The sequence below is a fragment of the Natator depressus genome, chromosome 5, assembly GCF_965152275.1.
Source record: "Natator depressus isolate rNatDep1 chromosome 5, rNatDep2.hap1, whole genome shotgun sequence".
Lineage (NCBI taxonomy): Eukaryota > Metazoa > Chordata > Testudines > Cheloniidae > Natator > Natator depressus.
The window spans coordinates 117,144,963-117,266,716 of NC_134238.1; the positions used below are offsets into that span (position 1 = coordinate 117,144,963).

At 44.0% G+C, this 121,754-nt stretch overlaps 2 protein-coding genes across 3 annotated transcripts; one reads left to right on the plus strand and one right to left on the minus strand.

Annotated features, from left to right (window-relative positions):
- The first annotated feature begins 29,880 nt into the window (after positions 1–29,880).
- On the plus strand, positions 29,881–78,102 carry ACO1 (aconitase 1). Of its 2 annotated transcripts, none has more exons than XM_074953498.1 (21): positions 29,881–30,004; positions 46,162–46,279; positions 46,870–47,038; positions 50,862–50,999; positions 53,232–53,301; positions 53,410–53,593; positions 55,598–55,737; positions 56,558–56,729; positions 57,257–57,357; positions 58,368–58,484; positions 59,738–59,897; positions 63,049–63,184; positions 63,862–63,946; positions 66,483–66,639; positions 67,208–67,332; positions 71,099–71,203; positions 71,634–71,776; positions 73,306–73,453; positions 74,807–74,929; positions 76,123–76,308; positions 77,355–78,102. In XM_074953498.1, exons 2-21 carry the CDS (start codon positions 46,183–46,185, stop codon positions 77,466–77,468), a joined length of 2,670 nt encoding a protein of 889 aa, XP_074809599.1. In that variant the 5' UTR covers positions 29,881–30,004; positions 46,162–46,182; the 3' UTR covers positions 77,469–78,102. The 2 variants fall into 2 exon arrangements, with proteins under 2 accessions (XP_074809599.1, XP_074809600.1); XM_074953499.1 differs by lacking the exon at positions 29,881–30,004 and adding an exon at positions 46,051–46,068.
- A 977-nt stretch (positions 78,103–79,079) lies between these two features.
- On the minus strand, positions 79,080–111,327 carry RIGI (RNA sensor RIG-I). The gene is made up of 18 exons (XM_074953497.1): positions 110,965–111,327; positions 107,258–107,392; positions 102,696–102,874; positions 100,703–100,853; positions 99,844–99,975; positions 98,734–98,841; positions 96,453–96,606; positions 94,777–95,035; positions 93,933–94,095; positions 92,652–92,753; positions 90,355–90,512; positions 88,735–88,870; positions 87,415–87,563; positions 87,151–87,241; positions 86,217–86,387; positions 84,383–84,534; positions 82,045–82,191; positions 79,080–80,091 (listed from the first exon to the last, which is right to left on the minus strand). Exons 1-18 carry the CDS (start codon positions 111,068–111,070, stop codon positions 79,786–79,788), a joined length of 2,799 nt encoding a protein of 932 aa, XP_074809598.1. The 5' UTR covers positions 111,071–111,327; the 3' UTR covers positions 79,080–79,785.
- Between the last annotated feature and the right edge of the window lie 10,427 nt (positions 111,328–121,754).

The following is a 121,754-nucleotide window of genomic DNA, read 5'->3' on the forward strand; positions in this document are numbered from 1 at the left end:
GGATAGGACACTTGGCTAGTCCTCAGCACTGGGTTCAGTTCCCAGCTTAGTTACTTTGATGCACTATACAGACCCCCCATGCTGGGCAACCCAGGGTTAATGAGCTAATGTGGGCTCAGGTGGCCCCACTCTGTCACATCTCTGAGAAATGGAGGGAGGAGCTTAAAAGGGCAAACCCAGCTCAGTGGATGGCAGACCAAGAAGAACAGATCTTCAATCCCTAATGGCTGCAGAGAGGAGTGGCTGAAGATTGGTGCTTCTTGGATGATTGCTGCCTGACAGCCACTTCTTGAAGGAAGGAAGGAAGGAAGGAAGGAAGGGAGAGTCCACTGCTGACTCCAGTGGTGAGCTGGAGCCGGTTCACACGAACCGGCTGTCAAATTTTGAAGCAGTTTTAGAACCGGTTGTTAACCCGCTTCCCTGCAGGGGGCGCTGAGGCTTTGATGGGCTCTGGCTGGGAAGTGATGTAATTCCTCCTCCGGCAGCCGGGGGCGCTGCGCTGCGGGAGCCACGTGGGCTGCCGCCTGGCCCTGGGCACAAGCCCTGTTGCTGCTGCTGCTGCTGCTCCCCCAACCCCTGGCCCTGGGGTCAGCTGCGCACCCCCAGCCCTGCCCGCAGCCAGCCCCAAACCCCCTGCCTCCAGCTAGCCCTGTCCCACGCCCCTGTCTGCAGCTGGCCCCACGTCCACTAGTGCCCTGCAGTTCCCAGGGCAGTAACCCTGCACACCTGCTTCAATGAGGGGGGCAGGGAGCAGCTGGGACCCACACGTGCACACCCTAGGGTGACCAGACAGCAAGTGTGAAAAATCAGAACAGGGGGTGGGGGGTAATAGGAGCCTATATAAGAAAAAGACCCCAAAATCGGGACTGCCCCTATAAAATCGTGACATCTGGTCACCCTAGCACACCCCCAAGGAGTGGCGGGGACCCACACATGTGAAACGGAGTTCATTTCTAGTTCAGGCCCATCTTTTTAAAAAAGAACTTTAGGCAGGGTTAATACACACCTGTATTTTCCCAGACAGGTCAGGCTTTTTGGTTCTTAAATCGCCATCTGGGAAATACGGACGTATGGTAACCCTGTTGGTACAAAAAATACATACTGGGCCACATCCCTTACATCAGAACTTTTTATAGGGAACCGGTTGTTTAGATTTTGGCAGCTCATCACTGGCTGACTCCCCCTGAGAGGGGACTATTCTGCTCTATTTATGTATGAAACTCGGTTTAGGGCCACAGCCTGATGAGTGCCCTCTGAAGGAAGAGAGCTGAAACCCAGTTTGGGAGCTGATTCCTTGGTGTTACTTCCCCCTCCCCTTTTTCTTTATTTTTTTTAACGGTTCATTGATAGTCCACCTCTTCCAGGACTTTCTGGGGCCCAGTTGGAAGCTTGAGTGTCTTAGGACTGGAACTGGAGTGGGAAAACCAGCTCGACATTGCAGAGCAGTGGCTCTGGGCACTGCCCAGATCCTTTGGAGAACCCAGGGTGTGGAACTCTGGCAACAGTTTCAAACTTTCTGCGTGACCTTGGGCAAATCACTGAGTGTCCCCTCCCCATTTGTGAAATGGGATGATCCTTCCCTACCTCACAGGAGTGTTGTAGGCTAAAACTCATGAATAATTAAGAAGTGCACAGATACTATGGTGATCAAGGCCGTAGTAAGTTCCAAGATAGGTAGATCTTAGCCTGGTGATGACTGATAGCTGTTCTAAAAACCTACATAGATACGTTCACAAGAGAACCATTCTGAGGAAACTTCCCTTGTGCTCTGGTGATGTTCAGTATCCAGCACCATCAACTCTTTTCATAACCTTCAGCCCCCAACTAAAACCTCTCCAACGCATCATCAAGGATCTACAACCTATCCTGAAGGACGACCCATCACTCTCACAGATCTTGGGAGACAGGCCAGTCCTTGCTTACAGACAGCCCCCCAACCTGAAGCGAATACTCACCAGCAACCACATACCAAACAACAGAACCACTAACCCAGGAACCTATCCTTGCAACAAAGCCCGTTGCCAACTGTGTCCACATATCTATTCAGGGGACACCATCATAGGGCCTAATCACATCAGCCACACCATCAGGGGCTCGTTCATCTGCACATCAACCAGTGTGATATATGCCATCATGTGCCAGCAATGCTCCTCTGCCATGTATATTGGCCAGACCGGACAGTCTCTACGTAAAAGAATAAATGGACACAAATCAGACGTCAAGAATTATGACATTCAAAAACCAGTCGGAAAACACTTCAATCTCTCTGGTCACTCGATTACAGACCTAAAAGTGGCAATTCTTCAACAAAAAAACTTCAAAAACAGACTCCAACGAGAGACTGCTGAATTGGAATTAATTTGCAAACTGGATACAATTAACTTAGGCTTGAATAGAGACTGGGAGTGGATGGGTTATTACACAAAGTAAAACTATTTCCCCATGTTTATTTCCCCACCCCCCACTGTTCCTCAGACGTTCTTGTCAACTGCTGGAAATGGCCCACCTTGATTATCACTACAAAAGGTTTTCTTCCTCCCCCCGCCCCCTGCTCTCCTGCTGGTAATAGCTCATCTTAAGTGATCACTCTCCTTAAAGCGTGTATGGTAACACCCATTGTTTCATGTTCTCTGTGTATATAAATCTCCCCACTGTATTTTCCACTGAATGCATCCAATGAAGTGAGCTGTAGCTCATGAAAGCTTATGCTCAAATAAATTTGTTAGTCTCTAAGGTGCCACAGGTCCTCCTTTTCTTATAACTAATAAAGTCACTTAAGGCCTGACGTAAATGGGAATCTTTTTGTTGACTGCAGTAGGCTTTGGATCAGGCTCTTACACTTTTTTTTTTTATTGTGCTCCTGGGCTGATACCTTGTGCAGCAACTTTCAGGCCAGAGTGAATTTTTTACTGTAGAACTATAAACTCTTGGGAAAACAGGATTTATAACGGAAGTGCTGACACAGACCGTTATAGCATGGTGCTGTCAGGCAGCATTTCTCCCATGTCCTATGCAGTTTTTTTTTTTTTTCAAACCATTTCATATCACCTACTAATACATCTGTTGTCATGGCTTTCTAACGTCTATTGCTCTTTCAGCCACACAAGTCGTTAGATTTGTCACCATTAATTTGCCTTTCTACGTGCAGCAGATTGATTTATAGCTTTAAAATCACTTCTGGTCATGTATACCTAGGCCAATTTTGTTTCCAAAAGCAAATTGCACAAATCCTGGCTTCCTCTTCCATCCTAACCAACTATTCTGCATTTGCAGTCAAAGCAGGCTTTAAAATGTAAGGCCTACCGAGAATTTTTCCCCTCCTCTTTCTCCAGCTACAGTGTCAGCTAAGACACTTTGTTTAAAATCAAAACTCCTTGCAGGAATGTGCAAATCATCAATGGTCAGACTCTAAGACCCACAAAGTTCAGCTCAGAAATCTTCAGTAAATACAAAACCTGGTTCTGTCCCATTAAACGTGGCGGGGGAAAAAAATGACAGAGGCAATGCAAATGTTGAAATGTTCAGATTTTTTTTTTTGAGCATCTTCTCAGCTCCCTGCTAGCCAGCCCTCATTGCTAGTCAATCGTTTCTCTGATGAGTCACTACAGATCGCTGTCAGTATTGATGTCACTATGATGAATGAGGCCACTAGCTACAAATTTCTAAAGCAATATATTGAGTTCATCTATTGTTGAAACATGTAGACACCTTTCCCAAGGCACTCCTGAACTGCAGCTGCTTTTCCTGTTGCTTTTCTTTCTTTAAGATTAATGGGAATTTTTCCTGAGTAAGGACTTTACAAGTTGCACCATTTCAGATGTGGTATGCAGGTAGGAAAACAGCTATGCTTGGTGCACTATTGTTCTACTAGACATAACTTAGGATATGGCTACGCTGCAAGCTTGGGGTGTGATTTTTTTCCCCTACCTCCATGAGAGGTAGTGAGACTATAAATAGCAGGGCAGCTGCAGTAACATGAGTAGCGGCAGTAAAGACATGGCTTAGCTGTGCCGAGTATGTGCTTAGGCACTGACTCCGTGAGGGCTCTGGGGCTGGAGCACCCCCGGGAAATAAAATAGCGGAGGCTCAGCACACACCAGCCACAGCTGATCGGTGGTGCCCCCGATGTTTAGTGCAATAGTGTTCTACGCTGATCGAACTGAGCAGTGTTGAAGTATTCAATTGCGACTTCGGATGGCTGGCTGTTGCAATGAGCACCATGTAAAAGTAACTGTGTAGTCTTATGCACGTGTTGGCCCATGAGTCTGAGTATGGTAGTCTTGTGTTATTACTCATCACAGCTCCAGATAGATATCAGACTGAAATATTTCCAGATACAGTACAATATAATTTCAGTTTGAAATCCTTGGTTTTTGTTTCTTACATGTTATAGCTCAATGGCAAATGTCCGTGCTCCTCAAAGTGGTCTCCACTGTCATCATTTTCCATTGTAATTCCCTTGGAATGCAGCAGTTAATCGGCGAACTGCTAAGTGTTGCATTCAGTCTTTGCTCTAGCTAAGTAGAAGAGAGAGAAGGATGCTGCTGCTCAATAGAGAAAACGGTCAAGAGTAGGCCAGCTCCCCAATCCTGGCCAGAGCCCGTCTAGACAGCATGGAAAACAAGTGTCTAGTCTACCCTAGTGCTCCCACAGCTCAAAATACCATCCAGGGAACAAAAGGAAATTAAATATTAGGGCCATCTTTGGGTCTTTTACCAACCCTGAATCCCATAATGGAATGCTCTGTTAAAAAGGCTTTGGAATTTGAAAGAGAACCGGGAACGTCACTCTAATCTCCTACCTTGGTATTCCAAGGCTGTCCAGTGTGTTAATGTGCCTGCAAGCCACCTCTGCCTTTCTCATGTTCGACACCACAGCTGTCGAAAATGTTGGCCTGACACACATCAGGAGGGTATCCAGGCATCCAGCAACAGGGACAAAACCTTTAGCCATTCCTCATGCCGCAAGGCAGAGAACAAGAGATGAACACTTTCCGAAAGAGACAGTGATAAAACATAGGACTTGGAGTTCAAGAAACAGAAAAGTGAGGAAGGTAAACCTAAGCCAATTTATTTTTTAAATGCCAAGGGGAATTGAGTGAGATGGGCAGAGAAATGATGACAGACTGTCTGCAATGGGAAGGAAATTTGGCAACAGGAGCTCCTCAGGAAAAACTAAGGAGCTAATTGTGCAGTTTGTCTTTCCACTGACCTTTCCAGATGTGCAGCAGGTACCAGCTCCTCAACACAATGCCACAATACAAGACAAGACAACGGCGGCAGTAACTGGTCTGTCTCCTATCCAAGGGTATGTCTTCACTGCCAAAAAAGGTGCATTCTTAACTTGGGTTAACCTGCATTAGCTAACCTGGGTTAAAATAAGAGGCAATTCAGCTTTTGACTCAAGTAAGCAGCTTGAGTTAAAGCCTAGGAGGAAGCCTGGAGTTGAATTTGAGCTGCTGACCTGAGTTGCCATGTCTTCACTGCCACTTTAACCTGAGTGACTTAACCCAGGTTAGGAACATGCCTCTATTTGTCGTGAAGATATGCCCTTAAATATCTGTCTTGGCTAATTACATGTCCATCTGTCCCCCGCCTGCCTGCCCCCACCTCAGCCCCACTATAGTATTTGACCACCTTTCAATCTTTAATGGATTTTGCTCCTGTGAGGCAGGACAGTGCTTTATCCCCATTTTACAGATGGGGATCTGAGGCACAGACAAACTAAGTGACTTGCCCAAAATCACACAGGAAGCCCATGGCAGCACAAGGAATGGAACATCGGTCTCCTGAGAGACAGGTTCATTCTTACCTGTTCCCACCCAGTGATTCCCACAGCACTCCACCCCTGCCTATGCCCAGAGCCGGAGGAAACAGAACTCCCAGAAGATGTATCACTTGTCCCTAGAATCCCTCCGAATCCTCCCTCCCTTTGGCTGTGTGAGGGTTGCTTTTCTTTTTACATTGGTTATGGTCTTCAGCTGCTCTTAATGTTTTGGTTCTCAACATTTCTCTGTTCAGATTTCACTGAGAAGAATGTAATTAACCTTCCAAAGATAAGCATATTAAATACCACATACTTTATCCCATATGCTTTACAGCTACTGCAGGCTTTGAATTGGCCCGGGTGACTGATCTGTACCTCTGTACTACTGAGCACTGGCCTGAGCTGTCCTAACTTAGGGCTGGGGCTTATAGTCTAAGTCTCTTTACACATCACAGTCACTAGTTTTAGAGAACTGGTTTTAAATTTAAGAGCTGTAGTTGCAAACCTTGAGTTTGACAGTCCAAGCATGTTCACAAACGTTATCCCTTGACATAGATCCCAGGAACAGGCATCAATCACCCTTACTTGGGTTATCTCCTCCATTCCTACACTTTGAGACACATGTCCTCTTTTCATACATTTCCTGCACATGCTTCCAATGGCTGGGTAAGTCTCATCTATATTGTGCCTCCCTTCTTCCCCGCCCCCTGCATTCTGTATACATTGCTGCCAGGGAACTCTGTGCTCTTCAAAGGATTTTTTTATGATCTCTCTCTCTCTCTCTCTCTTCACCTAGGAATCGGGGGGGGGGGGGTGGTCTTTGTACCACACATACCATCTTCCTGCTGAGTGAAGTACATTTTCACTAGCTCACACTGCTATCCTAGTTGTGCCACCCATTCTAGCAGTAGCTCTGAAATCATAATATTTTTTCTGCAAGTTCTTGATTAAAATCCCAACATCGAGATTATCTCTCTTGTGTTCTTGTTTGATGCTAAAGTCACCGGGCTCTGCTGGCTCATCAGAGGCTCCATGTTTTCTCTGTGCTTTTTCACCATTTGGTGACACAGTGTCCATTTGTTCTTTAAATACTTGAGTATTTTGTGCTGAAAAGGAATGTAATACATGTCATATATTTTTCTCTCCTTCCACAGCAAAGGCAAATGATTCATGAATATGTTCAGCTTCACTCCTCCACTGCATGAATGAATAAGCTGACCCTCACTCCTGTGCTCTGCGTTGAAGCTTGAATGGGGCTTGCAATCCGGTGAAGTGCTTCTTCCAGTCAGGTCATTCGGCCTTATCACACTGAGAGGCTTGTGGAAGGTTGAACTTCAGCATTTTCTTTTCCTCCTATTCACGCGGGTTCATAATGACTTCACTTCAGACACAACGTCCTGTGGCCACAGTTTAAAAAAATAATAATAATCAGTTGCTTGCTTTTAACACTGAACGAAAAGCTTTGTTTTCCTGAGTCTAATAATGTTCTTCTGTGAAGGAGAGAGACGGAGTATTAACGTCTGCCTGGAACCTTCCCGGGCACCCTGCTCTCCGACTTCAGGCTAGAAAGCCGTGTACATCCTCACACCCGACCTGCTGTCCCTTCCATTGATGTTGATCAAAAGACTCCCATTGACTTCAGTGGCAGCAAGATCAGACCCAGGCTCTGCCCTTCTTCCCTGAAATAATGGCAACTGCTAGTCCCTGTTCACGCACGTCTTCCATGATTGAACCCTTTGTCTTATGTGCTTTTGTACACGCCTCCCACTACATATGGAACAGTCTCTCAATTAGCTATGCTGAGCCCTTTCACTTCCTCCTTCATAAAACTCCACCTTTTTTCTGTAAAGCATGCCAATGCAATGATCAGATCATATCCTACTGGTAGCTCTCCATATTGTACTGATGCCTTTTGAGCGCCAGCTCCTTAAGGCAAGGAATCTGATTGTAGATGGATCTGTGTATATATGAATGCATAGGGTAGGTATGTAATGCTGTTGGCATGCAGCGTGCTTTATAATTAATAGAATGTGTCCACAAAGATCAAAACTCCTGCCTTAAGGAGCTTACAATCTACAAGTTTGTGTGTATAATGGGTGATAATAAAACCGGGCTCTTTCATTCCGCCAGGATTATCTGCACAGATGGTCCCCTACACACATTTACCCCCTGTCCTGAGTAGATCTGGACAGCCATATCTCTGTGGTAATGTGTCTCCATGGGGTCAGGTATCCATAGCTGCAGAGGGGAGCAGGGAAGGAGGAGCCAAACATGCATCATTTGCCCTTAACGTCAGCAGAAAAGGCAGTGAACACTTAAATCACTGTATTTAAGTTTTCCACATCCCCCTCTGTGCTGGGGAAACTCCCTTGAGGACAGGGGTGAGATAAGGACATGGGGAGTTAAGACCCAAGCTGCCAGGGAGCGAGGCACCACTGAAGAAGGAGAGGGGAAACCTTCCAGGTCCTTTTGGAAGGGCAAAGTACAAAAAGATCTTGTAATAGCCATGTACACAGGCTCCTATCTAACCAATGAAAATGCTTATTGCACTACTGCCAGTGGATCTCAGTGCTATTTGGGGAGCAGGCCTCCTACCCAGGATGCTTCTATTATGGCTGCATGGAGGATACTTAACTCGTGCTCGAACCAGAAACCCCCCCAGAACTGAAGAACACAATTGGAGTGAACATCCAAGCTGCACACCAGTTCACAGGCACAGCGAGCCTTAACCATTTCCTTGTTTCTATCCCTGCAGCACCTTTCCAAATTCAATCCCCACTCTCCAACTTGATGACATGTCAAAGGAGACGCCGTAAAACACGGTTACGGGACACCTTCCATTGATGATCCGTCGCAAGACACTGTGCCTCTCTCAAATCCCTGCTTAAGGCAGATAACGGTGGGCATTTCCAGTTATCCCCAGGTGGTTCATATGCACAGGCAGCTTGTAACCCACATCGTCAAGACCACAGCAGCTGCTCCACTGAGCCAGCTCGTGATACTGATATAGATGATGGACATTCTTCCTAGCCCAGAACTCTACACATGCTGTATGAAGAATGATTACGCTAAAAATAATTCCCTTTTTTCCTCCTAATTCTATGGCTGCCAATAAAATCAAGCTCTGTCAAAGTTGTCTCCAGCTTTGCTGCTCTGAGGTGTCACCTCCCCTTCTTCTGGCAGGTCAGACAAGATACTCTCTCTTGTGTCAACCCAAATGACACTACCATTCTGGGTCAACAGATGTGGAGTGAGTGTAGTAGTGCTAACACCCTTCCTGAGGAAACATGTTGGCTCCATGTTACATTCAATGCTTTGCGTGTTCCAGAGCCCGTGATCTGGTTCAGCTATAGCATGGAGAGGGGCACCCTGCATCAGTCTAAGCAGTGTGGTGTTCTGTCCCCTCTAGTGGCCCCAAGACCACTTAGAGATTAATAAGTCTGCTACAGCCTTACCTAAGAGGCAAGTGGCTTTTAGCTCATGCAGTGGAGGCTCATGCGTTTAGCTCCAGAGGCTCCCAGGTTCAATCCTGCCCGCCGATGACCGGGGTTTGTCGGTGTTACAGTTGCTCCTTGATTTTAATTTTTAGGTAGACCTCAAATGCTGAGACAGTGACCACAGTTTTCACCTAACTAAGTAGCTGGATTTCCAGAGGCGCTGAGCACCCACAACTGCCATTAATTGTAGGCACTCCAGTTTAAAAATTTTGCAAACTACCTTTCTAAATGCTTTAAAAAATTCTAATATCTCAAAAAGATCTCAATTCTGATTGTTTAAGGGCCAGATCCAAAGCCCTTTGAAATCAATGGAAGTCTTTCAACTGACTTCAGTGGGTTTTGAGTCGCTCTAATTTTCTTATTCATTTTTTCTCTTCTTTAATCTCCCCCTCCTTAATGTTTGTTTGTTTTTCTTCTTTTTTATGTTTCTCTTCAGTTTATCCTCTTTGTGTTTCCTTCCCCTCAGTTACTTCATCTTTAACAATCCTCCTTTTACTCCTTTTGTTCTTATCTTGATTCACAGATTTTAAGGCCAAAGGGACTATTAGAACATCTAGTCTGACCTCCTATATAACACAGGCCAGAAAATTTCACCCACTTACCCCTGCATTGAGCCCAATAACTTGTGTCTAGCTAAAGCATGTCTACAGAAAGCCATCCAGTCTTGTATTCTTCAACTCATCACTCCCCTTAGTAGTTTGTTCCAATGGTAAATCACCCTCACTGGTTTGGGTTTTCTTTTGTTTTTTAACTTCCTTATTTGTAAGTTGAATCCATCTGGCTTCAGCTTCCAGACAGAGCTTACATGATCTTACCTCTTGCCCCCCGTGCTTGTGCTCTCTTTATTTCTCGTGTAGAACAACCTCACTTTAGGCTACCACCTTGTGGCAGGGTGGAGCACCTTTTTGAGGGGCAATCGGGAGTTTATGGCCAAAATACCTTGGGGGCATTGTGACTGGGGCTGAATATAAACCGGAAGAGGAGGCTGGGCAAGAAAGAAGGGTCTAGAAGACATGCTGGCTGCTGTGGGGGGCAGATCTGAGTTGGACCACAGAGACTTTGTCTTCTGTTTGGTAACTCTCAATCAAGGCTCTGAAGTAAAAGCCTGGTTAAGCAGCTTCATTCCTGACCTAGTGAAAGGGAGAAAGTCTGCCTGCCTCCTAGACAGCAAGGCATTCTGCCAGCCAAGGTCAGTTTGGAGGCCTTCCTAAAGGGGAAAGGTAAAGGGTGAGGTTTTGTTAGTTTGTTTTTTTGGGCTCCCCCTTCTTAAATTCTGTACACACCTGCATTTCAGGGAAATGAGGGACATCTGCATGAAAACCACTGGACAGAATCTCATTTTTAAGGAAGAGTTCCCCATCATTATAGTATGCGTCTGTATGCGCCGCAGCGACAGGGTGCGACTTACAGCTTGCATAGACGTACACAGGCTGGCTCTGATCTAGCGAGCTCAGGTACAGTAGAACCATGGCAGCACATGCGTCAGCAGAGGCTGCACAAGCCTACCCAGAGCCCTGAGGAATCACTTGGGTGACTAGGCACAGCTTCACTTCTCCCTGTAACTGAGTTCACTCGACTAAAGCTAGCTAGGATATGTCTGCAGGAGAAGCAATCACACTCTGTGATTGCAACGTCGGTATGCTCTACGCTCTGCCAGAAGCTGGGACCTGATGACACGGGATGGATCAGTCAGGGCTGGAGCCCTGAAATTGACAAGACAGCTGGGCAGCTAGAACCCAGCTGCGCTGGCCCGGGCCCTGCTCCCAGCTGGGGGTGGGAAGGTGAGAAGCTAGAGGACTCGCTGGCCTTCTGGGGGTGTAGAGCTGCACAGAGCGGAGAGCCCTGGCTCTCAGTCCCTACACTGCCCCTCTTCAGTTGGTGGAAAGGCTTCTGGTGAGGACGTGCGCTGCTGATCAAGGCGGGTAGTGTGGACATCAGCCATTGCAGTAATTACTGTGGTGGTTGTAAGTCGACCTAACAAAGGTCAACTTAAGTCTGTAGTGTAGACATGCCCTCAGTATTGACCTGTTCTGTTCATTCCCTCTGAAGCATCTGGCACTGACCCCTGTCAGACAGGTTACTGGGCTAGATGGACCACTGATCTGACCCAGTATGGCCAGTCTTATGTTTTGATACAAAATCGGAGTGTAGAAAAATCATCCACTTGTTGAGGAGCATTGGTATCCTTTGCATGAACAGACAGAACAACCTACGCCCAATACTGAACTGCTGGAGGACAATAAGAACAAAAGTAAGGCACTTCCATTAAAGTGTAGGAGGGGTGCTAATCCTACACTCTGTTTGAATTCCCACAAGTGCTAACCAGTCTGGGGAGGAACACAGTAATTGTAGCTCATTAATTCCCACTCTGCTAACTCAAGTGAGACGAGGAGCAATAAATAAAGATAGTGGCCCAGATACGTAGCTGGTTGTGATGTTCTGTACCTCGTGGAAACACCCTACACCCATGTTCATCCTTATAAAATGATTGTGTAGGATCCAATGTCATGCCGGGTGTCTTCGGAAGGCTCATGATGCACTGAGCATTGTTGTTATAGTAATGTTATAGGTTGTAATTTCATGTACATAGTTATGAGGCTGAAAATGTGTCCTCATGGCTTAAAACAAGCCCAGGCAAAACTCTCCAGGAACAGAGAGGCAGTTCACACCTTCTCAGGGCATGTATGGGACAAACCCAGCCCAGCCTCATAGGAACAAACAAACTCATTTATTGGCCTAGACAGCAACAAAGAATCTGTTGGATTCTCGAGTGAGTCACCCCCCTTCCTTGGGTCAGTTTGGGACTGTGATGAGGTAATGCTCACCTGACCCTGAAGGGGGGGGGGGCAAAGTCAAGAGGGAAGAAAACATGATAAATGGGAGAGACGTTTGCCCTTCTCTTCCTCTCTCTCTCTTCCACCTCCATCTACAGACATCACCACCAAGCAACTGAAGCGCTGATCGAAGGGGAGAGCCTGGCTGAAGGGCAACCAGCCAGCCTGTGGTGAGAACCATCTACGTTTCTAAGGGTACTGAAAGTGTTAAGATCAGCTTAGAATGTGTTTTGCTTTTATTTCATTTGACCAAATCCGACTTGTTGTGATTTGACTTATAATCACTTAAAATCTGTCTTTGTAGTTAACAAATGCATGTGTTCGTTCTACCTGAAGCAGTGCATTTGGTTTGAAGCATGTCAGAGACTCCCCTTGGGATAACAAGCCTGGTGCATATAAATTTCTTTGTTAAATTGAACTTGCAAGCTTGCAGCATCCAGCAGGCATAACTGGACGCTGCAAGACGGAGGTTCCTAGGGTTGTATCCGGGACCGGAGATATTGGCTAGTGTCATTTGGTTGCACAATCTAAGCAGTTTACATGCCAGAGGCTGTGCTTGAACAGCCCAGGAGTGGGGGTTCTCACAGCAGAGCAGGGTAAGACTGACTCCCAGAGTCAAGGGTTGGAGTGACCTAGTAGATCACCGGTCTAGTTAACACCAGGGGAATGTCACACTGGTATAAAGCAACATTGTGCTGTTTTCTTCCACGAAGCTATAGTATGAATTTGCAGTAGCTGAGGATTTGATTAAATCTGCCTCTCTCCCTTCCTCAGCCTGTAGCTCATCTGTATATTTTTATTTCATACATTTTGTGCAGCTAGAACTAGAAAAAGTATTGAGAAAGTGACATCTGAGTATTCCACATTTATTCTCCCCCAATGAGTTCCAGATCACATTTGTTCAGTTTTATAACTCGGCTATACATGTGTTTGCTTGCTTTGTAGAAATCTTTCATACGAATGTCTCGCAAAGCACTTCACATCATAGCAAATTACAGTCTGTAAATGCAAATACAAGTAATGTGTGGAGAAAGATTACAATATATCCTAAAGGTATCATCTGGAGTCATATCTGCTTAGTTTACTGACAAAAGAGAAGATATTTCTGACTGCCAGCAATGTATCTCACCCTCCTATTGAAAATTAAGCGCCGTTCTTTCCACTTTGAACATCATTAGCAACAATAAAGATTCTGAAGTTAGAATTTAACAGGCAATTTTGCTGATGATGCATGAGGCAGAATTCAGCTCATTTTTCCTTAGCTATATTGGTTTTGTAGTGCTAACTGTAGGGAAAGAGGGGAGAACAGGGCAAAAGGGGGGGTGGAAGGTTTCAGAAAAATAAACACCTATGACTTAGGAGACCAAAGAAAAAAGAGGAGGACAGACTCTTCCGTGGTGTAACGCTCCTGGCCCAGATCCTCCACTGCCGTATACGGCAATGGAGACACTGGAGCTCTGCTGATTTATGTCAGCTGAAGATCTGGCCCGACAGATTTAATGGAGTCAATCTGGGGGTGAATTTGGCCAACTGCCAATCACAAGCAGCCATCTTTAGACCCTTCCTTTGTGTCCCCCTCCCCCTCTGTATTTTGCATTTCAGGTGTGAGGAAGATGTGGGGGAGAGAAGGGGGAGAGCCTTATACAGTAGCTCCCAGTAGTTGGCAATAAAATCCAGTGGATTGAAGACTGCTGTGAGGTTGGCTGCATTGGTCTGAACATGTTGCCTTATTGTCTGTCAGTGGTGGGAGGGTTAGCAGGAGATTAATGGACAAACCATTGATTACGAGCCCATGGCTACCTTCTGGGTTTCCTTTCAAATATAATCTCAGCCACTGGCTCCTCTTCTGACAGTCCAGCTGGGCTGCTTTTTTTCTACCTGTCAGTGATGTGGACATCACACAGAGGATAACATTTGAACAAACTGGCTCAGAATAGCTTTGATGTCTATGCTTAGTGCCCAGGCTCTGACTTCAGGGTAGTGTGACTCTGATGCACGCTGGACGTTCACATACTGCTTGACACTCATTTGCATGATTTTCTGCATGAGGACGGGAACATGCAAAATATGCCGGGATAGAAATATCCCATTTAATGCTGAGTGTACAGGCTAAAAGGGAAAAGGACTACCAGAGGTGAGGTAGTACTGGAGAGATTGTGGAGTAGGAAGCAGTTGGGGGTGGGGGGAGGGTTTCTATGCAAACATGACACCAGCTGCAAGAGAAGTGGACTGTAAAATCCTCTTAACATAAATTTCCTAAAACTGAATGGGGTGAAAAGAATCTTCATACAGTGGAAGTCACTGAAAATGAATAAATTTTCAAGGACTCAGTACATTTGCAATGCAGAAGCATCATAATGCCTGGAAGCTCTCAGGAAGGAATACCTGTGAAAAGAAGCAGATTCCTGCTTTCAAATCCATGCTGATAACTTACTTGAGAGAGCTGTTAAGAGAGGAGTAGCACGCTTTCAACTGTGTCCTGAAAAACATCCAGACATTATCAAAATCAGATTGACCCTAAATATGTGCTAACAAAGTAACCCTATTAATAAAATATATTTCTTATGTCCACAAATTAGGATGTTAGAGGTTTCTGCTTTATGACAAACATGTGACATTTACCTACAGCCAATGTACAAAATATACATGCCCATCTGTGTCAGAAGAGAGGGATGGGAAGGAAGGATGGAATTAAATTATGCTCCTATCCTCAGCTCATTTTCTTTGTTAAAGCCTCTAAGTAACTCAGTTTCCATGCTTCTATTATTAGGTAAATCTATTTCCACGTTTATGGTGAAGCTGTATTTTGCCATGTTTTCCCACTGGCAAGGGCACCTTCTTTTATAATGAGTGAAACAATAGCTCCACCTAATGGTCTAATGTAATGTTGCACTTCTCTGCAGAAAAGTTCCCAGAGCCCACTGCAGAAGTACAGGTTTCTTGTTAACGTTTATTGAGCTGTTTTCAATAGATTTACTTTACATAATTAAAACTAGCTACCTGTACAAGAAAGATCTTAAGATTTATGCCAACAGAAGCCAACACACGCATAAAGAAAGGAAGAATAAATCCATGAAATATCAGATGGATGGGCTCTTTACTTTTGATTCCCACTTGAGTATTCTACAGGCACGCACAGCTACCACTGCTGTAAGTGAAGGTCTGTCAGGATTTCAATAATAAACCAGGAATTATTTGGACAGGGTCAGGTTTCAAGGTCTCGAGCATCTTAATCTGCTTTGGGCAAAACTTGTCGTGTAAGGCTGGCCTATACTACAAAGTTAGGTTGGCCAAACTACATCGCTCAGGGCTGTGGAAAATGTCACACCCTGTGCTATGAAATTAAGATGACCTAAGCCCCAGTGTAGACACCATTATGTTGACAGAAGAATTCTTCCATTGACCCAGCTACCGCCTCTTAGAGACATGGATTTACTGCAGCACCAGAAGAATCCCACCCATCGCAGCAGTAAGTGTCCACATTGCAGTATGTAGGTATACCCCAAACCACTAAGCTGCATGGAAAAGCTTATTTTAAATAAGAACTGTGCCTTTGGTCCTAAACATGGACTGCATGGCTCCAGGCTAGCCCTAGGGGTGAGAATATCCAGAGTTTCCCTTTAGCGCACACAGAATTTTGAATGAGTGTGGGTATGGCTGACTAGGTACAAAATCGGCAAAGTGCTGTGAATTTGTGGTCTATGCTTCCGTTTCCTTCAGTTATGTATTATGGCTTTTGCTCTACCTCCGAAATCCAGTAAGTCCTCTGGTTTCAAGTCTGTTGAGAAATCTGAGATTTGTTGATTCCAAAGTCAGAAGGAATCATTGTGATCATCTTGTTTGACCTCCTGTATAACTCAAGCCATAGAACGTCCCCCAAATAATTCCTAGAGTGTCTTGAGGTATCCCAGAATTGGGGATCCAATTTAGTCTGAAACAAAGGCAATTGTGAGTGAAGGAAACTGGACAGAAATACTGACCAACACCATGGAATCCAGGTATTTTGAAGAACAAATATTTTGGAATGACCAAATTCAAATTTGTTTTTAAAAGCTATAGAGCCTGGATCAATACTGATTTTCATAATATCTTGACTAAGCATCAAGGTCTAATTGTCTTTTAAAATGTGCAGTGATTTTGGGTGCTCAGGGGGCCTTTTTTCAGACAGCAGGTGTTCAGCACTTATAAAGGAGGATTCCACTCCCTCCCACATGAGCAGAGGATTCTGTGGGGGGTGGGGAGCCCTTCCACTACCAGGCAGCAGAGCCATGAGGGGTGGCAGCAGTGAGGGTCTCCTCACTGGGATCAGTGGGCTTCAGAGTTAACACTTGATTGGAATGAATGGGGCAGTTCACACCTCTCGGAGAAATTGTTTCAGGCTGGCTGCAGACTCAGGCAGACATTGTCAAGAACGAGGGCCTGCAGCTGAGCCTGGGACTAGCTTGTTCAGTCTGCAAGCAGACTCATGAACAGAGATGAGATGCAGCAGAACCCCATGACTGGATGAAGAGAACCAGCAGGCATGGACGTAAGCCCAACAGAAGCACCAACAAGTCACTGGCTGTTCTGTAGCTGCAACTGCTCCTGTGCCGACCTTGTTCACAGCCTTGCTCCACCCCTGCTCTCTCACCCAGCTTCTAACTCCAGCTCTGACCCTTGGCTTTGACTCCTGGCCTTGGCTCTCACTACTGAGCCAAACTCTGGTGCTACCCCATAGGTCAGACTGCCCACGTCCCAGTTGCTGACCACCATCACTGAAATTGTTACATTTCTCTTACTCTTCCCAAGTTCTCTCTGCAAGCATAAGGGCTGCAAACATAATTTGTTTTAAAACGGAGATTCTAAAGCTGATCCCATTAGTTCAGGAGCTGTGGCCCTAGGCAAAGGACGATAGTATTTAATCTGGCCTTACTTAGTCACCGGAAATTGGCAGGGGTGCAAGAGCCAGATGAGAGCTGTGCTGTGTGCCGAGGGTGGGGACTCTTACTCTTGTTCTCTGTTCTCCAGCAAAGCTAGAGTCCTGTGCAGACTACGAGCAGGGCACGACCCTGGAAGTAGAATGGGTATCGTAATGGCTGTCTTGCAGCCTGTAAAACATTAGCTTGTCATTTCCCATAGGCTGAAAGCACCTGCAGAATTTTAGCTTACGCGATACTTACTGCTGGTATATTCTACCGCTTACCATAATCGAAGCCTTGTGCATTATGTCAAAAGGTAACTTACAAATCTGTGTTGAGGGGAGTGATACAGTCGCACTGGACCATGAACAGGTGTCTTCTGGACGCTGCTCTTTTTATTTCATTACAGCCCTCTTTGTATTTACACGTGTGGCACTGCAAGTTTCCTCCCACTGCACAGGCAACTGGGCCGCAGTCCTGCTCCAGAGAAGGGGATAATTCATTCTCTACACCCATTCGGTCTTTGGCCTGAGACTCCTATCAATGGCAGATTCATGCTATTCAGGAAAGAGATGTTTGCGTTGTGAATGCCCGTCTGCTAGGGATAAACTGAGATCACCAGCTCAATTCGCACAGGTCACAGAGTCACACAGGTCACACAAAGTGAATGCAGGGCGGATGCTGCCAGATCAGAGCAGTCCCATTTCACACCCGCTTTGCTGAGATGTAAATAAGCGTACAAGGCGCCAGGCATCAGGCAATAAGCCTGGAAGTAGAACCATGACACGCTACAGCTGCAGCATAAAGCCATCAATATAGATCAATAGAAGTAAACGCTACCCCACGTGCACAGAGCAAATGACTGTGAAGAGAAGGTGGCACAGGTGACTTGTGCTACCTCACTCCTGACAAATGGAATATTCAACAGCTGCACATGGAATATTCCCTTTATACTAGACAATAAAATATCCCCATGGCTTGGCCCAAAGGCAGTTCTCTAAGCCCCCTCAAGCACGCCTGTAAAAAGAAATGAATTCTTTGAAGCAGTAATTCAAAGGTTTTGTGCCAGTATCACAAGAATCAGAGCAGTTGGATAGGTTTCTGCCCATCACTTTGCAGACAGCGCAGTGATCCTGGCCGTCAGAATGTACCTTATAAACATGAAAAAAGAAAAGGAGTACTTGTGGCACCTTAGAGACTAACCAGTTTAGAATAAACATGATTCTTTCTAACATCCTAGACAGTCCCATTGGGGCAGATCCCCAGGCCAGGTTGTATCACAATGCTAAGGGGTTTCGAATCTGCCTTAAAGGGGAAGCTAAGGAGTCTCCTGTCATAAGGGAATCCCTTGGTGTTATACTGCAGCTGTAGCCAACTTTTCATGCTACCCATTCCTCCCTCACTCTCCCATGTAGGGATGTTCTGGCATTGGAGGGGGATGGCAGGGAGAGTGGCTGAAACACGCTGTGCTGTAGTGACATTGGGCCAGCGGAATGGCACCTAAGGAGAACCCTCCAGCTGCCATGAGATCTAATTTGTGCCAGGCCCCAGGATCACCAGACGTAGGAAACTGGCTTGGAGCCAGTCACCTTTACCTCTTCCCCTTTCTCGGCTGCATGCTTGTGAGTTTGGCACCACTGATGACTGAGCCAATTAACTTTAATGTTCTCTATGGGCTGAATTCTGATGCCCTTATTCAAGCTTAGTAATGCCTTACTCCCTAAGTAATGCCATTGGGACTAATCAAAGAGTAAGGTACTACTCACTGTAAGCATGGCAGAATCTAGCTCTATGTATTTCATTACATCAACTCAAGTACAGGACAGCATAAATATCTAGGATTAGCTATTAGGAAAAAATGTCCTTATTAAAGTGCAAAACTTCTATTTTTAAGGGTCCGCTGGTTTTCTGTTTAACCTCTTCTTCATGGTCCAGCTGTTCTAGCAGATACTTTTTAAAATGACTCTGTCTAGTCACTAAAACAAACTAAAATAACTTTCTTTAGGTTATAAAAAGTTCTGTTTACTCTCCCCAACACACTTCTGCTCTCTCGCCTGTTTATTCGAAGCCCTTTCAAACACAAATCACTGAAGGTTTGAGAAATTCAGATTGCCAGCAAATATCTGAATGCACCTTTGAGACTGTTCATTAACAAGTTTTCTAAAGATCAAAGAACGACTGCTCAGTTTTTAAGGCTTCGCAGTTTACTCATAATTCAATGATGAAACAACGTAATCATCTTCAGTGGGTTAATGTTATGTTTGGGTTTAGAGTTTAGATTCCTAGGGTGGGATTTTCTAGAGAGCTCATCATAAGCCTAGCTCTGATTCCATGAAAGTCAATGATAAAACTCTCATTAAGGTCAAAGGGAGCAACATTAGGCCAAAGCTGGGCACTTTTGAAATTCACATCCCTAAAATGCTCATGTTGAGCCCTGCCTCATTCCAGGCAGTATATAAAATTGGCGTGCAATGAGGCACGGCTGTTAAGGAGTTCTGACTTCACTGAGTCTGCTTGTTATACATGTCCAAGTGTTCTGATGTGGTCTAGCAGTTAGAGCTGCATGGGGGAATGTATTTGCTTTAGTATTTTTCTTATATACAAGGGGGCTGAGCTGGCAACTTAAACTTCGACATTTCCAGATTTGGAGTTCTTTGGTATCTGGAAATGTCAACGTTCAGATTGCTCGCTTAGCCCCCTGGTATATATCCGTCACAGTGCAATAATCACATGATCACACACAATTTTTCTGAAGGACACTTCCTCATTCAGTGTGCAGGTTTGAAGGTGAATGGGGGATGGTTGTTAGGGGACCAAAACAGGGGTTTACAATGGCATTACCACCTTGACCCCTGGAGAGCAATATTACTGGGACTAACCACGGGGTATGCAACTACTCAGCGTGAGTAAGGATGACAGAATCAGTCCTTGCGTTGGAAGATGTGAAAGAGACAGTGAGGATTTTAAAAAAATGAACCTCATTCTCTGTGCACCTTCCAGCCTGTGTGGCCAGTGAGGTGAGGTCTTGTGAATACTGTACTGTGTGATCATTAGAGCAGCATCTCCCCCATAATGCACCACTTTCTCCCCTTTTGTGAGGGGAGGGGGTATGTCACAGGAGACCCTGACCACAGTGTGTCATGGGAGATGTAGTCCAGCCAGACAGCCCATCCCACATAGGAGAATGGAGGCATAAGGTTCCTGAACTACATCTGCTGTGGGACGCTGTAGTGCTATTTTGAATCAAGTCATTTATGTTTCTGCATGAACTATTTCAGTTTTCACATGTCCCGGGTTTCGTTTTGTTTGGGGGTGGGGGGGGAGTATGTGTTTTGGAAATGTCAAAATCTTCCGCAAAAAGCAGACTCTGTGAAAAAATGAATCTAATTGAAAATCTAGTTTTCCACGGATATACAGATTTGATGGGAAATGTTTGACCTATCAGTCCAGGGAATTAAAGACTGTATCATAGTGCACACATGCAAGGAGCGGAGTTAAAGTTGTGCTAGTGGTGGTATTGTCAGTACTTAGCTTTGCAACCTCAATGTTTCTTTGCGTATAGGCATATAAAATGCAGAACTCTTTCCAAGGGGAATGATTTTCATTGTTTTCCATAATGTGCCAGCTGTTCTTTAAAGCTGCCAATTAAAAATACTTGTTTGGTTTTGGGATAGGTGTAAAATGATTGATTTTCAGGATGGGAATGTATTGTTCCGTCACTCTCACACTTTGGAGAAATTAGGGGGATTTCCTTCTGGATAAAAAAAATTTCTCACATAAATATGACGAGAGTAGGAAGGAAAAAGGAAGAGAGAGGATGAGAACTCCTGGCTCTTGAACTGCCTTTGCATTTGCCAATTTCTACCCTGCCCTTTTGTAAATTTTGGAGTTGCCTCAGGGGAAAAATGGTAATTTACCATCAAGGCTTAAATAGGCACATAAATTCACACAGACAGATGGGTTAAAGCTACCTTTAGCTGGTAGCCCTCTAAGTGAAACATTTTCTTTTGCTATTTCAGTAACCTTTATTAGCTGTTAGAGTAGGATCTTAACCGCTGTATTCAAATGACATAGTGACACTCAGAATAACTCAGAAGGAATATTTCTTGCATAACCCTCGCTGTGGGCCCAGTCCAGCCCCCTCTAAAGTCAGTGCGAGCCCCTCACGTTTTCATTGCCTCCAAACTCAATGCAAGGAGTGAAGAAAGAGGTGCTCCTGACTGCCCTCTGGCTCCAAACTTAGGAAAAGCTGCAGTTCAGCTGCTACAGTATTGGTAAGCCCCTCTTGCAAGAAGTTTCCCGCACCAGGGCACGAGGGATGTCACACCAGTGTATCAGACAGGAAGTGGAAGAGTCGACCAATAAACCAGTGAAACTTCCTAGACATGATCCTCAGCTGATGTAAATCAGCATAGCTTCACTGACATCTGTGGAGCTACACTGAAGAGAATCTGGTCATGTCTTTCTGTGCACCCTTAGTTGTCAACCAAAAGACAACTTAACATTTGATGATTATTCAGCAAGTTTTCCAATATTTCTGGCAGGTGATGTATTCAATGAATTTTCAGCAGATTCTGCTGGCAGCTGGCATAAATGGTCATAATTCCCTAGACTTCGGTGAAGCCGTAACAATTTACATCAGCTGAGAATCTGTCCCAGAGACTCAACCTGCAAGACATTCACATGGAAGTCAGTCGGAGTTCCGTGCTCAGAGAACTGGCAGGGCCAACTAGCTTTCCTTTTCATACTCCAAATAAGTAAATCACTTAGGCACTTGCTTAACTTTAAGCACATGCTTAAGATACATAGTTGAAGGGACTTGGGCACTTTGCTGAATCAAGGCCTAACAATAGGGAGGTTTCAAGTGTACATAATTAGATAAGATAGATATAAAGTTTGTTTTTGCCCTCTTAATTTAGGGAGTAACTCTGACGTCTGAAAGTTTGTTTCATAAGAAAGGGCACCAGGAATTTGGAAACTGGTATGTTTATTTCTCCCCTTGTACACACACAACCTCATCTACTTATGCTTAGATTGAAGAAATATTCTGATCTTTTAGGCCCAGATCCTCAGATGCATTTAGGCACCTAATTTCCATGGAAATCAATAGGAGTTAAGTGCCTAAATACCTGTGAGGGTCAGGTCCTTATGGTGCTGATTTTCATCAATAGAGACCCGGAGGGGTGTATGTGTGTGTGATCCCAAATGTAGTAAGCTGTAAGCAAGCTGTGTAAATACTATACATTAAATTGAGGATACTATTCTACCTCCTTTCTATATATGTAAGAAGCTTTTCCCTATCCTTCCCTTTTATTTATTTCTTTAAGTGAAGCAATTTGTGGTTTAAACCAGAATAAAATCAGAAATGTTTAACTGGAAGTGACAGAATTTAATAGAACAGGGTTGAGACTCACCAGACCCGGATCTATCTAGTCCAACTTAATAGTATTGACTGATGCGTATAGGCTTTTGTTCTTGTAAAACTGATTGCAAGTGGGAGGACTCCAGAAACCCCAAAGCCTACTTCTCCCTCTGTAAAGTCAGCTGCTTTCCATCCACTCAAGTTAGTAACTCACTTGGACAGAATATAATTCCTTTTCATTTGTTTTGAAATGCTATTGTGGACATTATATTGCAACAGTTTTTCAAAGGCACAGGTGTTGCAAGAGTCTTGTTTCAAAGTCTTACAAACTCCACTCTCCCAAACATGGGGTATATAATTTATCCACCCCTTTTGATGGAAAAGGGAAACATTAATATTGCATAAATCAGTCTGACTCAATGCACAGCATTTCAAAGTCAGAAGTTTGCAGAGGTAGGTCCCGATCCTGCAAAGACTTGCTCATGTGCTTACATTTAGTTAAAGGACCATTCAGTATGTAAAGTTAAGCCTGTGAATAAAGCACCAACGCTATAAACACTTAAGCACATGCATACACATTTGTGGGACGGGAGCCTTATACTTTGCAGGATGAGAGCCTTAGCTCCCGATGCTGCATTGAGCTCTGTTCAGGCAGACCTATTTGGAGCTCATACCAGGGTATCATAATAATAATACCAATTATTATTATAAAAATGCAAAGTTAGAAAAAGGAAAGATCAAGTGTATAAAAATGTGACATTTATTAAAAGCAGTCTCTTTCGAAAAGGGGTTAACTGATCAAATAGCAACGTTGAACAAAGTACCATTAAGATTATTGGAATCTTTTTAGTTCTCATCAGAGCTTCCATACGCAGGTTTTCGAAGCATATGAGGATGGAGTAGCTTTGTCCTAACTGTCTTTGGAACGATCCTGGGGTGGCATGCATGCACAGACACTACTTGAGCTACACCCTGAGTATCTGAGGGATAAAACTCCTGACTTTCTGCTTCCAAATTCATGGCTTTACAGCTGAAGAGAAGCTCGGTTAGAATTTTTTTTTCAAATAATAGGGTATGTAAACCAAATTCTGGAGGGCGGGGATTTGGGGAAGGGGTTGGGATAGGGGCAGGGAAGGGGTGGAGTTGGGGCGGGGCCTTTGGGGAAGGGGTTGGAATGGGAGGTGGGAAGAGGCAGGGCAGGGGTGGGGCCTCATGGAAGAGGTGGAGTGGGGGCGCGGCCGGGGGCAGAGGGAGGGACCTTTATATTCTCATTATAACAGGAGAAGGTGCTTGTTTGACAGCAGAGTTGGGTGAACTATTCGGTCATTATAGCCTTCTTCCTGTTTGTGAATTGTCTGCAAACAGACTAAGATTTTTATTAACTGAACTTAAATTTATGCATTGGCATAAATTAACCCCTTGTCTTCAGCGTTTTCAATAAGATACGTTCAAATTCAGGTACTCGATTGTACATACTTAAATAGAAATCCTATATGCTATAAAGGTCTTCCAGTTGTTGTTTTATTATGTTTTGTTTTGTTTTTTTTAAATACTGACCATATAGCAAATCCTGAGATTCAGGATTTTTAAAAAAGATTCAGGAGTTTTAAAAAAATTAATACATTGACTTTTAATACCATACTATATTACTCTTCATTTTTGACTATACTTTTGTACTGTTGTATGAAAAGGTTTCAGTGATGTGGCCCTCGGGACAATGTACTAGTCCTCGTGGTGATTTGAGTTTGAGATCCCTGCTCTAGGCACCGTATAATAACAGTACTGGTCCAGCAGAAGGCAGTTGTTCACATGTACAGGCTAGTACAACATTACATGTTGTTTACAAGCTAACAGTTCAAACAGCTAATGCTTTTCTAATGTGTCTCTTTTTATAAATACCATACACCATATTTTAGTCCAGATTAAGTCCCTTTTACACCACACCAGCAATGTAAAGGGGACTGAAACTGACTTCAGGGGGCAGATGGGAATTCATAGAATATCAGGCTTGGAAGGGACTTCAGGAGGTCATCTAGTCCAACCCCCTGCTCAAAGCAGGACCAATCCCGAAATCCCTAAATGGCCCCCTCAAGGATTGAACTCACAACCCTGGGTTTAGCAGGCCAATGCTCAAACCACTGAGCTATCTCTCCCCCTATCATTCCCTTGTCATTACACGAGTTGTCCCATTGATCTCAGTAGGAACAGGCTACCTTCCCTTTGCAGATTTTAGATCTCTCCTGTTTCCTTAAACATGGAGGTTATGAGCCACTCAGAGATGGGAGGCTTTAAGGACCATCTTCTTCCTTATCCAGAAAATTTGGTAAGAGCAGTAAGTGCAAGACAGGATGGCCTTCAGTTAAAGCACAGGCCTGACAGCCAGGATGCCTGGTATCTCTTCCTGGCTCTGCCACAGACTTGTTACTTTGTCTTGTGCACCTTGCTTTGCCTCCCTAGTTTGTAAAATAAGAACTGTCATTCCTGTTTCACAGGGGTTTGTAAGCCTAAAAGCTATTCATGTTTCTAAAAGGCTTTGAGATCTATGGATGCAGGGTGCTATAGACATACAAAATGTTATATTATAAAGCACAATGGGGCCCTGGTCCATGACTGGGGCTCTTAGGTGCTACCACAATACAAATAAATAGTAAGATGCCCTTTCTCCTGCATTGAGCCTTCACTGCCTGTTGTACTATACCAATTTGTCCACCAGAGGGCAAAACTCAATTGTTTCTTTCAACATCATTGCTAATTGTGTATAAATATACCCATAAAGATGTAAATGATTCCTTACTTTGCTTTTGTTTGTTTTTAAAAGCAAGTCATTTAAACGGATTAAGTGGGACCCATGTTTGCTCAAAGGAAGAAAAACAAAAATGAATGCTTAAATCAGAGAGAAATGACAGTCTCTTTCCCCAAACTCTGCCACCCCCAATAGTTTCTTTTAAGGGATGTATGATCAGTTTAATAAAAGATCTTTCAGTCAGAAAAGCAGCAAACATTAAATATTATAATAACTTTTGCCCACTTTTATATTTCTAACTACCTTTTTGTCAGATGCTCTTTGCTTTAAGACTTGGGTAGCAGTTGCATGGCAACATTTCCAAACCGCATGCAACACGGGGCAGGAAGCAGATGAGGAATACTAAGGCTTAAAGAAAAGGAGGACTTGTGGCACCTTAGAGACGAACTAATCGAAGGTGCCACAAGTCCTCCTTTTCTTTTTGCGAATACAGACTAACATGGCTGCTACTCTGAAACTAAGGCTTAAACATGAGTTCATTTGTGAGCTGCCAGTTAAACTTCCGATCTGAACGTTCTCTCATATCGAGGGCAGTGATTTACGGCGTGAACTTGCATACAACAGAACTACTTGGTTGGGTAAGGACAAGTCACATGACTAAGTGCACACAGGATTGAACCTTTAATCACAGAAATGATTGTGCAAAATCACAAGTCACATTGGGTATGGGGAGGATAGGGAGTGGGCAGATACAGTGACACAATCCAATAGGCTTTCAGGACATCAGGTGATGAGTAGCCTGACAGGGCATTCTCTACTGGACTTGAGTGCAGAGCAGGGGCTTTGTCAATAGCACTTGCTAGTGAATTTCCAAACACTGAGGAGAGGAGGAAGGCTTGACCTGGATTTCATTGGATTTTATCTTCTGTGAAGTGTTATTAAAAACAAAAACAGAAAACAGGAAATTACAGGCTCTGAGGTCCCATGATGGCAAGGAGAAAGTCACCCCACCCTTTTTGTATCTGTTCTGGCTAGCAGAACTATGGCCTGTGTCCCTGCGTCAGCACAACATGTGACTTGCCTCAGCACTTCCCAGGTTAATGGCTGGTGGTCCCCATAACCGAACCCTAAAGCCAGGCACCATTTCAATGCAACCCTTACTTCCAGACACCGGGTGACTCTTCTGCTGATGAAAGGTGAGGGATTAGCACCGTTGCCAAATCACACCTTGTACCTACCTGTGCAACAGACAGTGAGCTGCATTAGTACAAACTTGACCCCGCTACTGTGAATGAGGGGTGAGGGGCTGCATTATTCTCCATGCCCAGTTAATACTTGACCTCTCTGCTGCAAGCACCACTTGGACTGGGGCTGTAATAGCATTAGTGGGGCGTGTCTGTGGCACCTGACGGAGCAATGTGCATGCCCTGGTTCCAACCCTATCCCCTTCCCGTGCATGGGGGGACAGGAGATTCTGCAGCATCACAGAGGCAACCTCCCACCATCCGCTTTGTACCAGGGAGGGGGGGATATCCATGAGACCCAAACCACCACCACTTGAAATGGGAGAATCCAAATCCCATAAATTAGACCCATTGAAAGAACAGTCAAGTCTGATAGACCAAAATTACCACACACACACACACACACACCTGAAGAAGAGCTCTGTGTAAGCTCGAAAGCTTGTGTTTCTCACCAACAGAAGTTAGTCCAATAAAAGATATTCCCCCACACACCTTGTCTCTCTAATATGCTGGGACCACATGGCTACAACAGCACTGCAGACACACACCCTTAACAGTGGTCCTCCGGATAAACCTTATCTTTTGACCCCATCCTTCCAAAACCGTTTTTGTCCTGCTGCTGAACATATAAAACCAAGACAAGTGGTTTTCCATGAGACTAAAAATGTATACGATACATATAGTATATATAACACAAATACAACTGCTCGGGCACCCCTTTGTTAATGTATCATATGGTAGAAAGTTAGGAATTTCTTCTTTTTTCAGAGAAAGACTTGTGAAAATAAAAGGAGTACTTGTGGCACCTTAGAGACTAACCAATTTATTTGAGCATAAGCTTTCGTGAGCTACAGCTCACTTCATCGGATGCATATGAGCTGTAGCTCACGAAAGCTTATGCTCAAATAAATTGGTTAGTCTCTAAGGTGCCACAAGTACTCCTTTTCTTTTTGCGAATACAGACTAACACGGCTGTTACTCTGAAACTTGTGAAAATAAGGCTTTGCAGATGGAATCACTGGCAAGCACTGGCCATATTTCTAGCCTAACAAAGTGACAAAGTGCTTTGGAGATGTCTAATGGCAAAAGGAGGCTGGTAGTGGGGTCTAAGGGATAGAGCACTGGACCACGAGTCTGCATATATGGATTCCATTCCCACCTCCGCCACTGACTTCTGTTTGACCTTAGGAAAATCACTTCACCTCTCTCTGCTTCTATCTCCTCTTTAATGCTAACAGTGCTTACCTTCTTTTGTAAAGTGCTTTGAGACCTATAGAGGAAGCCTTATGTGTGAGTTAAGGATTATTATTTATTGGCTCTAGAATTCTATAGGCTTATTGACTTGTATGGAATTTGTATTCTGGCAGGACTGAAGGAGTGGGGGGGCACTATGTTTTCTAGAAAAAGGGGTGTTCCAAAGTTATTTATTTCACAGCACTGTTGATCTTAATATTAACTAAATAATCACTGTGTGATGCACATATTGGAATGATTATCTTATTATGAAGTTACGGATGTTTTATTACTGGCAAAATCAACAAAATCCATGAACAACTAAAATGTTCTTGATGATACATGAAGCACCTGGGATTTTGAGAAAAGTTCTAAAGGGTCTGGGGAATTCTCCAGCTTCTCCTGTCACCAGCACGGGAGCCATTTTGCAGTGTTTATTAAGGCATTACTTCTTACCCTCATCTACAGAACAGAAGCAGGGCTAGATCCTGAAAAGCTTAATCATGTGGATGGTCCTTATTCATATGAATGATCTCACTGAAATCAACAGGTCTGTTCCTTTGCATGAGGGTTTGCAAAACCAGACCCATAAATTGTAACTCTATGCTAACTGTAAACAGTCAGCAGTCACATGCTTAAAGCCTGTGTGGACGCTGGATAAATTTGTAAAAATAGAACCAAAAATGGGTCTCAGAAATATTGCCATCTATTTAGCTGTAAAAACAAAATATACACTTGCTGTGTGTAAAATTCCTCATGAACTAACCACACACACTGTCAGCCTGATTCTGCAAACACTTCCATATGTGAGAAAATCTATTCTTGTGGGTAGTTCTATCAAGTTCAGTGGGACTCCGCTCATACATAATGTCACTCACAAGTGTGAGAGTCTGGAAAATCAGGCCCCAACATACATTGCATAGTCTGAAGGGGGTAAAACACCATCGGTATCATAGCAATGTTCAAGTAAAGAAATGATTTTAGTAAACATAGGGACTGGCTGTACTGTACCTCCTCAGGCAAAGCTTCCACGGAAATCAGTGGGAGATTTGTGTGAGTAAGGACTGCAGAATTTGATCCACAAGTTTAAGACAGAAAGAAAAGTTAATGGGGTGAGGGGCTATTTTTAAAAATGGAGAATAAGGCCCTGATCCTTTAGCTGTTTATGTGCTAGAGGCCCACTGCACCCCACACAGAGCTTGACAGGACAGGACATGAGCACCGGAGTTTGCCAGCATAGGGGCCAAATGGCAAACAACCAACTTATAAAGTCAGAAAACTGAAGGTTAAGGTTCCCAGAGCAACCTGAAGTTGGCCCCACTCATAGCACATTCTGTGTGATCAGGTGGCTGTATTCTAGAAAGTGACTCTATGGTAATGGCATTGTGACATTAAATTTGACCAGCTTGTAGGTAACAAGATGTGTTTTCCAAGAGCCAGCCTTGCAAACTCACCCCGGGCTCTGAGTTAAGCTGGCTGTGTGTGTGTGTATGGGGGGGGGGGGGGGGCTATCTTTCTCATGTGTGGTCACTCAAAAGAAAGGTTCTGAAGGCCAAATTGGGCTTCCAGTGACACCTGTGCAAGGCCCCTCTTCAAATCAGCAACACCTGCTGTCCGAGCACTAGTGCCTTCAAATCCTGGGTGAGCTGGCAGGTAAAAGCCTAAGCCATTTCCCTTTGTAAACAGCGTTTGTGTGAGGTGTAAGAGCTGAGAGACCGTGCATCTGGAACCCCTTTTGGTTAGTGCAGAAGTGCACCCTGAATTGCTTTTGTTTAGTTGCATGCGTTTCTGGGATTGTCCCCACTGAGGAATCCTAGTGCAGCCCTATGGCCTGTGTTACACAAGTCACTGGGGAGATCAGTGGAGTGTTTCTTACCTGCTGGGTGTGAGTGGGGGTGTCACACAATACAGTGTGTGTGTGGGGGGGTGGAGGTTAGGGGGCACTGAAATTTTGTATTACAGTAAAGTAAGATGTCTCTGCCCCACTCCCTTACCCGTCTGCACTCTCTCAACACACACCAACCATCATCTGGCCTGCTCCTTGCCAGGGCTACCTCTTTTGTCTTTGCACAGTAAATGTCAATAGGGGGAGGGGCGGACGGGACCCGACACCCCCTGAAAGGCAGGGCAGATGAGCTGACCTTGAAGCCGCCGGCCTGTGCCCCCCAGGCGCTGGGAGGGGTACGCTTGGGGTCTGGCCCCTGTCGCCGCTCAGGAGCTGGCTGCGGGCGGGAGAAAGGAGCCCTTGGCAAGGGCAAGCAGCTGACGCTGGTTCCCACACCTCCGCCCTCGCAGCTGGGGAGGAGCCTGGCCGCAGCGAGCGAGCGAGCGAGGCAGGCGGCGGCGGCTACTGCCCCAGGTTCCCCCCGGCCGGCCGGGCGTCTCTCCGTCCCGTCCCCGCGGGCCGGCCCGCAGCGCGCTGCACGGGTGAGTCCGGGCGCGGCCGCTCGCGGAACCGGCCCCGGGGCCGCAGGATCCGCTCCTTGGGGGTCCCCAGCTGACCCGTGCTGGCTCCTGCCCGAAACGGGCTTAAATTGGATCCAGCGGGGCTCCCCCTCCCCCCCTTTCATCTGCAGTTCTGGGGGCTCCCGCAGGGAGAGGGGGCTGGACCTGCTGGCTGGGGCCCGGGGGGTCGCCTCCTGCTTGCGCCGCAGGGCCGGGGATGAGAGAAGTGTGCTGGTTAAAATGAACCCTTGTGTTTTGCACAGGCCTCTCCTCTCCCTGCGATCCAGGCAGGGGGTGTCCCTGGCTGGACAGTCTTTGCAAATTTGTATCCTTCCTCCTCCCTTCCTGGGGTCTCCCCCTCCTCCCCCCCCGTTTGTCAGCCTGAGCAGCGTTTCCTTTTGCTTTTATAACCGGGGGCGTGCAACGTTGGTCTTGCTGAGCTCTTCCGTCTGTCTCACCCCCGCCCCTTGTGTGAGTTTCAGTCTCGTGAATTTTCTTGTAAAGCCCCCCTGAGAAGGGAGGACAAAACTCTTAGGCCCCTTTGAGGGAAGGCTGATCACATGAGCTCTGGTCTCCAGCTCTGGCAGGGATCAGTGTTTTTAAGTCAAATTGCTGCCATGGAGGGGTGTGTCCCAGAAATAGAGGCAAAGGTCTGTGGCCTTCTCTTGCTTGCTGCCTCCTTCCCCCAGGAAAAAAACAGGTGATACTTCAAATCCATAAAATAGGAGTGGCCGGGATTTTAATTTAACTGGCTGTAATCTCACAGGCCCCAATTATCTGCTGTCACACTGGTGTAAATCCAGAGTAACTCCATTGACTTCTTTGGTGTTTCTGGGATGACGGCATAGTTCGCTCTTCCTATTCCAAGTGAAACAGATCTCCAAATTAGCAGGACTTCTAGTTATTAGTGGGTGATCCTGCCACCTTTTCAGTGTACAACACAAATATAAAATATTGTAACTTTAAAAATATTGAGAATTTAACTCTGGGTTCTAAATTTTATATATATTATTAAATATTAAAAGCCACTGTATATACATATATTTGAAAAGCTCCCTGTTTTAATTGAAGTCAAATTATATCTTACCCATGCAATATATCTACACAAAGGCCTAGTCTTGCACACTGATCCATGCAGGCAGACCTCTGCATCCCTATGGAGTCTCTGTGACCTCAGCCCAGCTCCACACAGATGGACCCTTCCTCTCATATGCGGCCCCACTGAAGTCAGTGAGGCTGTGCAGGGGCCTGCCTGCATGGATCAGCTTGCAGAATCATGGCCAAAGACCACGTGTTTGCAGTAGCAGAAAGAGCTCTGCTGATATCCCTGATGGTGACATGCAAGCAAACAAAACTGCTATGGTGAGTTCAAGGTTCCATGTAGGGGATGGGAAAAGAGACAATTAATGCTTAATAAAATCAGGGAAAGGAAAGAGTGTGCTGAGTACCCCTTTAAATGTAACTTTTAATTCTTTATTGTTCATTATAAGCGATTCAGCCTTGTCTCTTATTACTCTGTGTTTGTATTAAGGTAGTGCAAGAGGTTCCAAGTGAGATCAAGGCTTTATTGTGTTAGGTGCTATATGTTCACACAGTAGGAGCGTGTCTGTCTGACGAAGAGCTTACAGTCTAAAGAGCCAAGACAAAGGGTGAGAGGGAAACGGACACATAGAGAAGTGACCCAGCTGGTCAGTGGCAGAGCCAAGAATAGAGCCTGTATCTCCTGAGTCCCAGCCCAGTGCCTTGTCCAGTGACTGGATCATGCTGCTTCTGCATTAGAAACATTAGTTTCCATGTTTAGAGTAACTAGTTCTAGCAGGTTTCACAAAATGGTGGTAAAGCCGTATCCTTGGCATTGGTGCAGCTGCATCAGTGCCTTGCTGCCATAAAACAGTGCACTGCTTGCTGCTTTACTACTGATGGTCAAAGCTGTAGTGTAGACGCAGAACAGACACTCTTACCACCTTGTCGGCTAATCCTGCCTGGAATTTTCCTAGTGGAGACTATATGCCCGGATCCTGAGTCGGGAGGAGTTACATCTAGGAGAGAAAAAAGAAAAGGAGTACTTGTGGCACCTTAGAGACTAACCAATTTATTTGAGCATAAGCTTGCGTGAGCTACAGCTCACTTCATCGGATGCATACTGTCAGGAGAGAATCCCCATCTCCATCCAGGTTTTGGCTGTTGCATGAGGCTATGATTCATGTTAGATTTGAGAGAGAAGCATGAAGCTATCAGTGGAGTGGCAGTTAGCACAGAGACCGAGGTCTCAGAGTACAACAGCTTAGAGCTGGTGCACGGATCACAGGAGGAAAGGGGAGGGAGACTCTGACGGTGGTATTAGTTAAGTACCAGCGAGGAGCTCAGAGCTGTGCAAGACGCACAATGAAGAGTCCTTGTTTCAAAGGGCTTACAATGCTAATAAGTCAATGTGATTTGAATTAGTACATCAGGGTCTCTGGGCCAGACCCCTCCCTGATGAAAAGGGCCCCGTTCTCTTCTACAGTGTTCAAGTGAAGGATGGCCTCCACTGTTTAGCGTAATTGCACCACTTGAACATTTCTCTCTCCTCTTTCTTTGGCTGAAAACAACTGAATTCGCTCATGAGTTTGCTCCTGTGGAATTGCCCAGGAGTGCTGAGCTTCTAGTATTGTCAAGAGAGAATTTAGCATTTGTTATAGGGGAGGATGGGAAACACCCCCAGATTGCATGGCCTCAGATCAGTGAACTAGCTGGGGTTCTGCCTCCCTCAACTTTTTGGTCCTTAATCACAATATGGGTTCGAGGAGATCTGCAAAACCCCTGTATGTGTTTAGCTCCCTACTCTGCACAGCAGCGGGGCTCCCTCAGGTGACAATGTGCCTCTACTCGCTACTCTCTCACCAAGGGAGAAGTTTGCTTGCAATGAGCCGCCCCAGGCAGGATAATGCCAACTCCCTCCCAAGCCAAAGATTATGAAAGCTTTTAGTTTTGGCTACTAGTCCTAGTTAGCCCTCTGGCCTCTCTGTCATTCTCTCGCCCCTCCCCCGTTGACCTTTCCCCTGAGCAATCCATTCCTCCCTTATATTTTAATAAGGTTTGTGGAAGGGGTAAAAGGCTGAGACATTCAAAATAACTACATAAAAGCTCAAGAGAAAACAGTGTTTATGTAAAAGCAGCACAGAGACCTTTGTCAAACAGCTGCTAATGCAGAAACCTGCTGTGGGATTTCACTAAATGACTGCTGTGGGTGGTTGTGGTGGCTTTTGGGGGCCAGAGGGTAGCAATCCCACTTAAGGTCATTAAGGAGGGGCAACGTGGGGACTGACCCTCTTCACTCCACTGCCTGAGGCAGCAGAAGGCTGGGAAGGAATCTTCAGACCCCTCTGCTCCGTCTGCCTCTGCTGGAGGGACATTTTCAGGGTCCCGCCCTCTGGTTTGGCCTCAAGGCACTGTTTGGATCAGAATCTCTCATCTAAGCACTTGCCTTCTGCTTACACAAACAGAAAGGGAGTCCCAGCTTCCTAGGCGCCGGACTCCCGAGATATTCTGACTCTGCCTCCACCTACATGCCTGCGTATCCCTTTGGATCGCACCCGAGCGGCTCAGATGGCAGGTAATGACAGAGGCCTTGCAGGTGTGTGGATAAAGCAGCCCAATTGTGGGTCTGTCCCATGGAATGGGAGAGAAGTAAAAGACTGAAGGATTTAAATTTTCTTCTGATCAGTCTTCCTCCCTCCCCCAATGCATTATTCTGTCCTGTCTTGAGGCCTCATCCCTTTTCTGAAATAGATCAAAAATTTGCTAGCTGCTGCACTTGTCTTCGACTCCTGCAGAGAGAAGTGTGCGCTCTTCACACTGCAAACACACAGCTCCTCCCATTAGCACTGATATGCAGAAAACCACACAGCTGGATTTTTACTTTATAGAAGGAGGGGAGCTTGGTTAAAACTAGTCCACGCTCCATATTAAACAATCAGCTGCCTTGTGCCTGTTCATTAGAAAGGGACCTGTAGCAAGCGGATACAGTGATTGGATTTAGGGCAAAGGTCAGAGCTGCTGCCGCCATCTGGGTAAAAGGCATGGCTTTAATTTTCAGTGTTGCCGTTCTTTCAACTCTCTAAGAATATTTACCCCAGAAATGCAGGGGTGTTTAATGTTACTTCCGTGGGACTTCTTTCCCTGTAACAAAAAAGGTAGTTACAGAATGCCTTTATTTTTAACAAGGACACTTGCTGCATAAGCAAAGTTACAGTGTTTCTTTAACTTTTATGCCTTGGTCGGCATTTCGTTTGGGGATTTCATTAACTCCTGTAAAACCAGCTTCTGTTCGAAGGGCTTTCTTTGAAAAGACCATAGATGGTGTGTGTGTGTCTTGCATCTCTGAATTATCAATCAAAACAAAAGCTAAGCCACAAAAGCCTTTTGGGCTATCACTTGTATAGTATCAATTTGTGTGTGCGGTGCAAGGAAGGATGGTGAGTGAATTAGTGTGGGGAAGTGGGCATCTGGGAGGGGAGTGACTTGATGGAGTGGAAAGCAGATGTTCAGATTCATCCACCACGGGACTTTGTGTCACTTTGCTAGCTCTGATCATGTTGGATAACAAGTTGAGTGAACTTCATAACAACACATAACACTTGACAACCGCTGTCAAGCCGGAGGCACACACCTGTCCTCATCAAAGACTGGATTCACCTGCTTTGAGCTTCCTTTCTAGCAGAAAGTTATACCATTGTCTGGCAACTCATCTAAGCTCCTGTGGCTGGAATTTTCTGAGACTACCTTGAATTGATTGCTCACACTTTCAACTGCAGAATTTGCACAAGAAACCCACAAATGTGAACTGCGATTGGATGGGGGGTAAAATAATCCCCCTGCATATTTTAAGTGATAAGATGAGATGATGAGGTGTACAAACTAAAACAATAAGAAATAGCCACCTAATTGCTTGCACAGTGCACTGAAAATGTAGTCCAGAGTGGCTCTGTATTATATTTATATTATTCCATTGATGTAAGAGGGGCCATCCAAGGTTTTAGGTCAGACATGTTATCAATTAAAAAAGACAAATTCTCTCTAGAGCAAATGATCTATGTACATTCCGATCGGGAGCCTGGAGCCCAATTCTTCTTGTTGTGGTGCACTGTTAATTTAAAGCAGTGATTTTCAAACTGCGGGTCGCAACCCAGTACTGGATTGCGGAACGTAAGGCACTGGGTCTCGGCGGCTCTGGTCAGCACTGCTGACCAGGCCGTTAAAAGTCCCATCGGCAGTGCTGCCCGGCTAAGGCAGGCTAGTCCCTACCTGTTCTGACATCGTGCTGTGTCCCGGAAGCAGCCAGCAGCAGGTCCGGCTCCTAGGCGGGGGGGGCCACGGGTCTCCGCGCCCTGCCCCAAGTGCTGGCTCCACACTCCCATTGGTTGGGAACCGGCCAATGGGAGCTGGGGTGGGGGTGGTGCCCGCAGGCAAGAGCCGTGCAGAGCCTCTTGCGCGCCTCCGCCTAGGAGCTTGTGGCTGATCGCTTCCGGGGCGTGGTGTGATCCGTGGTGCCAGGACAGGCAGGAAGCCTGCCTTAACACTCCCGCTGTGCTGCTGACGGGGAACTGCCTGAGGTAAACCTGCACCCCAACCCCATGCCCCAGTCTCCTGCCCCAGCCCTGAGCCCCCCAAACCCAGAGCCCCTTCCTGCACCCCAGACACCTAATCCCTGGCCCCACCCCAGAGCCTGCACCCCCAGCCCAGAGCCCTGACCCCTCATTCCTGGCCCCACCCCGCAGCCCTCAACCCCGCACTGCAACCCTCTGCCTGAGCCCCTCCCACAAACCAAACTCCTCATCCCCAGCTCCACTGGGTCACGGGCATCAACAATTTTCTTCAACTGGGTCTGCAGAAAAAAGTTTGAAAACCACTGATTTAAAGCACTAATATTGAAAATGGATCCCTTAAGTTTTCACACATGTAGTGCTATCAAGTCCCTTTACGCTTTGCTGCATTTTATTGCAAGTGCAGGTGGTCCCAGCTGTGCCATTGCTTTATGCCAGCAAAATGTTTGTTCAGTTGCCAAATTGTCAGTGGCCTCTTCTTTGTCTCCTTCTCCAGTATGTACGTTCTTAAAGCTGCTCTGTTTTTCCAGGCTTCTGTAATGCATTGCACTGAAACCACTGTACTAAATGGACTCATTTACAGCGATACCACAAGCCTGTCTGTTTCTTATATAGTGGATTTATGTGAAATAAATAGAGCAAATGGTAACTAGAAAGGGGTTTTCTTTCTCTATACAGAATCAATGTCTTTACTACAATAGTGCCTTTGCTTATACACTCCTCTAGGTATACGGGAATCGAAAGGTAGAAAATACATTGTAAAACAAGGCTTGTCCTGGCCCTAAATAATATCACAGGCACTGAACTTTACCCAGATATCTTTAGCTTTGATTCCATGTAGTGTATATTGCAGGGGCTGGAACTGTCCTGTTTGGATGATTAAAGTAGTTAAACATAAATCTAAAATATTTGTCCACCATGCATTGTCCTTTTTCAAAATAATAAAGCTGTTTTCATGTCAGTGATTCCATACTATACATGGACTCTTTAGTAAGTAAAATATTTATCTATTGATATATTTTTATGATTGGCTAGAGACAGCTTCTGTCTTCCTTTGGCTAATCCATAGTTTGGATGAACCCATGGATGGTGCATTAAGACAGGAGGTATTCTCAAGGGAACAAAGGGAGAAGTTAAGTGCTCAAATCATGCTAAAATTGCAGCTGGACAAGAAATCCCTCGCTCGTGTATCTTTTGATTTCCAGGGTTAACAGGGCTAGAGATGGTGCCTGTGCCAAACCACCTGATCTTAAATCTCTTTGAACTTTGGTGAAGATTGGAACCAGCTTTGCATATGTCCTCTCAGGCCCATATCTAATCAGAATGTGAGAGATGGAAAAGAGACTGCTTTTAGAGGTTTCCTGTAGATTTTAGTCTCATCTATTTCCCCATCCTCTCTGCCTTTCCTTTGGAAGGGGAGCTGTATGCATTAGACAAATTAATGGCCAGGTCGTGCCCTTGAGTTGTACATGCTGGTTATTTATATCAGTGGGATTTGTGCCCAATATTGTCCTGAGAGAGCTTTAATTTAGTAGTCTGGCATTCTGCTCCAATGCCTTTTGGATTAAATGCAGAGAAGCAGCAGCCCGCAACACAGATGAGTAAAGGTTTTGAGTGTGTGTGCTGTAATGTTTTTTGACAATTTTAATAGTTAAAATGAGGGGTAATAGGCAGCTTGGGGAGTTGGTAATGTGATTCAAAACCTTCTGCCTTGAAGGGATGGTTTGAATCCAGCATGGAGCGTTAGTGACAGAGGTTTTTTGGGGATTTTTTTTTTGGTTTTTTTACTCTCTGAAGCCTGTTCTGGTGGCTCCTGTGAGACAAGCTGGCAGTTATTTAGATGTGTGGAGAGATGCTCAAAAAATGGCTCCTGTCCAAATGTTTGAGGTAACCTTGAAGTCATTTAAAACACAACAAAATATAAGACACCTTTGCAGAGAGAATCATAGAAATATAGGGCTGGAAGGGACGTTGAGAAATCAAGTCCAGTTCCCTGTACTGAGGCAGAACCAAGTAAACTTAGACCCTCCCTGCAGGTGTTTGTCCAACTTGTTTTTAAAAGCTTCCAATAATAGGGACTCCACAAACTCCCTTGGAAGCCTATTCCAGAGTTTAACTACCCTTAGTTACAAAGTTTTTCCTAATATCTAACCTAAATCTCCCTTCCTGCAGATTAAGCCCATTACTACTTGTCCTACCTTCAGTGGATATGGAGATCAGTTAATCACTGTCCACTTTATAACTGCCCTTAATAGATTGCAAAACTGTTATCAGGTCCCCCCTCAATCTTCCTTTCTCAGGACTAAATATGCCCAGCTTTTTTAACCTTCCCTCATCAGTCAGGTTTTTCTGAATCTTTTATCGTTTTTGTTGCTCTTCTCTGGACTCTTTCCAATTTGCCCATATCTCTCCTAAATTGTGGTGCCCAGAACCGGACACAGTACTTCAGCTGGGGCCTCACCAGTGCTGAGTAGAGTGGGACAGTTACCTCCTGTATCTTGCATATGCCACTCCTGTTAATAGACCCCAGAATCATATTAGCCTTTTTTGCAGCTGCATCACGCTGACGACTCTCATTCAGTTTGTGATCCACTATAGCCCCCAGATCCTGTTCATTAGTACTACCACCGAGACAGTTATTCCTCATTGTGCAGTTGATTTTTCCTTCTGAAGTGAAATACTTTGCACTTGTGTTTATTGACGTTCATCTTGTTGCATTCAGACCAATTCTCCAATTTGTCAACATCATTTTGAATTTTAAACCTGTCCCCCAAATTGCTTGCGGACACCCCCCCCCCAGCTTGGTGTTATCTGCAAATTTTATGAGCATACACTCTACTCCATTATCCAAGTCATTAATGAGGCCAGGGACTGGATAGACATGGAGACTTGAGTATCCTGTTGGCCCTAAAGTTGATCCTTTCACATCAGTTAGCATTAAATTGCATTGATGGGACAGTGCCATGAAGCTTGTGCTGCTTCTGCCTATTCTGTACCTGCTCTGTAGATTGATAGGGAGTTTTTGTCTCCACACCTGCTATTTAGATTGAGCTTTTCAGGTCTGGGACTGTCTACTGCTCTCTGCTTTGTACAGCACAGTGGGGCCCTCTTCTTGGTTGGTCCTTTGTCACTATTGTAAAAAACGTGATCAATAATAACCTGGAATCTTTCACCAGCACAATTCCCCCACCCCACCAGTTTCCCATGCACGTGGATCTTGGAAGTAAAATATTCTAGGCAATAATACTTTTTCTACAGAGTAAAGCAGTTGAGTGGGCTTCTGTGTGGTCCTTTAAAAAACAAATAATTTTGTTGCCGTTAACGCGAAGTTGCTACTGGAAGGGATTAGAAGAGGCAGCAGATAAATCCTTGAGAGAACCTGTTATAGTTCAGCTTTGCCGTGTTGATTTTCACTGTTAGGATGTTCTGGCTTCAGCAATATGTGGTGTAGTGTAATGCATTGAACGGATGCCGAGGGCTGCCTCGTGGGTTACTCCACCATATGTAGCAGAGAGTAAAACGGCATATCCTTTCCTGTCCCCCTCACCCATCATTTGCTTAAGATACTTCCACCAAATCCAGCAAACTCGCAACTCCAAGAACACACCAGACATAGTGGGCTTGATGCTCTGTCTCTCACTGATTCAATTCCATTGACTTCAGTGGAGTTACTCTTCCTAACTCGCACTGGTGAATGTGAGAGGGGAATCTAGGTGCCAAAATCACCAGAGAGCACCAGCTGGCTTGTAAAACATATGTCTTGTATGGTATTGAAATAAAACTGTATGGCAAAAGATCTGCTAGCCCCCCTTCCCACCCTTCAGCACTGGTCTAAGGTCCTGTGAAGTCACTCGGGGTAGTTGGAGGTGTAACTGCAGTACATTGAGACAGACCCAAGCTAGCTTTGATCGAGCTAGCTCAGATACCAGCGGCATTGAAGCTGTGGCCGCGTGGACTTCAGTACTGTCTGTATAAGCCCACTGCATCCGATGAAGTGAGCTGTAGCTCATGAAAGCTTATGCTCAAATAAATTGGTTAGTCTCTAAGGTGCCACAAGTACCCCTTTTCTTTCTTCAGACTACTCAGTCACCTAGCCTGTGCTGTCATGGCTTCACTGCTGTTGGTAATCTAGCTCTTGTATGTCTAAACGTGCTGCAAACACACCTCAGTTACAACTCAGTCCGGGAGAGCATAGCTTTATTGAATTTAACGAGTCTCTTGATGCAGTAAGATCTGGGAATGCTGCTGACTTTTTCCCCCTTTAATAATAATAATAATAATAAAAAACCCGAATACTTGTGGTGTTAGTCACTTAGGTATGTTGTCTCAAAGCATGCGAGTAACCCATTAGTAGTAACTTCATGAGAGATGTGAATATAACCCCTTTGTTGCTGGAGAAACTCTCACTCCTCCCACGTGGGGGTTGCCTGATTTTGTGGGAGATTAATAATATTGTTTAAATAAATATGGGTTATAGGATCACAAGTTAATCTGATCAGAACATAATAAGGTCCCAGAATCAGGCTACACAGAATTTGCAGGGACCTTTGGGATGTCTGACAAGGAAACTCACACTGAGAACAAAAGGCAGCTTTAAGCCTTTTATTGAGATAATTGGAACAGTAATGGAATATTAATCAAATCAGCCAATTACAAAAGCAGCAACATTGTTCTAGAAGTATATGTGGTATTATATACTAGAAAGGTTTCTCGATTAATGTACTCACACCCTTCCTTGAGAACCTGGTGATCAGCCTTGCCTCTGGCACGCCAAGAGAGTTGGATGGTTCAGATTCCTCAAGTCTTGAGTGAGAGGTGCAGAGCTTAGCTTCTATAGCTTTTAGGTCTAGCTGCTTCTAACTTAGAGTTTACTTAAAATGAACAATAACAAACTAACAAAAAACAAGCTGAACCCCCTCAGCAGGGTGGGTTTCCCCTAGTATAGGGCCTGAGCTTAGAGCCTAAGTGCCCTCCTTCCATGTGCCCTCCTTCCTTTCGGGCCAATACTTCCAAACTTAACTTCCTCACCCACAAAAACATTAGGGTACACTTGGGCTGGCATGTTTGTGCATATTAATGACATGTTTGTAACTATTAGAGACCATTAGCTCATCCTCACTTCTGTTACTTCTGTCCTAACCGGTTGTTTACATGTTCTTCGTGGTATACCTGTTAAGTCTGAAAAAGGCCATGAACTTGGGTGGCCTTACCTACCAGCTTACTTTAACTTGCCCACTTATCTATGTGAAAGGTCACAAACATCTACACTATATGCTTTAGCTCATCACCACCTATCTAGGGTAAAGGTCTCAAACAGATGTATGATAACTTGCCTTAGCTTAACATACAGGATATGTTGCCTGTAGGTTCCTTGCATTACAGATAAAATACTCTAATACAAATTGATAAACCTATTATAATAACAAACCTATAATGTAACAAATGATTAAACTCATAAGAAAAGATATACATGCAAGCAAGCAGGCTAGCCCGATAAGCTACATGGTATAGGAGGAAAAGAGTACAAACAGAACTGGATTCCTAAGGACCTCAAGAAGAGCTCTGTGTAAGCTTGAAAGCTTGTCTCTCTCACAAACAGAAGTTGGTCCACCTTTTCTCTTTAATAACATTCATAAGGATTCTTTCTTTGCTCTAAAGTCCGAACGTTATGTGTATGGAAAACAATCTTCTTGTATCTATAAAGATAGGGATTAATACGTACCTGTCATATTTCTGTTTGATGGGGTTTTTAAATAGCTTTGCCTTGTGCCCTGCAGTTCATGAGAATGGCCATACTGGATCAGAAATGATCCATCTAGGGTGACCAGATGTCTCGATTCTATAGGGACAGTCCCAATTTTGGGGTCTTTTTCTTATATAGGCTCCTATTACCCTCCACCCCCATCCCAATTTTTCACACTTGCTGTCTGGTCACCCGAGATCCATCTAGCCTGCTGTCCTGTCTCTGACAGTGGCCCGTGCCAGGTGCTTCAGAGGGAATGAACAAAACAGGGCAATTATTGAGTGATCCATCCTCTGTCATCCAGTCCCAACTTCTGGCAGTTGGAGGTTTAGGGTACGTCTACAGTGCAATAGAAGACCTGCACCGTGGCCACAGCTGGCCCGGGTCAGCTGACAGCCTACTGGGCTAAAAATTGCAATGTAGACATCCAGACTTGGGCTCTGAGAATCAGTGCTGTGGGTTTTCTATTGCAGTGTAGACATATTCTTAGGACACCAAGAGCATGGGGTTGCATTCCTGACCATCTTGGCAGATGGACCTATCCTCCATGAATGTATCTAATTCTTTTTGAACAGTTATACTTTCGGCCTTCACAACATCCCCCGGCAAGGAGTTCCACAGAGTAACTGTGTGTTCTGTGAAAAAGTACTTCCTTCTGTTTCTTTTAAACTTGCTGCCTATTAATTTTATTGGGTGACCCCCCGCCCCCCCAGTTCTTGTGTTATGTAGAGGGGTAAATAACACTTTCCTAATCACTTTCTCCACACCATTCCTGATTTTATAGATTTCATTCATATCTACCTCCCCCCTTAATTGTCTCTCTTCTAAATTGAAAAATCCCAGTCTTTTAAATCTCTCCTCCTATGGAAGCTGTTCCATCCCCCAGTCACTTTTGTTACTGTTCTCTGCACCCTTTATAATTCTGATATATCGTTTTTGAGATGGGGCAACCAAACTGCACACAGCATTCGAAGTGTGGATTCATGTAGTGGCATTTCTGTCTTATTATCTATTCCTTTCCTAATGACTCCTAACATTCTCTTCGCTTTTTTTGGCTGCCGCTGCACACTGAGCAGATGTTTTCAGGGAGCTATCCACAACCCCAGGTCTCTTTCTTGAGTGGTAACAGCTAATTTAGACCCCATTGCTTTGTATGTATAGTTGGGATCATGTTTTCCAGTGTGCATTACTGTGCACTTACCACCGTGGAATTAATTCGGCCATTTTGTTCATGGATGCTCTGTTCAAAACATGCAGTAGCTTCATGTAGTGTGAGTGGCCTTTAAGCAAGTGTTTCAGTTAATGAACAAGGGTTTCTTAGCAGAGGGCTGGATTCTGAAGAAGTCATGCAAGGAAGGGAAGAGAGAGCACTGGTCTGGTGAAATGCAGCTAAACAGGGAGTGCTTCATGGGATGGGGAAACTAGGAATCTGACCACAGATGATTTTTTTTTTCTTTTTTAACCACATGGTTAGCAGTACGTTCTTTGTGGTCTCCTGTGCTGTTCCCCCGCCCTCCCCCAGCATTCACCTCTCATTCAGTTTGGGCCCTACTTTTCTCCATCCCACTATGCTGATGGGGTGGTGTTTCTAACTTGCTCTCCCACTCATTTCATGTGCTGGCTAGCAGGTGAAATTTACAGAAATCTTGATCTGATTCCTTATGCACGTGAACTTCAGAGATCAGGAGTCTGGCAAACATTATTTGGTTGTTCGGGCACTGAACACAATGGAGTGTGGGGTTTTTTTGGGTGGTGGGGGGAAGAGTGCTGGGTGAGATGGAGCAAGAATAACTTAGGGCCTTTTCAGTGTTCTTTTTTCCCCCTCCGTTTTTGATCACATGGCCTGGATCCAGTTTTGGTATGACCCCTATAAAATGTGAACCTCCTGCACTTTCTTAATCATCAGATCTGCTCTCTATTTGCATTTTGAGTGCTATCTGTTGACATTCTAGGTAAAAATAAATTTTTACTGCTGTTAGCTCTGCAGAGTGAGCGAGCTGGATTCTGCTCCTTCCTGTGCATCCCCCACAGAATTGTTTACCAGGTTTTAGTCAGTTACACCTGTGTGAAATGGTTTTATCCACAGGGACTATAACCTGGGACCTTCAGCGCCAAAGTATGGGCTTCTATAGTTCAGCTAAACAAGACTGGTCCAGGGGTAACTCCACGTAGAATTTAACCCACAGAATCTTGCTGGCGGTGGTGATGCATAAACCAGAAAGACTTCAGCTGGATTCTGTTCACAGGTTTGGCAGCTAGAAAACTTCTTTATGTGTAAACTGAGCAACTTGATCTGGAGTTCCTGGCAGCTGATAAGCATAGAATCCCATGTTTTTTATTTTATTTTTTTAAAAGCCACTATCTGGGATATAATCTCATTTTAATTTTGGAAACCACTTTGAGATTGTAGGATGAAAGCACAAATGATTTATTTAGTGTGTGATCAGCTGTGAGTCTTTCTGTTCATTGAAAATGTCAGGAGCACTGCTGGCTGTGGACATGACCCAGCAATGAAATGCTTGCGACCTTCCATACTGTACAGAGCCTGGAAGGCCATCGATACCAGCTCCATGGCATGCCGACCGTTGTGTGTTCCCATTTCAAGGCAGGCAAAATAATAATAAACGCTCCACTGTGATAGAAAGTTAATCTGTATCCAAAGCATGTGATTACTTACAAATCTTTGCAGAATCATGGGCTTTTGGCTAGTCTCATTCCCCCTGCAGCTTCTGGATGGATGGTTGGCTTGAACTATGTGCCGGCATCACTTGGTTTATAGCCCATATTCATCGGTAACGACCGGCATGATTGACACTGACATATGACTGGCTGTTATAGCTGAAACTGTAAAGCTAGATGAGAATGTGGCAAATGGCTACAGTGAAAACAGGTTTTATGGCCACTGCAAAGCCATGGTCACTTGCTTTATCTGTGAGGAAACATCTCAGTGTTTTGTATCTTCTGCGGTACTAAATGATCTTGTAAAAATTAAGCATGCATGAAACAAAGGGCTGAGTTTCGAAGATGGTATAAAATTCATCCAGGAGAATGACTGGCTAGAATAGCAGGAAGGAAGCAGATGAGTTCTCTTGTGGTCATGCGCTATCCAGGAGGCTCTAAGAAATGGAGAGAGGAAGAGGGAGACAAAAAGAAAGAAAACCCTGATGGTTCAAGATGTTCAAAGAACAAAACCTCAGGGAATGCTGCTGTCAATAAATTGTTGTGTGAGTGGTTCATAACTGCAAGACTGGGAAGAACAGTCACTTTGTAAAGTAACAAGTAAAAGATCCAAATGAGATGGAGAGGGGGTGGGTGTGTGTGTGTGATATGAGCCCATTCACTTGAAGAATCCAAGTTCAAAACCTCAATTAGTGTCTTAAGGGAATTTAGAGATGTCTGTGTAGACAAGAACTGAAGTGGTTCCTGCTCTGATGTTATGAAAATGTAGGGATAACAACTCAATTTATGCAGCAATTGCAAATAATATGAACTTGATATTTTTATATTTAATATTTGATATTTTTGTGGGTGCAAAGTGAAGCGTCAATGCGTCATTCATTCTCCTAAATAAGACAGGCTCTTGTGTGCGTTCCCAGAGGTGAATGTGTGGCATGGAGTGAGTTGTGGTTTGTTTTTGTTTTCTCTTTTCTGCATAAATCAGTCAATGCAAAATGCATTGTTACCTTAAGTAAACAGTGCATTCTCTCCGCTTGGCACCTTTGCCTGCTCGTGAGCCTGTCTCGTGCGGTTGTATCTTATTTGCAGTTCCGCATAAACATAAATCATAGACTTCTACAAGCCTTTCCCGCTTCACTAACCAAACTAAAATCCCTCTGCGCCTCTCCTCTCCACCCACACACTTAGCTTTAATTATAAGCATTAAAACTGAGTGAGGTGTGACTGATGTCTGAATAGTCTGAAAACGCTGCGGGACAGATTGTGAACTCATTACTGAGCCAGGTAGAGCCAGTGAAATCAACTGAACTATTTGGATAGTAATCTCACTACTGTGATTGGGGTGTGCACAACATGGCCCTGTATTATTATTATTGTTAATATTAATAGTACCTGTCTCTTGTGCTTTACAAAGGAGGTGGGTATCATTATCCTGATTTTATAGATGGGGAAACTGAGGTACGTGGCAGTAAAATAACTTGCTTAAGGTCACACAGCAGGCCAGTGGCAGACCTGGGAATAGAATCCAAGTCTTCTGAGTCCCAATCAAGTGCTCTGTCTGTCAGGCCGCTATATAATGGACAAAAATCCCCACTTCTGGTGGGTGTTAAACTGAAAAACTCTTTACCCTGAGGCCAGATTGTTGATTCTCTGCCCTCCAGAGGTGGAAAGTACCCACAGCTCCCAGTAAAGTAAATAAGAGGTGTGGGTGCTTTGTACCTCTGAAAATATTTTCAGGGGATCAGTTGTTTTTAGTAGGTTCTGTCTGTCTCAGTGTAGATGTTTTTGTTTGTGTGCAAGAGAGGGGCACCTGTTAGTTCAGACTTGGCAGTTTTCACTGAAGAAATGGCTCTGCAATCTCTGTGTGATTAGCAAAGCAGAAAGGCACAAAGTCTGTCTGGAGATAGTCACCATGTAAACATTGTAACACCCACAGTGCTTTAAATGTAGGCGTTTGAGCCCTGTGGAAATCAGCTGGGTTTGTTCATAATCTTCACAAGACTCCTATAATAATGACTGCAGAGGAGTCACAAGAGAATTGTGTGTGTGTTTAATGTATATTGTAAAGTATATGCTCCAGCTGATACAGAATTTACCTCTGGGGCAGCTGACATGATTTTCTTTTGTGCTTTCAGTGACACACAGGGGCTTTAATCATGAGCAACCCTTTTGCATGGATTGCAGAGCCGCTAGACTCCAACCAGCCTGCAAAGAAGTTCTTCAATCTGAACAAATTGGGAGATGCGAGATACGGTATGTTGGCAGCATTCAGAAGGAACTGCCTGAGACGTGTGTACTCAGGCTGCGGTGGGCATTGAAAATGACTGTGGGAAGGCTCTGCAGTTCTAGATGATACTTGATTTGTGGGCACGGAAACATGGGTACAAATTCAAAAGCTATTCCTTGAAGATCAATTTCTAATCATGTTTTTTGGGTACTAGCATCTAGGCTTATTTAATTTCCTGCTATGATGATGATCTTTTTTTTTTCTAAACTTGGACTGCACATTGGTCATTTTATGTGGTAGTTGAGTGCTTCCTACAGGTGAGGGGTATCCTCCGGGCAGGGCATGAAGGTCTAGCCAGATCAGTGGAAGACAAGTTTCATCCATGCTGCCTTGATAATGTGATGGACTTGATAGGAGTGTGTGATTGCAAGATGTATGCCACAAATAAAGATGATATGTGAAATCCTGGCCCCATTCTAGTCAATGTCAAGACTCCCATTGACTTCAGGGGAGCCAGAACTTTGCTACCCAAAAGGGGAAAGGACACAGCCATGCCCAGATATCTGGAAACTTCATCTCAAAGGTGTAAACCAATCTGCTTTGTCTCTTCCCCCAGGACGTTTGCCATTTTCTATCAGGGTCCTCCTGGAGGCAGCCATCCGCAACTGTGATGAGTTCCTAGTGAAGAAGGAAGATGTCGAGAATATTCTCGACTGGCATGTGATGCAGAGCAAGAATGTTGAAGTGCCATTTAATCCTGCACGAGTTATTCTGCAGGATTTAACGTGAGTCAAATGCTTCCTAAAACTAGGAAAATGGGTTTGTAAAAACCACAACCATTCGCAGTGGGCAAAGCAGAGGGGTGTGGAGGGTGGATGCGGTGCCACGTTATTCTAAACATACTGGATGTCAAGTTGACAGAGCTCCTTTAAGCAAACCGTGGTCATTTTAAAAGTACTCCATCAAAAGTCCACTGTCCTTTGAACCTCGGACCCAGGTGATAAGAGGGAATGTGGCACAACCTTGGCGTTCTCCACGTTACTGGACAACAGATTCATTCCATTTCTCACCCTAGCAAATAATGTATTGCCTGGCATTCTCCAAAATGCATCACAGGAACTGAGGGCTCAATCATGTTCCGCTTTTGAAGTCCGTGGCAAAATTGTCATTGCCTCTGTTGGGAACAGCATTGGGGTCCTAACTAGCTCACGTCCCGAGAGGTGATAGGTATGCTGACCGCTTTACAGGTAGAGACAGTGAAACGCAGAGAGGTTGAGCTGTAGGCATATTCCAATATTTGTGATTCTGTTCATAAGAAATTGTAAACCTGCAATATTGATTCATAATATTTATTAAATCTGCATTTATAATTCTTCTATTTGACATAATTGTAAATCTGCAATATTGATTTACAATTCTGTATTAAAGCTTGCAAACCGTACCTTGCAAACCGCTCAATTGGCTTTGCTTTCTCTAAATTGATACTTTCTCACTTGTTATTAAGATTGACGCTTGTAAAACTAAACGGCTTAATTGACTCTGCTTTCTCTGTATTGGCGCTTTTCATTGATTGTAATTGAGATTGACGCTTATAAATGTAAACCAATCAATTAACGTTACTTTCTCAGATGGTTATGTTCAATTGGCTCTACTTTGCAAACAGATACTTTGTGATGGAGATTGACATGCTTGTTAACTAACTTCACTTTATGTTCAATTGGCTCTACTTTGCAAACAGATACTTTGTGATGGAGATTGACATGCTTGTTAACTAACTTCACTTTATGTTCAATTGGCTCCACTTTGCAAACGGATACTTTGTGATGGAGATTGACATGCTTGTTTGTAACACCCATGAAGAACCGCGAATTGGAGCGGCACTCATAGAAATGTCACATAGAGACCCCCCACCCTCTATAGTTTGGATCAGGAATGTTAAAAAACTGGGAGTCTCAAATAAATAACACCTTTGTATAATAGAAGAAAGGCAATACCGAAGGAATGTTAAAAGACAGGGAGTCTCAAATAAAATAACAATACTCGGTGAAATGAGAAATACGTTTTTTTATTAAAGTAAGGAATGTATGTGAATGAATGGTGGGTTTTGAATAATCAGGGAAGTGCCAGCCTAGGAATTTAACATCGATTGGCCGAAGAAGACGCCAGGTGGAGACAACCAGAGAACCCCACCGGAGGGCAGACTGGGATCCACCCGACCAATTCAAAGGATGAAGAAAGCTGATGAGCACCTGACAGCCGTCCTGGAGCAGTCATGACTAACAATATGACAAAGCAAATTCCATGGACTGGCATAGGAAGAAATTCCTATAAAAATGGATACTAAGGACTGAGAACTTTGAGTCTCCAGTTCTGCCACTACCCTTCAGGAGCATCGGATGCGCATCTGACACGGACTCGGCTCCACTCTCGTGTACAGGTTACCTGGCCAGTACCCTGTCACGAGCAACCTCTAGGCTGGTAACTATAAACCCCTATGCAGAACTGGTATGAATGAATGAATGAATGAATGAATGAATATATATATATATATATATAGTTAAGCAAGGAATAAGTAACGATAGGACAGTGTGAGTTTTATATTTCTTTATTATATTTACAATAAATGTGGCATTTTGCCTTTCCCCTTTAATAAGATCCTGCTGGTTTTTAATTTATTGGTACAACAGAGCTATACTTTCTAAAGAGCTCAGTTCCCATTTAGACACCTAAATAAACGTCCAGGGTCGCTGCTGATCTCTTCTAAAATCTGTCCACAAGTGTCACGGTGGGAGCTGCTGAGCGCTGAGCTTTCTTGAAAAGATTAGCCCTTGTATCGGTGCCTAAATGGGAGTGAGCTGTACTGAAAATCTGGCTCTTGGCACAAGGCCCCTTAGTGAGTAAATTGCTAGTTCAGGATTAGAATTTTGAGGGTTCTTGATTTTCAGCCCTGTGCATTCTGTAATTCACCTTGAATGCATGTGTTCTGGTGTCACTCCCTCAGTCCCCCATAGTGTTGCAAATAACTGCCCTATTTCTCCTCTTATGTATCAACCAATAATGCAGTTAGCTCATAATATCAGTTGCTTTCTTTGCTGTACATATAGTCTGGGGAAGTTGACATGCACACACTGTACATCACACTCACTACGTTCAGATGCATATTTTCGTAGATCAGAGTGACTGCCAGAATATAAACCTGAGCTGTGTTGGCTTTTCTTCTTTGCAATCCTAAATGTTTACAGACAAAACTCCAACCAAGTCCTTACCCTATTCCCTGTGTTGACCCTGTTGTATTTAATAATCTGCGCTGTTTTTCTTACACACAAGTCTTCTATAACATTATAGGCTGATTATTTTTAGTCCTTTGCAGCAAAGAACATCTTTGCTTGTTGCACTTTGAACTCTAAAATGGTCTCTCTCTCCTGGGCTGCTATTTCAGAAAGTACACTCAGAGTCTAATCCTAAATGGGCCTGAATGCCCATGACCACATCACTGGACACTATGTATACTCGACTCCCTGCAGAATTAGATGTTTTGTTATGTGAGGATGTTTCCCAGAAAGTAGCAGTCTAAAAGTGAAGTGCTGAGTGCTACATAAAATGCCCCTGGTGGGCAGTGGTGGCTAGGGTAACCTTGGAAATGCCAAAATGTACCATCTGTGAAGGACCACCAGCTTTCCATCCGCTCTGCAAAAGCAAACATGGAAACTTATGGTCTCATGGTTAGAACATGACACTGACTGCCAGATGCTCTGATGAGACACTACTGTAAACCTAGAGGAAGGTCTGTTGTTTGTTGTCATGTCAGTTCTTGGAGCAACCAGGCTTATAGGACTGCTACAAAGTCTTTGTTACCAGAGGTGAAAATGTGACTTCTGGCTAACAGCCTAACAGAGATACTTACGGAGTGTGAAGCATGTGGGTAGTTCGTTTGGGGGCATTTGTTAAGTCAAGTTCAAGAACTTGGTGGCACAGTTGAGTGGGGGGCTTTGTTATTCTTCCCTTCAATGCTCTCCTGATTGCCAGTCAGTGCAGTTCCACTCCAGAAAGCCAGCCTGTTCACTCCCACAGGGGTTCCATAGTCACACTCACTCTCATGGATTCTGGGTCACCTTTGTTCAGCTTGCAAGTCAAAAGCTGATGATGTTCCTACCGACTCATACTAACATGATCTATAATCCATTAGTTCCTAGAAGGCCTAACCATGATCAAAGCCCCATTGGGCTAGGCACTGTACACACAGCTAGTAGGAGAAAAGTGGTAGTATTATCCCCATTTTACAGACAGGAAGCAGAGGCACAGAGCAAGGAAGAGTAACTTGCCCAAGATCACAGAGATTGTATCCAGGTCTCATGTCTCCCAGTCCAGTGCCCAAGCTGCACAACCACCTCCCTTTGTCACCTTATGCGTTTCCACCCAAGTGTTCTGCACTGATGAAGCCAAACATGGCTTTGTTCTTTTTCCCCCCCAGTTCTGTGTCCCGCTGCAATGGAGTGGTGATTCCAGTGTTGGCTTTCGAGGCAGAATCTGGTGGCAGTGTGGCATTGGCTGGCTATGCCTGAGGATCTGGGCTCTGTCCCCTCAGTTCGCTTAATTCTCTCATTTCAGTGGTGTACCTGCAGTGGTTGACTTTGCAGCAATGCGTGATGCTGTGAAGAAACTGGGTGGAGACCCTGAAAAAATTAATCCCACCTGTCCTGCTGATCTAGTAATTGATCATTCCATCCAGGTGGATTTTAACAGGAGGTAAGGAAATAAAGCAGATCTTATTTTCCATGCTTGCTAGGAAGCCAGGGGCAGCTGGTGTTAATTAGCATAGGTCCACAGTGGAGCTACACTGCGTTATGCAAACTGAGGATTTGTCCCCTAGCATTGTAGAAGCTAAAGACTGATTAAATGAGACTGTTTACTACACTGGGCTGTGTTGGCACAGTTCTGAGAATGGGGTTGTTAGCTCATCGCTGCCTTGGTGAAGAAGCACACAGCAGTGTTTTTATGTAGTGGGGAACGAAGGAACAGCGAACTGGAAACTCTAGAATACTTAATCTCCAATCCTGTAGTGAGCTCCTTTGCACCTGTACAGAGCCTCACTGAAATCAATGGGACTCTGAACAGTCGGAGGGGTCCATCTGCACAGAGCTCATTGCAGCATCGGGATCTTAGAAACCTACCTACCATCCTGCATGTCCTAGCTGAACCTCGTGATACCGTCCTGCTTTCTCATGTCATCCCTTAGTTCTCTTCTGTTTTCCAAACTCCTTAAATTCATTGTACTCCAGTTGCCTTACCCAGTAACTTATTCCATATTTGTTACTCTCATTAGGAAATAATATTACAACTGCTCACTTAAATGAAAACAATACAAAAAGGGGAGGAAATCTTAGCATCTAAGAGCAGTCTCAGACTTGAAGGTCAGAAGGGACCATTGTGATCATCTAGTCTGACCTCCTGCATGTTGCAGGCCGCAGAAGCTCACCCACCCACTCCTGAAATAGACCCCAAACCTCTGGCTGAGTTACTGAAGTCCTCAAATCATGGTTTTAAAGACTTCAAGTTACAGAGAATTCACCATTTACACTAGTTTAAACCTGCAAGTGACCCATGCTCCCTGCTGCAGAGAAGGCAACCCCCTCCCCGGGATCTCTGCCAGTCTGACTTGGGGGAAGAGTCCTTCCTGAGTCCAAATATGGCAGTCAGTTAGATCTTAGATCCTGAGCATGTGGTCAGGACTTGCCCGGCAGATACCTGGTTAAGAATTCTCTGTAGTAACTCCGTGCCCTCCCCATCTAGTGTCCCATCTCAGATTATTTTTTGTTTTGTTTTTAAATAAAGATTTTGATCCTATTTGTGGAAATAAGCCTCTTGATGGATTTATTTATTTATTTTTTTAAAAAAAAATTCCCTCCATGTGATTCTTAGAAAAGCAGGTTATTTTAAACCTCAAAAGCCACATGGATGCAAACCTCCATTGGCAGTGAACCAGCTAACTAAAAAGCTCAGCAGTTTGTCCAATTTTTTCCCCCCTAGATCTTGAGTTGAATCATTTGTCTGAGATCTGCTCCTCGTTAACTTTTAAACCGCAGTCTTAAAATATCCCTGAGAAAAGGTCAGGAATGGATTTCAGTTTGGAATTAAATGTCTCTGGAGTATATGTACATGTTGGTACTGATCTGTTTAAACATGCTCTTCCTCCATTTCATTTGAATCTCTGTTTCTTATGAGAGCTGGTTGGGGTCGGGGGAAATATACTTCCCTGTGAGAATTCTTTGTCAATGTCATTGAAAAACAGAAATATACGTGGTTCTCGTTTTTTACAAAAGCACAATATTTTCAGTGAAAAATAGGGTTTCACAAAAAATAATTTTTGATGAAATCCCATTTTAGATGGACAAATGTCTCTAAATAAATAAATTTGCTGACCAGCTATCTTTGCTGTTTAGTTCTTTCACAGTGACCACAGTGTGCTGCATGGCTCAGAGAGTATAGAAGTGTCCCTGCTCCAAAAATAATCACTTCTTAGGGATTTTATGTTTACGTACAGTTGTTTCATATATTTTTTTAGGAGTACAGGCTTGAACTGTGGTGTACGTTCCAGATCAGTATCCGCATACGTTCAATCACAATTACTGACATCAGCTTCCTTTACTGCTATGCAGCTTGCGTATCATTTAGGTTTGGAAAACTTTCCATTGCTTTAAGATGTAGGCTAGACTTTATCAAATTGCAGACGTAATGCCTACATTCTGTATGGGATTAACGTTTGAGCCAGATGATAGGTATTCCTGTTGAGACTTGTTAAGCCCCTTTGATCATTTGCCTTTAGCTCACAGCTGCAATTGCTTGAAACGTATAAAACTGATCAGCATTTTGAGCTACAAGTGCTCTTCTGTCTTCTGTTTCACTATACGCACACACCAGACCACACACTAAATTCAGTTGGAGACTTGTAGCTTTGTTGTTCATTTATTTCACCGGCAGGTCAGACAGTTTGCAGAAGAATCAGGAGCTGGAGTTTGAAAGGAACAAAGAAAGATTTGAATTCTTAAAGGTATGGGAAGAATTTCTCCTCTTTACACGTTGCAAGATGGGATGAATCAACACTCTTTCACTGTTCCTGTGTATTTAATATTTGGGGCTCTTATTCATTGTGTTTCAGTGGGGCTCCCAAGCTTTCCACAACATGAAGATTATTCCTCCGGGCTCGGGAATTGTCCACCAAGTGAATTTAGAATACTTGGCAAGAGTGGTGTTTGATCAGAATGGGTACTATTATCCAGACAGCTTGGTAGGCACTGATTCACACACTACAATGATTGATGGTCTGGGAGTGCTGGGCTGGGGTAAGTGCACTGAAGTTTTATGAACTGTTCGGTTATGTTATGGCTTGTGTTCCTATCAAATCACATATAAAATAAAATGACTAAGTACAACAAACTCCCTTTTCTGTGTCCAGTTCAAATGACCCTATAAATCAGGATTTTGTAACCTGATTTCCTATTCCATACCCAATGATTGTAAGAGTAATAGACAACAAATCACATTTCAGTCATGTGTAAGGTTGTAGGGGATTTGTGTGTGCTTTTATTTTTAAATAAATATTCTTTTATTGTGGGTTTAAAATGTCCCTGGGTAGTGGTGGGGGAGAGGGATGTAAAATTTTCAAGAGCATCTAAATGATTTGGGAGCCTAAGTCCCATTGAAAGTTTCACTGGAACCCATGAGTCTAAAATCACTTAGATGCTTTTGAAAATGTTTACCTAGTGACAGTAACTATAAAAGCAGTTTTGGATCAAAGACTCTGATTCAAAGACAGTACTGATGAGAGGGGATGAGGTACATCAAAACAAGGTTTGATCAGTCTTTGCCAGTATTCTAGTACCAGATGTTCTTTGCTTGGACAATAACGGGACAGTGCTTGCCAGAATAACAAACAGAAATATGTTCCTAGCCAATGGTAGACAATAGAAGCTTTGAAATTTTATCTGCATAAGTAGATAGTCTAACCGAAGTATTTTGTAGTCATCCCTATACCTAGTATAAAGAATACCCGGGGAATACTGCAGAGATACTTCATGTGTATTGTGAAAGCACCTACGAGTCCCTCCGTTAACCAGGATTCCATCAACCAGCATACTAGGCTCTGTACAAACACAGAACAAAGTGTCCTGGTCTCAAAGAGCTTACAAAAATGCTGATTGCTTACAAAGACTCTCATAAAGTTTTCAGTCACACACAGTGTAAGTCATAATATTTGTATCTACTTTACATAGTGCTACAGATTAAAATCTGTATATAAGAAATTTCTGTATCTGCAGCCTTGGTAATACAGCACTGCATCCGCTCACGTTACTTGGATTGTAAGTTCTTTGGGGCATGGGGACCGTCTTTTTGTTCTGTGTTTTTAGGGCCCTGGTCCGTGACTGGGGTTTCTAGTGCTAGTTAAATACAAATAATAAAGAATCTATTTATAACCATGGCCTCATCTTCACAAGGAAGCTGTTACAAATTGAGTTGAAAAACAGTCAAACTAGTTGACAGCTTGACAGTGGTCAGGCTGCTGGTGGGCTGGGACCAGTGCCTGTCACCAATATTGTCTCGCTGTTTCCTGGTACTCCTCCATCTGTTGACTCTTGGCTTGCACTTATATTGGAAGCTCTTTGAGGCATGGGCCATCTTTTTGTTCTGTGTTTGTACAGCACCTAGCACAATGGGTCCTGGTCCATGACTCGGGTACTAGGGGGAAGGAACTAAAATAATAAAATGCTGACTGGTCAGTGCAGAAAAGGCTCAGTTGTGTTCAGCAGGCATGGACCAACTCTTCTCAACCAGCCTTTACTCAGGACTCGCTATCCCAGTGTTGAGCGGAGGGATAGCTCCGGGGTTTAAGCATTGGCCTGCTAAACCCAGGGTTGTGAGTTCAATCCTTGAGGGCGCCATTTAGGGATCTGGGAGAAAAAATGGGGATTGGCCCTGCTTTGAGCAGGGGGTTGGACTAGATGACCTCCTGAGATCCCTTCCAACCCTGATCTATGATTCTATGTGCTTCTCTGCACTGACGAGTCAGCCTCATGTCCGCAAACTTGACTGGCTTTAAACATGATTCAATTTCCAAATGAAAGTGAGCCCCCGAGGGCTAGAAACTTTCTTTTTTAAACAAAATCTTAGAACAGCATAAGAACATCTAAGAAATGTCCCCTCGGACCAGCTCAATCCAAGCCCTGCTGTGTGGTGACTTCTTTTCCGTTATTTGCAGTAACATTATTTCACTGGTTCGTTAACTTTCAGCCTGCATTGCCTCATCTAAAAAAAAAAAATTCTGCTTTTGTCTTGCCAATTGGATTCAGGCGTTGGTGGCATTGAAGCAGAAGCGGTGATGCTGGGCCAGCCAATCAGCATGGTGCTTCCTAAAGTGATTGGTTACAAGCTGATGGGAAATCCTCATCCCCTGGTAACATCCACAGACATAGTGCTCACCGTTACCAAGGTAACTGACATCTGTGCCATGGGGGATTTCTTACAGTGGGCCACAGTGTGGCACGTGTGTGCATGGTGTGATCTTAGAGTAGCTGCATACAGCAGCCTTAGGAGTCCCGTCTCTGGGGCTGTCATCTTGATTTCATCCTCTGAGACCCAACTATGCTGGGCCTGGGCTGCAGCCTGGGCTGCAGCTAGCTCTGCAGCTCCTTCCCTCTTGCCTGCTGATCAGCTGCACCCCAGATGGGGTGGAATCTGCAGCCAGTCCTGCTCCCTCCCCTCCCCCCGCCTATTTCACAAGGAGGGTGGTGAAGCACTGGAATGGGTTACCTAGGGACGTGGTGGCATCTCCATTCTTAGAGGTTTTTAAGGCCCGGCTTGACAAAGCCCTGGCTGGCATGATTTAGTTGGGGTTGGTCCTGCTTTGAGCAGGGGGTTGGACTAGGTGAGGTCTCTTCCAACCCTAATATTCTATGATCTGGTTGGATGAGACAGGAAGAACTGGAACTCCCAGGGCTCCTACAATCCTTGTGGTTGTCGTGGTCGGGTTTTGAGACTCCCATTGATGCTAATAGGAAAGTTTTGCCATTACCTGCAGCGGTAGCAGAACCGTGTGCGTATGGCATGTTTAGCATTGAGTTTTGAAGCTCCTGTTACACGCTGAACAAAACCCTGGTCCCAAATGGACCAGAACTTTGAGGAAGCGTGGCTTCTTGACTGGAGCTGAACCGCACAGGCCTGAACTGTCTCCAGCGCGTAAGGCTTATACAGTCAGCATTCCGAAGATCAGAAATGGCCTTTGAGTACCTCTGTTGGTTCATGTGTTACAGCATCTTCGCCAGGTTGGGGTGGTGGGTCAGTTCGTGGAATTCTTTGGGCCTGGCGTAGCCCAGCTGTCAATTGCTGATCGAGCCACCATTGCCAATATGTGCCCCGAATATGGAGCAACTGCAGCCTTCTTCCCAGTTGATGAAGTCAGCATCAGGTACCTGATCCAAACGGGTAAGTGCAAAAAGAGGCCAGAACTTGAAGATCCAGATTATAAACCTGGGCTCTGACAGCTCATGGTACAGGGCCTGATTCTGGTGTAACTCCATTGACCAGAATGGAATTACTTCAGAATCTCGCTGGTATATGAGAGATCAGAATGAGACTCATGGTGCCATGCATTTGGTCCTAGCACCTTCCTAAACCTTAACCTTGGGCTCTGCAAAGGATCCATTTTACATAATATATATGAGCTACTGTATTTCTCAGGGTTGAGCCCTTATGAACTCCAGCGTATGAAACTTTCTGCTTAGAAAACGTCAAGAGTTCAACTCCAACCTTGGAATGCAACTAACAGTCCCAGTTAACTGGGATTGAGATCATTAAAGATCCAGTGACTTTTCTCTTCCTGCTTTTCTAGTTAAACATGAAGCTGATGTAATACAATCTATCCCATTCAAGGCCCTGTTCTGCATTCTTAAAATGCCCCAATGTCTTTGTCTTGACTGTTCTTATTTAGCTATGTCTGGATTTCATTTTAGGTCGTGATGAAGAAAAAATTAAGCACATAAAGAATTATCTTCTGGCTGTGGGGATGTTTAGAGATTTCAATAACTCCGCTCAGGATCCAGATTTTACCCAGGTAGAGTCCTGATCATCATTTAATCTTGTACCTTCCTTCCTTTTATTTCTTTCCTACACGTACACCCCTTCGCTCTCCTCTTTCATTTTATTTATTTTTGTTGTTCTCTGTTTCATCTTTTTTAAAGAGGAATTTTCACACAGCAAGGAAAAAATTAACATGACTCTGATTTTTTAATCCCTTTCCCAAAGCATGCCCTGGTCCATTCCGTGACTGTGTAAGCCAGAATTTGAGGCAGCCTCATGTAATGGCATTAGACCACACAGAACACCTGAGGGAAATGCAGGGTCTCACTGTGTCCAGCAATCTCAACCCAGTTGATTTATAATAGGGTGGCATGGATTTAAATGAGGACAGAACTTGCCCCCAAGTATCTCTTAATAGTTAGCAAACAAGGCAAGATTAAAGGGATTTGATCCTCTCTGAAATCTTGTAAATTTTCCCTAAGTGCACAACTTCACCTATAAACCAACTATCAAAATGGTGAGCAAGAGGCTGCTTGTATGGGCTTGTGCGCTACCCCTTTGCTAGGATTTCCCAGAATGCTTCCTGATGCTAGGATTTGTCTTGATTGTGAGGGTGGGGGTAAAATTTTCAAACCACCTCAGATCTGTTTGTTTTCAAAAGTGACTTAGACATGTATCGTATTGGCTTTATTTTGAAAGTCAATGAGACTTAGGCTCCTATGTGCCTAAGTCACTTTTGAAAATGGGGACTTGAGGTGGCTGTGAAATTTTTTCCTTGGGAGCTAACAGTATCTGAGCTTGTAAATCGCTACAAATGGCTTTGAGGAATTTTGCCCTTAAATGCGTTAGGCCTCATGCTGTCGGAAGAGAGTTTAAGGCACTGATTCAGTAAGGTTCTTGAGCGCATAAGTAGTCAATGGAGCTCCTTGTGTTGAGCATTGCTGCATTGGGACCCCAGTGTCCTTGAGAGCGATGTATCCTGCATTATTTGGCTCGATCCTTGGCAGTAGCTTATTGAGCCGCACTGTTCCTCCTGTCGAACAGGTTGTGGAGCTGGATCTGCATACCGTCGTGCCTTGCTGTAGTGGGCCCAAAAGACCTCAGGACAAAGTAGCTGTGTCAGAAATGAAGAAGGACTTTGAGACCTGCCTGGGAGCCAAGGTAAGGGCACGTGGCATTGCAAACGGAAATATGTTTGTCTTCTAGAAGCTATCTGTAGGGCTTAGTCACTAGAGACACGGGTCTGCGTCAATCAATTCAGGACACTTTGTGTGACCTTGCAGGAATGTTGTTTCCTGGTTATTTTCAACTGTAGCCTAGAAGACAATGCTAAGGAATAAGTATTCTAGAGTGGTGGTTCTCAAATTATGGGTCCTGGAATATGGGTGGTCCGTGGATCTGCTCCTGACCCATTAGTGAAGCATTTGCAGTATTGAAGTAGTCACTCAATCTGATAAGGGCATACCAGTCTGAGACTCACTGCAGGTTTCCAGAAGTGCTTTTTGCCCAACTAAACTTAAAACAACCACCACCCTAACTGCCTCTTGCAGTCCATCCGGTTAAAAACAGCAATTAATAGATCTGCGTCTAGGATTTTGATTAGGACCCAAGTCTAAACACCCCTAAGTTCTGGGGAATCTCAGACCTGAATCCAGATCGAAACTTTACAGCTCAGGCTCATTCCCTGTAAAAGCCAATACTTATGAAGAATGCTCTGGTTTTCAAATCCAGCTAAACCCTCCAGATTTGCTATGCCATTCAGATTTTCTATCCCAGTCCGTAGTATTGATATGCTAGTTCTCTCCCCTTTTTTTTAAGACTCATTCTTTCATCCATTCAGCTAGATCTTCACACAGACTTCAGACCAGTCAGTGCTAATTGTATGAACTCTTGGGCATTCTGGCCAAAATCCCAGGCCTGACCTGAGTGACTCGGCTGGGGGAGTGGGGTGGCTTCCTAGATCCTGATGCTGTGCGCTGATGTACAGTCTCATCTGGGATCCAAGACACACAGGCGCCTCTGTGCAGGCTAAAAGAGTTCTGTTGTCTTCCTGTGCAAAAGACCACCTGTGTGCCACTGCAAGAGGCAGCTGCCACCTTGTCACCAAGGGATGAGCGGGTAGGGTTGGCCCCAATTAAGCAAATGTGACAGCCGCCATGTTGGCTAACATGCTGGAGACTGAAGCAGGGACCTCCAGAGCTAAAAGCAGGAGCTGCTATATCTTGTGCTGAAGCTGTTACACACTCATCTTCTGTGGCTTGGGCACAAGGGGGAGCCTATAACGTACGCTGTGTCACCAAACGCTCTTCCTTCCACTTTTAAAGTACAGCTGTTTTCTGGTACCATTCTGTCTCCCTTTCCCAGTTCTCACACTAACCAACTTCTCCCTTTGTTTTTATTGTCCCTCTTTATAGCAAGGGTTCAAAGGATTTAGTATTGCCCCAGACCGTCACAGCGATTGCGTGAAGTTTGTTCATAACGGCTCTGACTTTGAGCTCACCCATGGTTCGGTGGTGATTGCGGCCATCACCAGCTGTACTAATACCAGCAACCCCTCGGTCATGTTAGGAGCCGGTAAGTGTGTCTGATCAGAGAAACCGCTGCAGGCAAATGTAGTTTTAGGTCTGGGTACAACCTCATAAAAGCAAACCCCATTGACATCGAAGGAATCCCATCCCTTTATGCCAGAGCTGAATTTAGCCCCTCGAGTGAGCAGGAGGAATCCAGGTACCAATATTTGGGCTGAGACCTGGAAACTCTGGCTGTTAATCACATGGGTTTTTTTCCCTTGCATTGACAAGTCTATAAGTGAGGTAAGTTTCATTGTGCACTAATTATCACCTACCTCTGACCTCTCGGTGAGGCTTTTGAGGCGGTGCGAAGCAAGGATGGTGTCAATTTGCGTTGGCTGTACAGTAGCCTAGATCAAGGGGGATTAACCTTTGTTTTTCTTAACTCCCCCCAAGATGCTATAAAAATTCCAGAGCCCACCAGTGCCCCAACAACTGTTGTTCTGCATATAAAAGCCAGGGCCGGCGTTAGAGAGTAGCAAGCAGGGCAATTGCCTGGGGCCCCACGCCACAGGGGGTCCTGCAAAGCTAAGTCGCTCAGGCTTTGGATTCAGCCCCAGGTGGCAGGGTTCAAAGCCCTGGGCTTCAGCCCTGCACAGCGGCCCTTCGGCTTTCTGCCCTGGGGCCCAGCAAGTCTAGCATTGGCCCTGCTTGGCGGACCCCTGAAACCAGTTTGGGGGCCCCAGACCCCTGGTTGAGAACCGCTGGCCTACATAATGTATGTTTCAGTCCTGCTGCCATTCAAGTCAGTGGTGATTTTGTAATGGATTTTAGCTGGAGGCTAGGGCCCGTGTACGTGTTGGAATTTGCATGGTACGCCGTCCCAAGAACAGCATTATCTTCAATTGGAATTGCTCAGTCCCCGAGGTTCCTTGTTCTAGATCTAGTACACTGATAGCAATGATTAAACTCTTTGGTAGTCATTGGATGCTTCTGTCTGACACTCACCCTCCCATACATGCCCTGGAGGAAAAGGGAAGAACTTCTCACTCATGTTCCTGGTTTCAGTTTCTTGCTTCCTTCTCTTCTCTTTTTTTTCATCTTTGTGCCAAATTTTGGCTGGCAGCCAGGTTTGTGCGTGTGCCAGAAAACCTGCAGGCCAGTGGAGGGGTGGGGGAATGGCCTCACTTTGCCCCAGTTCTGGCTCCCCTCCCAAAGGCACACAGAGGTGGCTCTGTAGTTCCTCTGTGATTGGAGTTGTGGAAAGAGATTCAAGGTCAGAACCTTGCGGGGGTGGAGCAGGCAAGTGGGTGTAATTTGTGTAGTTGCTCCAGGACCTGGTTGTGGGTACTAAGCACTCACAGTTGCAACTGAATCAATGGGAGCTGTGCTTTGCACATATAAAGTGCTATATAATGATAAGTGTGCTGGAAAATCAGGTCCTAGGCATCTCAAATTGGGCACCCAAAATTGGTGGATGAGTTTGACCTATATCTCTCTCTGCCTTAGCTCCCCATCTTTACAATGGCGATAATACCTCTCCCGCACCTAACAGGGGTGTTTTGAAGATAAATTCACTAATATTTATGGAGAGCTCAGACATTATAGTGATGAGCGCATAGAGAAGCCCATGAGGAAATGAATAATTGTTTTCAGTGTGCAGTAAATAAGGCTTGGGGCGGTTACGCAATAAGTAGAAAACAAAATACTGAGTAGCTGCTCATTCAGGGAGCACCATCCATCCCGTGCGCTGAATGAGGCAAGGGTCATATGGGAAAAATAGTACGTGATCGTGCAATTATAAAGATTGTATCATAATACACGCGTGCACGGGAGCCAAATTAAGATTTGCACAAGCAACCTTAATTCTCAGATAAATTTGTTAGCCTCTAAGGTGCCACAAGTACACCTCTTCTTTTTGCCTAACTTTTGAGTGTTTGTTTGACTTGCAACCTTAATAATGTTCTTTTAACAGTTTTGTGTGTTTAAATGTATGCCACTTTCAAACTGGGTGTCTAATGTTAGGCTCTTAGGCCCAGATTTTTAAAGGTATTTAGGTGATGCTGTGCTCAGCGTCACCATGTCTAACTGATGTAGGAGCCTAAATCTCATTTTCCAAAGGGATTTAAGCTTTAGGGAGTACATTTAGACTCATGCCTCAATCCCTTTTGCAAATACGATTTCGGCTCCTACATCAGTTAGGCATTGCTGTGCTCAGCATTGCAAAGCCTAAATGGCTTTAAAAAAATCTGGGCCAGTCAGTTTTATCTGAGTGCAGCCCAATTTTCCGTTACTGAGCACTGCAGCTCCCACTGATGTCTCTGGACGCTGTGAGTGCTCAGCACCTCTGAAAGTTGGGCCATTTTTTATTTAGGTGTCAAGCCCTTAATTTCATCCATTAGTGTTCTCTGAAATGAGCTGGGGGTCTGTTTGCATCATCCAAACTGACCCCAGCAGCTAGCAAAAACGAGCCACCTTTGGTTAGCTCCCTCATCAGAGAGGTCACAGGTTTCAGAGATGCTGAGCTGTCCTCTTGCCCCAGCGACACAGAGGTGGGCACTGTGATACGGCTTGCAGGGCTGCTATGAATAAATGGAAGGCTTCAGTCTCCAAAGCTGTCAACTCTGTACCACGAGCACTGAATTCGCCTGTCCACAGACAAACAGTTTAAAAGGAATAAAATATCCAAGAGAAGAATTCAGGCTCCGGGTAAATATATTCTTGTTAACAAGGTTCACACTCAGAAGGTAATTAGATAATGCTGCTTAAACAGGCTACACATTGTGAGACTATTTGCTTACATCAAGGGGCCAGGTGAACTTATGCCAATAGAAAGTTCAGGCCTGGCTCACCAGATTCTTACATGGAATGTTTTATGGCTCCTCTTCCCTTATTTAATGCATAGAAATAGCTACTAATCAAGCACCTGATCTTATACTGGTATTCTGCCCAAGTATGTGAGTGTGTGTGTCTTTGAATGTAGCTGCACACAGCTTTCCACTAGAAATGAAAGAAACCACAGTTCCTCAAAGCACTTGGAGTCAATGGAACTTAAGCACATGGGTTGCTGATTCAAAATAATCAAATACCGGAAATGGAATCTCTTCTGTTTCAAGCTAGTCAAGGGAGCTGTCAGATGATTTTTTGGTTTTGTTTTTTTCAGGTGGACTGTGCCATTGCCAAGAACAATCACAGGTGCCCTTTGTGTTTTGCAGGATTGCTTGCTAAGAAAGCTGTTGATGCCGGTCTGACTGTGAAGCCATACATTAAAACCAGCTTGTCCCCAGGCAGTGGGGTTGTCACTTACTATCTGAGGGAGAGTGGAGTTATGCCTTACCTTGCTCAGCTAGGGTGAGAGGGGTTTTCATTTTACTGTCTCAAGGCTTGTTGATGCCTATTTCCCATAATCCTTGGCAAACGTAATGACTGTACAAGCAAAGCATTTGCAGCAAGTGATGCCACGTAAGACGATGATGGGTGTCCACAGTCTGAAAGGCATAGCTGAGCCCTTAGGGGTAGATACTCATGTGTGTAAGCCAGGCAGCACCATTTACTCAGCTGACTCTTATACCAGCTGAGAAGCTGGCCTATTGGAACCTTTTATTTCACTAAAGACTACTTCTTGTTAGGCAAGGGGACGGTTCATTTCTTAAATTTAATTGTTCTAAAATAGTATCTCACTTAAGACTTGTAGGTCTTGGCTGATGATAAACATATGGTCTCCATTATGCAGTGTTGCAATCACATGCACTAATGACCGTTTGCATGCAAAACATTGTACCCATGACAATTGTGTGTGCAAATTAGGTGCATAAATTTGTGCACCTATCTATATACACTTTTTTTTAGAGCAGCAAAAGAATGCAAATGACCATCACAGACCGTTTTCTGAGCAGAAAACAATACTGAATAGTTTGTGTTGTAACACATTTCCTCATGGACACAGCTTCATTGCCTGATCGTTTGCTTTATCAAAAAGTAATTAATACCTATCTTGTGATCGCTAATATATTTAATACTGTCTGTAGGTTTGATGTGGTGGGTTACGGGTGTATGACCTGCATTGGGAACAGTGGACCTCTACCGGAGCCTGTTGCAGAAGCCATCACTCAGGTACTCGGCTGCTGTTAAATCTTCTGCAGCATGGAATACTGCATGGTCTTTCAGAGACAAAATCACACATTTATTTCACTTGGTCAAGAGATTGCGATACATCTCGAGGGTTTGTTGCCACAGGATCCATGCAGGAGAGGGCTGTGATTCTTAAACTCAGATGAGAACTCCCTCCCTGTAAACAAAATGGCAAGCTGCAACAAGAGCAGGCAAGCCGACTTAAATCATCCTGTCATGCAGCCGTAGAAAGCCTTGGGACTGTGATCCCCACAAGAAGCTCCCCATTCAGCAGTGGGGAATGTGGAGTTCTGTCTGCTTGCGAGGCAGCCAGTCCCTGAGTGTGAATGAAGTTCTAGCACCGTCGTTGGAGATGCTGTAGAAGCCAGCTTTATAAAAGGGAAAATGCTCGTTAGTTGGGATGTCCTTGTTTTAATGAAGAGTAGCTTTCTGTCTAATTAAAGAGTGAATGGGTGTCCGGAAATGGAACAAATGTAGCCCTCTGGAATAATATCCCCCATCCAAATGACTCCGATTGTGTTTATAAATGGGTGTATATGGCTGGATTTGTGGAGATAGAGGCCTACGTTTTCAAACGTGACTAGTGGTTTTGGGTGCTTCAGTTTCTGGGTGGTCAACTTGAGATACCTTTTTAAAAGGGGCCTGGTTTCACTTTTAGGAGTGCTGAGCTCCTGTCCTCAGAAAAACAGGCCCTTTGAAGTAGAGCCCCCAAAATCACTACCCATCTTTGAAAACTGAGTCTGCAGTCATCTCAAGGGAGCCTGGAAGCACTTCTACCCCCTTTGACAGCGAGAGACTTCGGACCAAATATAACCCCATTGTAAGAGGGTGCAAATCCATCAACTTCATGGTTGTTCCATTCAGTCTATACCAGGACTGAATCTGGCCTCTAGCTTAAAATCTTGAATAGATCACAGGTGAAAAGGGGCTGGGTCTCGAAAATTGTCTCCTCATACGAATGTTTCTGTGCCAGAACCAGGCATCTTCACTTGACTGGCAATCTCTTCTCAGCCAAAGCTAAGAATTTGATAGCACGGTCAAAACTGATGTTTCCTACATGCATTTTCTAGTAACCCAAGGGCATTAACAGGGAAGAAACCAAAGTGAAGCCTGTGTTTTGGAGAGGCAGAGAGGGTTTTCTGCTCGCCCTGTGGGAACGGAGGTCCTTCAGAATAGCTGAGGGCTACATAGCAAGATTCTATTTTATTGTGTTTTCCTGTTCACAGTGTAGCCTTGCCCTGGGATTCAGAGGTCATCTCTTAGCCAGGTTTTGCAGTCTTTAATGTTAACCAGTTTCACAACTGTGTGGTGATGAGCTTCTTTGTTTGTGGTTGTGATGGCTTTGACTTGCATGTTTAAGAAGCTTATGGGAGGATTTCTGTGTGTGAAACATTTTTTCCCTCTCAGAATAAGCCCCTAGGTTTATTCCCTGCTGTGACAAACCGTGTCAAGCCACCTGTATGAATATATTTGTAGGTCTTTTAATAAAAGACAGTGGAGCTTTGTAGGTGGCCCAATCTTTGAATCTCTCATTCAGCGATACTGTAATGATACCTTAGAGACTAACCAATTTATTTGAGCATAAGCTTTCATCAGATGTAGCTGTAGCTCACGAAAGCTTATGCTTAAATAAATTGGTTAGTCTCTAAAGTGCCACAAGTCCTCCTTTTTTTTTTTTTTTTTTTTTGCAAATACAAACTAACACGGCTGCTACTCTGAAAACTGTAATGATATTCATTCATTCAGTGGCTGTCTGTGAGGCTATTGAGATGGTTTGTAGCCAGACCTCTTTCAGGCTAATATTAGTGTGTATCTGGTTGGCTCAGGATGGATGGAAGACCTCCAAGGAACATTTCAGTGCTTCAGGAACAGTCCTAGATAGCAACGCCAGAAAGGACCATTTTGATGATGATTTGGATTGCAGTAGCATTTGGCACAAAGGGGTCCCGGTCCAGGGCTGGGGCTCCTAAGTCCTGTACAAACACAGAACAAACAGATGGTCTCTGCCTTTAGTCTGACCTTCAGGGTAACACAGGACAGACAAAATGTGATGCTGGTAATTCAGCAGGTGGTGCTGAGCCATTTCCTCAGGGCCTCAGGGGCCTTGTGCTGGTGGCAGTACTGCCTTTTGGGATAGGCACAAAATGTAGGTCCTGATGACTTCTGGTCAGTGCCGATCCCTCTGGCAGGAGTGCTCCCTGGCGACCCAGACCATGTGCCACCATTCAGCCATGCTCCTGCCGTTTAATTACGTAACCTGCTCTGTTACATGCTGTTCTAAGCTGTATTGTGCTGTTTGCTAGCTGCCCTGTCCCCCAATCCCGTGACCTGTCCATGACTTTTACTAAAAATACCTGTGACTAAAGTGTAGCCTTAATCATGTACAATCACAGAACGCTTTCCTTTCCGTCGTTCTTTCCTCTGCCCCTAGCCGTATAGCCATTCCGAATGCATTTGAATCAGAAGGCCCTTGACTTTCCGCTGCTTGTGTTCACTTGTCTCTACTGCTGTCTTGCAGGGGGACCTCATAGCTGTGGGCGTGTTGTCCGGAAACAGGAATTTTGAGGGTCGCATCCATCCCAATACTCGTGCCAACTACCTTGCCTCCCCGCCACTGGTAATAGCCTATGCTATCGCAGGGACCGTAAGGATTGACTTTGAGAAGGAGCCTTTAGGTAAGAAACTGTGGGGTTTTCTCCCCTACCCCCCGACTATTTTTCACTACATTCAACTGATATTAAGTGAAGAGTCCAGAGGAAGCATCTCTTATGTATTGGTTGGTGAGGAGCCCAATGAGGTGCGTATGAGATGCAAGACAAGCAAGTGTTGGGTCAATAGTGGCCACTAAGCGCACGTGGGGGAGAAGTGTGTTAATAGCACCAATCGCCTGAACCTAGGGAAGCTCCTTCATGGGAATATTGGGTGCTGTGCCTCTGCAGGCTCAGGGGGGTGTGTGGGGCAGGGTGGGGGTGAGGCAGACCTGAAGGACGCCTGCTTTGCGCACCATCTCCTGGCAGCCCTACCAGAAAATACCAATGGGAGTTCACCCTGACAATGTCGTCATCAACTTCCACGAGATCCCAGTCCACCAGGTCAAAGCCAGGCTAGAAAGCTAAGGCAGCAGGGTCCCTGAGCGTTGGAGTAGAGTAGAGAATAGTGGGAGTGAACAGCACATAGAAATTGGATCACTTTTGCGAGTGGAATGTTTGTACGTGAACTTTAAGGGTGCGTGGTTTCTTATAGGAGTAAATTCAGAAGGGAAGGAGATTTTCCTAAAAGACCTCTGGCCAACAAGAGACGAGATCCAGGCCGTTGAACATCAGTACGTCATTCCAGGGATGTTTAAAGAAGTCTACCAGAAAATAGAGGTGAATTGGTTACCTAGTGTAATGCGTTAACTGGGAAGTTTAGACTTGAAATTAGACAAAGGTTTCTAACCCTCAGAGGAGTGAAGTTTTGGAATAGCCTTCCAAGGGAAGCAGTGGGGGCAAAAGATCTATCTGGCTTTAAGATTAGACTCGATAAGTTTATGGAGGAGATGGTATGATGGGATAACATGATTTTGGCAATTAATTGATCTTTAAATATTCATGGTAAATAGGCCCAATGGCCTGTGATGGGATGTAAGATGAGGTGGGATCTGAGTTACTACAGAGAATTCTTTCCTGGGTATCTGGCTGGTGAATCTTGCCCATATGCTCAGGGTTCAGCTGATCACCATATTTGGGGTCAGGAAGGAATTTTCCTCCAGGGCAGATTGGAAGAGGCCCTGGAGGTTTTTCGCCTTCCTCTGTAGGATGGGGCACAGGTCACTTGCTGGAGGATTCTCTGCTCCTTGAAGTCTTTAAACCATGATTTGAGGACTTCAATAGCTCAGACATAGGTGAGAGGTTTTTCGTAGCAGGAGGTGGGTGAGATTCTGTGGCCTGCATTGTGCAGGAGGTCGGACTAGATCATAATGGGCCCTTCTGACCTTAATATCTATGAATCTAACTGACTTTTGTACTTCAGCAAGAAGAGCTTCTGCAGCTGTTTAGTAAGGTCTTCCTGATAATGAAGTAATGAAGCAAAGTAAGCTGTCATGGGATAAGAGGGAAGTTCCTTTCATGGATTGGTAACTGGTTAAAAGACAGGAAACAAAGGGTAGGAATAAATGGTCAGTTTTCAGAATGGAGAGAGGTAAATAGTGGTGTCCCCCCCCCCCAAGGGTCTATACTGGGAACAATCCTATTCAACATATTCATAAATGATCTGGAAAAAGGGGTAAACAGTGAGGTGGCAAAATTTGCAGATGATATAAAACTTCTTAAGATAGTTAAGTCCCAGGCAGACTATGCAGAACTACAAAAGGATCTCTCAAAACTGGGTGACTGGGCAACAAAATGGCTGATGAAATTCAGTGTTGATAAATGCAAAGTAATGCACACTGGGAAATATAATCCCAACTATACATATAAAATGATGGGGTCTGAATTAGCCATTACCACTCAAGAAAGAGATCTTGGAGTCATTGTGGACAGTTCTCTGAAGACAAGTTAAGGAAGTATGGGCTAGATGAATGCACTATAAGGTGGGTAGAAAGCTGGCTAGATTGTCGGGCTCAACGGGTAGTGATAAATGGCTCCATGTCTAGTTGGCAGCTGGTGTCAAGTGGAGTGCCCCAGGGGTCGGTCCTGGGGCCGGTTTTGTTCAATATCTTCATAAATGATCTGGAGGATGGTGTGGATTGCACTCTCAGCAAATTTGCAGATGATACTAAACTGGGAGGAGTGGTAGATACGCTGGAGGGGAGGGATAGGATACAGAAGGACCTAGACAAATTGGAGGATTGGGCCAAAAGAAATCTGATGAGGTTCAATAAGGATAAGTGCAGGGTCCTGCACTTAGGATGGAAGAATCCAATGCACCGCTACAGACTAGGGACCGAATGGCTAGGCAGCAGTTCTGCGGAAAAGGACCTAGGGGTGACAGTGGACGAGAAGCTGGATATGAGTCAACAGTGTGCCCTTGTTGCCAAGAAGGCCAATGGCATTTTGGGATGTATAAGTAGGGGCATAGCGAGCAGATCGAGGGACGTGATCGTTCCCCTCTATTCGACACTGGTGAGGCCTCATCTGGAGTACTGTGTCCAGTTTTGGGCCCCACACTACAAGAAGGATGTGGATAAATTGGAGAGAGTCCAGCGAAGGGCAACAAAAATGATTAGGGGTCTAGAGCACATGACTTATGAGGAGAGGCTGAGGGAGCTGGGATTGTTTAGTCTGCAGAAGAGAAGAATGAGGGGGGATTTGATAGCTACTTTCAACTACCTGAAAGGGGGTTCCAAAGAGGATGGCTCTAGACTGTTCTCAATGGTAGCAGATGACAGAACGAGGAGTAATGGTCTCAAGTTGTAATGGGGGAGGTTTAGATTGGATATTAGGAAAAACTTTTTCACTAAGAGGGTGGTGAAACACTGGAATGCGTTACCTAGGGAGGTGGTAGAATCTCCTTCCTTAGAGGTTTTTAAGGTCAGGCTTGACAAAGCCCTGGCTGGGATGATTTAACAGGGAATTGGTCCTGCTTCGAGCAGGGGGTTGGACTAGATGACCTTCTGGGGTCCCTTCCAACCCTGATATTCTATGATTCTATGACATCCACTCAATGTGCAGTGGCAGTCAAAAAAGCAAACAGAACGTTGGGAATCATTAAGAAAGGGACAGATAAGACAGAAAATATCATATTGCCTCTATGTAAATCCATGGAACGCCACATTTTGAATACTGCGTGTAGATGTGATCGCCCCATCTCAAAAAAGTTATATTGGAATTGGAAAAGGTTCAGAAAAGGGCAACAAAAATGATTAGGGGTATGGAACGGCTTCCATATGAGGAGAGATTAATAAGGCTGGGACTTTTCAGCTTGGAAAAGAGACGATTAAGGGGGGGATATAATAGAGGTCTATGAAATCATAGAATATCAGGGTTGGAAGGGACCTCAGGAGGTCATCTAGTCCAACCCCCTGCTCAAAGCAGGACCAGTCCCCAACTAAATCAACTAAGTCATGACTGGTGTGGAGAAAGTAAATAAGGAAGCATTATTTACTCCTTCTCATAACACAAGATCTAGCGGTCACCAAATGAAATTAGTAGGCAGTAGGTTTAAAACAAACAAAAGGAAGTATTTTTTTCACACAGTGCACTGTCAACCTGTGGAACTCCTTGCCAGAGGATGTTGTGAAGGCCAAGCCTATAACAGGGTTCAGAAAAGAACTAGATAAATTCATGGATAAGTCCATCAATGGCTATTAGCCAGGAGGGGCAGGAATGATGACCCTATCTTCTGTTTGCCAGAAGCTGGGAATGGACAATAGGGGTTGGATCACTTGATGATTACCTGTTCTGTTCATTCCCTCTGGGGCACCTGGCATTGGCCACTGTCAGAAAACAGGATACTGGGCTAGATGGACTTTTGGTCTGACCCAGTATGGTCGTTCTTATGTATATTTTTCCCACTTACCCTGCTGCTGCTGTTAAAAATAGTCATTTTAAAATTAGAATGATGTGTAACTGGCTAATTCCAATAGATTAAATGGTTGTCACTGTTCCACGGTGCTTTGCTTAATGTAATCCTGTAGATGGTATTGCTGTCTCTCTCGCCCCAGGACTCTGTTAGAAAGTGAGATGTTTGGTCTCAGTAGGTATTTCTGGCTGGAGTACAAGTGGCTTAATTGAATGTTAATAGCAAAACCAGAAAATGTGTATTACCATACTTTCCTGCCTTCATGGGGGTATTGAGGCGTAATTCACTAATTCTTTGAATGTGCTTTGAGATTCTCTTACGGAAAGCACGGTAGAACAGCAAAATAGTCTCAGGCTGTGTACAATGTATTATAGACAATAGTCAGCTGGATGAGCAATTTTTTGATTTGTAATGAAGAGAAGGTGTGAAGTTTATTTGTTTCAGTACTCTAGATGATGGCACAGAAGCACATAATCGCATATTGTTGTAATAAGCTTTTCCATCAGGCATTGAAGAAAGCACTAAGAGAGAGAACATTTGCAAAAGTGCCCAAGTCCTATTTTTAAAAGTCACTTAGGCTTCCAAGTCACTTAAATACTTCTGGAAAATGTAATGTTAGTTTCTGTTTTTCAGACAGTAAATGAATCCTGGAATGCCTTAGATACTCCATCAGATAAACTATATACTTGGAATCCCAAATCTACATACATTAAATCACCCCCTTTCTTTGAGAACCTGGTAGGTACATTTTTTTTTCTCTCCTTTCCAAAGGATTTTCTGTTCACTTCCAGGGCAGTTACACTATATTCAGGGCCAAACTCTCGTGTTTAAATGGTGTATAGTTGGAGGAATCCACTGATGTGATAACCTATTCCAGACCTCCACCTGTGTAACTGGGCCAAATTCTGCTCTCATAGTCCCTCAGGGTGATCTTTTCACACTCAAAAATAGCTTAGATCCAAAGGGGGAAAAAACGCTCCAACACAACTAATGAATATTCGGAGGGTGAGGATTTGTTTGAAGAACGGGTGGATTTTTTTTGACTGGTTAGTTTAGCTGCCTTTTAGCGCACCTCCTACCCTTTTCAACCAACTCAACAAATTCTGGGTCACTTTCATTCTAATTTCATAAATATATATATAATTTGTTGCATTTGTTTGCTTGGTAGACTTTGGAGCTTCAGCCCCCTAAATCCATAGTTGATGCCTACGTGCTCTTAAATTTGGGAGATTCTGTAACAACTGACCACATATCTCCAGCTGGGAATATAGCAAGGAACAGCCCTGCTGCTCGTTATTTAACCAGCAGAAGGTAAGTCAAGTTAAATGCTTTATATTTTCCTTCTCATACACATCCTTTTTGCTCCTTCCCCCTCTCGCTCTGTGGTTCAGTGATTGTACTGTGCAAGTCAGAGGGTTGAAATTCATGTGCCTTCCCTCCTTGCACCTGTCAGAGCAGCTGCCTTCCTAGGACCACATAGCAAGCGAACACCCTCTCACCTCACGTCCTCCCTTGACTCCTTCTGCTTCATGCTACAGTATGAGCTGGGTCAGCCAGGGCAGAAATAATAGGGAGCCATTTCCCTTCCAGATAATCCAGCCAAATCTTGGTTCCATTGAAGTCAACAGCAAAACTTTCATAGATTTCAGTGGCACCAAGCTTTGACCCTAAACACCTTTCCTCTAGAATAAAGGACTCCTTCATTGGTCAAACCAGGACTTCCTGAGCTACAGAAACTCTTGAGTTCAGATGTTCTTCCAGGGTCAGTGCAGCTGCTGCCACTGACACAGGCTTGAGAAGATTGCGCTCTTGCTTTACTGCTCTATGGGAGGTCTGGGGTTTTGTCTACCAGGCTTTGGGCTAATGTTGGAATCTTCTCTCAGGCCTGACTCCCTGTTCTGTTTCATGCATGGTGTTGTGTGTCTAATCCCTCGTCCATCTCTCTGAGTGGCACGAATTTTGTTTCTGAAAACAACACTTTTTTTTTTTTTAAATCATTGCTTTTGTAACAAAAGCCTTTCAACAGGTTTTTAAATGCAATGTGCTAATGTACCAGAGGTTACTGAATGCAAATTACTCTTGCTTCATGGGTGCAAGTCCCACTGATGTCAATGGGGTTGAAAGTCTAAAGTCCCATACACAAGTTGCAAAACAAATGTAGCATGTTAAAGTAACACTTTGGATGGATCCCAGTACAAACAGCCCTGCTCTATGCTTTGTCTGTCTGTTACTGGCTCAGTTAGAAGGAGACCTGTGTGTGTGTGTTTGGGGGTCATATATAAGTCTTATGCTCTCTGTATAAATTAATATTGCCATGTACACCCACTCTTAGTATTACCTTTTCCCCTCTGTATCTGTTAGCCTGCCCCAAAAAGCTCAAGAGCTCAAATTCTACTGATTCGAACAATGCCTTGCACAATGGGGCTCTGGCCGGGGCCCATAGGTGCTCTAGCAACAGAAGTAAGCGGTGGTGGAGATTAAGTAGCAGCTAATCAGAAGAGATTGTTATTGGTTCTTGTGGCTAAATGCAGCCTGGTTCCTATTATCGTAGCACCACTTGTGTATGTTGCTTGGGGTAACAATTCTTTGGCAGCCTCTCTGGCTAGGTCTAGGTTACATGCATATGCTACAGTGGATTGGCAAAAAGGTGTTGAAATAGAAATAATAAACTGGCAGCTGGTCCCATACTACGCTGCTGGGAACCATGTGAGTGCTAGGAGAGAACTTTCAAAACATCAAAAGATGGCTGGATCTAGCTTCAGAGATGCCTCTTCACATCTGTTAATTCATGCAGCCACTTCAGTTTAAAAATAAACACCAGTGTCTCTCTTTCCTAATAGCTTGACTCCTAGAGAGTTCAACTCTTATGGCTCCCGCAGAGGTAATGACGCTGTCATGGTCAGAGGAACGTTTGCAAACATTCGCTTGTCAAACAAATTCATCAATAAGCAGGCACCCCAGACCATCCACTTCCCTTCTGGAGAAACAGTGAGTACACTGCTTGGTCCACACTAGGGCTGCCTACCTTGGGGCACCTAACTAGTTTGCCTGCAATAGTTACTTTTGGGTTTATTTCCTAGTTTTTTGGGTCAGATCCTCATCTAGAGTAGAGAATAGTGGGAGTGTCAGCTGATATAGGGCCAATGACTTCAGGGGAACTCTGCTGACTTACTGAGAATCTGTCTCTTTAAACTATGAGATCTCTCTCTAGAGAATACATCTTTATCATTCTGTATATTGTGTGTAGCAATATCTATGCCATAGAACCCTCAGCGTTACAAACACTTTAGGAATAGAAGTTCATAATTCTGAACAAAAGATTGACTTAATACAGCTTTGAAACTTTACTATGCAGAAGGAAAATGCTGCTTTTAGCCATCCTACTTTAAGTGAAACAAGCACGCAACCAGTTCTCAGCTTGTCAAATCTTTAAAATTTCCCTTTACTGTTTTATGTTTAACACTGTACGGTATTTAGTTTTTTTAATCTCTGCTGCTGCCTGATTGATTGCATACTTCTGCTTCCAAATGAGATGTGCAGTTCACAATTCTGAGGCTCTACAGATCTATATGTAACCTCTCTATATATATTTATATAGCGAGCTAGATGTATATTTCTAGAGCTCTCTCTCTAGAGAGACAGAAATCTAACAGCATGGGTGTGTAGACGTGCAGTCTTTGCCAGCTCTCATCCCAACATAAGAAGACATCCTCCACTATTCTTGGCTATTTGCAGCTCTGCCAATAGCACCCGTGCTCTTCTGGGCACCAGTGAAGAGAGAATACATAGTGTAATAGCGGCAGGGCTGTAACTGGCTAATGCTATAGGAAGAGAGATCAGTGTTGGGACTGGACACTATGGGTATGTCTACACTGCGCAGTTGTCACCAAAACTTTTGTCTTTCGCGGGTACTTAAAAAGCCCCCCCAGCAAAAGGCAAAAGTTTTGCCAGGAGCACTCTCCTGCTGACAGAGCTTATGCCGCTCACGGGGCTGGAAGCATTTTGTCAGCAAAAGTGCTGACAAAATATCGCAAAAGAGCGTGTACACTTGCTGACGTTTAGTGATGAGGCTGTGTCGACACAGCCTTGTTGCTAAAAGCGCCATAGTGTAGACAAGCCCTATGTATTAACTGACCTGATGGAGCTATTTTACATGATGTCTGAGCAAAGCACACTTGCATGGGGTTGTAGGCTAGCTCTATCCTGAACGGTGGGTGGTATTTCGCACATGTATGGCGTTCTTAGAGCACCCTTCTGGTAGACTTGGAAGCAGCAGTGCTCTTTAGTGCGTGCACAGCTATGTCCCTACGAGGCATCTAACGGATCTGGTATTCCTTCCAGCTGGACGTGTATGATGCTGCTGAGAGGTACAAGCAGGCAGGCCATCCCCTGATTGTGCTGACCGGCAAGGAGTATGGCTCAGGAAGCTCCAGGGACTGGGCAGCAAAGGGCCCTTTTCTACTGGTGAGTGACTCTGTAATAAATGCAAGTGGAGAAGTTAGAACCACCCTTCGTTGTTCACTTTTCCTAGATGCTTGTGAGCGTCCTGTGCCCAAACTCCCCCTCAAAAGGTGAAGAGTGTAAATTCAGAAGGAATATTCCAAGGTGTCTGCTACTATCAATCACTGAGACAAGAGTTCAGATTATTGTCTCTGCTGGTTAAGAAGGGGCTCCTCCTGGGAAAACTGATTTGACTTTGAGAATAAAGCAAAGCGCTACGTGCACAGCGGAGCCTTTGCGATACCCAGCAGTGTTGTAGCCCACAACAAGAGCTCTATCCTATAGCAGCCAGTTATCCCTCCTAAGGAAATTCATACCTACCCAGTAAACGGGTAAGTTTCACACACAAACAGGACTCCCTACTGCAGAAACAACAGCATACAACTGAGAGGACCCACACCACTCTACAAATAACCACCCACCAAAAGCAAGAGATTGCATACTACAGGCTGTTGGCAAATCATTCCCCCAAGTTTAACTATGGTAGGTTTGTGCATGACGCTCCAACCAAGAAGGGGTGGAACTTGTAACCAGTACTTACTTACCTGGACTTAGAGCTCTGGGGGGCAATGACTCTCTTTGTTCTGGGGTTGTACGATACCAAACACGGACAGGATGCAGTCGGTGAGAGGGGCTCCTATGTGCTGTTAAACTACCCCATGGAGTCTTGTCCTTAACTTCAATGGGGATTTGGTTTGTTTTCTACACTTTCATTCAAACCAAACCTCTTAGAAAAAGTGCAAGTTTCTATTGAACCTAGGAGTTGTTTAAGGGATTGCTGTACTACATGTGATCAATGGTGTGACTATTTAAAAACATACAAACAGTGCAGCACCTCGAGACAGCACAATATAAACCGACATCTATCCACAGAACAGAGGTCATGTGGCCCAGAGCACAAGCTTACTCAGGCTGCCTGTGTGTGTGCTATGAGTCTTTATTTCCCATGCCCCAAATATACAATAAAGGAGCACTTTCTGAAAAATCCAGGCTGAGCACGCCTTCTGAATTGAGGCCCCTTTAGGGTGCTTGGAACACAATCACTAGTCACTTTTGCAAATCTCTGCCTATAACTCTGTTTGGTAATAAGGAGAATTCTCCCAACCTCCTCTATAGAGAGACTACAGTAAACACAGCTGAATGTTTGCATTTCCCAGGGAATCAAAGCCATCCTTGCTGAGAGCTATGAGCGCATCCACCGCAGTAACCTGGTAGGAATGGGAGTGATTCCCCTGCAGTATCTGCCCGGAGAGGATGCTGAGAGTCTAGGTCTCACAGGACGGGAACGTTACACAATTGTCATTCCTGAAGAACTTGCACCAAGGATGAATGTCCAGATCAAGGTAATCAGAATTCTGTGGGTTGGAGTTTCAGAAGCACCTTTGAGTGAGCAAGTCCCTCAAACTCACTCTCTCACCTTCCAGTATTCTTGGTCCAGCTGCTGCTATGGTGCAAAGCTTGTTGTGTGAGTGACACCTTCATACAGAAACGCTGTGGTATAGAATGAAATCCATAAAGCGTACTTCATGCAACTACACAATACTGATGCAGTCCACTGAATCTTAACTTTGACTTCCTCCACCCATATAAATTGCACACTTTGCATAACAGTCAGTGCCATGTAATGACATACAGCTAAACTGTAAGCATTAAATACACTAGGTCCAAACAAATGGTGAGCACATTTTTAGATGAGATTTCCGACATTTGAGGGCTTCACCACTTTTGCTGTAGTGTAGAGTTCAAAGTAGTCCAATATAAAAGTCTAAAGTGCTGTGGGTAGGAGACTGCTTAATTAAAAAAATATATATATTCACACACCCCACAAGGGAAGAACTACAAATCCCAGTGCATCACTTCATGCATTTGAAACTAAAAAATCTCAATCCACAAAATGTGCGCACCTCAGGGAAATGCTGAGCTTGTACAGTTTAGTATAAAATGATTAACCTTTTCATAACTGATTTTTTCCTGGTTCCCTATCCTCTGTGCCAACACCACAGAAAATGAGGCTGCAGAAACATTAGTAGAATTAATATTTTTGCCACGTTACTGAAGCCAAGAATTTAGAAACATTAAATAGTTGTATTTAGATATTAAAAACAAAGTTAACCACTTTAAGGGATACACACTCTAATGCTCCATGACATAAGTAAACCATTACTAGATTCTGGAGATAAGTTACTGGGGTTTTGTATCTGGATCTGACTCTGGCACTTCTGCGCATTACTGGTTGCTTAATGTTTGTTATTGCTAAAGCATGGCTTCCAGCTGTATGTGAGAAATAATCCTCCTTTCACTAGCAGATCCTGTTGCACTTGGCACACTGGCAGAACTTAGACAGCAGGATGTACTCTGTTAATGTTCTCTCTCTCTCTAATCCCCACAGCTGGATACAGGGAAAACCTTCCAAGCCATCATGAGGTTTGACACTGATGTGGAGCTCACTTATTTCCGCAATGGTGGCATCCTGAACTACATGATCCGTAAAATGGCGTCCTAATTAAAGCAACAGCAAGCAACTGTCCAGTTAGAAACCTGCCTTTGATGGCCACATGAGAATGCCCAATAAGCACAGAACTTAGAAGTCTAAACCATGAAATCAGTTGTCTCCTTGTGGACTGTATTACCCAGGGGCTTGTTTACAAAAAGGTAGAATGTGTTCAGTTTCCTAACACAATCATTTATTTTTTGTATGATGGCTAGATTGACTATGTATATAGATTGACTATAGTATGGGGTGATGCAGAAAGTGGATCTGTAACAATTGGTGATTTGTACATGGTGCATTTTGTTTGATGGCACCTGTCAGTCAGATACAGTCCTATGCTCATTTCAATTTCCCAGAAACTGACAGGGTACACTGGGATTTTTTTTAGCCCCCTTCCCTGGATTCTAGATTGAGGTTGGCTCCTTCCCCTTCTTCCTATTTAAACAGCATTTGATCGGAATCCCTCCTTGAGTAGCTAATGCTGAAATTAGTAAATTGCTTAGCTTACTCTTAACTACAAAATGTGAATTATCTTCCTTTAAGAACTAGGTTTTGTTGGGACAGTGGACCTTTTGGGCAACAAATTTCTAAGATTAAAATCTATTTTTGAAAATTTCACTAGAGCATTGGACTTTCTTTGCATACAGACTTAACTTTAGCAAGAGGATGATAGTATGTTTGAGAAGTACAGTTTGATAATGTGGTCCTTCAGGGATAAACATCCAACCTACAAAAAATTACAGGTAAGATGCAACTACTGCAACAAGAATAGTGTTTGTGGCTCTTTGAAGACTCCACATTTGGTTTTAAATAAGTGTCCGCTGCATACACACTGGTTGTAGGGGCTTCCAAAACATGGAACATACTAGGTGCTACTAAAGAGGCTCCTCCCATTTAACTACTGGGGGGGAGGACATTTTCAAAGCTATAATGAGGGACTGTTGTGACCACCTGCATCAAGCCTAGAACATCTTTGGGCTTGTCTTCACAGTGGGGGTAACATGCACTAGTTTATCTGCATCAACCCTGGTAGAAATTGTACTACATTAAAGCACACTAAACTTTGCAGTAACACACTGGCTTTATGAATGGGAATTTTCTGAACTCCTAAAGCAGGAAAGTAATGGTGTAACAATGGAAATAGTCAAATGCTCAAGTTCAATCTTCTAACACTTCAATTTTGCTGCAGGAAGCAACCAGTTTGTAGAAAGACTACTTAATTATGGATTACTAACCACACTTCCATTAAAGTTTTATTTAAATGCATCCATTTTCATGAGGAATTAACAGAGCAATACTGATAAGTGTCTACTTAAACTTATTAGTTAGCAGTGCACAATTGTTAAACAGCTGCCACTCACCACTATGGAGAAAGTTTTCCACCTAAAAGTAAATTGCTTGCATTGAAAACAAAGGAACTGTTTAAACTTGTCTGTTTGGCTGTATCCTAACAGTGGATTTCATTTGTCTAATGGGAGCTCTTGGTTTGACTTTAAATCAGTTCTAGCTAGACCTGCCTCCCACTAGGAGTTTAAGTGGCCTAACATTTCTGAACAGGATTTTTTTAAATCTAAAAAAGTGTATGTTTAGTTGAAAACCAAAAATTATCCAGTCCTCCTCACAGCACACTAAATTAGGGACCAAGGGTAGTCTCTAAATCAAGAAAGTTGAATGTTTTAAATCTGACTTCAGTTCCTTACTGTGAAGGAACCAACCTGCCTTGTATTTCGCCTGTAAACAACTCTACATCCTAGCATAAATGACATCTGGAGGTGAATTGAATTTAAGATTTAATGAGTTCAGGCTACATGGTCTGCATAAAGTGCAACATGAACAAATAGCAACAAAACAGATACATCAATGCAAATCATGCAACTTCAACTGTTCACTTATAGAATTGCACCTAACTATCTAGATGTTTTAGCTAATAAGTTTGATTAGGCATTCAATTTGTTTTTTTCCCCCCACACAAACTATTTTGCAGAGGTGAAGACTTAACTAAGCATACAGTCAGAATACAAATTAGGAAGTGTTCTTCCTAGTCTGTTGGAGTGTACATAAAAGAATGCCAGACTATTGAGATAAAATGGGCAAAAAGTCTATCAGCCATGGCATGAAATACAATAGTTCTTAGAGCATCATTATTCTACATCCACCCACTTAGAATTGAGTACAAAATAGCGTAGCCTTCATAATAGAATTACGAATGAAAGACTGCAGAGCCCCCTTTAAGCAAGTGCTGCCATTTGCCCATTCTGCATGTATTTAGGAATGTGCATTTGTGTATGAAATAGCTCACACAGTAGGGTGGTGATGAACCAGTTGTTACTCACTCTGTACTAGACATTTCATTAATGTCAAATTCCCTCATCGCAAAATCCACATCCCTCCATTTCCGGAAAACTGAGAGTTTCCCAGTTGTGACATCCTTCACCACAAAGCTTTCAATTTTGATCACTGGGAGGTCATCGAATGTCTTGTACCTCACTGTGATTCCCCAGTCATGCTGGCACTTGGAGTCCCGGCAGTACATTTTACATTTCTTCTCAAAGTTGTCATAGCAGCTTGGTTTTTTGTGAGGCTTTGTTAGAAAACGTTCCTTAAACAGGGCACCTAAGACTGTGTGGTGAGACTCCTAAAAATGACAGTAAAAGTATTAGATGTAGCTTAATACCAGAAATTTATCATAATTCCTAAATTTCCATTTGTTGGCCTTCATACATGAGTGCCTTTCATTAGAGAATCCCATAGCATTTTACCCTCATAGCCTACTTGGCAGCAGAGTTGGGTCAAGTATTCTAATTCTGACACAGGAGCTAGTAGGATTGGCACTTTTGAAAAGGGCCAACTAATTTTGGGTGCCTGAATTGGGACCTTTTCATGGCTTGAGTACCTGTAGCTCCCACCGATCTTACACTACTGCCAAGGGAATTCTGCCTCTGTCATGTGGTTTAAACCATAAGCTGCAAGGCCTTATTCTTCTATAAGAAATAGCTTGAGTTGCAGTAGCAATTATGAAAAAGGAAATTCACTTACAAAAAAAGTAATAGAGATGATCTGTCACTCATTCCCCTTCTCACACGAAATTGTAAAACCAAATGTAATCTGCAAGGATTGGTGAAGTCTCTGCTGAGTCGATGAAAATTTATTGAGTCTTGTCTTATAAATCTCCTATTACCACCTCCCCTTGTGTGGTATAACAGTGCATGCCACTTCACAGCTGTCCTTACAAGTGTAAATGATTTTAAGAGGACTGTGTTCCATCGTCCCTAAGGTCGGTTACTGTCTCACTGGGGAGCTGGATGGAAACTCCAGAGAGGTCAATTCAGTTGTAGCGAGTTTGTTTAAAACAGGGAGCAGGAGGTCACCTAGCTGTGCTCTGCTAGAGTCTCCACTGCTTGGAAACCACCTGTTTGCAGCACATGAAATACCCCAGGCATGGGAAACCCCAACATCAATGCTTAGATTTCCTGGCTCAAGGAAAAGGCTCTCCGATTGCAGAGCTGGCCAGCTGACTTTCCCACCATCAGTGGGTGGGAGCAGAGCATGACTAAGACCCTTGGGTCACCCTAGACAGCCCAATGAGAACATGTGAATAATGCACAGCAGCAGTTCTAAAAAAAAGCAAAACATTGCACCACCTAAGAAATGAGAAGGAAAAATAACCCTAAAAGGATAGTGCTGCTCCGTAAAGCAAGGATACGCCTTCCCCTGGAACGCTCGGCCCTGCTCCCTTCATCTCCAGAGATGCAGGGCAGCAAGAAAGGGTTCAGCTCTGGGTCATGAAAGTTGTTTGAAGGCTAGAGAGACTTCCATAGGAGGAATGATTGAGAAGATCACAACTGTTTTAGTGAGATGAATATGAAAGCACCATGAGAGGGCTATATAAAATATTGGATGGCATAGAGAAAGTAAATAGCGCACTCCTATACAGCCTCTGTCATGATATAAGAACAAGGGGGGCAGCTAATGAAACTGAAAGGTAATGCAGCTAACTGATTTCTCCCCCCACACCACACATAAACCAACCACTGGAAATTAACTCAGTGCTAACCTGCAGCAAAAGATTAAGAAGAAAGTAACCTGTGGGTGGAAAGTGAACAGCCAGTTACATTAAGTATCCAGGTACCATGTATATTGTAGCTGTATAATACGAACATGTGTGGTTATAAAGATGGGTGGTTTGTTTAGGTATGGATGTTTCCTGTTTGTATACATTTACCAACCAATGGATCATGCTTGAGGATAAACATACATTATATAGGATAAAAAAAAAATCTAAATCACTGTTTATGAGTGTAAGTTAAATGGTAACAGCCTGGGCTTAGGAAGAAATTTCTCCTACAGGCTGTTGTTCCATGATTGTACACTACACTGATTCTCACACCTTTCATTGAAATATTTGGTACTGTCCACAGGATGGATCACAGGTGTGATCTGTTACTAAAGTTCTTATGTCCCATTCTGCATCAAACTGGTCATTTTAAACTTCCACACCAAATGTAACACTGAAATTGGACTGGTAAGACTCAGCTGGTAAACTGTTTGCACAGCATAACATTCACAGATTCCTAAGCTATACGCTTACCTCTATAACCCTGATGTCTTCTGTATTACAGGCATCTGCTTTGCACTTCCCACAGAGCAATTTTCTATTGCCCCCCAGGGGCTTTTGTGTTCTCCCTCTCTTTCTGGAATCTCGCATGGTCTTTTCCTTGTTTTGCAGGTCATTTATCTAAAAACCAAAGCATTAGAAACAAGTGGATATTATGATCTTCAGAGAAACACTGAGGGCCAGATGCTCAGCTGATGTCGATCCATGTAGCTCCAGTGACATCAATGGAGCTATGCTGATTTACACCAGCTGTAGACCTGGTCCTTAAAATGGTGGTCATGGTGGAATTCAAGCTCCTTTCTACTATTTCCTATGAAAATGTGACTCAGTCTCTCAGGTCTAATAACTCCCCAAAGGGCACCACACCTATTTTCAGAATTGCCAACTCCAGTTATCCCCATGCATAAGAATTGCGGTAGAAGTGGAAAATACATCTATGATGGGCAGCCTGACATCCAATTCTTGAACAAAGTCCCTTTTTAGTAGAAATATGAAGCCAGCACCTATCTGAGATGGTCAGATGGCTGAAGAGTGAAGAGCATCAGGGGAAGAAGGAAAAAACCCACACGCCACCACTCACTTCTGAGCACGCTCAGGGCATATTAGTTATGTCAGAGCCTCAGGGTGCTCACTACAATGCAATACTCTCTCCTAGGCCCAGATCGCGGCCAATGTTAGACACCGACTGCTTTTCATCTCTGCAGTCACTGCAGTTAAACAGTGGTCAAAGTTAATTTTGGCATTGAAGTGGATAGAGCTTTGCTGATTGGGCCAGACTCTTTGCTGGAGTCAGACACACTACTGGGACAGTATGCACGAAGGAGAGCATCTCTCTGACCTCCTCCACACGGGAGACTTTTTCAGTTCTAAGATGTAGGAGATAAACCACGGGCTTTACAAATATGCTGGGAGTATGCGCGTGACAAATATTGTCTAGGCTGCTGGCAGCCTAGTCCAAACACCATTCAAAGGGCCATCCTCCTACACTCCCCACCTGCTCACCAGTGGTCCTTTGAAATCTTCCAGAATCCACAGCTTCAGGGAGCTGTGAAATCAGTAGCCAAAGGCTACAAACAGGACATTGCTAGTGTAGACCCAGAGCAAATCTGGAATGGTTCAGAACATGAATCAGAATACCCAGTGTGGACACAATGAACTACTTGGGCTTAAACTGGTTTCTGTCATCAACTCAGGGCATGGCTACACTTGCAGATGTAGAGCCCTGGGAGTTAAACCAGCCTTCAGAGACCACAGCAGGGAAGGCACTGCGGTGTGTTCACACTGTTAGATTCAAGTGCACTGGCGTGGCCACATTAGCAACTCCTGCAATGCCAGAGAGCGCAGAGCATTGTGGTAGCTATCCCAGCATTCAAGTGGTAGCAACATGCTTTTCAAAAGGGTGGGGGGGGAGGGAGGAGTGTGACAGGGAGTGTGTTTTGTGTATGGGTTTTTGGGGGGCTGAGAGCATGTCAGCATGCGGTCTTGTAAGTTCAGACAGCAACAGACCCCCCCCAGTCCCCACCTTGCTCTCTCTCACACCCACACACCCCCATTCCACACTAATGGTTGCTTTGTCCTGGAGCAGATAAGCAACTGGCTGTCAGAAACGGAGCTTTGCAAGGGTATATCTGCACTCCTACAGCGAGTTGCCGCTTGATTTAAGAGGATTATGGGATGTTTCCGGAGACTGATCAGAGCGCAGTAATGCAACACCTCGTTCGCACCGACATCAGGGCATTTCAGCCGGGGCACAGCAAACGTTCCACCTCCACGAGAAGCGTATTACCAGGAACACTCCAGCTGCAGCATCCAGGCACTCTACGTGCCTTGCCAGTGTGGACAGGTCGGGAGTTAGGGCACCTGGGGCTGCTTTAATGTGCTCTAACTTGCAAGTGTAGCCAAGCCCTCAGAAATTTCTTCAGTGCTAATGAGCCTACCCACAGCCCCATGCAGATATGATAATTTACTGTACTGAACAACTGCAAAGTAAGTGTTCATATATTGCTATGCAAATAGGTCGCTATAACACCCATTTGACCACCAATGCTCCACAGCTACCATGGGGGTGAAACAGCACACAGCAACACAATAGATTAGCATGCACAGGGAGAAATTTATCCCTCCCACTGGCTCCCAGTTCACAGGTTCAACAAAGGCCTCGAGTGGTGCACAGGCCTCGTGCTTTGTCTGTGCACAGGGTGAGTTCCACCCTGAGTGAATACTCGGTGCAGCTGAGAGAGCCCTGTGACGGTGGCCAGTTTAGGGTCTGTCTCCGATCTGGAACATGCAGAATGGCAGCGAGTGGACTCACCTTCCTTGCAAACTTTTCCTCATCCCACTCCTGCAGCTGCTCAATGGCTTTGTTCATCATCTCCTCCTTATGGATATTGTTTCTCTCATTCTCAGCCACTTCGCTTTTGCTTGTCACAAGGATGCACTTGCTGTCTTTTGCCCTTCCACGACCTGGGAGGTGACAGGACGCCCTTTTATAACTGTCTATAGAGACCAGAGCAAAACAGCAGACCGGCTGTGCCACAAAGCCTGGGTCTCAATGCAGGCATGGAGACATTGGAAACATCATGCTTCTGCATGGTTCCTCATGTGTCCCTTACCCACTCCCAAGCTGCGGCAACTACATATGCTTAGAAAAGCCTCCCAATTAAAATTCACTGGGCTCAGACCCTCTTAATCCGAGCAAACATCCAAAGACACATACATTCTCTGTAGTTTTGAAGTTACAAAGACCCCACCCTATGTTGTATGTGTTCTGTCTGTACTGTGTTACCCATTGGCACATGAGGCCTTCAGGGGTGATTAGCTCAGATATTTTGTGGCCAGCACCACTGTATATTGTCTAAGTGGTTTCTTTTAGAAAAATCCGTATGGCTAGTTGAAGAACAAGACTGAGATGAACATCCATTAGTTATCTGTCCCGTTGTTGGATTACCACCAAAATGAAAACTCATAGTTGACGGTAGGAAGTACCATTAGGGGAAGGATGGTCTCTTCACTATGTATTTTTTCAATGCCTAGCATAATGCAGCCCTGATCTCAACTGGAGTCTGGCTCTACCGTGATACAAACTAATAATAATAATTCATAGGATTCCCATGTTATCCTATGCTTTTAAAAAGGAGGTTTTGTTAGAACCAACCTTTACTCACATTTAGTTTGAGCTCCAAAAATGATTTTAAGTGGAGTTAATCTGCCCAACTTTTTTCAGGTATTTACAACTGCACTTGTAGCAAGAGAGATCTTTTTCCTTCACCACTTTAAGTCTAATTTTGAGGTAATTTAATACAAAAATAAGTAACAATAAAACCATGACATTGAGTGTGATTATAAACCCCAAAAGCCAGGGGCTCACTCAATGAAAGGTCAATTTCAAATGAGTAAAATAACCATTTCACACCAATATTGAATTTCATAGCCTGACTACATGCTCAGCTCACAGAATTAAATATTGCAGAGGAATTTTTAGAAGGGCTAGGTAATTTTATGACCTTTTTCCCTTTGTAGGTGAAAGTGTAACCCCCATTTAGAGTAGGGCCCTCTATCCCCCTCCAGTAGGGCTGGACTACATAATGGTTTATGAGTAGACACTTGTTTTTAAATGCAGGAGTCCCAGGTTCAGGCCACACTTCCCATAATCCACCTGAGGGCACTGTGTTACACAAGTTTAAGGACAGATTGTGCCCATATGCAAACAACTGTGTAGAAGGGCCAAGCAACTATGCGAGACGCCATTAATGAGTTTCTTCTGAATTCTCCATGGGGGCATGTTTTGCAGAATTTCAACTGCACTTGCAGTTAAATTCTTCTTCTGTGCATATTTCTATTTACTTGCTTGCACAAATGCATGCTTAAGAGATGTTCCTTGAAAGTGTAGCACCATTGTGTGATGTGTATAATCTACTCACACACACGAATCTAATCAATGGCTCTTCCGTCCTATGACAAATCGATAAAGACTTGTCCTGACCCTTCATTCATCTGAAAGCACTCAGAGGCAGAGACAAATAAGAGTAAGATACACACACAAAGCCTAAAGTAAACAGAACAGCCAGTCAGAGGGGCTGACTGGGGTGTTTTCTAGACCTATACCATGGTCACATGATAATAGTTTAAGCTCCAGTGACCCATACCTCGGACTTGGATCATTTTGGTGACATTGCCAGAGTATTCATAGAGGAGAACCAGGTTGCACTGAGCAATATCAATCCCTTCATCAGCAACAGCTGTAGTTATTAGTATCTTACTGTCGCTGTTGGTTTTGAACGAGTCCAGTACGCCCTTTTGATTTGAGAGTGTCATACCTACAATATAAAGTCAGAATACAATGCACAGTCAGATGCTGAAAAGTTCCTAAATCAAATAATACACATCTTATCCGTGCAGTCAGTACCGAAAGTCAGTCTGTTTGCTCTGCAGACTGAAAGAAATGCCTCAAATCAGGATACACAGCTGACTGTTTGAGGACTAGAAAGCTGCACAATATCTAACAAAGAGGGACTCATGTAAGGTGTCACACTGAATCACTTTGGCAAGCAACATTTTACATTTCCAAGTGTTTGAAGTTGTCCTTTTAAAAAATGGTTTGTTTTAATGAGAGCCTGTCCCCTGGCTATTTAAAAAAACTAAGATATTCGCAAAATAAGTCAGATTTACTCTGTTTGGTGAAGTTTTTAAAACGTATGTACCTCCGAACACAGGGAAACTGAGTGAGCCACAAATGAGGCAGGGAACACCCACTGCATTGCTCCGAGTAGAGAGGACGAGAGATTTTTTAAAATTATCTAGCAGCACTGCATAGCAGAGCATCGTTGCTAATGCACCTAGCGTTTTAACCAGAGGTTCTAGCAGGAAAAGCAGGAGTCTGTCTAGATGTGGTAAGATCTCCTGTACATTTCATATCCCTCCCTAATATTGATGAAGGAATTGTAGTAGTGGTTTGGGCATTTGCTTGTTGGCTTGTCCTGGAACATGGAGATTGACTACAGAGATGATGCAATATTTTAAGTGGTCTGGGAACACATGACATAACAAACAAACATGACATAACAGTGCAAACTCCCATACCTGTTTGCTGGTTTCTTTTGCTACGCCCCATCAACGTATCTGGTTTTAGGTAGCTGAGTGTAGGATTTTCATAAATCCATTTCTTCAAAGCCTGTAAAGTAAAACACCCATTAGTAATCCTTTCCAAACTCTTGGTCACTGAAAAGGATGCAAGGAGCCCTGGTATATGCAATAAGCGCAGCCCAGGCAGGCTGCTAAGCATGCTACCCTATATTTATTTTCTAGTTGCCCCTTTTTAGTAGTGTTGCAGAGAGAAGGTCTTACAGACACTAGAGCTCTTGTGGTAACAAAGAGAAGGGTGCGGGTCTCTGGCTTTAGGCGGTATTCTTCATTCAGGATGAAGGTGAGCTCCTCCAGTTTGGGATTCTCATTCAGTTCATCTTCTGAGGCCTCTCTCAGTTCCTGTTGTTTAGCTGGAAGAAAACGTTGACCTCCTCAGATTGCAGTTGGCATCATCCATTCCAGCAAACAGCATTCTGACCCACATCTAGCAGCCAAATGTCAAGTGACTTTCCCTGGACTAACTTCTTTAAAAATTCTCAACTGGTTTCTTAAAAAACAAAGAAACAAAAGTTTTATATGGAGATATTTTTGAATCATTTGCATTTTAAAGCAGAAATCACAGCAGCATACCCCCTGAGCAGGCATCTAAATCAGAAAATTGCCTTTTTTTTAAAAAAAAAAAAGCTATAAAAAAGACAAATATTGATTCTGCTGGCTCTTGATTGACTTGAGGGCTTAGCAAGTGGCCAGCCAGGCTGTGACTCTACACTGCCCTAGCTAGCCATGTAGACAAGCCCCAAAGTCATGATTCTTCAGTTGGCTCTGTACAGGCAGACCCTGCATCCATGTGAATCCCCAATGGGAATTAGTCTGCACAATCAGTTGCAGGATTAGAGCCTAATTTAGTACACTTGATTTCTTAATCAGCTGTTCTCCAAATTCAGGGCTATTCTGTGGCATTAAACCACAGCTCATGAAGGGCGTTAGCACTGCAGCCCCCGAGAGGCATTGCTGCAATACTTGCAGGAGTGCTGGGGTAGCATGAGCCCAAGTAGCACAGAGCACGGCATGTGCCCCTTCCTCAGCTGTGTCCTACCCTTGCTCCTCCCTCTGAAGTTGCTAGCACTCCTGATCCCCCCTTACCCCCCGGCTCCCACTTCTGTGTAACACACAGGAGAGAGAGTCTATCTGATAGCGACTGACCCACATAAGAGAATAAGAATCTACAGCAGCTGACAGCTAAGGTTATTACTTCTTTAGCTCACGGGGTAGAAGCTCATGGTTTTAGCACTGAAGGTCCCAAGTTCAGTCCCCACTGATGAGCCAGGACATTTGTACACTGGGAGCACAGGGAAAGTCTCAATGACTTTCCATTAACTTTAAAGGTCTTTTCCTGGGCTGGACAACAGATGGGTACCCAAAGCTGGTTTGATGCAAACAACTGGCTTGGAAGGTCTGGACCCCAACTGTTACAGCCTCTAAACATGGATACAAGTAAAAGCAGCAAGTTGGACCACCTTAAATAATTCCTCCCCCCCCCAGCTTGGTACTTGCACCTTTCAGAGAGGCTGCATGAAGTACCTTCAAAGTTCACTGTTAACTGTTGATCTATCTCATCAAACCCTCCACTTCTAATGTCATTGAAAAATTCAGTCAAGTAGGCTAACGCATCCTGAGTCCGTGCATCTTCGTTGATGATGAGGGCGTCATTGTATTTCTGTTTAGAGAGAATATATTTTTAACACACTCATTTTTCAGGCCAAATGCTTAATCAGTAAGGGGGAGAGAATTTTACTAAGGGTACATCTACACTACCCGCCAGATCGGCAGGCAGCGATTGAACCAGCAGAGATAGATTTATTGCATCTAGTCTAGGCATGATAAATCGACCCCCGAGCGCTCTCTTGTCGACTCCTGTACTCCAGCACTGCAAGAGGCGCAGGTGGAGTTGATGGGGGAGCGGCAGCAGTCGACTCACCGCAGTGAAGACACCACGGTAAGTCGATCTAAGTACGTCGACTTCAGCTATGTTATTCACATACCTGAAGTTGCGTAACTTAGATCGATTCCCCCCACCCCAGTGTAGACCAGGGCTAAGATAAGCTTCTGCATTTGAAATACTTGTTACTTCTATAGTAGCACATGAAAAAACAGTGACTGCAAGCAGTATCCTCTGAACAGTTCAGTTTTTAGTAAACATCCAGGCCACAGCTCAGATGTGAGGCGCTAAAAATGTGTTTGCTCCTTTCAAACAAGTATAAGTTTACACTCTCCGCTAAAATAGACTGAGAAAAATCCACTAATTTATTTTCCAATTTGAATTTCTGAAGCCTGATTCCAATCTCAAACTGATTACTCAAACCTCTGTTTGAATGTAAGCCAGATAGGAACTGGGGCCCTGATATAGTCACAAATACTGGCCCTGATCATACAGGGTTTACACGCGTTTCAGGGTTGAGTTCAGTGTAGTTACTGAGCTGCTTAAAGTCCAGCAGGGACATAAGCCTTTGTGAGACAAATGCCACTGTTAGTAATCACCCTGTAATTTATATTCTTACGCCTTGAGGGAGGTTTATTTTCAAAATGTTTGAAGTTCTATCCCCCAATGTTCAATTTCTGCAGTATTCTAAAGCCCTTAAACTATTTGATCATTCCACATTACATTTCTTAGAATGTATTCCACCCGTTCGACCCATAGATCTTAATATAACTTTGCAAACTGTTTTGTATGAAAGACAATATACAAAATAAAAGTAACATTTTATAAGAAAGATGACAATTCCCAGTTCCCAGGTGCAACAGGCAATTAGCCACAGGCTGCAGGTTTCCCCAGTGTGCTCCAGTCCTTCACACGTTACACCCTGGAGCACAAAGAATTCAATCAAGACCTTGAATCAGATCCATAGCTGGTGTAAACTGATATAGCTCTTTGGCTTTCGTGGAGCTATTCCAATTTACACTGCTGAGGATCTGGCTCAAGGTCTTTTGCATGCCTTCTGCAGGAAAGCCCGTGGAGCTCTGCCAATCTGTACTGCTGAGAATCTGGCCCATTGCATCATCCCATAATTACTACTAAGATAAGAGCACCCAGAAATCTGGGAACTGTGTAGGGTCCTATTCTACTTCTAATTGGAGGCACCTGCACTGCTGTGAACAGGACTGATCCCTCTCTACATGCAACAGGAGAGGGCACTCACTTACCCGTAAGTGTTCAGTGTAAATAAAAAGAGCTCTGCAAATCCTGCTCTCTTCCTTCTTATCCGGCAGTTGCAACATTCTGCACTTCTTCTGAGTGTCAACGATCCACTGTTCATAGCATTGCGTTCCGAAACGTTTAGTCTTAATGTGGGACAATGTATCTGGTGCAGAAACAGGCATCAACACATCTTATTTAGCAGCTAACTAAAGCAGCCCAAACAAGATACAGGGCACTCTACATAAATATTAAAAGAACATAGAGGTTACATAGTCAAGCACTCAAAAGTTAGGAAATGCCAGAATTTAAACCTTTGCAACATTAGTTCAGCCCCTTTGTGTATGCGCATTATGTCACAGGCTTTAATTACATCACCACATCCTATTTTCTCCATAGGACCCTTGCCTCATTCAGTGCACAGGATGGATAGCGTTCACTGATGGAGGAGCTAGTCAGTATTTAATGTTATCCTCATTGCTCAATGTGTGGTCTGTGTCATAAGGTGGATTTTCCAACCCCCTGAGCAATGCAGTTATACCGACAGAAGTTGCTAAATTAGACAGAGCCTTAATTTCCTCCTGGGTTTTTCTATTGAGCTCATCACTATAGTATCCAAGTGCTTTGCAAACACTTAGTTTAACTTCACAACTCTCCTGTGAGGTGTGGGGATGGTATCCCCATTTTACACGTGGGGAACTGAGTCACATATTAAGTGCACAAATAGCCACGTCTTTTGGTTACCCAATTCAAGGCTACGTCTACACTGGTGCTTTCATCTTCAAAACTTGCGTTGCTCAGGGGTTCAACCCCTGAACGACGAAAGCGTTAACCATGAAAAGCACTGGTGTGGACAATGCTTCATTGGCACAGGAGTGAGGCTCCTGCTGAACAAGCTACCACCCCTTGCTGGGAGTGGCTTTGGCACTGGGAGAGCTCTCTCCCGGCGATGAAAAGAGCAGCTACACCGCACACCTTACAATGGCATGGTTGCAGCGACACAGCCACACTGGTTTAAGGTGCACAGTGTAGACATAGCCCAAGACTCCTAAGACCTGATTTTTCAGAATACTTAGCATTTTGTAGCACTGTCTATTCAGAACAGAGCTCTCCCTGATGTCATTTGCAGCGGTGAGCACTCAGCACTTCTGTAAATCAAACCCCGATGACTCAAGCCGGGCACCCAGGTAAGGAGGAACACACAATTCAAGGCCACGTGTGAAAAGTTTAATTTAAGTTATTTGCCCAGCATCAAACAGGAACTCTGGCAGAGGCAGGCACAGAATCCAATTCTCTAGCGTGGCATTCAACTCTCTCAGCCATGAATCCACCCTCTAGTCCTGCCATCCCCTGCCTCATTCACCACACACCTTCCAAATTCTGCAACAAATGAGTCTGGGGTCCTACAGACAGCAGCCTCCGTCACTACCCCACCCTGGCTCATTCTCTGAGCGTCTCTCTGTGTCATGGTTCCCCCTCTGTAAAATTTATCTTCACAAGGGTCGTCATGATACACTGAAGATTATGCGGTGCTCGTATGTGACGGTAAGTGGGGGACAGAAACATTTAAGATAGGTAATTAGGAAGAGAAGTCCAAGGTAACAGTAGGGAGAAGCAGCACATGAGGTAAAATGTAGGAAGGACAGTGCCATATGACACCTCAAAGGACAAAGAGGCTGAACTTAATTCACACAGGAAGCCAGTGACCGAACTCAAGGAGCAGAAGAGACCATGTGTATGTCAGAGTAGCTGAAGAGGAAGATAAGTTTCAGCTGCAGTTTGAGAGAGGCTGGAGAGGTTGGGGGGAGGGGGAGAAGCACAGAGATAGGAAAAGAAGATGCTGCAATAGTCAAGATGAAATATGCCTAAGGCCTCATTATGTGATCCGTTAGCATAGTCTCGTTTTATATGAAACATCTGGAGAAACACCATATACCAGGACATTTTCTGTAGGAAAAACAAAAAACCACCCCACTGCATTTTAAAGGCAGCTCTGGTATTTTTACTTCAAATTATTTGACAGACTAAACAATCTGGTTTCATGGCATGACAAATGATTGGTGACATTACAAATTAAGACAACTTGAAGGATAAGCAAAAAGCTTGTTTTCCATGTGTAACCTATTTCATCTAAGAGATAGTAGAAAAGAGAAAATGGAAGGAAAAAAAATCTAAAATAAAAAGGGGAAAGGAAGCTTTGAAGGAATGAATGCTGCTGCAATAAGTAAGAGGAGTTCATTGTTGATATAGTCTAAGAATGAATCCCCAGTTCTCTCCCACTGCTCTGCATTCTGTGTAATCTTACCTATTGGGTAAACCTTGCTTGCCAGGGCCTCAGTCTCAGACATCAGGACGGAGATAATGTCCATAAAGTGGTTTTGGGGGCGCTTCCCGACTAGTCTGAAAACTAGAGTCACGAGAAGGAACCATGAAGTGATTAGCAATAGATCACAAACCAAAGCTGATTAACTAAAACATTTCCAGGCCCTCGATCAAACATGAGAAACTGTTACGTGGAGCCTGGACCGAAGAACACTGGGCATGGCCGTTCTTTGCTAACATCTGTTCTGGTTGTGTCTTTGATCCTTGGAAGGGCCAAGTCTGACCTAGATATGCCTTTATCGTCAGAGTTATACATGCACAGAAAGAGAATCCCTAGGTCTACACAGGCAAAATTCTATGGGCAAGATCAGTGCAGAAAGAATGGACTTTCGTCATTTCAGGTTTACTACTCATAATGTACTATTATGTTACTTGACCAATACTACGCTGCAAATACTACCTGCAAAAAGCAAACCTAGGAAATGATGGGGGGAAAACAGAGCCCGTCAGCTCTAGGAAATTCCTATCTAACATCCAGCTAATGTGTTTCAGTCCATTCCTCTTCCTTCATTTCCTTCCATGCAACTCTCAGTAAAGGCTTGGTTACCACACAGTCACACAGCAGCATTTCCTAGGGGCTTGACTAGGAGCTTCTTGGGAGCACAGTGCAGTCACACGGCCCTACAGGGAGCATTGGGAGACATTTGGTCTCAGGAAAGCACACCACTTCCTAAAAGGCTTGGGCATGAAGAGGCAGAGCACCCATGGCATACAGATCGCTCCCTGGCATGCGGCTGGTCAGATCCATGGGTCAGGTCTATGAGGGACACGGATCCACAGTCCAGCCACCTTTGGGGAGTAAGACTTCTCTGCCCTAGCACTCGGAGGAGCACACGGACTGCCATTCTATCTAGCCCTCCCTCAGGCCATGTACACTGGGGACAGCTCCTTTTGTGCTCTCCCTCTGCCCGCTCTTAGCGACCACCCAGGAGGCAGACAGGATTGTGTCTTGGAATTTAACAGTCATGCTTCCGTACAAATGAGCCATCCCAGGCAATATTGATTAACACTTTTTTTTTGGTTTGTTTGTTTTTTTAAAGTGTGGGCTTAGTTACATTGAAGTTAACAGGACTCAAGCACATGCTGCTTAATTTGGAGCATTTGATTGAAGTGCTGTCCTGAATGGGGATGCAGTTAAGTTTGTTCTCAGACACTAGACTAACCCAGGACCTTAGCAGTGATACACTCCTACTGAAACATTTACATTTTTTGGGCCTGTATACAATCTCCTCCAGTTCCTGTGTGTTCTCTCTGATGGTAGATAGGACTTGTATGTCGAGGCAGGCGCAGAGGGTACAGATGTATTCTTTCGTCTCCTCGAGGGTCTTGGCACTGCCCACGCCGACAGAGGCTGTTAAGCCAACAATCTGAGCACATTCACATACAAAATTAGTTACATGCATGTCATTAAAAAGAAGCAGCCAGTAACATGACAGTCCCCTGACTGATCTTCCTCGTTAGTAAAGAGAAGGCAGAGGTGGGAGAAATCAAGAACACTGGCATTGATATTCTGAATAAAAAGCTAGCAAGATCCACTACATTCTGTTCTCCTCCATCCCCAACATTCTTCTCAAGATCCAGAGGTTCTTGCCAGTCTTGAACCAGTGCTAGGAGAAACTTCAATTCTGGCTCATTCATAGTCAATTTTGCTTCTAAAGACAACACGGAGCCTAATGTACTTTTAGAGGCTATAAAATATTAAGTCACAATTGAATCATTGTGGCCCAAATCCTGTGCTTCTGTCCTGGAGGAGGAAATCAAGGGTTATATTTTGTAATATGGGCTTTCCTCCCATGAGCCCTTCATCAGAATACAGTCTGAGTTAAAAAGATTAGGTCTCATCTTGCTAACTAAAAGGAGACAGCTGTTGGGAAAGTGGCTGAGCCAGAAGCCTCCGAGTGAAACACAGGGTTAACATTTGAAGCAAGGTGGGGTTTGTAGGAAAAATGGATAAAGATCAAAAGCATAGCTAACATAACCTCAGCTGGCAGTCCTGGTTCAACTGTATCATGTTTTTCAAATGCTCCCACCCCTAGGTTGGGCCTTACCTGAGGCAGCTGTTTCGCAGCGGAGTCAAATTTAAGGTTCAAGTAGCTGGTCATTAACACATTATAGGGGTGATTCCCAATGGTGTTGTGGCACTCATCAAATATAATCAAAGTGAAAATGGCAAGGGAAGAAATGGTTCCGTCTTTGAGGCTATTCACAAGGATCTGAGGTGTCAAGACAATGATATCATTCCCTTCAATAATGCTTGCTGAAGAGACATCCCCAGCCGTTTCCCCAGAAATCCCTGCAACTTTGTACCTGGGAGAGAAAAGACATGTGTTGTGACATTAATACGGTGACAAGTATCAGGGAGTAGCTGTGTTAGTCTGTATCCACAAAAACAAGGAGTCCGGTGGCACCTTAAAGACTAACAGATTTATTTGAGCATAAGATTTCGTGGGTAAAAACCCCACTTCTTCAGATGCATGGAGTGAAAATTACAGATGCAGACATAAATATATGACACATGAAGAGAAGGGAATTACCTCAAAGTGGAGAATGCGTGCTGACAGGGCCAATTCGATTAGGGTAGATGTAGTCTACTCCCAATAATAGATGAGGAGGTGTCAATTCAAGAGGCAAAGCTGCTTTTGTAATGAGCCAGCCACTCCCAGTCCCTATTCAAGCCCAAATTAATGGTGTTAAATTTGCAAATGAATTTTAGTTCTGCTGTTTCTCTTTGAAGTCTGTTTCTGAAGTTTTTTTGTTCAAGTATAGCTACTTTCAAATCTGTTATCGGTAACTCCCTTCTCTTCATGTGTCAGTATATTTATGTCTGCAACTGTAATTTTCACTCCATGCATCTGAAGTGGGGTTTTTACCCACGAAAGCTTATGCTCAAATAAATCTTAGTCTTTAAGGTGCCACTGGACTCCTTGTTGTTAATACAAAGTATGTTCACATTCATACACCTATAGAGCAGGAAAAGCCAGAAGATAGGGCAAGATCTCCTAGGGGATCAAGCAAGGTAGTGATATTTGATAAGATAGATGCACTCAGGCCCAAAATCTTCAATTGTGAGTGCCTTAAGTTAGATACCCAGGGTCTGAAAGCCCATTAAGGTCAATTAGAGTCTATTGATTCCTATGGGCTTTGGGTCAGGCCTCTAAATAGGTGACCACATTTTCAGAGGTCCTGAGCACCTGCAACTCCCCCAACTGAAACATGTTTGGTTTAGGACAGTGGATTTTTTAATCAGCATCATCCAACCAACCACCATTCTTTGCTCATGAAGTGGATTGTATTCAGAAAACCTATCCCACCCCCTATGTATCTGAAAGCCAAAGATCTAGGCTATAAGGAAAGAAAGAGAAAACACTTCCTGAACTTAGTACTGAGAAGCTTACCTGCTGATGCATGTCAATTAGCTCCTTTAAACCTAAATGAAAGTTATACATCCATACAAGGGCTCTATACTGATGCCCGTAAGTAGCTGCTTTTCAGAGGCAGGCTTCAATTACACCTCAAAGTCAGTTTGGTCACTTTTTGATGGGATGTATTTTCATCTTCTGAGTTTGGGCCACATTTTTTACCAGAACTGTATTGAGAGACACAGTCCTGAAATGGTGTAACAAAAAATTTAGGATCTTGAGGATGTAAAGGAACCTATGGTTTCTATGGTTTGGAACTCTGAAGTAAAGAAACCTGAAGACTACATGTGTGGACTTGTACCTACCTGGTTCTTTCAAAGTGTTGCGTGAAGACTTTTTTCTGTTGTTCATATACTGGAACTTTAGTTGCTAGAAAGACAATCTTCCCTTTCTGGTCCTTGGGCATGTTTTGGAAATGATTGTCACAAATCAGAAGTGCCACAAAGGTTTTCCCAGATCCTTTTAAACATCAAGCATGAAAACAAAGAATTAGTAACAAAAAGCTGGAATATTCCCTCCCCACAAGTGCAGCTGTAACAATTTAAGGCTCCTTGTGGGCAAACCCATGTTCTTACATTAAGCTCACTGCAGGAATGGAGATTAGAATGGAGTTGGGAATCCAGGATACTTAGCATCACTCTCTATTTCGTGATCTTGGTACTGAAAACTACTTATCTACCATATATGATGACAGTCCTTTGACAAAAAGCAATGGATTAAGGGGAGAATGATAACTCTCATTCAGAGGGTACTGGCTTTATTTGTTTAAAGGGATGCAAATTCCCTACCAGTTTTGTGCTCTTCTGTTTCACAAACCCTGATTGTTTCATTTCACTTCAGTTTCTTATGGCTTTGCTATGATTGCTACTGATAAACAAGGAAGCATTCTAAATAACGTTATGGATACCTTCTTAAGAATTACCTCCCACAACTGTGTTTTGAGTTAACTCCCCAATGCATGAAAAGCTTGTTTCTCTAGAGCAGTGCTTGTGTCAAAACAAAACTTTAAAATAAAATTAAAAAAGGAGAGAGAAGGGAGGAAACAAAAAGTAAAATCCAGAGATGTTCCTCATCAGATTACAGCTGTTTCAGGTCCACTAAATTTTGCTTGTTGTTTTCCCAACTTTTCCTTTAAGCCAGAATATCAACCTTTTTGTAACTACTTTGTGTACTGCTGCATACATAGTTTATTTTAGGAATACAAAAAGTGTCACTATATATGGGAATTAGTGCACAAAGACCACACAAATACTTCCTGACACAAGGGCCTCTATGCTACCCTATCCATGCTGCATTAACTCTTATGTGCCCCACACAGCTCCAACGTTCTCTATTCCCCCCTCCCCTCCCTTGAAGCCCACTTCTTCTCCTTAAGCCATGTATTGCTGCACTCCTCCCATATGACCCTCACTCACTCACGCTTACACCACTCCCAGTGCACAGTCTGGCTTGCTCCAGGGTCCTCCTTTGTCTTCCCACAGCTTTCCCCCCACCCCCCACTGCATTCTTTTTTAAAACAGTTACATGAGCAGAGATACGTGGGAGGGACATCATGATTCTTCAGGATTGTGGGTGTATGTGAGGTGGGGGGTCCAGTCCCTCAGCCAGACTTGTGCTAGATTATAGGAGGTTCACAACAGGGAGAACCTGATCTGGGCTTGTCAATGTGAGTCTTTCCATTGACTTCAATCAGCTTTGGATCAGGTCACTGCTGCATAATCGGCTGCCACGGTATCTTCATCTGCAAGTCTCCCCACACAGTCCTACTCACCCTTCCCATAAACCTTAGTTTCTCCCTCCACAGCCCCTCTTCCAGCCAAAGCCTCTGTGAAGAATGAAGTTGGTGATTCAGGCTGGCAGCATCTCAGGGAAGTAGCCAGTGAAAGTTGACTGCCCAGTCAGCTACTCTTTGCAGAAGGGGAATAGCTGTTTTATGGTTAAAGTTTAACATTGACCTGTTCCTGAGCTGACATGAAAATGTCCCTGAGGTCCGGAGTTTGTAGAGACTGCAGCTCTTTACTTAGACGGAAAATCTCCAGCAGAGTCTTGAGATACATTCTAAGGTCTCAATTTTAAACCTTTTCTCTGTGAAAGTTAGCAAATGTTGTACCATACAAACATTATGGAAAATGTAACTGGCCCATGAAGGGCTAGTTTGGAAATTTCAGAGGGAACATTCAAACATCAAAGTGCAAAAGAGAGGGATTTTAGTTCTGCTGTAAATGCCATAGACTTTAAGGTCAGAAGGGACCATCATGAGCACCTATTTTGACGTCCTGCATGTTGCAGGCCACAGAACCTCACCCACTGTCTCTGCATGACCATAACTAGTGAGTCCTCAGGGCTCCTCTATAATCACTGTGGATTAAAAACTTAATGGGTAGTTTGCTTTTAAATAAAAGGCTGATGGGAGAATGTGACAAATCTTTGTCCTAAACAGACAAAGTTGTGGTGTCCGTTCCCCATCCTCCAGACTTTCTTCACCCCTGCCCCTGACTTAGCCATCCCCTCTCACACCACACAGCAAAATAAAGAGAGCACTTCTCAACACAAAAACCTCAACACTGGGTATAGACGTGTTCTTACCAGTAGGAGCACATATGATTGTATTTTTCCCACTGACAGCAGGCCGGGCAAGCTCAATCTGATAACTTCTAGGCTTCTTTGGTCCATAAGTAGGTTGTTGAGAAACTTCTAGAACATAAATAAGCAAAGCTCAATATAGGCTGTGGTGAAGAACATGATCCATTATATAAAACGGATACACTAATGCTTTGGTTAGAATACATTATCTCCTATATATGGTTATGATCTAAAATTACATGAGTAGCACCCTTGAGGGAAAAGATTTTATAACCGACCATGTACCAGACTGGAACTTTAAGTGGTTTGTGTGTTACAAGCTGGCATTTTGTAAAGCCTGTTTGTTCTCCCTCAGATGAACTCATTTCAAACTCTTTGCTGGCAGAGCCAACACTGATCTTATCTTGACCCACCTTTTCACGCCAGGAAGCATAGCACCTGATAAAAAATGTCTGACCGTGTCTCCCCAAAACAGATTGCATGAACACAACGTACAGTTGGAATAGGTCTTCTTTTAATCTCTTTCTGGTCTACCGACTCCTACACCTTTCAATGTTCTCTTTAATCCAGGGGCTCCCAGCCTTTAAAAACCGAAGAGCTGCTCTGTCAGAGTTACTAGTTATTGTTTTGTGACCAACAGCTAGTGATAACACAAATCAACATTTGTCAAAACAGTTAAGAAAACAAGCAGTATTTTAGGGCTCCCTTAGCTTTGTTCCAGTCAGGGCACAGATCGATATGCTAATGTTTATCGAAATTACCAGTTAAGCCATGTGGTGACTTACTCAAATCAGAGGGGAGCCCTGGATTGAGTTCCACTATTTTAACCCCTTCATAAGGGTGCTCCTCTGAAACACCAGATTTCCAGTAAGTGTATATGGTAAACAAGGGGCAGCATATGATGCATGTCATGCCCAAGGCATTGGGCATTTTTAGCAGCAAACAGTGAAGTTAAACAATTAAACCAGGAAGTAGGAAACTCAATGCAGAAGGCTCTATTTTCTACAATTATCTTCTTTTGAGCCATTTTAAGGACACCACACACAGATTTTAAAAGTGCGAAAGATTGCACAGTTCTAATGTTTAGAAGAGTGTTAAGCTGCTGAATATTACCTGAAGGAGAACACGGACTTTCACTGAAATTGTGAACTTCTGCTTCTTCGGAATACTGTATATTTATGTCCAAGGCACTACTGTTCCCATTCTGGTCCTCCATCATCTCAACATCCATCTCTTTATCGTTATCTGAACAACAGCAAGGCAAGCTCTTAGCCATCTTTTCCACTTTAAATGTCATACGTTTGACAGGTCAGGAAAGTGGTTCTCCCACAATGCTGAATCTTATTGGGAAAGAAAGTTGTTTACTGGCAGTGGAGGAGGTCAGACTAGATGATCATGATGGTCCCTTCTGGCCTTAATGTCTATGAGGTAAAAATAAAATGCCTTGTCCAGACTGGGCTCAAGGTAGACAAATGACTATGTGGAGACCCATGATTTTAGAAGTGCCACACACTCATAAAAGTGCAGCCTATTCAACCTCCTCTTCCTCCTTGTACCAGTCCACAATTTATTTCTGACTAGTTCTGAGGGCATATGCTAAATATTCCTTGCTCCCCCTATATTTTGCGTTTTGGAGCAGTTCTCTCATAGAACTATCATTAATTTAGCTGTAACCAAAAAAAAAAAAAATTACAAGGTTGTTTACCAGAACACATTTTTTAACCGAGTCAATTAAAAAAGAAAAGAAAAGAAAAGAGAAAAGAAAAGAAAAGAAAAGAGAAAAGAAAAGAAAAGAGAAAAGAAGAGAAAAGAAAAGAAAAGAAAAGAAAAGAAAAGAAAAGAGAAAAGAAAAGAAAAAGGAATCAAGCTCAGTGTCCCTTTAAGGTAATCTCATCTTGCTGAAGACGATTCATGTCAGGTACAACAGCAGAACCTTAAGCACAGAATATGGTAAAAATAATTTTCATATTACCTTCTTTCATATTCCACAGTTTGCTCGTTGGGTCATATCCTGCTCGTTCTAGAGCTAGATGAAAGGTTTTGGGCCAGTTTTCCTTGTCTGACCTAGAAAGGCATTCAATGAGCTTTACTGCACCAGCCATTCTGCCTTTCAGTTCTCTGACCTGCGTAATGCACAAGCAAAGTTTGTGACTGCTTCCAAAATATCAAAAAGTGTGCCATTCAAAAGAAAACCATTGTTGAGCCTTTACAGGGGAAAGCTCTTTAAAGTTCTGTTGTGCAGCTACATAACTACAGGATCAGAACTGTGGTGTGCTCTACAAACATCTAAGCACGTGCCTAGCTTTACACGCACAAACAGCCCCACTGCACTCCACTGGACTACTTGCAGCTGTATAGTTATGTATGTGCTTAGGTGTTTGCAGGATGGAGGTCTAGGACAGCTTTCTGTTCCTCAGTTCCACAGTCTGTAAAGAGGGGATAGTAATTACCATAGCAGGCCCAACTGAAGCTGTAATTTTGAATTGTCTAGCAAAGTGATACTCTAACTTAATCTGCTTTAAGAGCTTCATTTTTCTCTCTTAAATAGCATTACTACAACACATCTGTATCCCACTAAAGGTCTATATCAGCTTTGTGACTCTCTGCTCTATCCTTTCAGCCACATTAATACACCCACACACACACTGAAGAGGAGTGACAGAATGGCTCCCCGTTCTCGAGAGCTCTTTGGGAAGAGAAGCTTCTCTAGTGCGTAAGGGTTTGCAGGACTGGGCCCTTATCTAGAAACAAGTACATTTAATATTAACCAAAATCCACACATTAGAAATTACAACTTGCATTTCAAACCCTTTTATCCACTGATGGGAACATGAACAATCCTGTAAGATCCATTTTCATAACTCTTAAGGTGGTCTAGATTGACAGAAAAAGGCATAGCAAATTGGTTTCCTATTTTACATACAGTATATATTTTTCATTTAAAATGCTATGATTCAATCTTGTGCTGATAAAAGTGGGCAACTGATAGCACTGGCTACAGCCAGTTATCCTGCAGATAAATAAATGTTTTGTGACCTGATGCAACAGTCAGGTCCCACTTGCAGTCATATCTATGGACACATCACTGTCTATTTTTCTAATCAGAAGGAAATAGAAACAGGAACATGTGGTTTCTATCTGGGCTGTCAATTAATTGCAGTTAATTAAAGCGATTAACTCAAAACAAATTAACTTGATTAAAAAAATTAAGTGTGATTAATTGCCATTTTAATGGCACTGTTAAACAGAATACCAATTTAAATTAAAAAAATTCAAAAATATTTATATGTTTTCTACATTTTCAAATATATTGATTTCAATTACAACACAATACAAAGCCTACAGTGAAATGGTGGTCAAAGCAGGATAAGGCATACAAATGTTTTGCCTGTCAGTCACGTAAATACCTTGCAATGCCAGCTACAGTAGTGCCATGAGAATGCCTGTTCCCAGATTCAGGTGACATTGTAAATAAGAAGTGGGCAGTATTATCTCCCATAAACATAAACAATTGGCTGAACAAGGAGGAGGACTGAGTGAACTTGTAGACTCAAGTTTTACATTGAGTGCAGTTATATAAAAAACAAAAATAAAAATTCTACATTTGTAAGTTGTACTTTCACAATAAAGAGATTGAGTTACAGTACTTGTATGAGGTGAATTGAAAAACCACTTTCTTTTGTTCATCTTTACAGTGCAAACATTTGTAATAAAAATATAAAGTGACCACTGTACACTTTGTATTGTGTTGTAACTGAAACCAATGTATCTGAAAATTTAGAAAACATCCATAAATATTTATAATAAAAAAGTTATATTATTGTTTAACAATTTAATTTTTTTAATCGTTTGACATCCCTAGTTTCTATATTATACAAACATATCTGAAGCCACAGCCAGGGCTACACAATCATAGAACTGTAAACTCTGCAAATCAAGTTGCAATTTTGATTTTGAAATGATACCTGCAGAATCTCTTCACATTCTCGGTCTATGAGACAAGTGTTTAAGAAAGGAATTATCTGTTCTGCATCAATTTCTCTCATCGTAGCTTCTATACGTTTCAGCAGCTGTCGATGTACTTCCAGGCTTTCAAGTTTTTGGAAATCCCAGTTTTCAATTGCTTCTCTCAGACCAGTGTAACCTTCAAGACAAAAGGGATGGGGCAAATTACACCAGCAAACACCGCTTTTAATTAAAACAGATATTTTGACCCAGGACTGTCTAAGAGCTACTGGGTGAACTGTAAACACATTTTGAAAAGGGGGTTGGGTTACCCTTACTGCTCCATTAAAAAAAAAAAAAACACCCCCCAGAAAAGGCACCCTCTGTTAAAGTAGTTTTAGGACTGCAAAGTCAAGCAAGAAAAATTAGGAAATACCAAAATTAATACTGCCTGTACAACCTTAACTCAACCCCCTGGTATGTATACAGTCCGATGCCGTCTTATTTTCCCCCACAGGACCTGGGCCTCGCTCAGGATGTTCTGCCATCGCCACAGCTCCTATCGCTGCTCATGCCCCTCTCCCATCCAACTTCTGCTACGGCCCCTCTCTTCTCCTTGTTTCTAGCCTCTTCCCCATCTTCTGCCCTTCCTCCCTGCGTCTCTCTCCCCCCATACGTTCCTCACTCCTCTGCATTCACATCAAGCGGCTTCCTCTTTCCCCTCAGAGCACAGGAGAGAGTATCCCTGCTCTTAGTGCTGGTACCCAGTGCCACAACTGATCCTGGTGGCAAGGAAGAGTAATTATGGGGAAAGTCTTCAGTCCAGGTATCTCTGGGAACAAGCCTGCTCAATTGCTCTGGAATGTGCGTGGTCCCTCCTCACAGTCTGCATGTAAGCGGGGGAATGGTCCCGCTATTGTGGGGAACTTTCCTGGCTTCTGCACTACCCCGGTGAAGTGGGCTAGCGAAAGGATCTGAGTCCTCGCTCCCACTTCCTTTACCCAGAGGCCTCCCTGCCCTTGAGGGCTCCCTTTCCCCTCTCCTGTCTGAGAGAGTCCTTGTAACCCCAACAAGGCTGGGCCCAGGATTCCTGGGTGGCTCGACCCCCAACCCTGCTGTGGTCACCTAGGACAGGAGCCAGGGTGTCCCCACTCTGGGGTACTCTCTCCGCACTGGGCACTTCCCGGACCCACTGATCATTTTATTCAATTTAAAGCAAACGCAAGTTGTTTAATTAACAATTAATTTAAAAAAAAAATGAATAAGGAAAAATGGGAAAGGTTAAAAGGAAATCACCACCCTGCTCTGTGGCAGGGAACATTACAAACAAACAGTGTCTCTGGAACATCAGGGCACTTCAGTCAGTTCCTTGTAGGTCCCATGCCTCCTTCTCAGGCCCTGGCTGTGCTGCAGGGATGCTGCGGGTTGGACACTTGCAATGGTGGTGGCCACACGCCTCTGGGCTTTGGGTGGTGGGACCCTTCTTCCCAGCGTCAGCCCCCCATCGGGTTAAGATCCCCCTCCCAGTCTGGCCTGCCAGGACCCTTGGCTGGGGGTGTCTTTCTGCGCTGGGCCCTTTGCCCAAGTGCCCCCTTGGCTGGCCCCAGTTGCTCACCACACCTGGTTCTGTGGCTGCAGCTCTGCTCCCAGCACAGGGATCTGCTCTCTCCCTGGGCTGTGTCTCCGGCTCAGGTTGCAACCCTGGACAAGTCTGCTCTGTGGGCTGCTTCTGTAACTCTGCTCCCAGCTCTGACCTGCTTCGTGGGCTGCTTTTCTAGCCCCTCTGGTTGGCACAGCTCTGCTCCCCAGCTCTGCTCAGGCCCCTGCTCTCTCTTTAGCTCAGCCCCACTCTGTCTGACCCTGGCAATTCCAGCTCACATGAAGGACGGGACCCCCCCCCCGCCCCGGCCTCCTGACTCACTGATTAGCCTGCCCGCCCTGTCAATCAGGCTGACCTGGAGCATTGGCCTCTCCGCATTGTTCATGGGGGCTATCAGTCTCAGGCTCCTGATTCCCCATCGACTCTTCCCCTTTTAGTACTGGGAGCTAGCCAACCAAAACACCCCCACTGAATGTTAGTAAGGGGGCAACAATCCCCTTACATGCAGATAGGAACTGAGAGAGAACGGAACATGCTCCACGCAGGCTGAATGTTCAGAGAATTGGACTGCCAAATTCTAACAAGCCTCTACTGGGCATGTGCAAACAGATTTTTCAAAGGTTTATAAACTTGTCCAAATTTGGGAGGTTTTTCCTGGGAACAGCCAAAGGTCCACTGCAGACACCAGACAGATCCCCTGCCAAACGTCAAGTCCCTGTTGCAAAGCATAGGGGAGCTAGAGCTTCTCAATTAAATGGTCATTTTTTAGTCCGAGACTCAAAACCATCAATATGTTTTACAGACCAACACAGGAACAGAGAGAATGAACTCATGAGCCAATGTTTATCCTCCAATATAGACGATCTGAAAGCACATGCTGTGAAAAGTGTTTCCTTTAATCATTTATATGCTTGTAGCTTTCCAGTTTCACTAGATGTCCCCATATTCTTGTATTAAGGCTGAGATTTTTTAAAGGAGGCATATGCACATAACTCCCATCCAAATTCAATAGGATTTGGGTGCCTAACTCCCTTAGGCACTTTCAAAAATCCCAGCCCAGGGGTCTGGCCAAAAAGGCCACTAAAGTCAACAGAAAGACTCCCATTGATATGAATGGGTTTTAAAATCAGGCCTTATGAGAATTATGAATGCCCAATTCAATTCTTTATGCCTTTCTTTATTTTGCATACCTTTGCTACAGCCTCTTGTTCATCTTCTCTTGAATCTAAATATCCCCAGTCTTTCCACACTCTCCTCTTATGCAGTTTCCCCAGGCCTCAAATCACTTTCACTGTCAATCTCTGAACCCGTTCTATTTCTGAAGATATCAGACAAGATCTGAACACATTGTTATACATACAGACATACTGATTTATACAGTGGCAATGTAGATTTAATGGTATTTTTTAATCCCAGATGGGCTGTGGAATAGTCTTCCAGGGGAAAGGGTAGAAGCCTCATTGCTTGAAACTGCTTAAGTCAGAATATTTACATACACAGAGTAGGCAACAATCCTGCTTTAGGAAAACCTAGTGGGGCCTTTTCAATCTCTAACTTCTATGGAAGTCCTCCAGCAAAAATTGAAAGTGCAATGTGGGGCTCTCTGTATAGACTATACAGAAGTCGCAAAGAGCATACATATTTTTGGCAGTTCACTTAGTTGCCTGTGCAAACAATTAAATTACCTTCATGCCAGCTTAACAATTACATTTTAGGTGGAATTACTGATCTCCAAAAATCAAACAGGACGGTTGCATGCAAGCTAACTTAAAGTACATTATATATTTATGAGTTAATCAAGAGTTACATCATATTAATATCAGAGGAGCTCTCCTCTCTCAGGTCAGAGGGTTTTAAATGCTACCTTATAGCAAACCTCTGGTCCTTCCCCCTACACACAACAGCTGGTGTTTATATCAGAGCATTTAGAGACCATTTGAAAATAAGTTCTTCAAGGCAGGGATCTGTTCCTTATTTGGCACAAACGCATCCATTATATAGCATTGTATACACCTCAGTGCTATGGAAATGAAATACAATGCTGATAAATTAAAAGAAGAGTGTTACATGTAAACTTTCATTTTAGATTTTGTAAACAATATTACTCTTTATAGGTAAATCCATCAAAGGGAGAAGGGAAACGTCTATGTATTTATTTTGTGCCTGACCATTTGAGTGTGGCCTTTACTCTGAAAAAAGACTAACAATGTTGGGGTTCCCCATTTATTATGTCTCATGGATCAAATTTCCTCAGTTCACAAGTAAAAAGATTTTTTCCTACTGACAATATTTGCGAACAGTCTGGGATACGAAAATCATGTATTCTTTCTAGAGCTATTCTCCTAAGTTTTATAAAAAAAAAAACAAACAACACACACCACCACGACCACCACAAGCTTCTACCGACCAAAACAAGATGCCACTAAAAGCAGATTGCCCAGATCCTCGTAATATAAACTTCTTGCTTTGATCAGCACAGAAAACAATAATGACTTTTAAGTTGTCCTAATTAGGCTTTTGAGGAACTGGTGCAGCTCATACCTCTCAGAGTTACTGTCTCAGGCTGTCTGCAGATGTCACTGCATCAGTTACATGGTTCACATTTCGCAGGTTCTCTTTGCAACCCTAAGGGCTAGAGATCTAATATTTGGGTTTTTGTTGGCTGGCTTTTTTGAGTTAAAAAAAGCGAAGATTCTGGGACACAGAATGGTACAGGTGTATGCACATGCACATGTCCTATCTCACCAAGCTGCCATGAGCCAGCCCAATTTAACCTCTGCTCTCAATCTCCAAGCTGACCCATCGAGCTACAAGATGGATCGGTGGAGAAGCTTGTACTGCTACGACTTGACCCATGGAACTAAAAAGGCGTTCACTTTCCAGGGTGGTCAATCCAGCACCTTTCACAAGCAATAAATTCACACACACGACATGAAAAAGGAGGGGAAATGAAAACCGTCAGCTCTACCAACGAAAACAAACCTGCTGCATTCAGTGCATCTAGAAATCCCCGAAACCATCCTTCTGATTCGAGCTGCAGTAGAGAGTCAACGAAGAGTGCCGCAGCAGCAGTCCGCCCCTCCTTCTGTTCTTTGGTCTGAATTCTCTCTTTGGCATCTAGCGTGAAATCAGATACGAATAAGTCAAAATTGTAGATCTGGTGTGTGGACAGCCGTGGGGTCTGCACCTGGTGCAGAATGCTGCAGGTGCTCAAATATTTCCTGGGTATATTTACACGATGGGTATCTGCTTTATACTGCACTTCCAGAGGCGAGGAGAGGAAGCATATACATTTTACGAGTGGGAAACAATCTCTGGAGATGCACAAATTAAACCCAAATTCACACTGCAAGTTCTTGGTTGAAATTGAGAAAGCTGCCAAGGGGGATTTGGTCACACAAGTCTCACTGAAATTAATGCAAGCCTTGGGGAATCCAAGCCTGCGAGGCACTGTGTTACCCCTGCTAGGGTGACCAGACAGCAAATGTGAAAAATCGGGACAGGAGGTGGGGGGCCTAAATAGGAGCCTATATAAGGAAAAGGCCCCAAAATCCAGACTGTCCCTATTAAATCGGGACATCTGGTCAGCCTACTCCCTGCCTCCAGCAAGAGGGAGTCTGTCTTGGGGTAGCTGGGTGTCAGCTCTCTGGTACCACCAGCCTTTCAGCCACCCAAGCCCTGTCCTCTAGGCTATGCCAACCAACTTCAGTTTGTAGGTTAATAGGTGCACCCTAATCCCTGAGGCCCTTTCAATCATTTCCATGTGATATCCAGCCCGATGCTGGCTAGTCCCTGATATCCCAGATCCTCTGCCCTCAAATGTACACAGTACCCCAATTTACCAGTTTTATCTTAAACTGCTACTCCTGCAAACCACACAGCACTTGTGAGCACTTATAATAAAACAAAAGTAGGTTGAAGAAACAGTAAAGATTTCACGGATATCTGATAGACCTGAGTGTGATGGCAACAAATGATTATGATAGAAAACAAAAGTAATAAAATGTGAACCTGAGTCTAACAAAGGAAGTCCCCCCCCCGCCCCACCCCCACAACCCTCCAAAGTTCCATCTTTTGCAAAACTGGCTGGTTTCTTAAAAACCAGGAACCAAATGTTGAGGAAAGCACCCCTGCGCTCCAAAGGTTCCGCCCCCCTCAGTGAATGGATGCAGAGTGCTTCTCCCTCCTGTGTTATCAGTATAACACCTTTATGTTTCTTTCCACAGACAGTGAACCCATCTTGTTGTAAAGTTCCCTTTTTACCTTTAACTGGTTTCAATTGTTTGCATTTGCCTCTGATAGTTTCCATTCAAAGTCTTCAGACTTGTCTAAACTTCAAATGCAGAAGGTACACCGCTGTAGCCCTTCAGCGTAGGCACTCCTATGCCAATGCGATGGGGTTCTCCCATCAATGAAGGTAATCCACTTCCCTGAAAGGCCATAGCTAAATCGACGGAAGAATTGTTCCGTTGACCTAAAGTTGTCTACACAGGGATTTCGGTTGACTTAACTACGCTGCTCGGGGTGTGAACTTTTCACACTCCTCAATGACGTAGTTATGCCAACCTAATTTTTTAGTGTAGACCAGGCCTTAGTATTGCACAAGGCTAAACTGAGCCTTGCATTGCCTCACTAGCTGAACAGTGCAGGGTGACACTTCCCCTCTTGCCTGAAAGGGCCACCACTGACACACATTATCCCCTGGTGACTAATTTCTACTCCATGTCCATAAAGCATACATTCAATATAAATATTCCTTAAATACAACCCATATATACACAAAGACCATGTATTCTGAAAGTTAGAGCTTTCTGTAGATACCTTACTTGTTACTCTTTATGGATAAATACACGTGTTTGGTGTAATGAGTTTGTCAGGTCTGAGGCAAGAGTTGTTTGCAAAGAACAGGGGACCCCGTTGCCAAGGAGTCGGTCACTGAGTGGTGTGGCTAAATCTGCTAACTGGCTTTGAAAAAATCACACGCCTTGCATTTCATATGATTTGTAAGGCACCTACCATATTTTGGGGCATTAGATGAATACTTTTCTGTTAATCCCAAAGCTGTGTTTTGAGAGGAGTACCACCACATTAACCCATTTGCCGCTGTCATCTGCCAAAGTCTACGTGCACCAGCAAAAAGCGGCAGCATTCCTTAATGCATGGTTTCAGAGTAACTGCCGTGTTAGTCTGTATTCGCAAAAAGAAAAGGAGTACTTGTGGCACCTTAGAGACTAGCCAGTTTATTTGAGCATAAGCTTTCGTGAGCTACAGCTCACTTCATCGGATGCATACTGTGGAAAGTGTAGAAGATCTTTTTATATACACACAAAGCATGAAAAAATACCTCCTCCCACCCCACTCTCCTGCTGGTAATAGCTTATCTAAAGTGATCACTCTCCTTACAATGTGTATGATAATCAAGGTGGGCCATTTCCAGCACAAATCCAGGGTTTAACAAGAACGTCGGGGGGGGGGGGGTAGGAAAAAACAAGGGGAAATAGGTTACCTTGCATAATGACTTAGCCATTCCCAGTCTCTATTTAAGCCTAAATTAATTGTATCCAATTTGCAAATGAATTCCAATTCAACAGTTTCTCGCTGGAGTCTGGATTTGAAGTTTTTTTGTGGTAATATAGCAACTTTCATGTCTGTAATCGCGTGACCAGAGAGAGATTGAAGTGTTCTCTGACTGGTTCATGAATAGTGAGCTGTAGCTCACGAAAGCTTATGCTCAAATAAATTGGTTAGTCTCTAAGGTGCCACAAGTACTCCTTCTCTTTTTGCTTAATGCATGGGTGTTCCATCATCACCATCATCATCTATTTGTATTGCGGAAGCACGTTGGAGCACCAGTAATGGACTCATTGTGCTAGGTGCTATAGAGAAAACATCAAGGTAGTCCCTACCCAAAAGCAGGAACTGGCACTTCAAACTCGTACATGAGGCAGCAATGAATGTTCATTTCCCCAGATACACAGTGCCAGGTACAGACAGAGCAACCAAGCACCTAAATATAAAGACTCAGCCCAGAGTACAGTATGTCATATACAAAGCTCAAAAATTTCAGAACGGAAACTTCCTCTTCCTTGCAGTCCCCTCACTATATGCATTAAGCTACCATCAGTTTACCAAGGGAAACGGTATTCTCTCCGTCTCCTGCTTCCTTTCTCCCATTTGAATCCTAGACCTATGGTCAATACAGCACAGAAAGAATTAAAGTCCTGACCCTGCGTCCATTCAGGTCAATGGCAAAGCTCCTAATGACTTCAGCAGTGGGTGCTAAGTGAGGAAAACTAAAGCTATATCGTAATTCAAGCATTTTAGGAGCAGGGTACAGCGGAGGTTAATTAGTAGAGAGTTGCAGGGTACAGCGGAGGTTAATTATCTTAACAGATTAAAGGGACAAACCATCAACTCTCGCTGTACTTGGCCGAAAACATTTTGAAAAACCAATACTCAATAGAAATATCTTCATTAGACAGGATGCAATTAAAGAGGAGACAGAATGGGCAAACAGAAGTGGTGAGAGGGGAGAAGAGAACAGAAATCCCCACTAAGTGGCAAAACTGTCACCCACCACTTGCTCTCCAGGAGAGAAGCATTCATGAGAGGGGCAGGGATGGCGAGCCAGGGATGTCCTGGCCAAAGCATGCCCAGAGCCCCCACCCACAGCAAGCCCAGCATCTCACCATCAGAGAGCCATTCCTTCATGTTGCCCAGCACATAGGCAGGATTCAGTGTCTTCTCAATGTACTGCCGGTAGCACCGCAGGCCTGCTTTCTGCTCCGCAGTCATCTGTGCTCCAGCTTACTGAACTAGTTGAACTCCTGTAGAACTAGTTCCCAGCTTTCCTTTTCATCCTTTGCCCTGGCTTCACGCCTGCCAAGGAGAGAAAAACCCTTCGGCACAACGCGCCCTGTGGCTGCAGCAGGCGGATGGAGGTGCCCCCTGCTCTGGGCTGCAGGCTGAAATCAGGGAAGGCAAGTTCCCCCTGACCTTTCCAAGAGGAGGGGGACAGCCTCGGCGCAAGCTCACCACTGACGGAGACGTACTGAAAGTCAGCTGACTCAGAGGGAAGAGGAAAAACGTCCAAGCTACCGGGGGAGGAGGAGAAAAGAAACTAAGCAGAGCAGCAGAAAGGAAACTGAAACTTAGACCAAAAGCACAGGCAGAGGGAAGGAGCTAGATGCCGCCAATCAGGCTGCCAGGATAACCATCGATGAAGGACAGCAGTAGATGCATCAAGCCACAGCATGGCAGCTAAGGAGACTGCTTTCCACAAGTGCCTGCCCTTCAAAAGGGGGCACACATACCCTGCCACACGTGTCTGACAAGAATAGCCAGCACTGTTATAACTAACCTGAACAAGTTTTGGGAGGGATATTAAACCTCATGCTTCGGGATTTAAACCAGTCTCAAACTATATGGGGGGGGGGAAGAGATTATCCCACATCTGCCTACTGCAAAGTGTGCATCTAAAGCATCTGTTAGTGAGAGGATACTGAACTAGCCGGACTTCAGGTCCGGTCTAGTATGACTCTTCCTGTGTTTCTAAATCCATTAAAGACACAACAAATCCTCCAAATTCAGCAAGACCACAAGCTCCTTTAAGCACCTTCATGTTCCTCCTACCAAATGGAAACTGTCTATTAACATATTCAAAGGGCAGAATAATCAACCCAGCAAGAAAACTCAAAACCAAAGCAGGTCATCCCACCCATCCCCTTCCTCCAAAGACTCACATGGATGTTTAAGTCAGGAGTTTATATATAGACTAGCACATAATGTGCCTTATCTGATTTTACTGTCTTGTGGTAATGGTGCCTTTGGGTAACTCTGACCATTGTAACACACAGTACTTGGTAGACTGGTGGATTTTTCCCCCCGGGAACCTTATAGAGAAGACATAATATTTTACAGCACAGTTTATGTAGAATAAAAAAATAAAATAAACGAACTAAACACACACAACCACATTTGGGCTAGGCCATTACCTTAGTAAATTCAAATCTTAGCAGCACATTTATCTATATGACTTACCAGCAATACTTATCCCATCCAAAAAAGAAGTTTCAAGAAGGTAGTCTTTGATTTCATTTTGTATGAAATTTCTTCCAGAGGTGCAATCTGGAGTGATTCCCCCACCCCACCCCTTTAACCCTGTATCCAAAGTAAATCACTTCATGTTAATTTGCTGCTGAAAGAATCCCTACCTCAGATAGGGGTCTGGCAGCACATGTGCTCACTCACACAGTATAAAAGTGGTCAAGGGCAGTCAAAAGGAGTACTTGTGGCATTTTAGAGACTAACCAATTTATTTGAGCATAAGCTTTCATGAGCTACAGCTCACTCACGAAAGCTTATGCTCAAATAAATTGGTTAGTCTCTAAGGTGCCACAAGTACTCCTTTTCTTTTTGCGAATACAGACTAACACGGCTGTGACTGAAACCTGTCAAGGGCAGTCAGTCATTTACTGTTTGCCAAAGGTGCTATCATCAGGGAGACTGCTTTTGAAGGAAGTAGAAGCTGGATGTAGACGAGGGCTAAGATACAGTGCCACAAGGTGTCGGAAAAGAGAGTGGACAAGGAAAACTACAAAAATGTAGGTTTCAGAGTAGCAGCTTTTTGTTAGTCTGTATCCACAAAAAGAAAAAAAAAAGAGTTCTTGTGGCACCTTAGAGACTAACAAATTTATTTGAGCACAAGCTTTTGTGAGCTACAGCTCACTTCATCGGATGCATGCAGTGGAAAAATACAGAGGGGAGATTTACATACACAGAGAACATGAAACAATGGGTGTTACCATACACACTGTAACAAGAGTGATCAGGTAAGGTGAGCTATTACCAGCAGGAGAAAAAAACCTTTTGTAGTGATCATCAAACTGCTGGAAATGGCTCACCTTGAGTATCACTACAAAAGGTTTTTCCTGCCCTTCCCCGCTCTCCTGCTGGTAATAGCTCAACTTACCTGTAAAAAGAAAAAAGAAAAGGAGTACTTGTGGCACCTTAGAGACTAACCAGTTTATTTGAGCATGAGCTTTCGTGAGCTACAGCTCACTTCATTGGATGCATAAGTACTCCTTTTCTTTTTTCTTTTTACGAATACAGACTAACACGGCTGTTACTCTGAAACCTGTCAACTTACCTGATCACTCTTATTACAGGGTGTATGGTAACACCCATTGTTTCATGTTCTCTGTGTATATAAATCTCCCCACTGTATTTTCCACTGCATGCATCCGATGAAGTGAGCTGTAGCTCATAAAAGCTTATGTTCAAATCAATTTGTTAGTCTCTAAGGTACCATTAAGTACTCCTTTTCTTTTTACAAAAGTGTAGTTGTTTCAGACATGCTGCAGTTTAAGTAATGTAAGAAAAAGCATTGTAACAGGGTTTACTCACCACTGTGCACTTCCTCATGGCCAGGCATAGCATCACAATATCCTTGTGGGGTAGCAGCCCTTGTCACTAGTCACTCTGGGGCTGTGGTGGTTTCTTTCAGATAATTCATCCCTCCAGCCAGGGCACAGTCTTCAGCCCATTCCTTCCAGGGTCAGCTATCCAAACTAAAGTTCAAAACTACCTTAACAGACATGAAAAGCACCCACCCTCTCCACAGCTCTTCTTCAGTGGAGTCACATTCAGCCTGCAGCCCCCTCACTGGGCTCAGCTACCCTTGCACACCACTTCCTTGGGGCTGGTAGGGAAATCCAGTCCCAACCTCCATTCTGGGTTACAGCCTAGGGCCCTGTACTGCACAGCTACATCAAATCCTCTACCCATAGTGCAGCTTTCCCTACGCCATTTCCTTCCTCACCTCTTTACTTCCCTTATAGGTCTCTCAATCTGTCCCCAGGTCATTTCGGGTGCCTCCCTGCTCACTCAAGACCCTGCAGGCACCTTCTGACTCCCTACATTTTCTTGCCTCCAGCCCTTCCTCAGCTGGGCCCACTCAGCGGTTAAACCTGGAATCACCTAATTTCTCTCAGGTGGGGCCCATTCTGTAATCAGGGCTGGCTTAGTCAGGGGCTCTCTATTATCATCTCAGAGCTCTGGATGATCACTGAGTGCTAATCTCTCTCTCCATATATACATGACTTTTATTGTCAGACTCTGGCTCTCTTATACCAATCACTGTGACTGACTTCTTCTCATGATATTATCTGGATTCTTCTCATGATATTGAGCCAGCCAATGGTGCCAGGCTGCATTCCATGAGCTGAGGATCTGGCCCATTGTTCTCATGTTGGGCCAGATTCTGTGTTTTTTGACAGGTGGGATATGAATTTGCTCCATAGTTAAGAATTGAAAACAGATCCAAAAATCAGGTGTGCTTCTTCCAGATCCAGTTATGAGGTCACAGAAAAGGGAAGATTATGGTATGCAACTATCCTTAGCAAGAAAATTAGGCAAGAAATACAGAACACATGGGGCCAAATGGTGCCACCTCTCAACAAAGCTCAAAAATCTGTCTTTGGGTGGAGTATTTTGCCCCTTAGCCTGCTGGGTTGGTATGGAATAGCTGCACTGGTGCTCTAATGGTAGAGACAAATGGGGTTCCTGTACACCTCATACATTGGTTGTCACCTACTGCAGCACAGACCTGTCTAGTGGCTACACCCGCAGCCCTCCATTCTGTTGCAAAGAAAGGCACAACAGAGCCCAAGGGGCATAGAGATGTCCCAGCACACACCCCAGCACAGTCCAGCTATTCTGCTTGTATTCTGGTTTGGTATATAAACAGAGGGGAGGGCAGCACGTGTGACTTAATACAGTGGCTGATTAGTTTCTAAAATGTTTGGGAGGTTTTCTACTCTAGGAGGTGCCAGTTTTCATTCTTTTACACAGCAAAACTGAGCAAAATTGAAGGACATGTCCTCTGATCTTATGAGGTCTTGCCCAAGAAAAGCAAGTGTCTTAGACCACTTCACCTGTTTTACATTGTAGAGACAGTCTCCCTTTGTACAGCTTCTAGCTGGTCTAGAGTTTTATATCCTGAGATGCAGGACTGAAGGAGATGGGCCTGGGTCATACTTCTGGAACCCCAACACATTTTCAGTGTGTATATTTCCCTTACATCATGTGCCTGAACTGTTTTAGCATTTTCCTCAGTTTTACATCAGGTGGTGTGGTAAACCCAGGACAAACAGCTACAAAAGGGGGGTGTAGCACTTCAAAGCAGAAGCCCAGTAGGTCCTGTTAACTGGAGGTTAGTAAAGCAAGATTTTAAAAAACACCTCATTGCTGAAGAGTTGAGGCTGTGGAAGGAAGGTGGAGAGGCAGCTCCCCCTAGCAACTGGATTGTGTGCTTGTGGCACCTTAGAGACTAACCAGTTTATTTGAGCATGAGCTTTCGTGAGCTACAGCTCACTTCATCGGATGCATAGCTATGCATCCGATGAAGTGAGCTGTAGCTCACGAAAGCTCATGCTCAAATAAACTGGTTAGTCTCTAAGGTGCCACAAGTACTCCTTTTCTTTTTCTTTTTACGAATACAGACTAACACGGCTGTTACTCTGAAACCTGGATTGTGTGCATGCACCCACACACAAAACACTGCTTTGCATTTCCATAGCATTAGAGCAATGGTTCTCAAACTTCTTTGTAGCAGAACCCCCTTCTCTGACAACAAAAATTGCTACACGACCCTGGGCGGGGATGGGGGCAGAGCCCCGCCTCCCAAGCCAGGTAGTGGGGCTGGACTCTGAACCCCACCGCCACAGGCTGAAGCCCACAGGCTTTGGCTTCAATGCAGGCCAGCAGGGCTCAGGCTTCGACCTCAGCCCCAGGCCCTGGTGAGTCTAACATCAGCCCTAGCGACCCAATTAAAATGGGATCACAACCCACACTTTGAGGTCCTGACCCACAGTTTGAGAACCGCTGCCTTAGAGAATCTGAGCATATTTTCCTAATTTTGTATTTAATCAGGCAGCCCTGAAGCTAGGAACCTGCAAAGGTGGGAATTGGACCCAAGAGTCCCAACTTCCAGTCCTTCACTCCAATACCATCCTTCTTCCAGAAGCACGTGATCAGGCCTTGGCTGTAGTATGCTAGAAAAGCCTTTTGGAGGCTAGAGTGCACACAAGGATACACAAGCACCATCAAGCACTTGGCAGGTTGCCCACACAACTTTAATTCTGCTCTCCCCACCCTGTGCCCTAATAAGGCAGGGGTTCTTTGGAAAAGATAATGCGGTCACGTAATTAAAGACTATCATAATGCACATGCACAAGGGGAATGAGTTAAAGTTTCTCATACAGTAGAACCTCAGAGGTATGAACTAACCAGTCAACCACACACCTCATTTGGAACCAGAAGTACACAATGAGGAAGCAACAGAGCAAATCATAGAATATGAGGGTTGGAAGGAACCTCAGGAGGTCATCTAGTCCAACCCCCTGCTCAAAGAAGGACCAATCCCCAATTTTTGCCCCAGATCCCTAAATGGCCCCCTCAAGGATTGAACTCACAACCCTGGGTTTAGGGCCAATGCTCAAACCACTGAGCTATCCCTCCCCCAATACAGTACAGTACTCTGTTAAACTACTAAAAAATAAAGGGAAAGCAGCATTTTTCTTCTCCATAGTAAAGTTTCAAAGCTGTATTAAGTCAATGTTCAGTTGTAAGCTTTCAAAAGAAAAACCATAACGTTTTGTTCAGAGTTATGAACAACCTCCGTTCCTGAGGTGTTCGTAACTCTGAGGTTCTACTGTAGTCAAAGCAGTACAAAAACTGTGTGTAGACAAGCCTTAAATAAATTATTTGAAGTGCTGTATCCCCTTCCAGTTACGTTACAGACCACTATGACCCAAACCACAAGTATAAGGAGGCATGTACTGTTTCCTTAAAGCTAGTAAGAAGCCAGGCAGGAGTGGGATGGTAGAGGTTCTGAGAAGCCTTACAGCGAAGAAGAGACAGAGAAGCTTTAGGGATAACACTGATTTCCTCACTCTACTAAAGCTCATGGTTCAACATCAGAAGAAAGTGACACCATCTACAGTTCTTCAGAATTGTCACTTAACTGCACAATCCACCTGCATTATAAAAGACAGGTGACATTGTCTAACTTATACCTGGGATAGGACAATTACAAACACTCTGATTTTTATTTATGACAAAATATTAAAGTCCGATTTGTTCTTACTCATCGGATGCTACTGAATAGATGGAGAATTCAAATTGCACTGAAAATGAATTTTGCAATAATGAAGGAAAACATTTCTAAAAATTAAAAAACAGAGTACAGTACAATACATACCAGAGAGAAACCAATACAAGATAAAATGATTTGTTCTTCCATAGCATCTCTAGCTCTGGTTGGTGCTGACATACTCCTTAGGAGAGTTACACCACTACTGTAGTAAGGAGAAGTACTGTGGGAAATAACTGTAAATCTCTGATGAAGACCAATGACAAGGTAATAACCATTACATTCAATTAGTCTCTTGGTGTCCTAGGTTAATTTACATTCAGCATGGGAATCACAAGCAATGAATGTAGTACGTTGGTATTTTCTTAAGACTACGGAACTCTGAAATATGTAGTTTACAGCTTAATCTCAGATACTGGCAAGTACTTTTAAAGTACAAACTTTAAGCTTGAGGTGGGGAACCATTGTTTTACTCATCCAAATTTGAAGAGCACGTTTTCATGATTTAAAATATTGTCTTTATTTTAAGGTGTGTGAGAAACATCGTGCTGCTGTGTCGGAAGCCCGCCACTGCACCATTGTACTTGTGCATGAGAAAGGGAAACTTACCAGTCTGGTTTCTTTTATCCAGTCATATGGATCAAACAGAGGATGGAGACTGCCATCCTCTGTTTATCCACAGACAGTGGCTTCCACACAGCACTCCATCACCATGCCTCACACCTATTATGGAAGGGCCATCTGTAAAGGTGGGGAGGGGTATGCAGGGTAGTACTGCAAGCTCAGGTCTCAATTTCACTTGAAAAATGTTGTGTTTGCATGTGTGTATAAACACACACACACTTATCGTTCAGAAAGCTTGTTCCTGTAATGTAATTACATGCTATGTTTCTTTCCTCACTCAATCCCCCACCTTCCCACCCCCCAAACGCTCTCACTCATTGGTGCACTAACAGACTACCACCAGGTCTGCAAGGGACATAGAATATCAGGGTTGGAAAGGACCTCAGGAGGTCATCTAGTCCTTGTGAGGTCTTCATCTCCTCCCCCAGGCCTTGAGGAGGGCCACCACGAGTCAGTCTCCCACGCCTTCTCCAGGCCTTGAGTCTGAGAGAGATGTGAACTCTCATTCCATCTTCCTCTTTGGAGCAGAAAAAGCAAACTAAATGCAGATCGAAACTACTACTGTGAACCTACAGACTGCTCCTGTTGCTCCATTAAGGGATATACTAACCAGGCAGATGGCCCATGACCCAGCCCAGGCCTGGCAACAGGATACTTCAGTCTTTATGGGCCATTCTGTCCTTGGTCTTTGTTGAACGTGCAGCAAGGCTTCTATTTGGGGCCAATTGTGGTGGTCCTGACATGGACAAATATTCATGGAACAAAACAGACCAGCAAGCTAATTATATATAGGCTCACAGCAGCCAACAGTCTTTCATAAGCCTATAACTACTACAAATTATTTGTACCAACGTGCTAGGTGATATACAAACACAAAAAGAGAGACTGCCCCAGAGCCAAAGACTACAGACCTAGCCAAAAATTTGAACCATCAACCTACAAGTGAAAGTCTCTTTCCAGTCTCATCACCAAAGTAAGCAAGCCAGTCAGTCTTCATGGTCTTAGATCAAATTATAATGAAAGGATTTATACATATACACACATACATACATATACATATACACACATACATACATATATATATATATATATATATATATATATATATACATACACACACACACACACACACACACACACACAATTGTTTTCAGATATTGGGACCTAAGTTTTCACATGCGACCAACAATTTTGGGTGCTGAAACCTTCAGGTGCTCATCTGCAGACTCCTTCATGCAGCCTGATTATCAGAAAGGGATGAGTTCTCTGAAGATGAGGCACCAAAGGAGGGCACCAAAATGTAGACCAAGATTATTACCTTGACTGTGTTCTGCTGAACTCCTTTGTGTTTGATATCACTTAAGTTCCACAGACAGGATGGGATGACATTCCCTACTTGAACTAGTGGCTCCAAACTATGCAGCTTGTGAGTTGTCATGTCTGCAGACATGGGAGTGGGCATGAGAAGGGGTCTACAGATACCTTTGAATTTGTTATACATCTCCTTAGGGAGAAAGTAAATACTATGCCAGAATTCAACCCTGAGTAATACCCACTCTTGCCAAATGAGCTGCGGGGTTTTTAGTGGTCAGGACTTCAGTTTGATGATGTCTCATGTGAGATGCACTCTCTCCAGCAGCACATTGCCTCTAATCACAATGATGGTGCATTGGTTCAGTACTGAGTCACAGGGCAGAGTGCCACCTAAAGAATCACCAACACTACTTATATAATTACACTTTTCCTAAACACTCTGCTATTGGAAACGATTAAGGAGATTGAAGGCATACTGAAGACACAAATGCTGAAGTTCAGTAAGGGGTAGTCCGTCTTTTTGGGGGAACATGACCTACACCAAAGGTAGTATTGAGCTGCAAAGAGTCAATTTGCAAAAAATTAAACATTCTATAAATTACACCCTAGGTTGAATTTTCAAGGGGCCACTGAAAATGCACCGAGACTTGTCACCTTTAACTTTCTAGTTCTCAAGCACTGGCGAAATGGTGGAATATCTGAAACCTAAACAGGCAACTGAAATATTTAAATCCAAACAACTGTTCTCACTGAGCTTTCCTTTGAAAAACCATTAAAATGTTTCTACTACTGTTTTCCCATTTTCCTTACAGACATGCCCTCCCTGACTTTTGGAGCTTATCTGAAAGTAGTCTTTTAAATACCATGTGTTAAAAGAAAAGTTGTCTTATCCTTGCTTTTATTCATCTTGAAGCATGGTTTTTGTGACCTCCCAGAGAGCATCCATAATTTGTTCCTGATCATTCAGAATGACTAGCTTGTCTCTTTCACCAATAGAAGTTGGTCCAGTAAGAGATATTACCTCACCCACTTTGTGTCTCTGTTTACACAATTACCAAGGTAAGCCATAAGATCACTTGTGTAATACCACCACCGGGTAACCCAAGAAATGCATTTCTAAGAGGGTGTGCATTTCCAGAGCTGTAAATACAAGATTTCAGTCTTAACTAAAAAAAAAAAAATCTGAATTATGTTCATTTAGAAAGTTCATAAGCAAAGATATTTTCAATTCATTTGCTCTTCACAGCCAAATGATATTAAAGAAATCAATAGGGTTCACATGTTACAGTTTATGCACTCGATTAGTTTTCCATACATGGATAGCCATCCATAAGATCTCTCAATAAAACTGAAAACTTAATGATAGCATTGGCAGGGTTTAAATAGCTTCCTCTTAGAAAATAAGCATTCCCCTTACATCTCAGCACTTGTGCACCAGATGACAGTTACTCTGTAAGAGAGATAATCCCACTGATGTTTCAGTCTGCTTCTGAGTCCGACCCTCTACCGAAATGCCATTGCTGCAGACATCTTATTCCTTCCCCTGCTTCCTTCTTGCCCTCTTCATTAGCCTCCTTCTCCTACTGCATCCAACTCCAGCCCTTCATCCTCACCTACATCTCTGTACTTATTTCTTGCTCCCCCTCCCTTACTCTCCTACTCTTGGCTGAGTTTACTGCCCTTATCCTTGGAACTGTTTAGCTCTTGTTCTCTATCATACACTCCTTTGGCTCATCCTGTCAGTGCTTCTTCCAGGAAACTTCACCATTTAAAAAAAAATAAATAAATAACCCAACTTCTCAAAATCCTCCCTTACTACTGCTGTGTCTTGCTTTTTACTGTCCTAAGCTCCACTGTCTGAGGAATAAGAAAAGGAGTACTTGTGGCACCTTAGAGACTAACCAATTTATTTGAGCATGAGCTTTCGTGAACTACAGCTCACTTCATCGGATGCATACTGTGGAAACTGCAGAAGACATTATATACACAGAGACCATGAAACAATACCTCCTCCCACCCCACTCTCCTGCTGGTAATAGCTTATCTAAAGTGATCATCAAGTTGGGCCATTTCCAGCACAAATCCAGGTTTTCTCACCCTCCTCCCCCCCACACACAAACTCACTCTCCTACTGGTAATAGCCCATCCAAAGTGACCACTCTCTTTACAATGTGTATGATAATCAAGGTGGGCCATATCATGCACATTGTAGGGAGAGTGGTCACTTTGGATGAGCTATTACCAGCAGGAGAGTGTGTGTGTGTGTGTGTATGGGGGTGGGGTGGGGGGGGTGAGAAAACCTGGATTTGTGCTGGAAATGGCCCACCTTGATTATCATGCACACTGTAGGGAGAGTGGTCACTTTGGATAAGCTATTACCAGCAGGAG

Excerpts from the sequence above, each read along its gene's own strand:
- ACO1 (XM_074953498.1), top strand. The coding sequence starts at position 46,183 with ATGAGCAACCCTTTTGCATGGATTGCAGAGCCGCTAGACTCCAACCAG. Across the intron at positions 53,302-53,409 it reads AAAGATTTGAATTCTTAAAG|TGGGGCTCCCAAGCTTTCCA; the intron begins GTATGGGAAGAA and ends ATTGTGTTTCAG. Across the intron at positions 66,640-67,207 it reads CTTTGAGAAGGAGCCTTTAG|GAGTAAATTCAGAAGGGAAG; the intron begins GTAAGAAACTGT and ends GGTTTCTTATAG.
- RIGI (XM_074953497.1), bottom strand. The coding sequence starts at position 111,070 with ATGACTGCGGAGCAGAAAGCAGGCCTGCGGTGCTACCGGCAGTACATT. Across the intron at positions 98,842-99,843 it reads AAGTCCGTGTTCTCCTTCAG|AAGTTTCTCAACAACCTACT; the intron begins GTAATATTCAGC and ends TTTATGTTCTAG. Across the intron at positions 86,388-87,150 it reads CAAAAGAAACCAGCAAACAG|GTATGACACTCTCAAATCAA; the intron begins GTATGGGAGTTT and ends TTTATATTGTAG.